A 105,849-nucleotide genomic window follows, 5' to 3' on the forward strand; every position below is an offset into this window, starting at 1 on the left:
ATAAATTAACTCCAAAGCATGGCTATATTTCAACTGAGGATGTTTTCCATAAAATAATGAATGAATCTGAATTAAATTATAGCAGCCAGACTCCAAGAGGCGGGCAGGGGGCGCTAAAACAGTCATATACAGAAAGAAACCTCACAGGAGCTTTAAATAAATTACACAGAAAAGAGCTGCAGAGAAAAATAGACTTATTTCAATTCATAAATTAAATAATTGTAATTTAAAAACAAAGACAAACACAGACAGGATTGTGAAGACCAGGGGCGTTGCTAGGCATAAAGCTCTACTGGGGCGCACACACACACACACACACACACACACACACACACACACACACACACACACACACACACACACACACACACACACTTTTTATGGGCAGGTGTTTTCTCATGCCCTCTAAAGAGAGCCAGAGTTTTTTTCTAGTTAGTGAAACCAGTGCTCACAAATGTGTCATGGTTCATGTGCTTACCAAACATCATACATGAGAAACAAAAAGCTGCATCTCTATTTACAGAATATTATAACCAGGGAAAGCTTTCAAACCATTGTGAATTTAATGATGTTTTTTTTTTTAACCCAAAGCAGTGCTGGGGATAGTGGGACTTCACTTGTTTAGGAATTGATGAATGTAAGGGAAACACTGCGGTGGATGCAACACATTAACAACTGCGCCTAAAGTCTTTTCCTTTACTTCCGATGGCCAGTCCGCCCCTGATACTGGGGCACAGCTCATTTATACTGAGGCACGTGCCCCAGTAAAGGGGGTCTGGCGACGCCCCTGGTGAAGACCAATGGAAGTACATCTGAGAATTATTTGTATTTATCTTATTATCTATCTTGACATATTTCATGTTTTTATTATCTTATATATATTTCTCTTTGTATTGCTTTTCAATGTTCTCCTTCTTTATGAACTGATTTGCTAAGTATAATATAAACTCAGGTATACTATGAATGAACTGTGCAAACAGAAACTCCTATTTGTGGAGGTAGGAGATACTCAGTGAGCTTTGTCTTCATGTAGCATGCTGCCCTCTCATGGACTGCCCTGCAAACTCTGCTGCAATCTTAAAGTCTCACAGAATCGAATGCAGTTTGTAGAGTGTAGCTAAAAAACGACCTGTAATAAAAGAGCCTCAGGAGTCTTCTATTTATCGGTACATGAATCTGCTGTGAAATTCAAATCCCCATGATGTTCTCGTCACAGTGTTCTTTGAGGACGTGTGCGTATATCTTAAAGTGATTTGCATCAAATAACAGGTTCTGATGATGCAAATAAATGTGCATGACTTCACACAAGAGGAAGTTATATGAGAGCAGTTGTCCAGGAGTCGGTTCATTCTGCAGAGAGAGGAACATGTGCACACACATGTTGCTTTTCCATCATGTCCATGTACGTGTTTTTCATCATTGCAGGTGTGTTTTACCCTCATTCAGGTGTTAGCGATCATCTGCATGCATACTCACCTGGGGACATCATCATCGGCGGACTTTTCCCTTTTCACAGGCAAACCAACAGAAACACGACACATTCTCCGTCCTCCTGCAGTGTGTAAGTGAACTGCCTCATTAAATTCATGTGATAGCGATGAGTGGAGTTGAGATGAGTGTTCTTTTTCACAGATATAGCTTAGTAGTGTTCCTCCACAGCCAGGTGATGATACGAGCCATCAGAGAAATAAACCAGCGCACACCCAGGGTTCTACCCAACATCACCCTCGGGTACGACATCTATGACACCTGCGGGGACATCAGCGTGGCCATCAGTGCGACCCTGCAGCTGCTGCAGGGTCAGTCAGACCCTCAGAGCTGTTTGGTACCTGGACACTCTCATCCTGCTTTACCTGAATCCAAAACAAAGGCGGTGATCGGTGAAAGCCATTCAGAAGTGTCAATGGCTGTTGCAATGGTTGTTGCTCTGTCCTCAGTAACTCAGGTTAGTCTTTCAAAAAATGTGACCATGGAAGGCGTTTTTAAAAACCTCTGTTTTCAGGAATCCAAAGCTCAGATTATGTGTAGACGTAAGGCCAAAAACAGAAGAGTTTGTCTTGGTGATTTTGGTGCAAAAATAAAAGAGCATGTAGAAGTAGAATAAGAAACTGTGATTGATAAGAAGAAACATGAAATTCACTAAAATCTGAAACACAGTATCATAAAATACAAAATGTGTACAATAGAGAGGTGTGCAGTTGTGTATGAATGTGCAAGATGATGGCTGAGAGTAAATACCTAGTAGTTTGTTTGAAATGCATTCATGCAAACTTCATGGGGATCAATTTTTACTCTGACTAATTCCTGTTTTTGCAGATAAGTTATGGATCAACGAGCGAGCTCCTCAGCAGGAAGTTGAAGTTCCCCACTTTTCTGCGAACTATATCGAGCGATGAATATCAGACAAAGGCCATAGCCAAGCTGGTGGAGAAGTTTAACTGGAAAACAGTTGCTGTTGTAGGAAGTTATGATGCGTACGGGAAGTACGGCAGTGAAAAACTTCTGGACATCTTCGGCGACATGGAGGACATTTGCATTGAATTCACTGAAATCCTGCCCGGTTACTTTTCCAAGAATGACCACAAAGCCAGCATGGTGCTGGATAAGCTGGTGAGCAACATTAACAATTCCTCAGCGGAGGCCATCATCCTGTTCACAAAAGGTTCCAACGTTAATGTCATCATGAAAGCAGCCATCAAACACAAGCTCAACAGAACTTGGATTGCCAGTGATAGCTGGTCCACTTCTCTACGTATCACTTCACTCCCCGGGATTGAAATGGCTGGACAAGTTTTCGGATTCATCTCAAAGAGGAATGAGGTTCCTGGTTTTAGAGACTACGTCCTCTCAATGTTCAACGGAACTTCAAATGCCCTCCTGAAGCATTACCTGTCACAATATCCGCCCTGTCTCAACCAATCGGAGGTGAACGGAGGAACTAACTGCTCACTTACAAACAGCCAAGGGTCTAAGCAGTGTCTGGATCTGAGATGTTTGGCAACATACATTGACCAGGATCGATCGTACAACATCTACCTGGCTGTTCAAGTGATCGTCGAGGGTCTCAAGAACCTGCTGAAGTGTGACAGCCACCGCTGTCAACGTGGCACCAACTTCACAGCTTTGGAGGTAACATTTTGAAAGGTTTCTGAAACATTTTGCATTTCTTACATAGCTGTATAATGGACTGAATATAAGAAGGACTAACTGTCATGACGTCACCCGATTGCTCGAGGACTCGTGTGTTTAACACCTTGAGTTTTGCAGTTGCCTGTTCTTTTTGGTTTCAGAAACAATTACTAAATGTGTTGAGTTGACTGACAAACTTTTTGTTTCACGTTTCTTTCCACAGCTTCTTTTGGAAATCAAGAAAGTCAACTTCACTGTGAACACCACACACATAGACTTCGACTCCAATGGCGACCCCAGTTTAGGATATGATATTGTCTTTTGGGACATGACTGAGCCACTCATAAAAACTATCGGAGAGTACTGGCCAAGCGGAAAAATTAAAGTCCCGGATGATCTTGTTAGAAAAATGAGGAGTGTGCTGGTGAGGTCAAATTAAATACATCTTCTGATATTTACTCCCAGAAGCAGTGAATACACTTTAATGAATGATTCTGCTTTGTCTTTAATAGGTAACTGCTTACAACTGCTCTAAAACATGTGAGACAGGACAGGAGCTGAAAAATCAAGGCAGGAAATGCTGCGATGACTGTGTTCCCTGTGCAGACAAAGAGTTTTCTGCTGGAAATGGTAAGTTGTTATTTTTAACTTCCAACAGAGTGATAAAGTCGGCGATACGATAGAATGCGATACGATAAGATACAATAAGATACGATCAGATACGATAGAATACGATATGATAGAATGCGATACGATACAATGCGATACAATCAGATATGATACAATACAATGCGATAAGATATGACCCAATAAAATACGATACAATGCGATACATTACGATAAGATACGATATGATACGATAAGATATGATACCATAAGATACGATACAATAAGATATGATGCAATAAGATACAATACAAGGCTATACGATAAGATACGATACAATACGATAAGTTACGATACAATACGATTAGTTACAATACAATACGATAAAATACGATAAGTTACGATAAGTTACGATACAATACGATACGTTACGATACAATACGATAAGTTACGATACAATATGATAAGATACGATACAATACGATAAGATACGATACAATACGATACAATACGATAAGATACGATATGATAAGATACGATACCATAAGATACGATACAATAAGATATGATGCAATAAGATACAATACAAGGCTATACGATAAGATACGATACAATACGATACGTTACGATACAATACGATAAGTTACGATGCAATATGATAAGATACGATACAATACGATAAGATACGATACAATACGATAAGATACGATACAATACGATAAGATACGATATGATAAGATATGATACCATAAGATACGATACAATAAGATATGATGCAATAAGATACAATACAAGGCTATACGATAAGATACGATACAATACGATAAGTTACGATACAATACGATTAGTTACAATACAATACGATAAAATACGATAAGTTACGATAAGTTACGATACAATACGATACGTTACGATACAATACGATAAGTTACGATACAATACGATAAGATACGATACAATACGATAAGATACGATACAATACGATTACGATACAATATGATAAGATACAATACAATATGATAAGATACAATACAATACGATAAGATACGATACAATACGATAAGATACGATACAATATGATAAGATACGATACAATACGATAAGATACGATATAATACGATAAGATACGATACAATGCGATAAGATACGATATGATAAGATACGATACCATAAGATTTGATACAATAAGATATGATACGATACAATACGATACAATATGATAAGTTACAATACAATACGATAAGCTACGATACAATACAATAAGTTACGATACAATATGATAAGATACGATACAATACAATAAGTTACGATACAATATGATAAGATACGATACAATATGATAAGATACGATACAATACGATCAGATACGATACAATACGATACAATATGATAAGATACGATACAATACGATAAGATACGATACAATACGATAAGATACGATACAATGCGATAAGATACGATATGATAAGATACGATACCATAAGATTTGATACAATAAGATATGATACGATACAATACGATACAATACGATAAGATATGATACAATACGATACAATATGATAAGTTACAATACAATACGATAAGCTACGATACAATACAATAAGTTACGATACAATATGATCAGATACGATACAATACAATAAGTTACGATACAATATGATAAGATACGATACAATACGATCAGATACGATACAATATGATAAGATACGATACAATACGATAAGTTACGATACAATATGATACATAAGATTTGATACAATAAGATATGATACGATACAATACGATACAATATGATAAGTTACGATACAATACAATAAGATACGATACAATACAATAAGATACGATACAATACAATAAGTTACGATACAATATGATAAGTTACGATACAATACAATAAGATACGATACAATACAATAAGATACGATACAATATGATAAGATACGATACAATATGATAAGATACGATACAATACGATCAGATACGATACAATATGATCAGATACAATAAGATACGATAATATACAATAAGATACGATACAATACGATAAGATACGATACAATAAGATACGATAAGAAATGATACAATGCTATACGATAAGTTACGATACAATACGATAAGATATGACATGGAGGGTATTGAGAAGGCCATCGAAATGGGCTACAACCCCATCAAGGCAAATTGTCCCTCTCTCCACCCTGTAAAGCCTGTGTGATACAATGTGATACAATGCGATACAATGCTCTAGGATCAAATCAACTGGTAATTTGAGCTTTTCTTGCAACTTTTGGTGTTTTACTTCATAGTAATCTTTTATTAACTTTACAAATAAGAACAAATCAACAAACAGAAAGACAGAAAAAGGAAAACAAGTTGTGTTTGATGGGCTTTATGAAGACAGAGATGATGAGAGGGCTTTCTCTGTGTATTAATGTATCTCTGAATGTCTTGCTGTGTGTGTTGATGTTGTGGTGCACAAGCTGGTTCAGTCGCTTTTCTTGTTTTTCCAAATGTGAGGACAGCTTTGCATTAATTTGCAAGTACTGCAGAGTTCTCTGTAATACTGCTGTACTGTGATTGTGTTCAAATGCTGCGGTTTAGTACTTCCTTATATTTATGTATTTCTCACATGACATGTTTGTCACGTCCTCATGCAGCTCACTGTGTGTTTCTGTGTCTTCAGGTGACAAGTGTGAACGTTGCCCTGCGACGGAGTACCTCTCTCTAAACAATACCTGTTTAAAGATGAAGACTGAGTCCCTGTCGTGGTCAGATCCCTTCGTCATTATTTTGAGTTGTTTGTCAGTTCTGGGGATTATCGTCGTCATCGTGTTTGCTGTTTTGTTTACGATCTATCGCAGCACTCCGATTGTGAAGGCTGTGGGAGGTTACTTATGTTTCTTGGAGCTGTTTTCCTTGCTGGTCTGCTTCTGTCTGATATTTACCGTTATTGTAAAACCCACCGATGCCTCCTGCAGACTGGGTCAGCCTTTGTTCGGCATTTCCTTTTCAATCTGCGTCTCCTGCATCCTGGCCAACCTGCTCCAGATCTTAGTGGGGTTTAACTTTGATGCAAGAATAAGCTCGTGGGTGAAAAAGCTCAACAAGCCGGCGCTGATAGTGATCGCCATCTCTGGGATACAGGTGGCGCTGTGTGTGCCGTGGTTGATCTACTATCCCCCCAGTTCTGCTGAAAAGCTTTTAGATAAGACCATCCTGTTGCACTGTAACAACGGCTCCCGAGAGTTCTTCATAGCAATGCTGAGCTACAGCTTCTCCCTGGCCTTTATTTGTTTCCTTTTTGCATATAAGGGTAAACAGCTGCCGGATATTTATAAAAATGCAAGTCTGATCAGCATCAGTATGATGCTGTTTTTGATCATCTGGATCCTCTTCATCCCCATTCACATCTATTTGTTTGGGATCTACAAGCAGGCCATTGAGAGTGCAGACATTCTCATTTTCAGCTATAGCGTCCTCTTCTGTCACTTGGCCCCGAAGTGTTACATCATGGTGTTCAGGAAAGAGATTAATAATGAGAGGGCCATGACTGAGTACATCAGGAAGCATTATGAGCGGAAAGGCATTCCTGTGGTGAAATCATAACTTCACATGCACATGGATGAATTAAACAAGAGAGCTCGGAAACAATAATCCACACAAGCAAGTTTAAAATGTCAAATGTAGATTAAAATGAAATAACTCTTATGACAAATTATATTTTAAATTAAAGGAGGAAAGAAAACCAGCTCCTCCAATTCAATTTGTTAGCACTAATAAGAAAAAAAAACACTTTCAATTAACAATCAATTTACTCCTAGTTTATCAACTTTATGCGGAAGAGGATTAGGGCCACTGAAAATAATTATATAATAACAATTAAGGTCCAATATATTTTTGTATTATTATTCTGAGAAAAAAGTCAGAATTCTGACTTTAATAATAATAATAATAATAATAATAATAATAATAATAATAATAATAATAATAATAATATATTGGACCTTAATTTAATATTTTTTTTCAGTGACCCTCATCCTCTTCCATAACTTTAATCTAGTTGTTTTTATTTTTGAAGTTTTTTGCAAAATGTGTGTTTTTCTCAACTTTATTATCTCCATATTCCAGCTTTAATCTGAATATTTGTGCCCATTTTATAACATATGTGTTGTTATGGACTCGATTGTGAATATTTTAACTTTATTTTGTTTTTCTTCAGCTCTTTTGTTAGACCATACCACTTCATTTTTGGCTTTTTAAATGTTTCCCATTATCTTAAATATATATATATCTTTTATATTGTTAGAGAATATTTTAAGAATAAATAAATGCAGCTTTTTTTTAAATGCTCGCAATATTGCTCCTCCATGCTAATGAGAAATTTAGCCTGCTTACAAAGATGTTTCTATACTACATATGAAATAATGCACAGATTGTATTGCTGTTGTATGACACCAGGAGGGCTGCCGTCTGTGTTTCTGGTCTTTCTGCCTAAGCTGACTCGACTCTGCCTTCATGTTAATGGACAGAGCACAGCAGTACCAGTGACTGTGATTACACCCTTTTTGTACATATTGCTTCTTGTATGTTGTTGTAAAACATATTTCAGTAGTTTTTGGTTATCTGTATATGATGTTAGGAAATTTAGCAGATGGCTTCATTGAATTCCTGCTTGAAACAACAGATTAACCATGACATCCTTTAAAAAAAAAAACATTAAGATGCATTTTAACCTATATATTTCTCTGAAACTGCCTAAATAAAGGACTAAAAAGTGTGATGTGACGCTTCTTTTCTGTTAAGGTAAATGCAAATTAACAAACATGTATAATCATTGCTTCCAACTTTGATTCAACACTGGTGTGTATAGTCTTTAACACATTTTGTCAGTGGTAGCATAAAATGCAGCACAGGTTAAAGCAGCTCCTCCTGCAAACACTAGATGGAGCTCTTGAAACATCCTGAAGTCCATTGAGCTTATAAAAATGTCTCAATGTCTTTTTTAAAATCTGGATCCTAAGAATAAAACACAACAATAATCTGGCTCTGCACCCATGTTTTATTTATTAAAAAAATACAAAACTTCAAAAAGTTTCCATAGGAAAGCGTTATGACTTTGCAATCCCGTCTCTTTCGTATCCATTTCAAATGTACGGTTAAACACTGCTTCTTATTAATATCATGAACAGCCTTCTACAAATAACAAAAAAAAAACAAAGATACAATAAGGAGGAGAAGAGGAGAGGTGCAGTCTGCATCTTGAGTCCCTGTGTTTGGAAGTGTTAATCTTGAAGATCTTGTTAGTGCAGCAGCTGTGGTGTCTGGTGACCGAGACCTATATAGAATCACATGCTGGATATAAGTAGCATCTATGCAAGTGCTGAAGCTGACTCAGAGGCTGCAGCCACATCAGCACAGAGGTACACTAAACATTCGCTGCACATGCACTTTGATAGGTTCACGTGCATACTTGTGCTTTTTCTAATTTTGCTTCCGTTCTGCAAATAACTGGCAGACACACATTTCCAGGATGAATAACTGGATAGCAACACTATGCACATGTCTGAAGAATAAATATATACGTGTAAACATCTTAAAGATTAACACTTGAGGAGTTCTGTATAGAAGCTGAGATCTTGGAAAATATAAATAAAAAAACATAGCAGCCATTTTTGAGGAATACAAATCAACCCTCAACCACCTCTTTGCAGTTACAAACTACTTCTGCAGGAAACAGGGCTGTAAAGGATTTGCTGTTTTATAATAAACCAACCCTTACAGTTGGAATTAGCTACTATTGTTCAGAATAGTATTAAATGATTAGCATGAGTAACCCTTCACCACTTGGACTAATGCTACAGTTTCAAGTGTTGTGTGTCGTATGGTGATGGGGAACCTTCAGAGAAGTAGTTGTGTGATGTCTTTGCAAAGCAATGGTTTACAGTTCAGAAAAAGGATCTTCATGAACTACAGTACTCAAGCTCTTACAGTCACACAGACTCCCAAAAAGAGACTGCCGGGAAATGTTCAAGTACAGAGTGGCCCTGTAACTCTCTGCCTGGAACATAGAGCCACTAAAAGAGTGATTCAGCCTCGTTACATCGAGCAGAGATCCTCAGCTTCCATACAGAACACAGAAGTTTGTGCAACAACCAGCCGCTCTCATTCTCCTGTCAAGTAACTGGCCTTGAAGTGTCACGTTTTATATTAAAGGAGAAGAAAAAAGAACAAATAGAAACTTCCCCGGTAAAGGATAACAAAAAGGATGAGAGATGTTGAGAACAATGCTGTGAAGTACAGTATTCATTTAAACCACATGAGCCTGGTAGGGCTTTGTGGGCATCTCCAAGCCGCTCTCTCTGCCACAGCAGGCCGGCACTTCAAACAGGCTGGACCCCTCCGCAGGAGCTGGCATGCCCTTGGAACAGACCTGCTGCACGTGTTGCCTGTAAACAACAAAACAAAAGTTAGGTTACAAAGAAGCTCGTGAGCAGACAGACACTCCAAAAAAAAACAGAGCCCCCCCTTTAGTTTCCTCACCCTCACCCTCGCTTTACTTACCAGGCAGTGCGGGACATGACGTAGTGAATGTCGGGTCTTTGGAAGCCGTTGAAGGTGGAGGAGGCCGCCACAGTGTAAGCGCCCATGTTCTCAAAAACCAGCCAGTCACCCACCTGCATGTCAGGCAGGCTGCACTGCTCAACGATGCGATCCAGGCCATCGCATGTCGGGCCCCAAATACTGCAGTGGTACATGGCCTCATCCGGCTTTGGCTTCTACGGGGATTAAAGGCGAATGTAAACATGCAATGTTAAACTCTGCTATTTGTTTCACCTTTATTAGAAGGTTTTGATGACACTTATTGATATTACAATACCTTATGTAGTGTTGGCAGGCAGTGAGCGTGGTCATAGAGAATGCAGTTGAAGGATCCGTACACTCCGTCATTGACGTAGTACATCAGAGTCCTGTCATTGGTCCCCTCGTCCTCCTCTGTAAAGATAAAGTTGTAAATAAAGGTTAGATGGAAGTTTCAGATGAAACCGCTTTTCTAAAATGCACTCTTTCATATAAAGACTGTTACCATCTGATGCAGACTCGTCATCTATGATGACCTTCTTGGCAATGATGTTAACGACCAGTGTGTAAGCCGAGGCCACGTAAAAGCGGCCCGGCTCAGCAATGATCTTAATGCCATTATCGGCGGGGAAGTACTTGTCCAGAGCGGGGTTGATCACGGCTGTGATCTAAGAGAAGAAAAGAAAGTGCCCCGCAGGTTAATATGAGTCAACTCAAACACTGTGCTACTTTTAATTTTCAGGTGAAATGATTGGTTTATAGTTTAAAGAAATGCAAGATACCTCTTCAAATTTAAGCTCAGCGTCATCCGAACCAGGGAATCCGCCTCCAATGTCCATCAGGTCCATGTTGAAGCCCAGCTCATCCTGGTTCACAAAATTAAGAATAAAAGTTACTTTTCTGTGAACACCTGCAGACAGACGTATACCACAGCTGTGAATTAATTTCTCAAGACTCACCCCCATATCGAAAACTAAGCGGGCATCAGCGATGGCCTGGGTGTAGGTCTCGGGGTCAGTGCAGCCGCTGCCGACATGGAAGCTGACGCCGATCACATCCAGGCCGAGCTCTTTAGCCCGCTCCAGGAGACCTCGGCAGGATTTGAGAGGGGCACCGAACTTCACACTCAGGCGACACACGGCCTTTGAGTCATCTGTGGCAATGCGCAGGACCAGCCTGAGTAATAAGAAGATGGAGAGAGTTAGTACAAAAGGGAGAAAATATGGAGGAAGAGAGCAGATACCACACCAAAGACTTGATGGTTATAAAAACAAACTACAAAAAAAAAAAAAAAAAAAAAACTTACTTGGCATTGTCATGACAGCGTGCCACTTTCATTAGTTCCACCTCGCTATCAAAGGTCATCATCTGAACGCCATGGGCAGACGCATACTTGATCTGAGAAACTTGCTTGCATGGGTTTGCATAAATGATTCTGCTTGGATCCACTCCCAGAGACTGAACCATCTGAATCTCCATCTACAAAGAGACAAAAAAAGTGTGTGTGTTAGAAACACGAGCTGCCAACGCAATTTCAGCTCATCATCAAGAGAGCTTTGTATCGTGTTATTCTGAGAACATCTGAAGCTCTGAAAAGTTCCCAACATGCACCTTGCTTGCACAGTCAAAGCCAGTTCCCAGGGATGCCAGTGTCATGACTACAGCCCGGCTGTCGTTGCATTTCACGGCATAGAAAGGAGTGACGCGCGGCAGCGCTCTCATCCAGCGCAGTTGTTTCTTCAGCACGTCTCCTAGGTCACAGACATAGAAGGCGTCTCTGTCGTCCTGTGATTGAAGAGATAGAAGGAAAGGGGACATTTCAGAAAAGCTGTCCTGAAACAAATACATTCAACCAAGATCCTAAGAGCTGAGTCAAGAGTGCAGAATATCAGGAATCTGAGGAGCAGTGTAGGATTACAGCGACATCAATAAACAAATAGGCCATCTGTGTATTCCTTAAACAAAGACAACACATTTACCGTCATGGATGACTCATTGATCTTTTGTTCAACAATATCCTTGGCAGAAAATCCCTCCTCCAGGAACGAGAATTCAAACTCAGTAGGAGTGGCAGTGTTCATGGTCACAAGAAGTCCTTTTGCTTGGTCACTAGTAAACTGGAAGAGGGAGAGAGAGAGAGACATTGAGATTGCATTCAGCTGTGAGAACACACTGTCTTTTGTGTCCTTGATCACTAAAGTTTATTCTATTCCAAACTCATGAGAAAGTTACAGTAAGTCATAAAGCACAGTAACGTGCTGAATGACATCTTGTACCAGTATTATCCTAAAAAGATAGAAATGCAGAACTGAAACAACCCATCAGACAGTGAGACACTTACTTGGATATGAAAGAGATGGAATTTATGCTGTTGTTTTCTCAGGTGCAGAGAAGCCAAGGCGGTTCACCAGTGAAGTTGAATCCCTTCAAATAAGACTCGAGGCCAGGGCCTTCAGAGTAGCCAGTGTGCGTTTTTCTAGAGTGATGATTCTGTGAACAAGAGGAGGACTTTTAATATTGAATACATGTCAGATATGATTCATTATTATTTTAATCATTGCTTTAACATTTATTTCTTGTATTCATCTGATCTTGTTAACACTACCTTATTTTTAACTTTTCTTTCCACTATTACTTATTTTATTAATTTTATTGTATTGATTTTATTTTTAAGTATTTTATTTATAATCATGCCTTTTATTATTTTACTATTGCTGTTGTTTTCTGTCTGTTATTTTGTGAAGCACTTTGGGCTGCATGTTTTTATGTATGAAAGGTGCTATATAAATAAAGTTGAGATGAGATAACTATTAATGAATCCATGTATAAACTCAGAATTACAGCAGAATTAAGAATATTGTATTCAGTGCTCAAACCAAGCCAAGTATCATAACATTAAAACCACTATTATTGATGTTTAAAGGCTTTAAACAGTCGCAGACACACACGCAAGGCCTAAACACTTTAGTTGGAGCCATTTGATATTTTTTGTATTTAGTTTTATTTATTTTAGAATTAATAAGTAGTATTAGTTGTTCGATGTATCCAAACCTCTCTTTTTAAGTTAGATTTTGGGGATATATTTTTTGCTGGTCATTTGTTTAGTATATTTATATTTTTTGTATATTTAGTATTTCTTTTGTTTGTTAGGTAATTAGGAACTGTGGGCACCTGAGGTTATTAAGGTAGGTAGGTGGCTGAAGGCCAGCATGCACCTGGGTGGTCCTATGGTTTTTTACCAGATCAGGAAAGGCAGCAGGGGCCGTGATTTTCTTTGTTCCTTTTGTTTGCCATCAAAATAAACCATTGGAAACTGCTGAACTTTTGCATGGACATTGGACTCATTTGTGGTGTGCACACCACATCCCCACGGTGCATCAGTGAGCCTTTGATTAAGTTCAGTTAAAGTTGGATATTTGGAGTTTTCTCTTGAGTTTTTTTTTTTATGACAAATGGCCACTACAAACTTTAATGGCGCTCCATTTTATTACCCTGATGACAACTTGACACCATCTGCATTGCAAAAGTCATTCAAAGAATCAAGCGTCTTAGCCCCGTACATTCCACGTTTCCAACCAATGAAAAACTCAGTCAAAGAATCAAGCGTCCTCACTCCGCCCATTCCACTTTTCCAACCAATAGCGAGGAAGACCCGCCTTCAATTCGGAGCGAGTGGAAGGAAAACGAACCAATCAGAGACGGGCGGATGACGCACCCCTCAGAGTGCCGGTTCCGCTTTTTCTAAATGCCATGCGGCAATTTAGCATCGAGATTACCGTTAGCTAAATAATCCCTCTATAAACGATGTGGATTAATAATCTATTCGATTAAACGTGAACACTCTAACATCAATACACCCCTATATAATTAATGTAACGGTTAAACGTTAAATAGCTTCTCGTGTAGTGTGATTTCACAGCTCATAGCTAGCTAGTTAGCCGGCCACGTATTAGCTGATCATGTTAGAACAACTAACAAAAGAGGTTTTATTTATTTTTAAAACACTCACTTTACTAATCTATTCAAACAGGAGATGACAAAAGATATTTAAGATATATTAATTCTGCTTTTAAACAGCCTAGGTAAGTCAGTAAGCTCAAATGCGAGTATTTAAATGAGTGTATTTAAAAAAAGAACTTACCTTAAAAAGCATTTACAAAGAGTGTGTCCATGAGACTCTCAGAACGCTGGGGTGAAAAAATAAAGCAGCTCCTTCTCAGTGAAGTCCTGCTGCTGGAGGGTGGATGTCTCTGTGCCGTGACTGAAACAGGACTGGAAGGCGTTGAGGGACTCCCAGGGTATTTATAGAGAGCTCGTTACTATGGCAACGCAGCCAGCTGAAACCGGACTCCCTTCCACGTCTGAACCGGTTCAGCCCTCGTCACCTCATCCACATGGTGGAAAAGACAGACAGAGACCGCACAAGATTACAAAAGGTAACACAAGCCGGTTCAAACCGGAGTCCCTGGGCACTCTTAAGGCTTTGAGCACATTGAGGAGAAGTCAGGCGGACTGAGACCACCAGAAAGTTAGCCCACACTGGACTGGACTGTCCAACCACCCCCCTTTGCAATGTCTCTGAGCTCTGGGTTCCAGACTTCTACTGCAATATCTGAACCTTCTCACATCAATTAGTTTTAGCATTCCTTCACCTTCAGTGGAAGATCAAAAACCAGACATTGCAGAGATTTGGAATTAGACTGCACACATAATCTTTTTTTTGCAAGACACAAAGAGAGCAGGTCTTTTCTTCCTGCAGTGGTCAGACTCTATAATCAATAATATATATATATATATATATATATATATATATATATATATATATATATATATATATATATATATATATATATATATATATGTTTGTGTTGTAAGATATGCTTATGTTTTACCTCTTTAATTAAATTTTAATTGCTAATAACTTTTTAATAATTGCTAATTTATAGGCTCTTGTTTGCTTTCTATATTTCTTTTGCACTTTGTCTACTCTGTTACTGTAACACTTGAATTTCCCTGTTGTGGGACGAGTAAAGGAATCTCTTATCTTATCTTACAACAAAGAAACACAATTATAAGAAATAAAAATTGTTGCACACGTGTCATATATTCACTCTGCATGCAACAATGTTGGTATTAGATGAGACAGAGGGCCAACATGGACAGATAATGTGCATTATTTTATTTTATTTTATTTTTACTTATTTTTACTTATTAAAACTTCTTTCTTGATTTTACTTATGTCTTGGTTGCTGTAACAACAGAATTTCCCCCCCGGGGATCAATAAAGTAATATCTTAACTTATCTTAAAAAGTGCCAAACATCAGTAGTTTACATTCAATATGTTTATCTTTTGAGTAATTTTCATTGCATTCTCAAACAATTTACACACATGACAACTTTTTCTCATTTTGTGTGTTTATGTATAAATAAATATTTATTTTTTGCATTCATGAAATAACAGAAAATATATTTTTTAATTCTTCTTGCTCCTTTGTACTTTAAATGTTTCATTATGTGGCCAATTTAATTGATTGATTTTTTTTATTTTCAATTTTTCTTTACTTTTATTTCTTTCTATTTTTAATTTTTGAAATAAAGACACCAAATAAAAATAACCATACATATAAGCAAAAGGAGGAAATTTTATTCAGCATTTTTATCTTTAAACAAAAATCAAGAAAGCTTTATTGCCAAGTGAGCTCGCACACACAATGAATTTGATGTGATTGGAACACTGGTACTTGACAACAAGACAGTAAGGACTATAAATATAGAAACCTAAAATCTAAAGATTCTAAATAAGAAATAAAAGTACAATCTGTACAAAGAAAGGCATAGAAGTACTTTTAAAGACATGAAATAAGTTAAATTAGCCTAAGCCAGAGTGCACAAGTAAACAAGTATTCATAAATATAAATAATCTTTAATCTCCGCTCTCAGGTTCCCCCTTAGCCAGCTGGTATGGATTAAAGAAGCGCTGCATCTGTGTCAATCTCAGGGATGCTCTCTCACGCTGTCAGACGGCAACAGTCTGCTGTCTGACAGCGTGACCTCACTCGACGACCGTCTGTTCAGCCTGACCTTCTTGACGAGATTAAAGGAGATCGCAACATGACTCAGATAGCAAGATGTCAACACATGCATGTAAGTCACAATAGTCCTGGTGTGCAGGTATCGATATAGATTGTGCAACACTTATTGCTACATAGTGATCTACCACACCTGTGTCCCTGGACAGTTTGGTAAAACACTGACGGCCTCTGAAAATACTGTACCAGATTTGTATTTAAACCCTCTCATACAGCTTAAACCTCCCAACAATGAAATACCCCTTAACCTGGACCCCTCAAATTCCAGTCTTCCCAACTGCACAGTCTAATCAGTCCAAAGGTTGCTTTCATAGACAGTTGGTTTGCAGGCAGACATTACTAACTGGAGGGAAATGAAGAATTTGGTCAGCGTGACCTAACAGTACATGTGGAAATGTTGCACCAGCTTTGGTTTAAGGACACTGACAGGAAACTTTAGGACTTCATGAGGGCCGCATATCTGTGGGCTTCGTTTAATATGTTTTCCAGGTCTTGAGGCCATGATCAAGGTGGCTTCCACGCTCCACACAACAGTGTTCTTTCCAGATTTTTCTGCACAATTGGTGAATAAAGTCATTTTTTCCAAGCAAGTTTCATTACTTAAAAGTGAGAAGCATTGCCCTTTTCTGAAATGGTCAAAAAGTTAGAGTGAGGGTTAGCGGAAAACTTGGATGATGACATAATCTGCAACGATTTCATGCCCTGCAGTTTTCCTTTAAGTCTTGCATTCAGTCTAAACTATTTGCACAGTAGCAGGCCTCACCTCCTGAGCAGACTCATGGCTGTCAGGCAGGAAGTGGGAGCTCACTTGGGGATAATTGATTTTCAACAGATGTTTATCAGATCCTTCAAAATCACAAGATTAATAAACACTGTAGTGGATCCGTAGCAGATTGGATTGTTTCTCTTTCCAGCCATCATTTCCTTCTCTCACCAAAATGTGAGTGTTGCAACTCTCTCCTTCACCCCTTTCCTTCTGCTCCTCTTGTAATGTCTATCTCTCGCTCTGTGTGGACTTTCTGTTATCATTACTGTGGACCATTGTGGCCAAACACCCACATTTACAAGGCCTCAAAACAGACAAGGATGATTATTGTTAAAGGCCACCCACTAGATACAGTGTTCAGGCCTTGGGGACTGCATCTAGCTTTGCAATTCTGTTCATGTCTTTGTCTGCTCGTACTTGCACAATGAAACGCCACAGTCGCTTTGGCTGTTTCGTCAGCAACAGCAGTGAAACCGTCCAGCTTTGCGTGTACAAACGTGCACCAAGGCTTTCAATGACTTGTCTCAAGAGAATAAACTGTACTCTTCCACTTTTGTACCGAGTTAAAGAAAGCTGATGGAATACAACACAAGTCAAGTGAGATCCTCAACACAGAATGTCCTAATTTATAATCCAAATTTAGCATGTAGAAACAGTTAATATCCGTCTGGCGTCTTGTGGGTTGTCTGTTTTATGACAGTACGACTAAGAGTTATGCATGTATTTGCATAAACAGGGCCATGGGGAACAGACTGACTTCTGTGCAAGTTGTTGCAGGTTGCAAAGAGACTTCAAGTCCACCTCAGCTCCACCTCATAACACCCCTCCATTAACGGATCAACAGGTGCTGAAAAGTACTTAATGTTTTACTGACTTTTAAGCTCCACCCATGTACACATATAGCTCTGCACTTTCTGATACACCTGGTGGTGCAACCTGGACACAGATACTCTCCCCTGGTCGACACAGGCGCTGACTTGTGTCCAGGTAGCATATCCTACCACAGCCATCTGGAGGACTTCTCAGCCGCCTCCAGGACGTTCTTAATGGCTCCTCCTCATTGCAGCTTGCAGATGCCCAGGCTCTAAGGAAGAGGAAGTCCCTGCAATCAACCCTTCCAACCCTGCCTCCAATAGTCGACTACCAGGCATGCATACTTAGCTCTATTCCTCTCATGAGCCTCCTCCTCCAATTGGTCTTCACAGCTCAATCAAGACCACTTGCTTAGACATTGAACGTCAGGACTATGCCAGGCCTGAGTGTGGTTGCTGCAGGGATTTGGGGGACTCTAAGCTGTCTCCCAAAGTCCACCAAGAACTGCCAGTCACAGACAGCCCACCTCAGGACTTTGGTTGAGGTTGCAGCTTCTCTCTCACCTGGATGAAGATCATGGTTTGCTTTGATGGGTTGGGCTGCTTGCTGTTGCACAAATGGAGTCGGCTAAGGCCCAAAGGACCTTGTAGTGATGCTTCCAGGACCTCCCCTCCACCTCTAAGCTCTTCAGACAGCTGCTAAGGATGTGTTCCAGCAAACCCCTCTGACAGGCGGGTAAGTCGGTCATATCCCAGCTGAGGAGTTTGGTCGGGAGGACGTTGCACACGGACTGGACCAGGAACTTGAATTGGAGAGGGTCTGCCTTTCAGAGTCCTGTATTGTTGTTTGTTGGTTGTCACTGTGAAGTATCTTAGGTTTTGAACACGTGTTTCAATGCTTAGGTATTGAACATCCACTAATATTAACATAAATCGACACAGACGACTCACTAATGATGCTTTTTTGGGGACATATTTGAGGAAATTGCACATTTTTCCCCTCTCATGCATGTTTTGGTCACACATTGTGTTTTAATTATTTTTATTTATTAGGCTATAAACAGTGTTTTGAAGGCATAATTCATTATCATGTGACATCAGTTGCATCCTGTAAAGATACTGTTTGTGGTTTCACATAGTTAATCTGCATAAACATGTTGCCAACAGCAGCAACTTATTCTTTAAATCTTTTAAACCAGCTCCTTCTTTTACTTAAACTACGTCGCTGTTGGATCAAAGGTGAAGAATTAGAAGTTGTTAGACTACATAAGAGGTTAACAGGTAAAATCCACCAAGGCTTGACCTCAATATGCATGAAGGTTTTGGCTTGGCCCAGACAGCTACTTATGAGACCGGAAATCTAGCAGATGGCACCTGTGGTGTCTCTTTACTCTCTTGACTCTGGTCCATCAGCCATTTGAGATCAGACAAAGAGATTTTAACGCTCTAAGTCCAAAACAAGCATGTGACACCAGGTAGATTAACCAGCTGTAAGCTCTCACGACAGACTTCACCCAGATAGCCTGGCAGAGTTAAAACCTTCGCACCACACAGCAGCTGAACCATGAGTAGCACGCCACAGGAAAAAAAAAAAGGAGTGCATTAATTTCAACAGTTTTTTTGGATACAAACCTGATGTTGGTTTTGTTACGTCAGCTCAAAATGATGAGTCGATGCAGCACGTCAAACTCAAATGAGACAAAGACATTCCATGGAAAGAGTGGAGGTAAATGTCAAGAGCTGTATTTTTATAAAATACACAGACAATGGGTGGCTTGTAATTTAGGTCATAGCTCAACACTTGAAAAGAGTAAATTGAAGGCTTGGGTTTGTGGGTTTTCGCTGACTGAGCTCACTCTGTTCATTCACGAGGCAGATGGCACACACGCCATGTCTTGACTTCATGTCTAGGTGTCCTATTTTTAGAGAAATGTCTTCAGTGTCTTTACAAGGTACAGGAATATCAGAATGATAGGTTTCTTTTTAAAGTTTATTTTTGGGCTTTTATGCCTCTTTTGTTGAGAGGAAAGAACACTGGATAGAAACTACAGAGAGAGTGGGGAATGATCATACTGTACAAATAATGGACGTAGTATCCGTGACATCACCCATCTGTTCCTGAGGAGCTGTTCTGAGGCCAGTCGGCGGCGGCGGCAGCCATATTGGAAATGTTGAACTCAACATAACTGCTGCTGAGCAAGTGTGATGTAAAGAGGCGGGCTTTGAGCCTCCTCGCCAACAGCTACAGTGTTCCCGCCTGTCAATCAAGTCAGCTGTGCCTCTCGTAATCTAAAACTCGTAATCTTAATATAGAAAAAAAATTAACCCCACGGTACAGTGTGTGCCCATCGAGAAATGAGCTATCCAGACTCTGAATTGCGTGTAGGTGTGAGGGTGTCTTGTTGTTTGGCTCGATATATCAGCCCTATGATGCGTGTACCCCGCCTTTCGCCCATCAGCAGCTGGGATACCCGTGACACTAAACAGGTTTAGAGAATGGCTGAATGGATGGCCTCAGCATCTTTTGTTGAAGAGTTGCCATTTTGGCCTCAATAAGCCATCTTTTTTTCTCCTACTGTGCGAGAAATGTAAGAGCCCAGTCATGTGATCACTGATTTGACCTTTGTATACAACAGTCTTAAAGATATATGTGTTAACGTGACGTACTGTTGTGAAGTTTTTTGTTTTTAGTTGTTTGAATATTGCCTTTTTGGATTGTTTGTATCGTGTGTTCTTAGATCTTCCTGCCCAGGGTGTACTGATGTAAATTTGTTGCTGAGCTGTATAGTCGATGATGCTGCATTTGCAATCATTTTCCTTGTTGTTGGACGTTTTGGCTTAGCACCAAGTGTATGCCAGGTGGCATCAGTCTGTTCTTTAGAAAGTTTCGGAAAAGACACTGCCAAGACACACTCTCAGGATTTGCACTAACTCTGCAATGATGAGTGGTAATTTTTGTGTTCTGGTTAGCCCCAGACTTACCTATCTCACCCCTGGCTGTGCTGGGAAGTGTATGATAAAGCCCTTTTTCAGCTTCAACATTAAAAATCCTTGTCTGGAGTACAGCAATTTCTTGTAAGAATCTATGACAGTTCTTGCATGAAGGCTCCATTGAGCATTTTCTGAGATTTGGGAGACCGTAGTGCATCATTTAAGATCCTGGGGCTCGCTGGATCCTCCTGATTTCAGACAAACGCCCGTGGAAACTCTGTGAAATGGAGAAAAATGGTAGCTGACCTCCTAATTACTGTCCAAGTGATTTATGAATGTCCAAAATCCAGTGCCCGTTACTTTTAGTGGAAGAAAAGGGGGTATATGAGCAAAAGAATGCAAGAAATGCGAAACAGCAAAGCGTCTAGCTCAGCAGTAGCATTGTGCATGGTACCTGTCAAATAAACTAATAAACTAAACTACTTAAAATGTCAACAATGTCCTATTATCTGAACCCATTCCATGATTTGCTGTCAAACTTAACTAAATTATATTCCTACTCCAACTCAACCACGTGCTGAGTCATCATTGGGAAGTGTCATCGTTTGGTTGGGTGAAGGAAAAGGTCATGATTTGGGTTAAACAATGAGTCAGCAGGGAATTTTACGTGGGGAAGGAGGAGCTCAGGAGATGATTTGTTTTTTTATGATGATATTTGGACATAAAGTTGCTCCACTCTCTTGTGACATTGCGTGTCTCAAATGCGAAGGTCAGAATACCCTCAGACATCCTTTCGGTGCCAAAGGTCGTTGTGCTTCTCAAACTGAGTGATGTCACCATTTTTAATCCTGAGACTTATTTTTTAAATGTCCACCCATCAGAGCAAATGTGTACCCTGATGTTTGTTATCCTGTGCTTATGATGTTTGCCCAGGAGGAGCTGTGGTGCTGACACATCCGGGTCAAATCTTCAGTGTTACTGTGAAACTCTTCTTGTGAGTTCTGTTAATATTATTGGGTATTTTAGGATGTGCTTTTCTTAACGATGGACAAAAGGGAGAGAAATGAGGAGTCAGTGTCAATTAAGATCCTGCAGGATGTTGACTGTGATAAATACAAAGCAAACCTCACTGTCACTGATGCATAAAAACATACTTTTACTTTAAATCAGATTTGATGCTGATGATGTTACTGAATACTTTATTTACCCTGAATTAGATGGTGAGAAAAACAATTGTAATTTAGAAGAGCATACTTAAAGAGTTGCAGAAAGACTACCTAAAGGAGAATGTCTCATAATTGTACAGATGCATCACTAATGTCATCACATATCTAAAAGAATGGAGCCATTACTTACAGTCTTAAACACAGCAGACATTGCAGTAGTGAAATCAGCCTTTGACCACACGTCTGCCCCACATGTCAGCTCTGCCCCTGGAGAGATGAGAGGAGACCTGTTTAATCTATCCCTCCGCTGACTCATCATTTCTTCTTCTTTCAAGGCTGACTTGTCCAGGGTTGGTGATGCAGCCTGAACTGTCGAGACCGGGACAAAAAAGAGAAGTGATCTTATTTTTACTGGGACATCTTTTGTGCTTTCCCAGACCCGGCCCGAAGCTCGGTGAACAGGCTGTGTCAGCACATTTCACACCTTTGATCCTTTTGGAGGGGGGAAGAAGTCACAGACAGTGGAGGTGGCTCTCATTTTAGGTGTCATGGTTTTAGCACAGACACGTTTATATTCACTCCATGAAATTAGGAGGAGAGTAGAGGCAAACAGCAAAATTATAGCATACATTTAACTTAGAACATTTACAGAGGTCAACAGAGTTCGAGGATTATTTAAGATAAAAGGGAAAAGATGAAGATCGCAATCTTAAAAGTGATAAACTCTGCATTTAATGCTGCAAATTCTGCTTATTAACCAAGTTTAACTCAACACTGATGCACTTCTCTAACCTCTTAAGGTACAGCAAATCATCAGAGAGGATATTTGTTACTTTTCATGGTTATTACTGATGCCTACTGCTGCAGAAGTTAGGTCCAGTTTCCATTTTAGGGATTCAGGTTGTACAGCATAATTTAACATCTTGTTTTTAAAAAGTTTACATCAAACTATTAAGATCATGCTATTTCAATTTATTAATGAAATGCATTTTGTTACATGTCTGCGTTCAGTTCATGGAAGTCATGATGGAACTGCAGAGCTGGTGCCCCTTGTATTGCAGTCAGCTCCACCACCAATCAAATTATTCATAAACTTCAAGAAAAGTGGAATAAAGAATAATATTTAAAAAAAATTAAATTAAATTAAAAGAAAGAGTGATTTTAAACATACCTTAACAAACAACAATAAAATGTCAATAACACTATTACATATCCTGGATGAATAAAACTAGAATACATAAACAACTCAGTTCAGAAAAACAGAGACCTATAAATACATTACATTTCAAAGACTGCACACAATACATATTAGAGGACCCTGTCTGTTTTTATTGATTAATAACAAAACAAAAATAATCAAGAAATGGAATCACATAATTTTTAAAAAAAATTCCATAAACCATTTGGTATATTTTCTCTTCAGAGCAGAGTTTTTCAGCTTAGCCAAAACGTTTTCCTAAGCCTTACTCACCATCCTACCTCCACCATGCACAAACATCTATTCAGTCAGGACTGCTTCCACAAACTGCATGAAAGGTATTTAACCTATTATTAAACTATTACTCAAACAGGTGAAGAAATATTTAAACCTTTTTAATAAAGTAGGATGTTAGCTGACTTAGTAGACACGGATGTCAATGAAAGTATGAGTAGGTCCTTAGTCCCATACGACACTCTGCACTTCACAAGAGAGATTATGTATTTGTTTCACTAATTATTTTCTTCACACATGATGAATAACCTTTCCCTACTAAAAGTACACATTTTCTTTTATTTCTTCTTCATATTGTCTTCAACTTTTCATCCTTACTGGCGCCCCTAGCATTTGCCTATGCTGCCTATGCCACTGGCTGGTCCTGTGGAACTGTATAAAAAGGCTTTTAATGCACCACTCATGCTGGACTTCAAACTAAGATACATCTCTCTGTTGGCTCATTTTTGTCTGTATTAAATGCAAACTACTTGTGTCATATTGCAGTAACAGTGTTATATGCTGACACGTATACAGCCTTGTTGTTGTGCAAACTGCATACTGCTATTTTTATAAGTTGATGAATCTAGAAAATGCTTTTACAGAGCTTTAAGTCATCAGTCATACCACTTTTGTCCACAGGGGGCGCCAAAATCAACATGAAACAATCACGATCATGACTTCTTTAAGTGGAAGTGAGTTAAGGGATATTGCAGCGTGGCTGTTGCCTGCATGCTGACAGAATGATCTCATAGGAAGAAGAAACACAGAGAAGTTCATAGCTAATTGCACGACCACATTTCTATTAAAGAGCCATGAGTCATTTTTCCTTCAGCTGGAGAATCTGTGATACTAACAAGGCGGCTCAATCACTGCAGAGACCCAAACTGAAACAGAGATCTCAGCGCAGTGGCGTCAAAACCACCGGCATGCTCTGAGCTCAATGTCTTTTTTCAATTTCTTCTTTTTCTTTTTGTTAAAGGATAGTGAAAAGTCGGGAGGCATGCAGAGAGAGATGGGACCAGATATAACAAAAGTCCTTAAATGGTATCAAGCTGAGACAGTAGGATTTAACTGCATTATATTAGATCCACCCTGAACATCAGAAAGTTAGGCAGCTGGATTATCTCTTTCTCAATCAACAGCTACACATTTAGGGTCGGATCAGGACGCTTGGTACCCCAACAGAAGGGTGCCAAAAAGTAGGATGGTATGGATTGGTTATTTTGGTGCCTTTCCCAAGTTTTGATGGTGGAAAAACCAACAATCGTGTACCATAATGGACCAGACTACTTGGGGGAAATGCTCTTTTACAGACTTGTGTCTTTGCCAATACATTTTGTTGAAACAGGCATTCCAACCTTGAAAGAACCACTAACCTTGATCAAATTAAGTGTGCAGTAATCAAGTCACATTATAAAGTTTCCTTTTTTTTTACTTGAATGGCACAAAGATTTGCCTTATTTTAGCTTTTAAATATACTAAAACAGGTCTTGATTACTCGGCTGAGGAAGATGGTCGTTCATCAAGGTTCTGCCCGAGGTTTCTGCCTGTTAAATAGCACGCCCTCATTTTGGATTGATAACAGGTCTCTCTGTAAAGCACATCGAGTTCACATCTGTACGAAGGAATAATGTATGAAATAACACTCTCTTTCTTCTGGGGGTATTTAAAGTTTTCTTCTTCTTTTGTGCCTACTTTGGTTGACCCACTTCCTGTGGCCTGATTGCTGGTCGTCATGGTGAGGCCGAAGCTTTATGAAAGGAAAAAAGGGAGGTCATTTGCTGCAAAACCCGGATTATAGAACTTTACAAGAAGACAGTTTGCTAAATGGTGTTTATTTGTTCTGCAGTGGGACAGAGTCAGGGCTTTCCCAACACAAAAGACTGAACGAGACGGATGCTTTGTCCCCTGGCCTCTCAATAGATACCTGCACGTGACTTTCCATTCCCCCTTATGAAGAGGCAATCTTCCCCTCCAAACCCTGGCTCTTATCTGTAACGCTCTATGAGAAGCAACAGAGCAATAAAGCTCCAGAATACAACAAAAGAAATAGTTTGACATTTGATAGCTTAGCATCAACACGTCAAACAAGAATTCCTCTGAAGCTCACGGATTAAAATGTTGTTTCTGGTGTTCATGTGAAGAAGATTCTTTGGAAACATTCAATGTGACAAAGAGTCTTTGATTATTGTCATAAGTGGTGAAATATGTGTGGCATGAGGAAAGCTCAGCCACCAAATTCTGCACCGAAACCAACACGCATACCGATTCTTCACAGACAAAAGAGTGTTTGCGATTATCAAAATGAACCATGGCCCTGTGCTGGTAGAATTTCTACATTGGTTAAATTTTAAACCGGCACAAATATCTCAGCACACGATAATAAACTTACATTCGAGCATCGGGTTGACGTTGTTTGCAAAAAGGCACATCAAAGAATGTATTTTCATCCTAAACTCAGGGGTTTTAATGTCGACAAGACTTTTATGATGTTTTATTGATTCTCTTTTAGCTTTCTGAATGGTCTGCTGGTATGTGTCGACCGGTCTGAAAATAAGATATGCAGCAGGTTTTTCGGTCACATCTCTGCCTGACATGTCGAACCTTTATCGATCCAGGACCCTCAGCAAAGCCTGGTCCATCGTGGCAGACCCGTGCCATCCTCTCTTAAGTGAGTTTCGCCAGCTTCTCTCAGGAAGCAGATACCATAGACTGTATAAAATAAGGACGTAGTATCCGTGACGTCACCCATCTGTTTCTGAAGCGCTGTTTTGAGGCCAATCTGCGGCGGCAGGAGCCATATTGCTGCTGTCGAGTGATTGTGACGTAAAGAGGCGGGCTTTGAGCCTCCTAGCCAACAGCTACAATGTTCCCGCCTGTCAATCAAGTCAGCTGTGCCTCTCATTGGAAGACTCGTAATCTTAATATCTTCAAAATTGCCTAGTTAGAAAAAAATTCCCCCCCCCCTACAGTGTGTGCCGATCGAGAAATGAGCTATCCAGACTACACTCGTCTTTTGAACCAGGCTGTAAACATGTTTATTTCTGCTGTAAAGATCAGCTTTTTTAAAATTGTTGTGTATGTGGTTCCTGGTACTCCCAGAACCAGCCTCAAGCGGATCCTCGATGAACTGCAGTTTTTAGCACAACCTGAGGTTGCCGCTTGGCAGATACGCACTGCCATAAAGCAGGATGAATAGGAAGATAAACTCTTTTGTCCTGGTAGCAACTGGCCTGCTTTATGATGCCACATAACACTATTGTTTTTATGTTGTTACTGTTTAAACTGTTTTAATGACTGAAAAACAAATTGCATCCCGGTGATAATAAAGAAACCTTGAACCTTGAACCTCGAAATGAAATGTAGAAGTGAAACAGAAAGTCTCCTCTGCATACGGGCGTGTTTGTAAGTTTCCACAGCGGTTTTGGTTTCAGGAAGTTACGTCTAAGACTGCTACTAAATGAATCAAAGGGACTTCTGAATAATATTTTGAGTATGACAACAGTTTTAGTCATTTTAAGAAACTGGAGGATGACGAAGTAAAAGAGCGAGTTAATGAAATGGTGGCTTCTTATGAATGGATGTGTAACAGGAGGAGAGGGAGTCTCCTTTGGTTATGTAACTGATCTCACGGCATTATTGTCCAGTGCATCTATTTGTCTATCAGTCCGTCTCTGTGTATTACATCACATGAATCAGAGTTGGATGTTTTTAAATCCACATTTTTCTGTATATTTGTGTTAAAGTGTGGTTTTACTGGCTTAATGTAAAGGATTATTGAGTGATGCGATAACATTTCTGAACATTGTGATCAAAAATTCTAACTCCAAAAACATCTTGATATCTTTAAGTTCATCAGAACAAAACCCAAAGTGTAAAACTGACAGGCATCCGACTGAGACTCCAGGGACTACAGATCTCTCGCCAAGAAACAGTCCAGCACATAACACCCCCCCACCCCCCCCTGTGAAATCGGGCATTGTTGTTTTTTCCACTTCTTGCTTCTGTAGGCAGCTGGGTCATGGTGAAAATTCATGGAGACATAAAATGAGTTCAAATGAGCCCTGGGGGCCACTGTTGGTATGCTGAGAGGCTCCTACGGACCTCCCTCGCTTTTGAAAAGGGCCAATGCAGGAGCAGAGGGGGTTTACACCATCAAGCACATAGGGGGATGGGAAGGACACCCAGACAGTCCTCCTATTTCCAAGAACTGTAGTGAGTGGCGGGGAAAAGGAGAGAACAAACTTCCCCTCCTCTTTTTCCTGACGTATAGAGGAGGATTACTGCACAGAGGGAGCGTGGTCTGAGAGAGACGATGGAATAAAAACCATGAAGACAAGCAAGTGTTGTACCAAATATAATATCAAGTACAAGAGGTGTACACACTTATGACAAAGAGCATTAAAAAATACTACCTTTCTTTTTACATACATCACCAACCTGTTCTTCAACTCTGGATATGAAAACGTACGACACCGGTTATCTTTTTTTAAATATGCTCTGAATGAGAAGAGAGCAGCTGAACATGTGGTCCAGACCCCCCAGGTGCAGGGTCCAGGCCTAGCTGCTCATCACTGTCAGCCTCTGGCACCTGTGCAGCACGTCTCTTCATGATGTCTCAGCAGCTAAAAATAAAGTCTGCTTTTCTTACGGTATCTGCTTTAATCAAGTTGATGGAAGACAACACAAAACCTTAATGTCAGCTGAGGACTCTCCTAATGATAAAGGTTGCCTTCCTCAGTACCGGCCTCTCCCTCCTCTTCCTCCTCCTCTTCCTCCTCCTCCTCCTCCTCCTCCTCTTCCTCCTCTTCCTCCTCCTCCTCCTCCTCCTCTTCCTCCTCCTCCTCTTCCTCCTCCTCTTCCTCTGCCCCTGCCGACACCCCAGCCCCTCCCTCGACTGCTGCTCAGGTGTCCCGCCGAGCGCCTCAGCTTCTTCCTCTCCTCATGGTGCTCCCACTCCGCCTGCTGCTGCTTCTTCTGCTGCTCCGACTTCAAAAGAAGACAGATAAAAAGTGTTAGACACCATGCACTCATTGTAAAGTCCTACTTAGGATAGGAGGAGGAAATTGAATTGAACTAAAAGAAGACTGCAGAGGTGTTTTGTCTTGTTTGCAATAAAAGAAAAGTGCGTGCAATGACACCTTTGTTCATGTGAAGTCATTTCTTTGAGCAATCTACATTTAAAGCCTGAAACTCAAAAAAGCTAGGATGTAAAATGAAAATAACAGAACTGCAAATCATTCAAAGCCTATATTTGACGGACACCAGTGCAAAGACAACATATCAAATGTTGAGACTAAACATTTTTTGTGTTTTAAGAAATTTGCTCATTTTAAATGTGATGCTAGCAACGCTTTTTATAAAGGTTCTTCTTTTAACAACATACTGTTAACATATGGGAACCAAACAGAGACCAAGTCTGGATGTTAGGAGTTTGGAAAGTGAAAGTTTGGGGTCAGCATGTTGTGGCATCAGATTTGAAATGGGCCAATATTTTTCTGATATGATGTTTTTGCACTTTTTTTCAACTAAGTGTAAAGTTTAAAGGTTTGAAAACATCAAATCTGTTTTTTCAACATTCCGCACAGCACCCGAAAATTTCTGCAACAGGTCTTTACTTCGTACCTCTTGAATCTACAACACTTAAAGGACGTGTACCAATCGAAGTTATGCTCTAGTTTTCATGTTTTAACTCAAAAGCACCAAACATGACTATGAGTTCAGGTTGCAGCTGCCCTCCCCCGGCATGTTTCCTAGTGGTGTTAGCGCCCAACATATGGAGGCTATAGTCCTTGTCGCAGAGGTTGCCGGCTCGACTGCCAGCTGCAAACATTTGCTGCATGTCTTCCCCCTCTCTCTGCTCCCCACATTTCCTGTCTCTCTACAGCTATCCTGTCAATAAAGGCAAAAAGCCCAAAAACATAACTTTAACAGAAAAAAGAACAAATTGAAAATAATGCATCGTATGACCGTCTACCTTTTTGAGAGTGAAGGTCAGCTGTTTGCTGCCCACTGCTGTGTCGGTCATGTTGCTGATTCCAGAGTTCTCCTCCAGCTTCAAACGGTCCTCCAGTGAAGCCCTGAAACAAACATACAGAGCAGTCAGAGGATGGCTTTCCTGTTGTGTCTTCATTTTTAATTAAGTTCTGTGAAACAGCCTTCAAACTAAATCTCAGATTTACAGCAGTGCCAGTTTATGTTCTGAACCCATTTCATGCTCCCAGTTATCCTGCAGCAAGTTTCTACATGTATCCACACAAAGAAGTTTCTGGACAGGTCAGGTCTTCTGGAAACTCTACAAGAATGTGGATTTGTTTCCACAAGTGTCCTGAACAATAAACCAGCTCTAAGTTTAAAATGTTTGTGAAGACGTACTTCTGCAGTTTCTGCTTGCGTGCCATGTCATTAAAACTTCTGAACTCCTCCCCGGCTTTGATCTGATAAAACTGCGGCTGACTTGTCTTCTTGCTCTCGGCCGAGGTCTTCTCTTTTCTGCTCTGATCTCCCTCCAGCAGAACAGTGTCGCGGTCCGCTTCCTTCCTCCCCTGCCGCCGGCGGTCTCGGTCCTCCTGCCGCAGCAACCTGCGCTGCTCCCGCACCTCCTCCACCCAGCTCTTATCGTCGTCCGAGCTTTCCTCTGAGGAGGCTCTACCCTCGGGCTCTTCCTCATCTTCGGCTGCCTGGACAGAAATAACACAAAGATAAAGTCATGTTGTGAAGCTCTGTTATTAAAGCTCTCATTCAGAACTATCATCATCAATTAGAGTTTGCGGAAACACAGCGTGCCTGCAGGATTATGGAGTGTGCAAGCGTCACGCTTAATTTAATATTTCCAAAACAAGAGCCAAATGTGGAAAGCCACTAATTTATGTAATTCTGCATGCACTGGTTCAAACTCAAGTCCCGCCTGAGGATCGTTTCCTCTCCTTCTCACATGGTAACAATTTGGCAGCTCTTGTCTGAAGTCCTTCAATCACAAACTGTTATTTGTCAACACCTGCAGTCTGCAGAGGATCTCATGGGGAACTAACGGCTAAGATCAGACTCACCTGTTGGGAAGCAGCAGCCTGCTTAGCGAGCAGCCGCAGCTTCTTCTTCCTCTTCTGTTCGACCTTGGAGACGATGGGGTTGAGGAGGCGGAAGTCTTCACTCTGCTCGTCAACCTGGTAGTCGGGGTTTTCGAACATCACCTTGAAGCGGTTGTCTCCAAGGAGGCTGGGGAGAGCCTGCAGTTTGGAAAAAGGGAGTAATCGAATCAAGTTCAGACAGAATGAAACCCATAAAATAAATCACAAACTCAGGACACATAATGAGTATTTGAGGTATGAAGCTGTGATCTTAAAACAACCTTGATCTTTTCTTTGCTTTCTTACCTTGCCCTTCTTTTTCCTCACAACCATCTCTAGTTCATCATCGCCCTCCTCCATCAGCTTAAGAGCCAGCTCCTTGTTCACCTTGGGCAGCGTCTGTCTCAGAGACATCAGAAAAATAAATGATCATCTGATCTCTCGTCTCTGAATTGGTTGAAGTTTGAACCTCTGACATGAAGACAGAAGCTCTCACCTTAACCTGCACCCTCTGGGTCCTCGTCTCCTCAATCTTCTGGCGGATCTTATCCTTGCGATACTCCTCATATGCAAACGGATTGGCCATTGTTTTAACCTGTGAGGAGACCAAACAGCAGCAATGTCAATCTCAAACACTCCTCTCTGAAATCATCTGTAGTATCAGTCAAGATGAAACAACTCAGATAAATAATTAAAAGTGTTAACGTGTTAAAAACCTCACCTTGTGATAAAGCCTGATGTCCATGAAGTAGCCGTGCATGTAGGCTCTCAGGAGAGATGATCCCACCAGGTGAGACAAACCTGTTAGAAATAAAGAAACAATGAAATCTGGACTTTTCAGAATAAAATTAATTAAAAAATCAGGAAAGAAAAAACTGAATTTATCCGAAAACGTTCTTGCGTCTATTAATATATTTAATGCAATGTTTGATGGACAGAGATTAGATCTGAAACTGCAGCCACTCATCTGGACCAGTTTCATTCTGCAAAAATTGGCATATTAAAAATGAGCCGGTTAGGCCATGTGGTTAAGTCGTGCGTCCCACATACAGAGGCGATGTTCCTCTGGTGGGCGGTCAGGGTTTGATATCGATCTGCGGCCCCTTTCCCGCATGTCACCTCCCACTCTCTCTCCCTGTTCCTGCTCTATCCGCTGTCCTATCCTCTCAAAATCACAACTTAGAACAAGAAAGCCATTTTAAAATAAAAGAGCGGTGTGGAAACTCATGTAGGAAGACTGGAAGCAGAGATCTGTTAGAGAGGAAAGTGGTGAAACCACGTCCAAGCAGCAGCACAGCTGAGATCAAGCTGCAGCCTGAAACTAAAGTATTTAAAGTTATTTTAAAAACAAAGAATGTTCTGCAGAGTGTTAAAAACTGTTCCTATTCGGAGTCTAACGATCCTCAGTGTGCAGCAGTGTTACAAGACAGCAAAGGAATGTTATAGGATTTACTGCAGAGGGCATTTTCCTGCAGATCTCTGTATGTGAGGTTTTCATTTTCATTAGAACCAGATGGAGAAAAAAATGTGTGGTTGAAGCTCCTGTGAGGAACGTGTGGTTTGTGTTGATTTTAGCGCCCCCTGTGGACAAAGCCTGACGATTTCTCTCTCCCAGACATTAAAGCCTCTGGAAATGTAAATGAACGTAAATGGAATATTTACAATTCAACTATGAAAAAACTCTGTTCAAAAACAGCTTATTATACAGGTCAGAGCATTTCTCAGGACTGTGTGGGCGTGGCCTAACTCTTTGATTGACAGGTCAAGAGAGAGTTCACAGCCTGCATGTTTGAGCCGTCTGACTCTGAATCAAAAGACATAAAGACTCCAGAATTTGAAAATTATTCATTTCAAATAGTCTGAGTGCTGAGTTACAAAATACTTCAGAATCAGGACTTATATAATTTATTAGCTTTATCACTCCGTAGTCTCCGGGGCATCAGGACCATGGGACGCCCGGAGCAGCAGAGGGGGAAGTGTAGTATGTACACGCAGAGGAGCTCGGCTCCGGGTGTCAGACGGAGCTGTTTGTCTAAACTCTGAGCTGTTTGGGGAAAGTTAGTGAACCGGCCCTGGGGAAAGTTAGTGGACCGGTCCTGAGGACAGTTAGTGAAGTGGTCCTTAGGGAAAGTTAGTGAACCGGTCCTGGAGACAGTTAGTGGACCGGTCCTGGGGAAAGCAGGACAATCTAACACCTAAGGCAACACTGAGGGGAGTTGGCTGAGATGTCAGGAGACGGTCTGAGCAGGAGCGGAGTAGTTTTGTTGAACATGTGTGCACATGACTCAGTATTTCATCTATAATTGGTTGGATATTTATTACATAATAAATATCAGGTTAAACCAGCACCCCTTAAAACCCAGTGTGAAAACGTGTTAAAAAACGTAATTGAACATATTTGAAAAAATGGATTGAGGTTGAGTTTTAATATTTGACATAGTTTTTCGTGTTTCCATATGGTCTGAAACATCATAGGTAGAAGGTTTTTGTTGATTTGGGTTACCCGAGCTTTAATAATACTTAAAGAAATAAACTGTTTTAATTCCCTGATGGGATTCTTTGCTTTTGAAAGTTATACAGAAGCATCAGTGTGCTGAAAACTCCCCACAGTAGCTTTAAATAAGAGAAAAGTTCACCCTGAGATTACTCACTGCAGGGTGTGAACGGGTGCAGCAGCAGCAGCAGCATGCACACGTTGTGTTAAATATATTTAAAAAGCATGTTGCGTCAATGCTGCAAAGAATGTGGAGTGGCTGCTCCCAGGATCTCCTATCAGCGAGTCCAGCCTGGTTGTTACATAACCAGGCCACATTACGTGGCTTCTGTAAATGAACACCGCTGTTCCCCCTGCAAGCCCCCTCCCTCCCCCTCCTCTCCCTTTATTCCACAGCAGCCAACCGTCTTCCTGCTTCTTGTCATTTGATCTCTTTACTGCTGAGCCTGCATTCCTCTGTTCATTCAACCCCTCCAGTGTCCTGCCCTCCACTCACACTACACTTTCCTTACCTAAAGACTCTCAATCATTCTGCAGACCTCTAGTTAAGCAGTCTCGCGTTAACCCCCAAGGCGACAAAGTGGATCAGTCTGATTCATAGTTTTGGGTGTAACTTTCAGGGCTGGCCTCGATTTCCCTTTTATTTCAGCGTGATCTCTTTATCCCGTTAACTTTCCAACGAAAAGAGTAAAAGCAACAATTGCTTCGCTCTGCTGTGAAACCTTAAGGTGCAGTCAGGCTTAGTCATAAGAATAGGATCTCACCCAGATTCTCCAGGTCCTTGCGGGTGACGAACTTGTAGTCGTCGTACACGGTGCTCTCGGGGCTCTCCTCCAGCTCCTCGGTCAGGTTGTCGAGGAAGGAGCACCATCGTGGTGCAGGGCCCAGAGCCTGCATGTTCAAACAAACACACACACATGTACGTATGTAAGTGAAATCTGTTGAAACAAACACGTTCTCAGACGATGTTTCCATTCCAGGTTTAAATCTTTGTGTTCGACTTTCCTGACAGCCCGTGGGATTCTGTTGACGAGTAACCAAACAGGGGACGTAGTTAAAGCTTTGATGAAGTTCCTGCTTCACATTCATGCATTTTCATAGCTTGTGACTTTTGACTACTGACTTATACTCTATTTCAGGAACTAACTGGTCTCACTTTGACAAACTGCAGGCTCATCTTATCTTGGTTTTGGCTTACTTCTGTAAAAACATTGTAAGGAAAGATAATCCAACTAAGCCTAACTTCCTCCTAACAATCAGTCCACAGAATATTTAATGATTTCATTCCTCTGTAAGCAAGAGAAGACAGCTTTGAGCCCTCTTCTGTTGCAGATTGTGACTTTTGTCGTTCTGTTATGCAAGAAATTGAATAAAGATGGTGCAACCCTAAAGCTGGCTCTCTGTTAGGATCCACTGGACCAGTCGTCGCCAGGACCTTCAGAGATAAATCATTTGAGTTAAAGGCCCCCTGATGAAGAGGGTTGATGTGCTTAAGGACCCTCAATGGGAGTAAAACTAAAGTGTGGAGGTGAAATAAAACATCTTAGCGCTCTAAAGTTGGCGTAACCAATCGCCGCTGTCTAACCTGTGCCGAAGTTTTCAGACAAAGGACTCAGAGCTCCAGATTCACCCAGCTATGGTACACATTTAAAGAAGGACGCTCTTTTTGTTTAAAAAGCTGCATTAGACTTTGGTTTGATGTCCTGCAGCAGAGACTGATTGGACAGAATCAACGCTACGCATTTTTATTTTCAGTGGCAAAGGAGTTTTAGTGAAGATTGAATCAAAAGATGCACAATCGTTTGCTAAAGGACTGAACACACTGCAACAACTCCGAACTAAGTATCTTATTTTTAGTATAAAATGTCTTTTTAGACTTAATAAATCACATTCTCCAAACAAGTCCAGAAAAATGTCTTATTTTAGGATACTAAAGCCATAAACAAGACCTGAATTGCTTTTAATGAGCAAAAAAATCTGCCAATGGAATCAGAAAAATGTACCATTAAAGTTTCTTGAAATAAGAATAATATTTTAATTCAAGAAACTTCACATGTACACTAGTCTTATTCCATTGGCAGAATTCTTTTTACCCATTAGATGCAATTCAGGCCTTAATTATGGCTTTTAAAATCTTCAAAATAACACATTTCTCTTGACTTCTCTGATGAATGTGGCTTATTTTAAGTCTAAGAAGATATTTTTTTCCTGAAATGAGACAAAAACACTTGCTTAGTTTCAATCCAAGTCTGCAGCTCATGCTTGTACTTGCTCATGCTTTTTTTTTTTTTTTTTGCTCATGCTTTTTGCTATTTTTGTACTTGCTCATGCTCATACAAGCTCATGCTTGTACAGCTCATGCTTGTACTCATACTTGTACTCATGCTTGTACATTACTTCGAATGCAAGTTATCATCCCTCCTCTCTATGCTAGCTCTTCTTAGCTCATCCTACAGATTCTGAACTTCAGCTGTGTTATAGTTTCATAGATCTGAGTCAGCTGAACGTTGAGGCTCTCTTTGGTCTGGCAGCAGTTTGTAGGATATTGATTGCGATTGAGAGTTCTCTCCCTGCAGCAGATCTTCATGAGACCGCCGGGGAGCGTGTCACCGAGGGATCACAGTGCCGACAGGAAAGCAGCTGTCACCTATCACTTAAAACACAGTGTCTATATAAGGAGCTGCATATCTGGCATGTGACTCTTTCATACTATAAAGTCTGTAAACTTAACATATAAACATGAACTGAAACTTCCTGCCTACAGTTAGAGATTATGTTTTAGAGCTTGGTCACGAGGTATGACTACATCACCTGAAGAGGAAGATAAAACAGTAAAAAGTGCTTATATGATGCTGCTCTTATTGCTTTTACAACCATTTCTCAACAGTCTGTGGGTGTGTTCGGTGACATTACATAAAAGGTGCGTCTCATGCATGGTTTCATCCTGGTTTCTTTTGAATCTCCGTCTTTTCTGTCACGTTACAAACGGAGGAGGTGTTACGAAACATTTCTGTTCATGTAAAAGTCATGCCTCGTGACAGGACACTTAAAGCACAGAGGTAAGGAAGGATGAACCCAGGTCCACTCATGCTGTGATGTGTCATTGAAGAGGAATCGATGGATTACGTCACAGGGAGACACACGCCGAGGTCAAAGTCTACAGAATCCCCTACTCACTCCTAGGGGTGTAACGGATCAAAAAACTCACGGTTCGGATCGGATCACGGTTTTGAGTCACGGATCGGACCATTTTTCGGATCAGCAAAAAAAATAAAAAATAAAAAGACAAATATAACTATGTCCTCCATTTATTTTGTAAAACACTTTTAAACTTTTGCCCATTAAATAAAAACAACCATCAACTCAAAATTTACTCTGGGCCCAGTCCTGGCTCATTCACTGCATTTCATGTCATGACAAGTGAAGGACCAGAGGAACTTCAAAAGTTTCACTCCATTCTTCTTTCATTTGGTGATTTTCACCGTCCGCTTTTCTTTGATATGCAAACTGAACACACCGTTTTCGTGCATTCTAGAGTCCTACAGCTGGCAAAGTGCCAATATGCGAACTGCTCCGTAAATGAAAGTGAAAGTTAAAAATTGCACTCGCAGCAGTGGACTCTAAGTGACCCAGTAACGGCCTGTCTGCGTATCGTTGACATGGAGACAAGTCCCGGTAAACACGACCAGAACACAGAGTGAAGGAATAACAGTTCCGGGGCCATGAACAGGCGGCCGGATGCGGTCCGCGGGACGCGTATTGACGGCCTCTGGTCTAGTGGGTGCGCGACGGAATTTCATAACGTGGCTCAATCACATTCAGCATTCACTGTATTTCACAGGGAAACCAAAATGCTCCCATACATGTGATTTAAAAGTTGCAGGAGGGTTTTCAAGTTCCTCTGCTCCTTCACTTGCCATGACTACTGCTGTGCTTGACGAGTGAGTGTGGAGCTGAGAGCCGGTTCCTGCAGAAGCATAAATGGCAAGTTGGCTCAGAGTATTCCTCGAAGTCTGCTTCTTCGAAATGTAAACAACCACGCTCAAGGTCTCTGTCAGGACGGGCTGGATCTCTCATATGATGACGATGATTTCCACCACCATGACACAGGAGTTTAAGACGAGCACACATCTCCTTTAAAATACTAGCAGAGTGTTCTGAGATCAAGCATCCTCTGTGAGGTATTCTCCTAATCACTCTATCAGGACAGAGGAGTCCAAGTTCAGCACATCCATGAGGGTCACGTGGAATTTACCCATTTACACAAAGCAAAGTCTGGTTTACTATACACACTCACACACACAACGTCTCTAGAGTAGCACATGCGGTTTGATCATATCTGAGTCACAGGACAGGCTGTTGATGAAATAAAGCTTTAATAAGCTTTACACATTATGCAGCAGCCTTGTGACGGGCAGATTAACGAACACATGTTCATAAACAGTTGTCTGAATCACTCTGGCTGATTCCCCAGACACAAAGACCGACATCTAACACTCAGGACTGGGACTAACTCTACTCTGCTGTAGCATCCACGCTCTGCACGTACATGACGCAGGAAGGATGGCTGCAACAACCGAGGAGGGAAATCCAGAAACCCTACAACTTTGGTATGGTGGATGGAAGGTCACATGATGCACAAGACATACTACGTCCTAATCATGAGATGTCTGTTCACCTGCAGATGCTTTAAAGCTCCAGGAACTTTCAGGTTGTGTTTCTTGTGTTTGTTTTTCTGGTCTGGCCCAGGGCATGTGTAAGGAGTCTTTCCTTCTTTACTTTAAGTATCACAAACAGAGATTCCTTTAGGCGTTAACAGCCTTGTCTGACACTCACCCTGAGGAACGGAAAACAGGCATCAGAAAATAACACCACAGGAATAATCAACCTTCCCTCTGGTAGTCTTTTGCTTTCATAGGTTTTATAAAGGTGTTAAGTCTGATTTATCCTCCTGTAGCTCCTGTACCTATGCAGAGGAATATGCACCTAGCTGATGTGACCCTTCTCCAAAATGAAACTATGTGTCGAATCAACGGGGACCGCAAGATTGGTCTGCTCGGCGGCATTGTATCCTGCATTTAAAGTACTTCAAGGACACGCGCGCGCACACGCACACATTGATGCTGATTTGATCAATGAAAATGCACCTTAGTTTCACCTCGCTTCACTCCTATGTATTTGTTTGGTAACTTATGTTGTTTTATTTTGTTCTCTATGTCTTGTATTTTTGTTTTCATGTTCTATGTACTGTCTCTTGTTTTTCTCACTCCTGACTTTCCTGATCAATCAAACTCGATCCATTACACCATTGAGAGGTCTCATACCGTTTTTTTCTCCCCTAATCATGCACACACATCCATTTGCAGATCCACTCCACGCGTACCACCAGATTGTCACACACTTTGATCCACATGCAGTCTGGCTAAATACATGCACATTGCACACACACACACAAACAATCAAATCAAAGACACCTTCATCCCACTACAATGAATTCTCTTAAGATTTTAACGTGGAACATCCGTGGGATTGGTGCACAGGCAAAAAGAATAAAGGTATTCAACCACATAAACAAATTACAACCTGATATATGCCTTTTGCAGGAAACTCATACCTCTGACAACCAGAAATTAACTACACTTCAATTTAATCAAATCTTCTCTTCCCATTTTAACTCCAGACAAAGAGGAGTAACAGAATCCATTCAACTTATAAACACCTTCTCTAAAATCTCTGACTACTCTATCAACTGGTCTAAATCCACTTTACTCTCCCTCAGCCCCAGTAGGTGGGATGTGGCAGCCCAAACTCCACCTCACTCCCTTCGCACTGCTAACATCACTTACTTAGGAATCAATATATCCCCCAGGCTATCAGAGTTAGTCAGTCTCAACTTCAACCCCCTCCTAACAACAATAGAAGATGATCTCAAACGATGGATGACTTTCCCATTATCACTAGCTGGCAGGATAGCTGCAATAAAAATGACCATTCTACCCAAGATTAACTACCTTTTCTCAATGATCCCAATAAAACCCCCACCCTCCTGGTTCAAATCCCTGGACTCTATCATTTCAAAATTCTACTGGAAAAACAAGACACCAAGAATTAAATTAACCACCCTACAAAAACCCAAAACCCAAGGAGGTCTACAAGCACCTAACTTTCCCCAGTACTTCACCGCCCAACAACTTCAATACGTTTACAAATGGACCCATCCAACTGAATCTGACTACTCCTGGATAGATATAGAACAAACACTTTGTAAAGAAATTCTCATCTCGGACCTTCCTTTCATGTCACCTTCCATCAAACATCACTCCTGCTTTAAAAATCCCACCATAGGAACTACTCTGACAGCCTGGTGGAAATTACACCAAACTACTAACTCCACATTCTTTCCCACCAAACATACTCCCATCTGGAACAACCCTGACTTCAAAATGAACAAACAGCCACTCTACTTCTCATCATGGGCCACTAAGGGTATCACGCACCTCAAGCACATTTTTCACAACAACAGTCTGGCCCCATTATCTCATTTGGCCCAGAAGTTCGGCATTGGGGAGAACCATTTTCTAGAACTCCTCCAAATTCGCTCTGCAATAAAAACTCATATCAACATCAACTCAACTAGCTTAGAATTATCATCATTATCTTCAGATATAATTAATATCAAAACAAGGAAAAAACTTCTATCCAAAATTTATAAAATCATCTCATACTCTGACCAATCTATATCCATCCCGTCAACAAAATGGGAACAAGACCTTCAGATCACTCCCAATGACGACTTCTGGACCCAAATCTGCAAAAATATTTTCTCCACGTCTATCAACACTAATATGCAGCTAATACAATACAAAATCATTCACAGAGTACACTACACGGGGGAAAGGATGTTTAAAATGGGCCTCACTACTTCCAACATCTGTCCGCACTGCACACAAAACACTGTTGACACCTACATGCATGCAACTTGGGACTGCACTCCAATAAAAGAATTCTGGAAAGAAATCACTGATCACCTTTGCCTTCTTTTAAGTTGCCACATCCCACTCTCGCCCACACTCTGTCTACTGGGAGACTTAACCAACATTAACCTCAACATCATACCCACCAGAATACTCCTTACAGTCCTCACCATCGCCAAGAAAACCATACTAATGAACTGGAAATCAAGAAAAAAAATCAACATTTCACTCTGGAAAAACTTACTCACAGAATACATAGCAATGGAAAAACTGACCGCCAATCACACCAATCACACCACCCATACCATACACACAAAAACATCTCACACCTCAACCATGACACCCACACCACAACAACAAAATAGCAGTAATCAGCCATCCATCCTCCACAAATTCTTTCTTTTCCTTCTTTATTTTACTTTTTCAAATATCTCAGTGATATTAACCCTAAATGGAAATAGCTAGCCCAGTGTTTGATACATTCGTCTATGTGCCATTTGTCTCTGATTAACTTATCTGTGTCAATTCCCTACTTCCCTTTTATTTGTTTTGTTTCTCAAACTTTTTTTTTTTTTTTTTTTTTGATGACTATTGCAACTCTGGTTATTGTTATTATTTATTATTACTAGTATTATCATTACTATTATGCTTTAATCTCCAACATCAATACACAATTTCCTTTATCATTATTATTATAAAATTTCTTAAAATTATTAAGTTGCTGTTTCTTGTTTGTTTGTTTGTCTGTTTGTTTTTCTTCTTCTTGGTTTTTTTTTTTTTTTTTTTTTTTTATGGTGGTCATTATCATCATTATTATTACATAAATATATTTGCCTGTTTGCTTTTTTAGTTACCTTTATTTTTAATTGACTCTGTTTTATTTGTTATGGTTTATCTCCTCTGAATTTGATTACCCACAACATCAACACTATATCTGTTTACACGTCCTTAATTATGTGGTTTCCAAAATGATTTAGTATATATGGGTTTTTTTTTTGTTGTTGTTTTGTTTTGTTCTGTTTTTTATTTTTATTTTTTTTGTTTATCATTTTCTTTTTCACTATTTTTATTTATTATTATTATTATTATTATTATTATTATTATTATTATTATTATTATTATTATTATTTTATTTCTCATTAGAATTAGTTGTTTTACTGATACTGGTTGTGATGATAATTATTATTGTTATTATTATTATTATTATTATTATAACTGCTATTATTATTATTTAAAAAAATATATTATTTGTTTATTTATTTCTCACTAAATACACAATAACTTTAGTTGTCTAGCCTTCATTTTTCAATAGTTCAACCCAACATCTTTTACATTTTATTTTATTGATTTATTTTGTTGGTCTGCCCTCATCAGTAACTTAGTAACATTAGTTATTTAATCTTCATTTAAGTTTAACTCCTTCAACTACAACATCCCTTTTTTTTTTGTTTTGTTTTGTTTTGTTTTGTTTATACTATTAATTCTCTGATTTCATCTTTCATGCTCTCCTATCTGCTTTCCATCCCCTCTCTTCATCTTTACGACATAACCGCACCCCATCACCTCCATCATTATGTTGAAATGCTGAGCATTTCAACATATTGTTCTTCTACTTTAAACTTATTTTTCTTCTTCCGTGACCGCTTTCACAGCCTTCAAATTTTGTCCGATTTTCACCGTTCAACTTTTAAACTATTCAGCTTCTTCTCCATTCGCAGGCTATATCTTTTCACATATTCAACCCTTATACTTTTTGAATTATTCAACTTTATTCAACCTTTATTTTAACATTGAAACAGATGGGGCGGAATCTTCAAATCCACTTCAACTTCTTCAACTACTACAGCTCATAGCTTCAGCATACTTTCACTAATACACTCCATTCAAACTTTAAACTGTTCACAAGACTTTCAGCTATCTACACATGTTTCACTTCTTTGATACCTTTCACAGTTTCACAGATTTCACTGTTCAAAAATTCATCAAATTTCAGCTCTTCCCTCACTTTAACATTGGTGTGTATGGGGTGGAACTCTGGTGAGCAGAGTGAGAGGTTCAAAACTTAGAGTGGGCAGGCTGGGAAAAATATGGGACATGGCCTCTGGAAAAATTGCCAGAAAATCCACAAATTTCACTCCACATACACAAATAAGACATCAAAACGTTCCCTGTCTTCTCCTGCTTCTGTCAAAGAGGTTACCAAAGCAAAAGATTGTACCGTTGAGCCAGCAGGTCACCAACTGTCAGAGAAAGTCTCTCTGCTTGGCCATCTGCCGTAATGTTAAACATTTCTGGAGGGCAGCAAAGTTTCACTTTTCTTAAATCGCTGCCCTGAATACATTTCTGACTGTACAGACATGAAAAACACATCACTGTGTTCATCAGGGTCTTCTGATGCTCACGGTTTGATCCTTTTTCTGATAGCTATTACGGTTATCGCATAGTGTTGGCATATGTAGACCCTAATTTACTCCATGAATCCCATTCTTAATCAACTGTCACACAGCAGTTACACAGCTGGTCCCATCACCATGGAAACAGTTAATGACAGTTGGAAACAGTTAATGACAGTTGGAAACAGTTAATGACAGTTGGAGACACATGTGATTCAGATGACCTCATCAGTTCTGACTGACACAAAGACACACGCACACACATGTGATTCAGATGACCTCCTCAGTGAGTGACAAACACACACACACACACACACACAAACACACATAGGTGATTAAGATGACCTCATCAGTGAGTGACAAACACAAGCACGCATGCACACACAAACACACACACACACAGACACACACACAGACACACAAGCATGCACAAACAGGTTATTCAGATGACCTCCTCAGTGAGTGACAAACACAAACACACACACACACACAAACACACACAGGTGATTCAGATGACCTCATCAGTGAGTGATAAACACAAGCACGCATGCACACACAAACACACACATACACACACACACAGACACACAAGCACGCACACACAGGTGATTCAGACGACCTCCTCAGTGAGTGACAAACACAAACACACACACACACACACAAACACACACAGGTGATTAAGATGACCTCATCAGTGAGTGACAAACACAAGCACGCATGCACACACAAACACACACACACACACAGACACACACGCACGCACACACAGGTGATTCAGATGACCTCATCAGTGACTAATAAAACACAAACACACACACACACACACACACACACACACACACACACACACACACACATACAAGTAAGACATTTCCATAGTTTGTCAAGCAGTTTATAGGTGCTACTACTTCTAACACTTCAACTTCTTTTTAATTTTTCCACTTTATTCACTTCTTCTCCTTTTTCACTTCTTCTCCTTTTTCACTTTTTCTCCCTTTTCCACTCCTTCACCTTTTTTCCACTTCTACTTTTTCCACTCCTTCAACTTCTTCTCCTTTAACCACTTCTTCCACTTCTTCAACTTCCTCTCCTTCCACTTCTTCTACTTCCACTAATTCAACTACTTCTACTACTCTTCCACATGTTCAGCTGTGTTTCACAGCTTTCAGCCTTCAGCTTCAGCATTTCAACGCATTTGCTTTCAGGAAATGCAACCTTTCTAGTTAAAACAGAAATACACAAACACACAGACACACAAACACACAAACACACAAACATACACAAACATAAAAGGACTCACTGATCACCGCATAAAACTGGGACCTCCTCTGCCACCCTACCCGTCTTACATAACAGCTGTGTCATCACCCTCAATCAGTGCATCATCATTGCGTGCATCACATGAGGGGGGGCTTCCTCCCTTGGGTCTGGTGGCCCCCCTAAAATGTATGCACCTGAAACTGGCCTGGCTCTGCAATTCGCAAGTCCCCTCCCAAGGGTCTGGGGGCTGCCTTTGCAGAGCCGGGCCTGGCCGATACCAGTCTGCTGGTAGCTACAGCTCCTCCCTCCACCATGCCCTCTCATCATCCGCAGTGGCACACTACAAGCTTTCTAGAGTCCACTTATAAATACCCTGTAAATACCCATCAAACTACAACATGCACATAAACATCAACACCCATATAACTGCACACACACATTCATAATCCCCCTTCTAAAACCTCTCTTGTCCTTCTCAAAAGCAAGCATTTTTTCTCTTCTAGTCTTTATCTTCTCTTTCTATTGTGTTTTTTCTCTTTTCTCTTTCTTGACAATCCCCTCCATAACAGTCTACTCTCTTTTTTTTTTTTCCTCTGTGTGTGTTTTGTTTTGTGATCGTCACCTATAGTTCAACTCTTCTTTTCTAACCGTTTTTTTTTGTTTGTTTGTTTTTTGTTTGTTTTGTTTTGTTTAACTTCTCGTCTCTTTGTTTGTTTTGTTTTTTGTTTGTTTTGTTTTGTTTAACTTCTCGTCTCTTTGTTTGTTTTGTTTTTTTTGTACTTTGTTCTATACTTGATGGCTTTGTTTGGTTGTTGCTCTCAAGTTCTATGGTTTGTTTTTCTTTTGTGTTCTGTTTGATGTCTAGCACTTGTGTCTGTTGCATATATTAAATAAAAAAAAAAAAAAAAAAAAAAAAAAAAAAAGTACTTCAAGGATCCCCGCTCTTCAGCCGCTCATCGGCCGTGTATTTCATCTCCTCCTCTCTATTCTTCATGTCTGTATGATAAACAGCAACATGTATCAGCTGTAGATTGACATAACACGCTCTGAATCTCTGTGGAAAAGTCAACAGAGGTCGTAGCGGGGCCGGAAGCAGGCGACTGGACAACCAGAGAGACCACACTGCCCTCAAGTGTTTCGGCGGGGTATTGCTGCACGACACGGACACATCTACGCAGAAGTATGTGGTGTTCATGTCAGCATCAGCCCCTGCTGCGTAGGGTTGACGCAGAAGTATAAACCAGTCTTAAAGCTGGAGTTGGTAATCAGATTTAGATACCCTTTTTGTTATACTGGTTAAAATGATCTTTATGTCCTGATGGTAATCAATATATATTGTGTTCTTAAAAAAAGAGCGAGGAAAAGCTGCTATCTACAGCCAGAGTAAACCTGGGAAAACACCAACCAATCACCGTTTTTTGGGTGCCAAAATTTTAAACCATTCAAATCCTGTCCTGTCGTTCTGCCCTCCTCCTGCGCGTACATTTCCCCGGCGTGTACTCCGAGTCCCCGTCTCCTGCCACTGCTTCCCCTGACTCTACTCTGACTGCTCGCTCGACCTCAGGCCTGTCCCCTCTGACCCGATGAGGTGCTTTGCTCAGGACTGTAGTCCGGATCAGAGTCTGAAAAGCTCTCACCACGGGGGTTCTGACAAGCAGAAGAATCAATGACATTTAGTAAGTCCTACAGAAATATATATGTACGCTGTAGGGATGACGAGCCGATTGCTGAACACGTTGAGTTTTACTAACCGGTCACTGTCGGCCGTGATCACGCCAACCAACAAGCAACAATCAATGTTTGAATGAATGAAGAACTTCTCTTGTCTCTCCTCTCTACCGCTCGCACACTCTACACCTCTCCTGATGCCTTCAATGACTGTCAACACTGTAGGAATTAAGAACATCTACACTGAATACGTTTAACAAACAGTAGAGCTGTTACAGTATTATATATGTGTTATAACTTTTCTCCTGATATCATGTCACCAGTACAACTGGATAATGCTAGCATGATAGCTGTGAGTACTAACAGCAGCCATGTTTGTTTGTGTTTTTAACTTTCACTATGAGAATGTTTTGGTGAGGACCGGTTTTGAATCAGTCACCATCATATGGTCGCAAGTCAGCGGCGCTCGTGCATGTGAGCGGGGGGTCGTTTTGGAGGAGCTCCGAGGGAAGAGGGGAGGGGTTAGACCGAGTCATGAGGACATGCTACATTCAAATTCATGCTAGTTTTCCGAGACTACCAACCCCAGCTTTAAGTGTTAATTTCAGTCTGTTTAATAACCAGATGAAAACTCCTTAGCAGTGCTTTAAGTCCTCAGAGCGATCACTTTAAAGCGCTTATTTAAGTTTCTGAGTCCTAATGTGCTACCGGCTCAATCCAGAGTTATTTTTAACTGCATAAGAGAGTGTGAATAAAAGCAGCCCCTGTGTGCAGCAGAGTATAATGTCCTGTCTGTATGTTATTGTTAGTCAAAGACTCTCCCAGAGACACGGTCCTCTCATATTGAATCTACTTCTAAATGAAATGTCTGATAAAAAGAAGCATCAGGTAAATCATCAGTGTTTGCATGCTTTTCCTAACTCTTCTATGTCCTCCTTGTGCACTGCGCTGCCTCGCTTACCTGCCAACCTGAGGGACTTCTGTCACATGAGGTGTCCAAACACTGAAGGTTAACAGAACACAACTACCCCGTAATCATCAAATATCCTGTTACACTTCAGAAAGTCTCGTCTCGTCTCGCAGGCTGTTTGTGCCATCAGCTCAGCACCTGCTCCACAGGATGTGAGTGTGACCTGCATCCTGTTTGTACGGTGCCCATGTGAGGGAAACAAAGAGCTCGGGACTCACCGGGATGTAGAATGTGCTCATCTTTGGGTCTTCATTGGCAGTGAAGAGCATACCTGACGGGCGGACAGACAGACACAGGATGCAGTTAGAACAATGTGAGGATGGAAGCAGGGCGGATATACAGGCGGACACACGGGACTTAGTATCATGTCATGCGTTTGAACGTTCACTAGTGTTTAATATAAAAAAAAAAAGAGGCTGGTAACAATCCTAGGAGCTAAAGTTACTTCTATCAAACTGTCTTAGACAGCTCCAAAGTTTTAAAGGGGAAAAATCAGAATCAGAAATACTTTATTATCCCGGGGAGGGAAATTTGGGCATTATAGCGCTCTTATAAACAGTATGTAAGAAAGTAAGATATTAATAGAAGAAGGAATTAAATAAAAATAGAATAAAATAAAGATAGAATAAAAAAAATAAAAATAAATAAAGATCATAAAATAGAATAAAATAAAATAAAAATAGAATAAAATCTAACAGAATAAAATAAAAATAAAATAAAGCTCAAATAAAATATAATAAAGATAAAATAAAAAATATATATAATAAAGATTAAATAAAGCTCAAATAAAATAGAATACAGATAAAATAAAATAAAAATAGAATAAAATTAAATAAAATAAAAATCAAATAAATCTCAAATAAAATATAATAAAATGAAATAAAAATAGAATAAAATAAAATAAAGATCAAATACAATAGAATCAAATAAAATAAAGCTAAAATAAAATAAAAATAGAATAAAATAAATAATAAATAAAATAAAAAAGGAAGAACTCGTCAGCTGGATTTTAATGAGAATTAAACCCGACTATTTTAATCGTAAGATATATTTCACTGGGGTTCACTGTGGACGTTCCCTTCCAGTTTCTTGTGTTTGAAAACCGCCTGACATGCAAAGACAGAACGGACAAAGAGAAGAGGCATACAGTGTCTGAACTGTGCTGTATGATGGCGCCGCCTGGAGGAGACAGAAGAGATGCAAGCTGTCTTTGACATTTATTTAAAATCTTTGAGTTAGTTTTGTGAATATTTGAACTTTGATTTCTCTCCCCTGTGAAGATGATTGAGCTGCAGAGTCAGCTACCTGCTGACACTTTAACCTACTTTAATTTTGATTCATGTTTACTTCTCTTCACTTTGTTTGTGACTGTGTTTGTTCAAGTACACTTTTATTTTGTACAGGAGACGTTCAGTATTTGCAAAAGGTACGTTCCTTTGCATCGACTCCTTGCACTCCTGCTGCTTGAGTGAGGATGAAACAAGAAAAGTGTATCTCATTGTTCTCACCTGAATCAGGGTACATGCAAACATCGTTGATGTTGGTCTGAGGCTGTATGGAGGAGAACACTTTGCCCTGTGGTGGAAAGACAGAGAGCATGAGATGAAAGTGCATTAATCCAGACTGCTAGTGCAAACTTGGGCTGACATCAGTAGGAGAAGACATTATACAAGTGACCCTTTATACATCATCATTAACATGCAGCACAAGCCTTACAGTGTCTTTGTTCCAGATCTTTATAATCTTGGAGTCGGCAGACAGAACCAGGTCCAGCGGGCCGTGAAAGTTGAGGGACTTGATCGGCAGGTTGTAGAAGTGGTCTTTAACCAGCAGCGGCTGATTGGAGCGCAGGTCGTAGAGCAGCACCTTCAAGACAAAGACACCTTTAAAATCTGTTTCACTCTGTAGAGGAAGGTCTTCATGTGCTGAGACATTCCTCTGAAAAGTTTAATATGTGTTCAAGACAACTTTAATATTTCTTATAACTTCCAACTGCAAGTTTCATGCTAAACCAAATGAGGGGACGTCAAAAAGGCAGGTGCTACACCCGACCTTTGACGTCATGTTTGAGCTCAGTGACACGTTCTTAAAATCATATCAGCCACTTCTTTCTGAATCCACCAACCTCAGGACGATGAGGAGGAAGACATGAACACAGTCGATACTTCAACACATTAATGGCAGTGAAGGTTAAGAGCAAAGCTTTAGTTATGACGTTTACTGTAAGACAACAGAGATCTGTATGATGCAGCCATTTTTACGCTTGGTCCTACAGAGGTGGATCTCTTATCTTAATTGCAGCTTGAGCTACCAGAAGGAGAAGATGTGAATAACAATTATTGCCTAGCAAACCTGGCTAGCCTGATGTCTGGTTTTGAGCTACAGGCCTCTAGACTTGGGTGATTTGCTGCAGACAGCATTCATGAAATGATTTCGTTTTATTCAAGACCAATCCCAAACCAGGCTGAAAGTGTCTGGCTCACCTGTCCCGTGCTGGTACCCACTGCCAAGGTGAGGGAGCCGTTAAACTTCAGAGCACTTATTGACGGCAAACTTTGAACTCTGTCAGCAAAGAAAAAGAATAACATCACTTTAAAGGGATACAAAATAAATTAAAGCTCAAATAAAAGATAAATTCTGACACAAGCCTCTCAGCGTAACAAACTGACACCTACTCTGTTCCCTCAGCGATGCTGCTCAGGGCGCAGTCCAGCGTGCCCACTCTGCTGCGGACACGAGGGTCCCAGCACTCCACCCTTCCCTGGTAATCACATGGAGAAGACATCGAACAGACAGATGCATGAGACTGAACAACTCGATGGCTTTCAAAAGACACTTTCGGATGAAAACAAAGCTATGAAGGGCAACTCCTCACGCTGACTGCTTTAACTGCATGCATGAAAAAGCTTCAACTTTAACCCCCTGACAATCAGAAGTTATTGTTTTATAAATATAAAAGTACTCCTCCTACATACTATGTACTCATCCAGCACTGACCATGCTCCGAGACTATTAAATCCTCCTTTAGGGCGTTTTTGTCGTTATAAACATGTAGAAGATGAAGTATAACACAAGTCTGAGTATTTCAAAATGCCCTTTACAATTAACAGCCATACAAACACACACAGTCACACTTCCACTTGTGTCTGTTGTTAACGGCTGCCTCATTTCACACACAGCCTGCTACGACACTTACCTCAGAGGTTCCTGTGGCAAGCAAATGATGGACCGGATTGATGTCACACACATTGTTCTCCCTGGAAGTCAAGAAAAAGAGGCATCGTCAGAGAGCATAACAAGGATCTAACCTGTTACTGACAGTGTGCACAGCAGACTTCTCACCCGGCTCAGCGGAGAGTTCAAAAGTTACAGTTCAGGGTCTTAAATAAATCACAGCTGCGTGTTTACTCACGCAGCATCCGTCTGAAGTGAGTTGAGGAAACGTCCTTGCTCCAGATTCAGTCTGAACACCTCTGAACTGAAAATGAAAACATGAACAGTGTGAGCCAACTTGGTTACCCCAAAAAAAAGAGAGTCTTAACACGTGTGTTTCAGTTCCACTCTCACCTGGCCCCCACGAGAAACAGATCACAGGAGGGATAGTGGTAAGAGAAGTCGCGTCCAAACTTTGGGATGCGTGTCTTGTAGTAGTGTCCGTGCTGCGAGTGGAACTCGACGTATCGGTCACTGTGCAAAAACACCAACTGCAGAGACGCAAGAGACAAAACAGACGCCGAGTTTAGAAATCAAAACACGCTTCAACACTTCAGGAATTCTGCAGAGCGCAACTGAGTATCTGATTATGACCTGGTTGCTCTCCCAGCTGAGACCTGACCGTGTTCACATGCTTATTTTTCTCAATAAGAACAAGTAGACAGAAAACTGGACACTGTGAGTCTGAAGTATGTTTCTGTTCAGTTCCCTTGTTGAAGTCTGAGCCTTCACTTTTATGATTATACGTCCGCAGAGATTATGAGCCTGCTCCACATGTTGATATTCAGCGTGTTTAACATTTTGAACACCTCAATATGATCCGTAGATATTCAATACCGTCAGTTACAGTCATGGACAAAGTATTGGCACCCCTTGAATTTTCCCAGAAAATACAACATTTCTCCCAGAATTTTTTGCAATTAGAAATGTTTTTGGTATACACATGTTTGTTGCATTTATGTGCATCGGAACAACACAAAAAAACTGATGAAAAAAGGCAAAATTTACAGAATTTTTAACAAAACTCAAAAAACTAGCCGGACAAATTTATTGGCACCCTTTTAAAACTGTGGGTAAATCACTGCGTCCAAGGAATCATGAAATCTGGAGACTATCAAAAGATTTTGGGCCGCAATGTAGGGCCTGGTGTCAGAAAGCTGGGTCTGCGTCAGAGGTCATGGGTGTTCCAGCAGGACTATGAACCAAAACATACCACAAAAAGCACCAAGACATGGCATGAGACAAAGCCCTGGAGACTTCTGAAGTGGCCATCAATGAGTCCTGATCTAAATCCCATTGAACACCTGTGGAGAGATCTCAAAACTGCTGTTGCAAGAAGGCACCCTTCAAATCTGAGAGACCTGGAGCAGTTTGCAAAAGAAGAGTGGTCCTAAATTCCAGTTGAGAGGTGTAAGAAGCTTGTTGATGTTCATAGGAAGCGATTGGTTTCAGTTATTTCTTCCAAAGGGTGTGCAACCAAATATTAAGTTGAAGGTGCCAACAATTTTGTCCGGCCCATTTTTTGAGTTTTGTGTAAAATTATGTCAGTTTTGGCTTTTTTCTTCAGTTTTTTTGTGTTGTTCCAATGCATATAAATGCAATAATCATGTGTATACCAAAACCATTTGTAATTGCAACAATTTCTGGGAGAAATTGTGTATTTTCTGGAAAAATTACAGGGGTGCCAATACTTATGTACATGACTGTATATACACTGTGTCATGAAGGAAAATTTGATTCAGGGGAAAAAACACATTTTGCATCGTTTTTGGCATGGAATCGATTACTGAAAATACTTGAAATTGACATCCGTATTCTTAAGCGTGCTGTGAATCGTCTCAAGGCCTTACACAGTACAACAGAAGCTGTCAAAGCTGTGGCTCATGGTTTGATTTCATCCATTTCAGCTTGTTTCTTAAATCTCCTCACACACACACTGTAGGGCAATGGCAGGACAACACCATGCATACACTGACCACAAACACATCAAACCATCTATCTACAGCTTGAGGATCACATCTTACCTTAGAGTAGTCGTCTGACAGGATGTCAAAAGCCACAACTGTGAGACAGAGAAAATAAATGCATTACACTATAAGGTACATGACATCAGTGACATACAGCTGAGAGTGTGTCTGCTGATTTACCATCTGAATCCAGACAACGCTCAAACTTCAGGGACAACTGGTAGGTGTCATAGCAGCGTATCCTGGGTTTGTAAGTGCCTGAAATTCATACATTAGTTTACAAAAATCCAAAAAAGAAGGTTTTGGTTTGACTGACTCAGTAAGGGATGGTTGGAGAAACACTTCCCACAGAGCTTGTTCTTACCTGCTGCCAGGATGTACTGGCCATCCCGGGACACTCTGATTGAGGTGCACACTGTGGGCATCTCAAAGTCCTGGATGAGCTCAATCCTGCGCTGGATGTCTGTAGTTAAATAACATGTTTTAAAAAAATCTGTGATAACTTGTGATTTAAATGAAATGTACCTGTGGGGTTGAAACTGTAGCAGCTAACTCACCAACATCTTTCTTCTGTAGCTGTCTCTTCTTCCGATCTGACAGCCACTACATGACAAGGTGATAAAGCAGATCACAGTTACATTAACACTTTTAAATAATGGTTCAAAATGCTCATTTTCAGATTATCACCACTTACACTCTTGTACTGGCTAGCTGTGTTAGCCAGCTAGCTAGGTTACAGCACTATCTTTAAATGTTGTAAAATGTAACAATGTGTTAAAACTCCAGTTCTTACCTCCGGAAGAGCCTTTCCATGACTTAAATTATAAATCTTCACATCATTCACACTGGATATCTGCATTGTAGAGAGTGAATGAGACTCAGGTCCCACATAACACTGTTACTACACACCGGTGAACTCAAACTGGATCCACGTTGTTGCTGCAGAGCAAAAACAGGATGTGACGCTGAGTTTCCAGAAATAGGTCCGAGTAGAAACAACAAAGTCCAAAGACAGTTCCACCTTTCTTAAAAGTAACAAATCGTTTAAAAAAAATAAGAAAAGTTTAAAAACACTTAACCCTCTGTAAGCCTTAGCCCATTTTTGGTCATTCACAATATTCGCCTGTTGTGTTTTGGTGTTTTTTTCTAAGCTTGGGGCATGATATTAAAGACAGTGGAGTTATTTGGGTCAATTTACAAAATTTTTACATGTATGATTTGGTAAGTGTAATGTCCTCCAGTGTACTCATTTTACCAACGTTCGTGCTCTTAAGCCAGAAATGGCAGCCATTGAAACCCATTCAAACCACGTTTTTTGATCCTGGAATTACTACATCAGAAAAAAAGGTTCTGAGTTACTCATTGTTGTGAACCAAACCACAGGGACCTAAAATTTTGATTTTTACCATAGAACACCAGATTGCGCCATTTTCTTAGTTTTCATCCCTTTGCCAAATTCATGCTACTCTCCCTTTGTCCACTAGGGGCACAAATCCTGCTCTAGAGTACCAAAGGGCAAATGGGTTCAGACTTTTTTGAGTTCACTGCATACCTTGAGATGTCTGGAAGTGGTGTATGTGTGTGTTTAGTGAAATTATTTTGTGTGTGTGGGAATATCTGTAGCCAAAATTGGAGTAATGAATTCCTTATGGGAAAAATGCCCTGATTAAATCCCCACCTAAAAGCATAAAACACTCAAAGTTTGAATGCCATTATTCTGCAGGAAAAAATCATATTTTTTTTCAAAACAGCTTTGACATTGTAGGTTTGCCTTCAAAATCTATGATGTTCAGGGTTTTCAGCTGAATGAACCACTTTTCATGTTTCCACTGTGGGCCAAACTTCATGTAGGTTTTGATTATCATTTTTTTGGCTCTTTTTGGGAATTTTTGCTATAGTTTTACATTTTGGAGCCTTCCATGCAATTTTGAAATTAGATTCAACCAAGGAAGGTCTCTGTGTGTTGATATTGATCCTCAAGATTGATGTATGTATATGTGGATGGTGACAGTAATGTGTGTGTGTGTGTAGGGGGGATCAAATTATAGCCAAAAACCTATAGAGAAAGCTCATTTGCTTTTCATGGGTTTTTTCATAACAAAGGATCAGTCACAGACTGGCATATGAAGGGTTAAACTTTTGAAAATAAAATTTGTTTCAATTGATAGTGATGAATGACTTCCATTGAAAGATTTTTTTTCAAAATTTGAAAAAATATATTATTGTATGGCATATTTATAACAGTTTAGACTGCCCACTTTTGGTCAATTTGAGGCCAAAATTGTGACTTTTTGATAAAAAACATGACTTTGCAAAAAAAATAATGCAGTCATTTAATTAGTGTTGTTGTGAGTCATCAACATATGTTAAAATGTGTTGACCCCAAATTTTTTTTTCCAGTTTTCATTGTATTATACAGGAGATAATAATTTAGTGTTTTTTCATCCCCTAAATTCCCCTCTCTGGCACTGTAACACGTGGTAACTAAAGGGTTAATTATAATATTAGTGAATGTTTAGTATGTATCATTAACACTGAAGTTAATTTAAAGATTAAAAAAAAAATTGGAACGATCCATCAATATATGACATATTTATATCAGTTTAAAGCAATGCCCATTTTTGATCGCCTTAAGACCTTCAACGTAACTTTTTTAAACATAGGACATTACATGAAAAATAATGCAGTGATAAAAAAAGTGTTGTTGTAAGTCATCAACATATGTCAAAATGTGTTGACTCAAAAAAAGAATTCCAGTTTTCATTATATTATGCAGGAGCTGATCCATTTTTGGTGTTTTTTTCTTCCCCTAAATTCCTCTCTCTGGCTCTTAAACACGTCGTAACTAAAGGGTTAATTATAATATTAGTGAACATTCAGTATGTCACATTAATACTGAAGTTAATTAAAAGATTTATAAAAAAATTGGAATGATCCATCAATATATGACATATTTATATCAGTTTAAAGCAATGCTCATTTTTGATCGCCTTAAGACCTTCAACGTAACTTTTTCCTAGGGCTTACAGAGGGTTAATATTCACCTGATGTACTCCTATGAAGTTTAATTTGATGCTTTACACTTTGATATCCAACCAACGCCACAAGCTTTCGTCAAATTGACCCAATTAGCTAGCTAACAGTAAAATAACTACGCTGCGTTATGCTAATGTTAATTGTATTATGTTTCTTTTGTCGTTTTAAGCTTTAAATTAATTTTAAATTAATAAATGTTGGAACAAATGACACACAGGAGTTTAAGTAATTTTTTAAGGTCACCAAAGCTATAAGAAAACACAAGAAATTGGGGTAAAAGCGACCAAAACAATGGTAAATTGAATAATAATAATAATAATAATAATAATAATAATAATAATAATAATAATAATAATAATAATGATAATAATAATAATAATAATAATAATAATGTTTAATCAAATAGCACTTTTTAAAACAGAGTTACAAAGTGCTTAACAAATAGGAAAGAAACTCAAAGACAATGAAAGATAAATGTGAGGAAGACTGACTAAAAGTTTAAGAGGAAAAATAATAATAATACTAATGATAAAAAAAGAAAATAATAATAAAATAAACTGTAGGGAAATGACAGCAAAAAGAAATGACGGATAGAAATATAAAAAGGTTAAGACCGCAAAGTGATAAAACAATGCTGTAAGACTGAAAACAGAGAAAGGTAAAGGAATAAAACAATTAAAAGATCAGAAATATAAAATCTAAAATAATAAAAAATAATAAAAGCCTGTGTTTTATTGAGGCCACAGGCTTAAGTTTCTATTGTTCCCTTGTGTTAATGCATTTGTGTTTTATTGTAAATACAAACATTACATTTCTTTTAAAAAACAACTGTAAAAAGTATAAAATCATAACTTGTACTCATCTATCTATCTATCTATCTATCTATCTATCTATCTATCTATCTATCTATCTATCTATCTATCTATCTATCTATCTATCTATCTATCTATCTATCTATCAAACTTGTTTGTATCTAACATGTGATTTCCTGTCTAGAGTGTGTAATTTAGTGATCGAACTGGTTATACTTGCTAAAATCACCTGGAGTGATGTAAGAGTTGCCTGTGATCCTAGAGGACAAAGAGCTGTCAGTTAGTCTCAGGTGGAGCTGCTGCTCGGAGTCTCCCAACTCTCACAGCAGGACTGAAACAGGACTGTCATGAGGATAACGTGAAGGTAAGGTAAACCCTGCTCTCTCTGTAAACCTCTTAGTTCTTTATATTTTATTTTATATAGCCAGAACTGAAAGGATACTTTCATGTGATATCAGGACACTAACGTTTTTGGAAACAAAATGGATTAATGAGAAGGTGGAAAATGTTTATCTTGGCTGAAATGTGAAAATGACAATGTCAGCATAACATAAAGATTGATAATTAAGTTGATGTATGTTTGTTTTCTTTGGGTGACAGTGTGTTTGGTGCCAAAGCTGGCTCTCTTTGGGAGGATTTTGACTGGGTGTCTCTATGAAGCACTGGGAGTCATGACAGATTTGTGGTTAATATCTGTCCCTTTGGACAAGACCAGTTTAACCAGCGTAGACAAACTGAAGCGCCAAATAGCCAAAACCAACCTCACCTCCTGCTGTAGATTCTCCATCCCTGAACTAAAGGTAAGATTATGCACCACCTGTCTGTACTCCTTGAGGAATCAAAAGTAGAGTAAATATTCACATTAGAACCAGACAAGTAAGCGTTTCATCTATTCAAACAATGAAGACATTTCTTTTTAGTACTTTGAAGTCTGTGCTAGTTCTGTGTTTGTACAGTAAAGTGCAGCTGAGGAGCCTGATGGTGTTTGGTGTCCTTCTCTGGTGAAGGTGCACAGGCTCAGGTTGCTCTCCACAGTTTGAGGCAAAATTTCCATCTGACCCATTTCACTCAACGTGATCCATACTCACCTGCTCACATTTAACAGCAGCTTTTTTTCCATTCTTCAGAATTCTAAATAGTATAACCCCTTCGAATGGGATATTAAAAGGTTCTGTGTTCATGCCAGTCCATGCAGAAGTGTTGCTTGTGTGTTCTGAGCTCTCTGTGATGTAAAATCGATGATACAGTAACACTAACTGTGCTGTCTGTGCTGTGACCTCAGGTGGGAATACTGGACAGTCTGCTCAGCGTGTCAGATGATCTATCCAAGCTTGACACACTGACTGAGAGGTAAAAAAAAAACAGGCAGAAGATGATGAACCAAAGTGGAAATGTTGCTCATGCTCTGCTGAAACTTTTGTCTCATTGGTTAGTTTGTATTTGTAGCTCAACATGCATCGTTGTCCTTAAATAAGACTCTGAGTGTGTGTGCTGCCTGCGCCATGATTAATTAATGGTACAGGGCCACTGACGGTTTGTTTTCACTCCTGATTTTAAATTCATCGTTGGTATATTTGAGCTGGAGAGCTGTAAGTGGGGACCTGATAGACTCCTCTGAACCTCTCTTCAGCTGAAGGCGTTCGCCTGGACGGATAAATCTCTTGTTCCACATTAATAGTTCATTGTAGGCTTCAGTGTCAGCATTGCATTTGGTAGAAGAGATATCCAAAAAAAAAACATTAAGGAGAAATGTTTAAAATGTTTAACATTTATCATTTAACAAAAGTGTTCATGCTTTTTTTTGTTGTTCGGTCAGTGTGATTAAAAAAACGCATCAGTGTATGAGGGAGGTGATGGAGCAGTCGGATGATAAAGTGCTGGAAAACGCCTTGGCCAATGGAGGTGAGTCACATTCTCACACACACTCACACACATACACACACACTCACACACATACATGCTGAGGGTGTTAATTACAGCGTATAGAAACTCATTCGGTAAGTGCACACAAGCCCTAGGCCACATTGACAATGCAAAATGATGCAGTACTGAAAGCGAGCTCTATACGCATGTGTACATACAAACATCCTCTTCCTCCACACACACACTTAGATATGACAGTTAACCCTTCATTTGTTTTAGCCTCCAAGGAAAGATCAACACAGACTATGCTAACCACGTTCTCTAATACCTTTCCATCAGACCATGGCATGACTCAGAGAGCCGTCTTGTCGCCCCTGAAAGCTTACCTCAAGTCTCTGAGGGGTATAATATCTGCTGAAAGTTTGCTCTTTGAGCTGGAGTGCAATGCTGTGTGTCTCTTTACATACTTCTTTACATAAGTGTGCATTTTCCGTCTGGCATGTTTTTGCGAGGGCTGTAATTTGGCCATGTGCAATATCCTTATTTTGAAGATGAAGGTAAGAGGTTTGAAAGAACAGACTTAAAATAAGGTTCAGATGTGTTGCATAAAGCATTTCCTGGATTTCAGAATTTTTCTAACAATCAGGAATCAAACAGCAATCACATGTCATGTCAAAATAAAAACAATGGGATCTTGTGCGCTCCTTTTTGCCCCAGTGTTTTAATTTTTGACATTTCTATTCTTCTACATTGTGGGTTGTTTTTGCCATCGGTGCATTTTTTGCTCTCTTACAAATTTCTGTCCGTGCCGCTTTTGTGTTTTAGTGGATCTGATGAGCTATGTGACCAAGTTTCAGTGGGACAAAGCCAAGTATCCCACCGCTCTGCCTCTGTCCACCCTGGCAGACATCATCAACAAGGTACAGACATTTCAATAAACCATCAATACATTTTAACCCTTAAAGACCTAGACCATTTTTGGGGGCGCCAGACTCTCCTGAATTTATTTTGAATATGCTGAATGAGAAAAATGTGGTATCAATGGAAATCTGAGAATGTCTGCTGTAACTGAGTTTTTAAAGCTTTTTGATAGGATAAGGGGTTCAAAATGTATCAAACATTTAAGAACAAGTAGCCGCGCAAGAAAATATAAACTTGCTAAAACGTGCTGCAATCACCAACAAGATAGTACAACACTGCTGATTCAATAATACAACCAAATGATGCAATGCTTCACCATGCTGACAGCACAACCAGATACATGTGCTTAGATTGACACTGCATCTTTGCACACATGCAAACAGAAAGTTCATCACATGAACTGTAAAGAAAGAAACATCCCAGGTATTACACAGAGCCCCTGAAGTTTAAGGAAAAGTGTTTATCTTTATTTTGTTTGCACAGACAGTAAGTGATGTAGGGGAGTGGTTGTGTACATTGTTTAATGCCATGTGTGTTGATCACTTCTAGCTCCAGCAGGCCGTCTATTCTCAGAACAACAGAAGCATTAAGGCTCTCCCTGCAACCTTTGCAGCGGTGACACGACAAAGAAAATACCTGGACATTTAAAGCAATCATTGAGCTGACTGTGGGATGTTGCTACACCACAGAGATTAATGCTATAGCTATGATCTAGTGGGCCGCGTAACTCCACAGTAAATCCATATCATGTTTGATGTTACATACGGAGGCTCTCTCAGGTGCACAAGCTTTTTCACTGAGACAAACTGACTTTATTTAACACATTTCATCAGAGTTTATTAAAAATCAATACAACAATGGGCGCACTCTTCAAGTCTGCCAGCAGAGGGGTGTTATGTCACACTAAATACCTGCTTAAAAATACATTATGAGCTGTATTCAAACAATCAATAAAGGGAATTACTGGAAAAAATAGCATTAGTAAGAAATGATGGCAAAAGATGTGAAGGTGAATCATTCACTGCTGCATTCACTTGATGTAATGTGGATTTAGGGGCTCCAGAGGTTTTTTTCCAATTTCAATTTATTTATGTTTTCCTCTTTTATTTCAATATATCCTGGTGTCAGCATGTCATGAGCTTAGATACAGAAAAAACACAGTTTTTAGATTATTAAATGTTTTGAGTTTCAAGGTTTTCACATCTTATGATGGTTGCATGTCTGCAGGAAGTTTCCCAGATGGAGACAGAATTGAAGTCCCGAGCTGTGGCGTACAACAGTGTGAAAATGAGCCTACAGAGCTTTGAGCACAAAATAAAGTGAGTTACAGTTGAAGTACGTTTACATGTTTGTGTTTGTTATAAGATTAAGAGCTGGAGTGTCTGTCTTCGCAGCGGGAGTTTACACACTTGCAGTCTGAGTGACATAGTGAGGAGAGAAGACCTGGTGGTGTCCGAGTATCTCACAACTCTTCTGGTCCTGGTCAGCAGGTCGGTTCCACCTTCACACTCAGTTATTTTAACTTCACTACATTGTGTTTGTGATCACACTTACCTGTGGGTGTCTCTCCTGACAGAGGGAGCTACCTGCAGTGGGAGAGGACTTATGAATCTTTGTCGCAGTTTGTGGTTCCTCGCTCCAGCAGGTGAGCTCTCTTTATGCACTCTGGGCTGTAAGTCAAGACACTCCACCTGATCCAGGTGCTAGTGCACCTTGAATCCTGTTCCCAGCATCTAAAGGTCAGGCTCTGTGACAAGAGGTGTTTCATTACCTGCAGAAAGTAAGAGTACATGCAGCCTGGCTCAGCAGCAGTGAGGGAAATGTATTCAGTTGAATATTTGAAAGCTTTTTGTTGCCATGCCAAAAGTAGAGTACGCATGAGCAAGAGAGTACAAAGAAGGTGCTTTTAGGGCTGCCAGATGAAACAGACAAGAACTTTAAAGTCCTGTAAAACCAAATGTTCCAAGCACGACTCTAAAAAGGTTTATGGTGTGATGCCAACCTTCTAAAAACTCTCTAACTGCATGTGGTGATTTTTTATGTCTTCGTCAGGAAGCTGTACGAGGACGGAGAGGGAGGCATTTTCTCCGTCACACTCTTCAAACGAGCCGTGTGTGAATTCAAAGCCAAAGCCCAGGAGAGCAAGTAAGCAGGACAGAGTGACAGCACATTCTCCATCACGTCACGGCTGTGTTCTCTGTGTCAATGTGACCAAAGTGTAGCCTCTGATCCACACAGGTTCAGCGTGCGCGAGTACAGCTTTGATTTAGAGGAGAAGAAGCAGCAGGAGATGAAGAAGCTCTGCGTTCACAAGAGGGAACAATACGTGAGTCAGACCTCTTGTCAGTGTCACTTTACTGTAAAGTCAAGAGTTCATGGGGTAAATATGAAGAAATAAGAAGGATAAAATGATGAAGTGAGGACTTTATGCCAAAAATGTAATGTGATGTTTCACCTGGAGGAGTCAGCTTCAAATTCGACCCAAACATAAGGCGTTTTTCCACCGCAGGAACTTTACCCCGGAACTAGGGACTTTACCCCTGTGCTACGTGCGTTTTGACCGGAGGAACCAGGGTCTAAATTTAGTTCAGGGGTAGATAATCTCCCCCTTGAAAGCCCCTGCTTGGGGGGGGGGGGGGGGGGGGGGGGGGGGGGGGGGTAGTACTTTTCAGAGGTCCTGGGACTTTCGGTTGAACGTTACAGTGTTTGTGGAGTTTACACAGTTGTTGAAACACAGAGGGAGTTCCTGGGAATGCATACTAGTTTAGGTTTTTTATTAAGATTTAAAATATTATTTAATATGATTTTTTTTCCTCAATACGTCACTGACCTGACTTGCACAATCTGCCCGCGGTTGAAACACAGACAACGATGGGGGCACAGGGGGAAAGTAGTTCTGGGGGCCAAAAGACCCTGGAACTCTTGGTCGATATGCACCTATCCACCCACTCTGTTGTCTGTCCTGGCTCTCAGTAAAGGCATAAAACCCCTAAAACTAATCTATATAGAAAGACTTGATTGCTGAGTCTTGTTTGTGTCTTCATGTTGAAGTATATCATAAATCCTCACATCTCCTCCACTGCAGGGAATCTTTGTGCGATGGCTGAAGGTGAACTTCAGCGAGGTGTTTGTTGCCTGGATTCACCTCAAAGCTTTGAGGGTTTTTGTGGAATCAGTCCTCAGGTCAGTCACACAAACATCAGTTATTTTCTCTCATTAATAAAACAAACTGTTGTAGTTCAGTACTCATGAAGATGTCTCCTGACAGGTACGGGCTGCCTCTGAACTATCAGGCTCTTCTGCTGCAGACAGACAGGAAGCGGTCAAAAAAACTGAGGGATGAGCTCTCTGAACTGTTCATGCATCTGGACCCGACGGCCACTGCTGACAAGACGGAGGTATTATTTATATATATGTCACAGTTCATCTCTGGTGTGTTTTGGTCTCTTTCATGCCTTCAAATGCAGAGACATTAGACAGAGGTGGTCTGACAGTGGTTTGCCAGATCAGATCAAACCAGATCAAATAATATCTGTTCATTGTTACAAGAAGATTAATGCATGTTTTTCGCTAATTTCAGTACATTTGGATCAGATCTGTGGAGTAAATATCTTCATGCTATCTGCTCTGTGACTCTAGTGTTTAAAATAATAATAATAACATTAATAACTTTATTTATATAGCACCTTTAAAAACACCTAAATTAAACAGAATGAAATGGTGTGACATAAGACCAATACATCATTGTTTAAGATTTTTTTTAAGGGTAAATAAATAAAATAAATAAATAAATAAAAGCATTAAAAGGACACTAAAATAGGTTTTCAGAATGAGAAAATTATAAGTGAAAATGATAAATTAGGAAAATTAAAGTAATAAATAAAAAGAAAATAAAAATAGATTAAAACAATAAATAATAAAATAAATAAAATACAATTTAAAACAATTAGTTAGTTGGATAAAAGCTATAAATAAAAATAAAATAGAAGTAAAAGCCGTTAGAAGGATGAAGTCATATAAAAACAAGTCTGTAACAATGTGTTTTAAGAAGAGATTTAAAAGATGTCACTGATCCTGTACGCCTTATCTCCTCAGGGAGGTTGTTCCAAAGTCTAGGAGCTCCGATAGAGAAAGCTCGATCCCCCTTGGACTAGAGCCTCGACTTTGGAATCACCAAAAATGCCCCACCTGAGGATCTGTGGCCGCGAGACGACTCATAATTTGTTGTGTAGCATTTCTGCGATGTAGTTTGGGGCGAGACCCAGGCGAGTTTTAAAAGTGGAGTCAGTAAAATCTTCAAATCTAAAACATACAGGAATCCAGAGGAGAGAAGAGAGGACAGAAGGGATGTGATGTCGTCTGTTAAAACCATACAAGCCAAGCTACTGCGTTCTGGACCAGTCTGAGGCGAAAGAGTGATTTATTGGTTTGTTTATATCTAAAAACATCCAATAAAACAAACAAAGCAACCAATCAAGGCAGTGGTAAACTGACAGGAACACCTTCATGTTCTGCAAAGTAAAAATGACTGCTTTGCTTCTGGTTTGAGGAGTTGCATAGAAGAAAACACACAACTGTATGTAAATAGATTTATGTGAATGGTGATCAGGCAGTGTGGCAATGCAAAGATCGTTCCCACTGTTCACACCGCTGTTTGTGTTTTTCTGTCTCCTTCTGCCCAACAGCTGAGCTTTGACATCCCAGGACTGTGTCAGCAGGAGTACTCCTCCGTCATCTGCTTCAATATCAACACCAACCTGCTGGAGATCAGCTAGCAGTCAGCAAAAAGGAGGACACCGGCAGTAACCGAACAAAGAGGGCCCTGTCACCGACGCTGCTGTGAACAGCTCCAACTGTGAACAGAGACCCTCTTCTCTAAATACAGCACAGCAAATGAAGAATAAATCCACGGACGATGTTTTCAACTTTTCTTGAGCGCTGGAAACAATGGTGGAGCTTCCCTGGGACAGCTGTGTAAATAACCTGCGGCCTGGATGAGTTTTGGTGTTCTTTACCAAAATAAGAGCAGCACATGGACGACACTGTTGAGACGTGCTGCTCATGAAACCGTGGAGCCGTGTACGAACCGTCCTGTAAATGTGTATGTTAGTGTACAGCTATTTAAAGTTCATCCTGGAATCATGAAGCAGATTTCATTTTATTGTGACACTGTTTATATGTATTTTGTCCTTCCACTCATATTAGATCACACTGTATTTAATGTAAAGCCTCCATTAGACGGGCACTCAGACCCAGTACCTAATAAAACTACTGACTCCATGATGTTAATGTCCTTGTTTACACCGCAGCAGCTTTCCCAAAGGAGGAAAAACATGGATGGATGGCTGTGATTGTCTAATAAAGTAGTCCCTGAATCTACAATATAAACCTGAGGTACCTTAGGTGCACAGAGAACACCTTATAATCTTAAGGAAACAAGAACTTGTTAGTGTGGGCTGGTGGTTGTGTACTTTCTCTTCCTTAGTTCTGATTAACTTGGAATACAGACTCAGTTGATTAACGGGTGCAGTTCAGTATATGATCAGCAGAGAGCGCACTCCCTCTGATCTGTGCAGAGTCCACTCATGGCATTTAATCCAACCATCATATCTGATACTTGATGAATCAATGAGTTTGATGTTGACATAGTTCTTAAAGATTACAGAAGTAAGCCATAGAGTGACTATACAGACTACTTATTCCTCCAAGTAATTAGTCTTAATTAAATAGTTACAGATTATTTTGAAATGCAGAACAGAGCCAGAACTCGGAGAGGAAATTTGATCAACTCTGTGTTATAGAGGCAGTGATGATTAATTGTGCAATTTAAACAATCGACTGATCAACAAAACAGCTATTGAATTCCTAGAGAGAGAGAGAGAGAGAGAGAGAGAGAGAGAGAGAGAGAGAGAGAGAGAGAGAGAGAGAGAGAGAGAGAGAAAAAAGAGAGAGAGACAGACAGACAGAGAGAGAGAAAGAACAAAGAGAGAGAGAGACAGACAGACAGAGAGAGGGAATGAGAAAGAGAGAGATAGGGGAAGAGGGAGAGAGAGAGAAGAGAGGGAGAGAGAGAAAGAAATAGAGAGAGAGAAAGAGAGAGCGAAAGAGAGAAAGATAGAGAGAGAAATAGAGAGGGGGAGAGAGAGAGAGAGCGAAAGAGAGAGAGCGAGAGAGAACAAATAAAGAGAGACAGACAGAGAGAGAGAAAGAACAAAGAGAGAGAGAGAGAGAGAGAGACAGACAGACAGACAGAGAGAGAGAGGGAATGAGAAAGAGAGAGAGAGAGAGAGAGAGGGAGAGAGAGAAAGATAGAGAGAGAAAGAGAGAAAGATAGAGAGAGAAAGGGGAAGAGAGAGAGAGAAATAGAGAGAGAGAGAGAGAGAGAGAGAGAGAGAGAGAGAGAGAGAGAGAGAGAGAGACAGAGAGAAATATAAATAGAGAGAGACAGAGAGGGGAGAGAGAGAGAGCGAAAGAGAGAGAGCGAAAGAGAGAGAGCGAGAGAGAGGGAATGAGAAAGAGAGAGATAGGGGAAGAGAGGGAGAGAGAGAGAAGAGAGGGAGAGAGAGAGAGAAGAGAAAGAGAGAGAGAGAAAGAAATAGAGAGAGAGAAAGAGAGAGCGAAAGAGAGAAAAGAAAGATAGAGAGAGAAAGGGGAAGAGAGAGAGAGAAATAGAGAGAGAGAGAGAGAGAGAGAGAGAGAGAAGCTGGCTGCTCAAGCAGTTCCATTCACTCCAGTATCACAGTCCTGAGATGACACCTTTACGCACCAATCATGGACACACACACTGCTCGTTAGCGCGTTAAAAGTGTCGATTTTACGCAACAGGATAAATCATTCTTTCAATCAAAGAACTTTTAAACATGTGGACAATTCCGAAGCCAAACTATACCACTGGTTTGTGCAGAGAGGGGGAGATTGCTGTGAACGTCGGGGGAGTCCGTGTGGTGCTCTTCGGGGATGTTTTGAACCACTACCCGGAGAGCAGACTGGCAGAGTTGTTGAACTGCCCAACTCAGAATCACGATGCCATCTCATCGCTCTGTGATGACTTTGACCCGGGGAAGAAAGAGTTTTATTTCGACAGAGATCCAGATGCTTTCAAGTGCATCATCGACGTTTACTACTTTGGTGAAATCCACATCAAACGCGGGATTTGTCCGATTTGTTTCATCAAGGAGATGGAGTTCTGGAAGATAGACCCAAGTGTTTTAGACGAGTGCTGCAAAAGTTACTTAAGTGAGAAAGAGGAGGAGCTGAGGGAGATTGCAAACAAAGTGAAAGTTATTCTGGAGGATCTAGAGGTGGAACAGTGCTTCACGCGCGCCCAGCGATGCCAGAGGTTCCTGTGGAGGCTGATGGAGAAGCCGGGGTCCTCACCACCGGCGCGCTTCATCGCCATCGCATCCTTCCTCTCCGTCCTGATCTCGGCGGTTGTGATGTGCGTGGGGACCATCCCAGAGCTGCAGGTGACAGACGAGGAGGGGAAACAGGTGGAGCACCCGGTCCTGGAAGGGATTGAGACCGCGTGCATGTCCTGGTTCACAGCGGAGTACCTGCTGCGTCTCGCCTCCTCTCCAAACAAGCTGCACTTCGCTCTCTCCATCATGAACATCATAGACTTTATGGCTATTATTCCTTTCTACGTGGTCCTCTCCCTCACATATCTCGGCACCTCATCCATGATGGAGCTGGCTAACGTGCAGCAGGCAGTGCAGGCGCTCCGCATCATGCGTATCGCGCGTATTTTCAAGCTGGCGCGCCACTCCTCTGGGCTGCAGACTCTCACCTACGCGCTGAAGAGGAGCCTGAAAGAGCTGGGGCTGCTCCTCATGTACATGGGTGTTGGCATCTTTGTGTTCTCAGCGCTGGCTTACACCATGGAGCAAAGCCACCCAGAGACCCTCTTCAGGAGCATCCCGCAGTCCTTCTGGTGGGCCATCATTACCATGACCACGGTGGGCTACGGCGACATCTACCCCAAAACCACGCTCGGGAAGTGCAACGCGGCCGTCAGCTTTCTGTGTGGGGTGATAGCCATCGCCCTGCCTATCCACCCCATCATTAACAACTTTGTGGTTTTCTACAATAAACAGAAAGTGTTGGAAACAGCGGCGAAGCATGAAGTGGAGCTGATGGAGCTGAAGTCTGGAGGGGACAACGAGCGCAGGAGAAGCAGGAGTTAGGAACAAGATTTTGACTCACCGACAGTTTGAACAAAAGGACCTTGACATGTTGTAAAAATGTAATGCACCAATGATACTTAAATCAGAGAGTCCAGGCTTTGAAATTAAGACTCTTTTTAAAGGACCTGCAGACACGTTTGGACAGCTCCGTGCTGAAACCTGTACAGGTTATTTTGATTGTGCTTCATGCTGCTTATTCCATACTTCAGCTATTTCATCATCTCTATGTATTGTTATTAAACAGGCTATCATCACAGCATTAAAAGATGTGCATGAAAAAACTTGAATAAAAAAAATGAAAATAAATTCAGGTTATATGGAAGAAAAGTCATGTTATTATGAGGTTATATTTGGTTTCAAATTGATCAGATGGGCAGATACGTCTGGACTTGTGTGAGAATAAGCTTCAATAAATCTGACAAATGACACCTGGAAATGAGTCATGAGTCAAGTCTGCATAAAATGATTTGTCTAAAAGGGTTGTAGAAGAATAATTTGCACAAAGACAGCTTTCTAAATGACCTGCATGGTGTTGCTGACAGTAGATTTATTCCAGGGGAAATACAATGGATGGTTCATTTGCTCGTTGCTTTGTATGAGGTACCTATCTATAAAAGGTGTGCTGTAGAGAGAAATCTCCCTGTCTGGAGAAGTTATCCAGAGGAGTTAAGCTGTGTGATATCCACACCTCGACCCTTGTATGCTAATAAAGTAAATACACAATGTGTACATGTCTGCGTTCACACTCACTTTAAAGAAGCTTTCTTTTAGCACCACACGTCTGTCTCGTTTTGACTTCAAACCAGTCGGTGCTGCAGATGCAGACATGTTGGTTTACGGTGCTTGTTGTCCCTCCATCCATGTGTCTGGACATAAACACACAATCTGATTAGCAAATAGATGTAATGGTGACTTCAGTGTGACATCCTAATGTCCACAAATTACTCTAAACTATTCTGAAAGAAAGTCTTCAACTTTTGCAGTCAAATGAGATGAAGATTCTAGGAGTCAAAATGAAAGACTGCGTCTCCACCATCCGTTTCTCTTCAGCTGAAAATCTCAGCGACATCTGAAGAGATTTTTCTTTCTTTGTTCCATTTAGTTTTGATTTTTATATGTGTATTCACTTGCAAATAAAATCAATAGAGGGTCCCCTTAAATGTGATCTCCTGACCCTCACATGCTCTGCAGAGATGCATGCAGGAAGGAGAGAGAGAGAGAGAGAGAGAGAGAGAGAGAGAGAGAGAGAGAGAGAGACACAGAGAGACAGAGGGAAAGAGAGATAAAGATAGAGGGAAAGAGAGATAAAGACAGAGAGAGAGAGGTGTCCTCTTGTATCATCTTCCTCCTGTAAATGAAGTTCAGTCCCTCCTGCCTCTTGATGGTGGATTAAACTGCACCTTGACTGGCTGCAAGTAATTCTAGTGAATGGAGGCCAGGTGACATTTTAAGCTTAAGCAATCTTTCCTGCAAAAATCCTAATAGTGAATGTTTGGCTCGCTCATGTCGGGACACAAAAAACAATTAAAAACAATAAGATCAGAAATTGAAACTCAGACTTGTCTTGGTGGTATTAGTGTTGTCAGCTTAAATTCCAAGTATTTGGAGGATAGAAACTAAGAGCTGATCTTCCAAACTCTGAGCAAATGAAGGGAGCCTGTAGGGTGAGCTCATTTGTTGTACTTCTGTCTACTGAGACACGTAGAAAGGAATGTTTTATCCATGCATAGAAGACATCAAAGTGCTGGTACCTGTGAAAGTTTTACTGAATGTGTAATAACCTTTTCTATGTTGGTCCAGAGGAAACTACCAAAAGGGTAACACAATAAGTTAGAGCAGTGGTTCCCAAAGTGGGGGTCGCAAGATGCCTTACAAAATTCAATAAAAACTTAGAATGATCTAAAATTGCATCTTTTATCCTTTTGTTGTAAAAACAGACAAAATTTGTAGCTGAAGGAAGTTATCCTGCTATAGCCTTCTTTAAATTACAAAGATATCTGTAGGTTTTAGGATTGGCCGACTAGTTCTGTGAGCAACATTTAACCACATCAGGACAGTGGGGGTCTCCAGTCTGGCACTTTGATTTTGGGGGTCACAGAATAAAAAGTTTGGGAACCCCTGAGTTAGAGGACCTGAAGGTAAGTACAAAAAAAGGGGAGCCAAAGCTTTCAAAGTATCAAGAGTTACAGAAATCTGTTTGCATTAAAGAATGCATGTTCTAAAAAAAAGTAAATCACACATAGAAAAAAGCTACTGAAATGGAAGCAAGACGTGAAGTAAAAGTACTCATGACCTGACATTTAAAGGTAAAAACAATGCGGTCCTCTCCTCGACTGAGACCACAGAACAAGAGACAAATACGTTTTTGACTTAAAATGGCAGATATAACTTTTACGCCTCCTCACTGAAGCTTCAAACTGCTGATAAAAGTCTGGCAACAACCAAAAGGCATCATGTGAAAGGCCTCTGCAGGGTTCAGTCAAAGTTTTATTGAGTGTCTGAAACCATCTTGTGGAGAAATGACGCAGGGATGAAAGACAGATTCATAAAAACTACATTCAGCCCACCAAGACAGAACTGGATTCACGGTGAGGCTGAAGGCAGAGTATGCAGTACCCCCCTGTCATCCTGTGAGATCTGTGTCTGTGTGTGTGTGTGTGTGTGTCGGTGTCAGGGGTTGGTATATCAGTCTGTCTGTGTCTTCATTTATATCTTGCGGTATAAATTTCTCTGTTTATTCACGCTCGAGCTCGGCATGTGACGCGATCTGAGGAAGCAGCCTGTGAGAAACAGCCGTCCTCAGCGGGGGGAAGCTTCAAAGTACGACTTTACACACCCACACACTCGACACTCAAATGCTTTAACCCCCCCACCCTGCCCCCACCTGCTGTCCCCCTCTGTCTCCTCTCACTCCTCCGTCCTGCCTCCACCTCCTCATCCTCCTCCTCAGATGAAGGTCTGTCAGCTCCTCATGCTGAGCGAGCAGCGAGCAGACACTCTGACATGCAGAGTTCTGAGTTTGTGAAGTGTTCGAAACTTTGCACTTTAAATTTAAAAAGAAAGCTTACTGCAGTCTAAAAAATTAGTAAATGATCGCTCATCAATATTGAAGGATGAAAGATGAAGTGCGAGACATTAAGTGGCAGTGACTTTTACCAAATATAGCCCCTCATATGATATGCATCAGGGAGCACAACAAGTGACACAGCTGCTGATTCATACCGTCACTGACCACTCTGTGTAATGACCCTTTAAAGCAGCAGATACAAACTTACAGTGTGCATGAACATCCATGTTAATAATGCACAGTTAATGCATCTCTGCCAGGCTCAGGATGTCTGAGCTGCAAACAAACACATCAAAGGTGATCAAGCTCCCCATCGATACCTGACTCCCTTCGGTGAGCTTTGATGCTTCACAGGAAGATCTCCCACGATCTTTACGGTCCCAGGGTGGGCTAAGCGGGGATTTAAAGGTAAACAGCTTCCGTTTGAACGATGTTTTAACTAGTCATTAGTCCTTTTTTTTAATGAGCTCCCACGGGTCTGAGTGTAGGTGAGGGCAGAGGTCGGTTAGTGTGCAGTCAGCTGAAGTTTCACACCTCTGCATGCAGTTTAAAACACAGTTCTTCATTAGCTATTATGTGAGGAGTGTTATTTACACCCCTGTAACATCAGGGATTTGGGCCCCATAAAAATATAATACTAGGCCTCAAAACAATGCAAAAATGATCTCATAATTTTAAGGCTCCTGTCAGTCATGGGCCCTCAGATTTTTCCTTACTTTTCTCTCCCATACAGCGCACGTCGTCACCTCCCCTCCAATGCTAAAGAGCCGTGATGTCATCCCATCGTTGTGCAGGAATCAGAGATATTTACACGCAACTAGCTTCGACACTGCACACTTCTCCAGCCCTGAACTATTATTCGTTAATATCACACTTCGACCGGAGGAACTTTACCCCGGTGCTACATGCGTTTCGACCGGTGGACCCAGGATCTAAATTTACTTCAGGGGTAGATAATCTCCCCTCTAAACACAGCCCCTGCTAGGGGGGGTAGTACTTTTCAAAGGTCCCTGGACTTTACTGCCCTCAACTGGTCTGGTGGTGTAGTGCATTTACTTTTTTTCCCTACATAACCTTTTAGTTCCGGGTAAAGTACAGTAGTTCTGGGGGCTAAAAGACCTCGGAACTCTTGGTCGAAATGTAACCTTACGATCGGTCCCACTCGGTAACATCCTGCATTTGTCGGCGTAAATCAACAGTTTATATCATCTCCTCTGACGTCTTCTCTCTATTCCTCTTAGCAATGATTGCTTTAACATCTTTTCTTCCTGCAGTGGTCAGACTCTATTACCAATAATATATATATATATATATATGTTGTAAGATATGCTTATTTTTTACCTCTTTAATTTTAATTGCTAATAACTTTTTAATAATTGATATTTTAAAGGCTCTTGTTTGCTTTATATTTTTTTGCACTGTCTTCTTTGCTACTGTGACACATGGATTTCCCCATTGTGGGACAAGTAAAGGACTATCTTATCTTATCAACTGCAACATGTGTCAGCTCCAATTTAACAACAAATTGACGCACAAGTACGTAGTGCTCACAACAGCCACGATGGCGTAGAGTCAATGCAGAAGCATAAACTAGCAGGTGCATTATTTGATCCTAATTCAAGACATTTGTTAGTATTGCTTTATATTGTTAATTTAGACTTATTCACTCTTTTAAAAATGCAAAATAATAGAAGGTTAATTATGACATTACAATTCTGCGATTAATTGCCATGTGTATGGAAAATCCGAGTTTTTCAGCCCTGTTATTAAGTTTGTTGTCACGTGCTTAAGTGTCAGTGTTTTTCTGGGTTTGCTTTTCAAACACAGAAGAGCACACAGCCTGGCAGCACACTGGATGCAAATAACCACCACTAAATAAATCTGCAGTATCTGTCTGCAGAGTTTCCTCCATGTTATGATGACGTGATTAAACAACAAGCCTTCAGGCGGGAGAGCAGGAGACATGTCCCTTTAATTAAGCAAAACATCTGTCCGTCAAACTCTCTGCTCTCCACACAGATGACCTCAAGCTCTTCATTTGACTTCATGTGAACACATTAAGAACATACTGCCGTCTGCTTCTTTCCCTCTCACAAGAAAAGCTCATCATTTCCTCCCTTCTTCTGTTGTCATGGCTCCAGTCTTTAAATAACAGTCTGGTCTCATTATTCTGCCTCCACGAAGGCTTTTGCTTTTAGTCTGGCCTCCCACATTGAATGCACTCAGTGGTTCATTTTAAAACATTTTGAAGAATAACAGGAGGTCTTTTTTCCCACAACGTTAGAGGATGAGTCAGTGCAGATGTTTAAGGTCCTGATGAAATTAGGGGAAGAATTACATGAACCTTCAGAATGATCACATCCCTGTGTGATCAGTTTGCAGTGAGGATAGATTGCAACACAAAATACAACACCAGCCTCCCCCAGTGCATGGTTAATAAATGACCACGGACCCTGGTAGAGAGGTTGGTGTTAACAGTTTCTTCTGTGTGTTACAAGCTAGTATGTGTCTACAACATTTGCAGACATAGAATACACACATTTACCGGCCTAATTTATATCTTAAATAAATAAATGTTAATAAACTGTGCTTCATTTTGTGTGTTTTCTGAGTGTTTTCTTATCTTCTGTGTCCGGTCCATCTCCGATCCATCAAGGTTTCCACTCTAATCAATGTGTTAACTTCCACTGGATCCACCCCGTTGCGCTCCGGCTGCGTCTCTGATCAGGCAGGTCAGAGCCCTCTGGATCAGATACACAAGACTTCTATTTTTGCGGGATGCCGGAGCACGACGCATCAATCTCAACAGAGCAGATGGAGCGGGACAGGAAGTCAGGCACCAAAACAAAATGAAAACATCTGGTTAATTTTCAGAATAAAACTCTCTGTGTTATCATCAGATCGTATTTCACTTAACTACAACAACAAACCGTCATGATAAGCGGAGCCAGCCCTGGAGTCAACAGGTCAGAGGTTTTCAGAGGACCAGAAAGACAACATGGATGAGGAGAGGAGGAGGAGAATCCTTGATTCAGTGATTACCGTGGGAAAACCTTGGTCACATGACTCCAGCTCTCAGGCAGTCCTGCTCTGTGCTGCGTTCTGAAAAGGCAGCACAGAGCAGGACTTAAAAAATGACGTCTAGTGAAGATTTATTTCTGGTTGAGCACAGAAAGTCTGTATTGTAACTTTTGTGGTTTAAAATGAAGTTTTTGTGGCTTCAAATGTTTCACTGCAATGTCAGAGAAATGTCTCCCTCGCTGGTGCCGCATACTTCTGACTGACATCGGTTCTTTTCAGACTTTAAGATCAAATCCCTGGGCTCGATTCTTGTTCAGTGTCAGCTCCCTCAGCTTTCTAAGTGTCTGTTCGAAATCACAGCACTCCATCAGGGTCGACTCCACCTCCCTGTGGTGAAGAAATGCATCAGTTCAGGTCTCAACTTCACAGTGAAGTGGGAGATGAGAACACTTTATGAATGGAGTGAGAAACCCTTGGGTGTCCTCACTTTGGATTCAACAGTCCTTCAGACGGCTAAATTATTGATCTTGAGTATTAATCTGCAAAAGCTGCAGGATGGTGACCTTTCAGACGCCCGTTTTCTTTTCAGTCTGTCGGTCTGATGCCGAGCGAGCACTCAGCTTTGCCCGTTCATTGATTGCTTTTCACTCCTCCTCAGCCCCTGCTCGCTCGCAGCTGGTCTCTGCGTCTCGTTTTTAGGGCAGCTCAACTCTCTCTGAGAATATGAACGCTGGAAACCCTTTATATCTCACTTTTTCATTTTTGCAGAGCACTTCTTGTTCAATAATGCAAGGTCTACCTGCAAAGGCCACTGCGGGCAGGCGGGAGGTGAAGAGGTTGTCCTGTCAGGTGAGCTGTCTGAACATATACTGAGCAATGAAAAGGTTCTTATTTATGGACACACAACCGAGGAAAGACAGACTTCACGCTGTACAGCCTAGCAGCGGTGCTTTGAGCAGATCTGGAGTGAAAGATACTTTATGGTCTGAATTTTTTTTTTGTGGTTTCTAGGCATTTTTTGACCAGAGGAATTTTACCCCTGGAACTATGTGCATTTCGACTGGTGGACCCAGGGTCTAAATTTAGTTCAGGGGTAGATAATCAGGGGGTAGTACTTTTCAAAGGTCCCAGGACTTTCGGGGGGCGGGGCCTGCAATGCTGAACGTGTCTGATTGGTAGATTAACCGCAGTGTTTTTATTCCACCCTCCGTCCACAATAACATCACACACATCTGTGATTCACTTGATTTCTCTTTCTTTCATTAGTTTTTATTTCTTCTATCTTTTTTGTATGTGTGTGTACTTTTCAAAAGAAGAAGCTGTGATTCACTTGATTTAGCAGCTTGTAACAGTAGTCTTCTCTCAGCCCACCGTGAATACGTCTCTCCTGGTGTTACGGTTTTAAAAGTGACCCTGTAAACTTGAGGACCTTCAGCTGAACGTGTCAGTGTTTGTGGAGTTTACACAGCTGTTGAAACATGCATCCGGCTGAAAGTCTCTAGTTAACAGGGTCGCTGTTTAAAAAGCACATCCTCAGATGAAATAAACACTGCTTTGTAGTTCTTAATAAAGCCTCTGCAGTGTTACGTGGTCATTGTTGAACTTTTCGGGGTTGAACACTTTTCTAAATATCATTGAGGGCATGATGGAAACTCAATCATATGGTTGAGCTCGCTTCCCACTCAATCCATTTCTTGCAAATTACTCTTCAAAATGTCACCGAGTGTGCAGGGCGGCGGCGAGCATGACAAATCTCTCCTTAAGGGAGGAATGAGAGTATTTGAGCACTTCTGTCTTCCCTGGCTCAGGTCCTGGGAAGACCTCCTAAAATGTCTTCGTGAGTTCGGACATGTGGACAAAACAAACAGGGAGCTAACAGGAATAACGATGAGAGGTCTCTCAGTGTCACATTTGAATGCTAGCCTAGGAGAGTGAATGTTTGAGTGTTTTGACACCACAGAGACGAGGTGACAGAGACATCTCTACCAAAGAGAGGAGAGCAAACACTGTAAACAAAATCTCATTTCTTGAAGTCGATTTAAAAATAAGACTGTGAAGAAGAAAACTTCAGGTGTTTTCTCACCTGTCGCTCGCTTTGTGTCTTTTTCTGTTCACCCCCACGCCCCAGAGCACACACCATCACAGGACTGTCCTTACATCAGATCCAAGTTTGGTCCATCTCCAGTATTCTAGTCAATGTGTTTACTTCCACTGATTCTGCTCTCCAATTCCACTCCAGGTCTGGCAATCCAGAGCCCTCTGTAGCTGCAAGACTTCTACTTTTGCAGGAAACCTGAGCACGATGCATCAATCAGCGGTGGTGCTGCTCCATGCCTTACTTTCATATCTAGATAAAAATGTTGCACTCAGTGTTACACAGACTGAAAATGAGCCATTGAGACAAAGATATCATGTGGTTTTCACACATTTCATGACACTGTTTTAAAATCAGTCCTGCTCTGTTGGATATCAGTCTCAGAGCCATATGTGAAGATGCATGCAGGCTCGCTCTGACAGCTCGCAGTGGAAAGAAGTCTTCAGTAAGTTTGAATTTAAATATAAACTTTCCTTTAGCTGTCTTAAAGTTAACCTAAAACTCACTGCATAATTTAAATGAACCCTCTGTGCAGGGTGCTCAGTGAAAAGATGCTTACTAAGTTCAACAAATTGCTGAAAATGCTTACAAATATTTCCATAATTGCACTCTAAGCAGTTCTATGGATAATATATTCAAATAATATTATAAGTCATGGTTTGAAACAGGAATTCAGCAAAAGTCTGGTTATCTAAGAATCCTCTGTTTCCCCGTTATTGCAGATTATTCTATTAATTTCTTCAAATCCTGCAAACTCACACACAGAAAGTCTCACAACGAAGATTTAAGTCCTGAAAAGAAAGGGAGCAGAAAGCGGAGGGTTAAGTGGGTACCGGTCCAAATTGAGTTCAGCAATGAACGAAGAGGACAAACCTAAATTATTCATGTGCTGACTACCTTTTCATTAATCTGGGAGAAGTAGAAAGTGCTTCACCTCTGCAGGAGTTAATTATAGCTCCTGTAAAGACATAAAGGGATGGAGGAGAGACTAAACTGCTGCAGGTCTGAGGGATAGAAGTCAGTGAGTATGTTGCCTTAACATTAAAGTCCTCGACATGTTGAAGCATTTTAAAATGAGAACACCAGCCTCTATTTGGGTATTATTTTGTCAGAATAAAACTAAAGATGTTGTCTTTGAAGCGTTTCAGGAAGTGCAATTTGAAAATCCATGTTGTGATACCGCTCTTTCTGATCTTTAAAGCCAGAGGATAACGATATGAAAGCTGAGGTAACATATCTGCATTTGCATGGAAAGCAATCCAAACGTTATATAACCACAATGCTTTGCAGCATGATCACTTTAACCTCTGCACTGCCTGGGAAACCATTCCCTGTGATTAGAGAATCAATGGTTCAAATCGATGTTGCATTTGCAGCACAGCATCATTAGGTAAATCCTGCATCCCAAACCACTGAGGTTTCACTTATCATGAGACGTTTAAAGTTATTTAACAGTCGTCCTCTTGTTTCAGAGCGTCTTTTAGTCCGTGTGTCCTGAGCCGTCTCCTGTGGATAACTCCCTCTCAGACAGAAAACTGATCCCACTTCAGGACCGAACTTCACAGACACAAAGCAAAGAGTCCAGAGAGGCTGAAGCCCCGTCCCTGAGAAGAACCACAGCTCCGCCATAGAACCTCAGCCATGGTGGGTATTGATTAGTGGGATTGTTCATTCCGGGTGGATTAACAGCTTTTTGCAATCACACCAGCAGGCATGCATGAAGTTATCTGAGACAGAGGGGGTTCAATCGACAACTTGATACGGACTCATGAGTGCGTGAAAGAAAGAAATCTGTAGGAAAAGAAATGTGGACCCATGAAAACAACATATTAGATTAACAAATCAGAGAACTGCAGAAAATCAAATCAAAAGAATGCTGACTTTAATGTTCTGATTTTTTTCTGCATATTCAGACTATATCTCTTTATTTCAACATATTTATAACTTACTGCACATATTTCAGGTTTACTCTGGTGCATTCTTGCGTTTTTCTGATAGAATTAAACTTTTTGAAAAAGCCCTGCAGGAGTCAAAAAATAATAACATCAGTGGTGGTCTACCAAGCTGTGTTTGTGCTGCTGACTCTGCTGAGTTTATTCACACTTCTCCAGACAAAGCTAACAGTTTTTCGAGCATGCATTTGTTGTAGTTTGTACTCCGGGCTCTGTTGAAGAACGCCTTTATGCATGGGCATGATGCGCTCTTCGACGGTGTTTCACTACAAAGTTATACCGCCGATTACAGGTCTGGTGCTTTCAGTCGTTTTAGCGTTTGACTTTTCTATTTTTAATGGAGCTGTTCTCGTGTAAACAAGAACTCAGAAGGCAAGACATGTCATTAAAGGAGACTACACTGTTGTAATGTTCACTTTGTGTCAAGTTTGATGACTGTCTTTAAACCTTTGAATCAATGCTACGTGTAGTTGCACATATTCACAGCATCAAGAAAAGAGCTGGAGAGAGCATAGAGGTATGAAGCAACTTCATAACATCCACAAAATCCCAACAGACGCTCACCAACTGAGTGACATCAACAGGAAATATAAATACTACCTGCTCCACTTACACATCACTCAGACTTCTTGCGGACATTTCACTCAGACGCTGGCAGGAAAAATTTGGCACACATTCGAGACACCGTGAAAGTTTCAGGAGATTTTCATACATGAGAGGAGCTTTGATTCAAACCAGCAGCTCTAAACTCCTGAGCTGGTGCAAGAAGAACATCTGCCTGGTCTTTTTCCTGCTCTGACATTTTCTTGAACCACATAGATTTCCTCTCTTCTCAAACCGAAGCAGAGAACACAATCTGCAGCACAGCAGAAGCTCTTCTATTAACGTGTTTATCTCAGAGCAGGCATAAACGTGAAAGTCACCTTCTAACCATCGTGTTGCACTAAATCTCAGCTGTATCATGTTATTACACACATGGTTATAGTTGTTTTATCTCTCCTTACATTATAGTCTCTACTGCTGCTGCTGTGTCCCTATCTGTGGATGTATGGTTGACCTTGGTGTGTAAAGATGAAGAGGTTGTTTCGCTGATAATAGAATGAACACACAGACTCAACAGAAGCAGATATAAAGCTCTTATTTGGTGTTACGGGTAAATGGTGATCATCCCTTGTCCTCATCTTAGCTTGTGCTCCAAGCAGGCCCCATATTCAGAGACTATATATGATGCACGTCTCCCTCCGTTCTCTCTGCTCCCCACGTTACCTGTCTCTCTTCATCTTTTATAAATCTGCATCATGAAGTTATTTCAGCAAACTTAAGACCCACTAACTGCAAGTAAACCTCAAGAAAATATGTCCCTTTCTCAGGTGATGTAAACCAGAGTGAAGCCTCTGTGTTATCAACTGTTAACAGTGAAACTGAGACTTGCAAGAAAGACATGAATGGGCGGATTTAATGAACCAAGACTTGATCTAAATATTTTTGCAGATATATCTAGAGATACACATTTCACTGGTTTGAATGCACGGTCGCTCCTCAAGTTGCTAAACCAATTGTAAACAATGCAGAGCAGGGAAATGAAGTCTTGGCTATAACTCGTTTATCTCTAATCCCTGCCTCCACCTGAATTACAGAGAAGACTGCCAATGTTCACAGATGCACACATCATCAAATGAGAGCTGGAAGGTTTCAGCGTGCCCTGAAGGGAATATCCAGACATGAATAGGAGTACAGTGCATGCATGAAAGGGGCTTTATGATTGGTTAGCTCTTTGCATTGAGTGCCCAAAAGTTCCTTTTATTATGACTTGGATGGTTACGATGTTAAAGGACAAGACACCTGAGTTAAACTGAAGCAAAACCTCCTCTAAAAATGGACATAAAGGGTTTGATCTCATGTGTTCCACCGTTAAACTGAAGGATGATACGAGCATATTAATCCTTGTATTACTCAGTGCTCAGAAAAAACAGCTCTAGAGATTAGCTATTACAGAGCGTCACCACTTATTGGCCGTATGTAATTTCATGTCCCCTCCGTCTCTGTAGTGAAACACTCCCACACAGACCAGGAGAGCGATGCTGGAGGTGCTGGACTAACGTGGGAGCAGAGCCTATCATTTAAGGGATCTCTTTCCCTTTGGCGCTGGCTTTAAATACCTCTGTTTAATTACCGTATCATTGACAGGATAATTATCAACTGTTCAGGGAGACTAACAGACCTACACACTACCTGACAATCTGTCACTGCGGGGAGCTGGCTGTCTGCAAAATGATGCTCAAATAATCATCATAAGAGCCTGTTTGCCGGTTAAAGATGACATCAGAGCAGGGCATCAAAGATCTTGACTCCATTTTTGACACTTGCTCCTTTCTGCTAATGCACTCCTCACACTTTAACCGACACCAGAAACACCCCACGGATCAGACATGTCGTGAATTTATGACTCCGCATCGAATCTCTGTTTCTCAGCTTCTGTTTGATATTGTAAACACTTTTCAAAATTATAAGGTTGTTTTAACGGGATGCAGGTATCAGGCTTTGTCACAATCTCCTGTAATCTTCAAGGAGTTATTATTTGATGCCTCTTTGTAGCCTACAGTAACAAACCAGACCACCATCATCAAGACTGACTGTCTGACTCTATTTATTTATTCAGAATCTTTAATGCAAGTTCATGTCTCAATATCTTGGAGTCATTTTATGCATAACTTTAATGTAGATTATCCTCTATCAGAAAAAAGGAGAACTTTCACTAAAATCAGAGTGGAAAGAGAGAATAATGACTGATCGTACTATAGGTAATATTTTGGTACTAACGGCGCCCCATACAAATTCACTGTGAGGCCTAAAGCGAGACAGATATCCCAACCATATAGTCCGACTCCTACGGGTTACTAGCCGGTCTGCCGGACGTAAAAATGTTGGAAAGGCAGTTTTGGAGCCCATAAAGAGATTTCACAACGCTCAGAGACAAAACTGACCCAGTACGGACAAGCTATGCTGCTCTTGTAAAGTCTGTATCGCTTTATGAAGCTTTTATTTTGGTATTTCTGCTAGACGGCAGTGTGAATTTGCATATTAGGCAAATATTTTGGATTGCAGAGCAACATTTAACATTTAGATTTGACATTTAACATTTAGATTTCACACAAACATTAAGATTTAACATGTATCATTAATATTTAAAATGTAGATTTAACATTTAACTTTAAAATTTTAACATTAACATTTAACATTTCACATTAACATTTAACATTTCACATTAACATTTATATTTCAAGCTTAAACTTCAACAGATTGTGGTTGACTGTTGCTCCTGCTGATCACTTCAGTTTTTACTTACACGCATACTTATATATATACACATTACACACATACTTTTCTTACACCTCACACACATTGCTTCTTAATTGTTCACTTCTGTTCTATTTTATGTTAATAAGTTAATATTGTGACTGTAGTTTATATGTGTATGTGTCCCTGTTGGTGCCTCTTGGCCAGGTCATGTTGGTAAATGAGAACTGGTTGTCAAACATTTTTTATCTGGTGAAATAAAGGCCATATAAACAAATATTTAACATTTAACATTAATATTTAGATTTCATATGTATAATTATTTTCAACATTTAAATGTATATTTCAATTCATATTTATGTTCAGCTTTTGGATTTAGCAGTGATTGTAGCTTAAATATATTTTTTACAACACAGTTAAAAGTGAAGAAGATCACAAATATTCCTCTAAATGTGATTTTAAAAAATTACTTTTAAAAATCCACACTATGTATTAGAGCTAAATGTGGAGAAATGTTTTTGTTATTTTCAGCGCGCACAACTTTATTAACGCACCGTCACTGTAGTGCACGCAGGGACGCACAGATATACACCCCAAACTTTCCCATCTCCACCAGTGACAACACCCAGTCACAACGCCAGTATTCCTCTGTCAGTTTCATGGAGTAATCAAGGTTGCATACTATCTTTATCTGAAACATAGATTTAACAGCGTCTGGTCCACTTACCTGCTCAGGTGCTCTCCTGTGTTCAAACGAGGAAACAGAGCGCATCAGTTCCGCAGTAATGAGGCGGCTATGGCGGGCAAAGGGGGGTCACATGATTCCTGCAATTTAATCTTTTCCTTTTGTTGTCATATATGACCTAAAATATGTAGTTAGGGTTGAAATAAAATACCAGATAAAAACGTTTGAAATATGATGTGAAATGTGTGAAGTTTTAACATTTTAAAAAGCCTTAAATATAAGGAAAATTTGCTTTTGTTAAAAGTCATGTAGGTTAATTAATGACGCCCAGTGGGAGGGGCTACAGGGGTAAAAGAGGGCTGCTTTGAACCTTCTTGTCAGTCTTTGTTTGGTCGCACTGAAGGTAAGTACTCAGCTGTGTTTTCATTGGTGTGGATTTAAGAGTGACTGTGGAACTGTTGTGTTGCACTTTGGGAGAAAAGCAAACAATTAAATTCCACTACCACTGCATTTTTCGACCACACTTGTGTTTTCCACTTGAAGTGAATTGTTGAGAGAATTTGAATGTGCACAAAAGTTAACTTAATCAAGATGGTGAGAAACAATCACAGTCTTCCAGCCAGGACTGTAGTTGAGTCACCAAACCCTGAATCTAAATCCAGTCCTGAGTCCCTGATGTTCAAGTCTGAGTCATCAAAGAAGAATCAGGTCAGGTCTGTGGATACCAACCTGAGGGAGAGTTTCCTGTGTTAATGTATTTAAACCTTATTATTAAAAGTGAAACAGAAAACATTTTGCTGGTCAGATCCACCACATATCTGGAACACACTCCCTGAAAGCTGCAGGTCTGCTCCAACTCTCACCTCCTTTTAAATCAAAGACTAAGACCTTTGTATTTACCACTGCCTTCCTATCTTAGCTTATTTTAACTCCCTTTAAATGCTAATTTTAAATTTACTTTAATATATTTGTTATTCTAATTGTGCTCTTTTGTTCTTGTCTGAATGTCTCCAATGCTTTTAATGTTAAGCACATTGAGTCGCCCGCGTGCATGTGCTATACAAATAAAGCTGCCTTGCCTTCTCACAGGTATGGTCTGGATTGTCTGGATCTACGAGACAGCCTGTAGATTTTAAACAGTTTCTGGCTGCAGTCTTCATGTTCCACTGTTTCACAACCAGGAACACAGCAGCACTGGAGGCTTTTCTGGGTAAAAAACAGAAAGTTTCAACTCTGGATGTCTTCCTTTTATGATGTATTGCTGAAATCCCTAGGAAGTAGAAACGGCCACCTGGACCTGTTTGTCCGCTTCCTTCATGGACTCTCTCTGCACTCAAACCGGAGACTCTTAGGAGGCCTGCTGGGTAACACAGAAAACAACCCAGAAATAGATATTAAAAGAGTCATCAACAACCTGAGGAGGAAGAAGGTGACAGCCACCCCTGACAGAAGCATCAACATCTTCCATTGTCTGATGGAGATAAACGACCACTCGGTTCATGAGGAGATCCAAAGGTTTCTGAAGTCAAAGAGAAGACTAAAAAAGAAACTCTCCATGATCCACTGCTCTGCTCTGGCCTACATGGTGCAGATGTCGGAGCAGGTTCTGGATGTTACATCTGAGGTTGTACAGCACAACAAACGAGGGACGACAGAGAATGGTTCCAGCTGTGAGGAACTGCAGGAAGGCACAGTAAGTAAAAGCACAGTGAGTTTTTACCTGGTTGTGGAATAGTCTCTTTTTTATGATGCCTCCTCATGAGCTTAATGACTTTATAAGCGACAGATTGGTTCTTTCTTTACACGTGATTTAATGACATGTTTCCTTTTATAACAGACTGTCGTACTGTGAGCTCTCAGAGATTCACTGTGAAGTTGTGGCCTCTGCTCTGAAGTCCAACCCTTCACATCTGAGAGAGCTGGACATGAGTGACAACAAGCTGAGGGATTCAGGAGTGATGCTGCTGTGGTGGACTGGAGAGTCCACATTGTAGGCTGGAGGTTCTGTGGTCAGTTCACTGAAAGCTCAGTTTTTTTTTACTTTACATAGTTTAGTGGTAGAAGAAATTAAAGACTTTGACAGGGAGGTTTGAGGCCTCTTCTTAGCTCTATTGACTGATTCTATAAAACTGTGGAAAAAAATAATGCTGTACGAATTATTATAAAACCTGTTTGAATTTTAAATCTTTATTTTCTTCAGTTTGAGGGAATGTGGTTTGTCAGATATCAGCTGTACCTTTCTGGTCTCGGCTCTGAAGTCCAACCCCTCACACCTGAGAGAGCTGGACCTGAGCTACAACGACCTGCTGGGTTCAGGAGCGGAGCTGCTGTCTGATCTTGTGAAGAGTCCATTCTACAGACTGGAGACTCTGAAGTCAGTGCAGCGTAGAGGTTCGGTGATGCTGGAGTAAGTAAATCTGATATGACAGCAAAGACAGTCTTTTCTAACCAGCTCTAAGCCTGGGGCAGACAACTGTTGATGCTGTAGTCTGAAGTGCTCTGAAGTCATCAGTGTGTATTCCTCCTGATGTGATCGTCAGAGTGTGTGTGGACTGCTGTCCTTACACACACTCTTCAGACACACTAATATGCCTTCTACCTGGAACCTCCATTTGAATTTATTTTGTCTCTTTTTGTTGTTCTGTACCCAAACCCATCACTGTTCTGATTATGACAATGAAAGATTGTCATCAACTCACAATGGTTTCTTTTATGAAAATGAAGTAGTACTGGTAATCTGAAGGAAAGATAATAACTATTGTTTCTCTAATAATTGGTTTTGATTTTCATGCCTTTATGTAGGCTATTTGAAAAGTATCCTGATGATTAGGATTAACTGGTCACAGTTGTCCCATGACCCCTCTATGGTTTAGCACAAACATGATCTGCAGATTCATGGAAAATGTATCATTCAGGTGTAAAACAAATTTACTGCCAATAAATCCCTGTGACTAAATGAAAATAGACGTCAGACAAGAAGGTCAGGGTACACAGGAGTGAACATGAGGTGGGAAATGAAGAAAGAAATAGCTAGAACATCAGAGAAGGTTGGCAATGCCAATATAATCTGGTAGAAGAAGAATTATAAAGAAATGATTTTCACGAGGTACAAGGAGGAAGACAAGTGTTGATAATCATGAGGGATTTACTTTTAATTGTAGGAATAAATATGAAGATAGGATATGAAGATTTGTTTTGTGGGAATGCTCTCATAGAATGCCAGAGAAGTAAAGAGTGAGTAAAGGGGTAGGATTAGATAAGTTTTAACCTCTTCCTACTCCTTTTCCCACATGTAAAGTAAAATGTTACAGTGCTTGCTAATGGAACTGATTGATTTGGGGTTTTTTATGTCATAACTATGACTTACTATTTCATATTTCGGACTTTATTAGTCTCATAATTATTATTTTTAAAGTTATAATCATAACTTCTTATTTAAGAATATGAACATGACTGTTTGATTGTTTTTTTACACAGCAATAGTCAGTGTAATGTATTATGTATATAAGACCTGTTCGTCATGCTAAGCTTGAACTAACTACATCAAGTTGCTTCATCTTCTTTTACCTGATTAGACAGCCTATAAATTACAAACTCTCAAAGCTTTACTGCCAGACTCAATGCTATATTTTCAACACCACCATAGACTGAATGCAGTATGAGTACATGTACTGCCATCTAGTGGATACATCACATATTGCAAACAGTGTCCTCCAAATGAAAAGTCAGAATGAGGCTTTATTTGGGCTGAACGAGTTTGTAGAAGTTTAACTCCTTCAGTATTTGAAATGAACTCGGGGAGGTGTGTCATGTTTACTCAAAGAGCAGAAACATAAAGGGACGCTTTAAATTGCCTTTGCTGTGTTACTTTCAGCCTTTGGCTAAGCGTGGTTGGATGATCTTTGTTTTCACTTCAGATGTGGAATTTATTTTTATTTCTGATGGACTATATGTAAAAAAATTTTTGTCATGATGTCTGCTGCAGATCTTATGTCCTCTGGATAATGAGTAGAATTTGAAATTTCAATCTGAATTATTTACAGTTCTTTTATTAAAAAAAGAAATCAAACGCAGCAGCTCGGTCACACGTGGCTCTGTAATTCAAATGACCCTGGTTCATTTGAATGTGTAATAGAAGAGTATTTTTTAACTCCTACTAAGAAGTGTGCGCCCTTTTGATTTGAATGAGGAGCGGTTCAAATGTTGTACAAGCCGTGCGTAAAATTACGCACTGAGCATAAATTTAAAAAAAAATCCCTGCAGGTGATGACTTATTAGAGAAAACTTTCAAACTATTGTCAGCTGCACCTCTGAGATCAGCCAAACGCAAGAACATGTTACATGTGTGAATATGGAGAGGTCTGAAGCGCGCGCCTCAGCCATAAAAAAGGATAATAACGCGCATCATGTGTCTCTGAAGTTTTCAGCTTCCAAACGTTTACAATTTACACAAACATGTATTATTCTTCTCTCTGTTGTGGGTTTTTAAGTGTGTGGCTGAGTTTATATTATATAGTTCATATTAATAAAAGTAAAGTTGACAATAGAGCGAGTGTGTTTTTATTTCATGTACACATTCAGGTTCTGCAGAGTCCCACAGCCTAAATACACAATAAGATCATTAACATCATCACTAATAACCAGAGCCGTGGGAAGTGGCTTTAAGTTGAGGGTGCTGTAGTAAGAGGTGCAATTTTTTTTTTCTTTTTGCATTTAGGTTACTTATGCAACTGATAGGCTATAGCTCACATACATTTTATTTTTATTTATCTGGTTTGAATACAAGCTTTCAAGAGAACTTTTCATTCAAAATTCACAAATTGCAACTTCCCCGTTGTACAGCAAAGAGCATACAAGCCAAACCTGGTAAAACAGGCCCAAAAGGCAGTAAAGCGCATTGAACAGAACTTATCCAAATACGTTCCGTTTTTAAGCAGGCACACACACAGGGCCCATGCATCGGGTTATTTTAAAATGAATAATTATTTAAAATTGCTATAATTATTTCTCAAATCTTCCTCAGGCATTACATTTTCAGAAAATAATACAATGAAAAAAAAAACGGATTTATTGTGTTAATGTATTTATTTCAACTTATTTATGCATCCAGATAAAAATGTGTGATGCCTTTTCCAACAGTGGGTGCTGCAGCACCCTCAGCACCCCATGCTAATAACACACAGCTGTATTAATCAATGCCATCCATATTCTGTCAGTGGATGTCATGGTAACCAAATGGTGACGTTACCAAGTGATCTCTCTTTTGCACTTGGACTTGACCCGAAGTAACCCCGGTGCGAAATCTCTCTGCTGGAAACTGAACTTTTGGTGAAAGTGATCAGCTGAAAAAGCTTTTGTTGGAGAACTTGACCAGAGGAAACATCGAGGAGGAAACTTTTGGAAACCTTCAGTTGGTAAAAAAAAATATCTTTTTACAGACTGTTCATGGAGGAGTACCTGAGGGCCAGAGACAGGTGGTGGATGGAGTATGCTGGTAAGATATCTTTAAAATGACAAGTTTTATTACCGAAAATGATCTATTACATTATTAAAACACGATCCATGAGGAAAAAATGCTGATTTTATGTCTGTTGAAAGTTAAAATGTGACTTTTTCATCGACGTTTTGTGAAATGAAAGTGATTTGTTGAGGAGGTTCACACAGAGGATGTTTTTTGGTGTGAAATAACTTTAAAATCATATTTTTGGGAAATGTAAAGTTTCCCGGGAATGTAAACACGTGTTAACTTTGCTGTGGTGCTTTAAAATGTTGTTATTTTTGTTTAATAGTTTCATTTTTCCGACATTTAAAGCTTAATTTGAGTAAATCAAAGATGGCGACTGGGCTGTTTTTTAAAAAATGCTTAAAATTAGTTATATTTTCGTCACCATGGAGATGATAGAACTTTCAGGGAGGTGAAGTCAGAATGTGATAAATGCTAATAAATATGCTAATAAAGCCCTTTGAGTTGAATTGAATTGAATGTGCATATGTGAACAAACTCAGCCCTGTGTCTGTGTGAATGGGTGATTATTATTATGAAACATTAGAAGATGAATGAAGCAGAGTTAGAGAGTCAGAACATCAGTGTGGTCTGAGAGAAGGAGATGAAGTGAAATCAAGTCTGTTACTGTGTTTAAAACCAGAGCTGTTGAGTTCAGTCATGATGTTACAAGATGTGTTGTATTAAATGTCCAGAACTAATCTATCTGACTTGACATGAACCCAAAGCATACATCACAGCCTTACACCTTATTAACCTTTAAATAAATACATGAGTCTAAGTGTGCAATATGTGAACCTTTCCCCCTCAGACGGACTCATCTGGCCCAGGAACGACTTCATCGAGCATCCCGATGCTGACGACGAGGAGGAGATCGACGACGTGGGTCTGGACGATGGAGGAGGTGAGGGGGATGATGGTACTCGCAGGTTAACTGGAGAGGAGCACACAGTCTGCATCACATGATGATGTGTTCATTCTGCACACGTGATCTCCTGATTCAAGGTGGAGTCACTGTACTTGTCTCTGAACACGTCTTTGCTTTGTTGCACACAGATGGAGAGGAGGTCCAGGTCGCTGGTCTGGAGGACGGGGAAGAGCTGCAGGTGGCCGAGCCTCAGGGGGACGATGGAGGCGCTGACGCTCCTGACAGGTTTGAGCGTCCTGACAGCCGAGGAGAGGAGGAGAGAGAGGAGGAGCTGAATGATGCCAGACCTCCCTCCCCTCCTCTGCTGCAGGAGGGTCCTGCTGAAGCTGCTGCTCCCGTTTACCCTATTCCTGTTCATGCTAACCCCTATGCTTCACCCTTTGCTTACCCCTATTATGCTCCTTATGATAACCCCTATGCTGCACCCTATGCTCACCCCTATGCTCACCCCTATGCTGCACCCTATGATAACCCCTATGCTCACCCCTATGCTGCACCCTATGATAACCCCTATGCTCACCCCTATGCTGCACACTATCGTAACGCCTACTCTGCTGCTTATGGTCCTACTTTTGGCTACCTCAACCCTCCTTTCGCTCCTCTTGCTAACCCTAATCTTCCTCCTTACGTTGTTCGTCCTGCCGATCCTCTGGATTCTGATTCTGACTATTCTTCTGATTCTTACGATTCTTCTGATTCCTCTGAGCTGCAGATCCCTCAGCTGGAGCCAGAGACCCTTGGGCCCCTGACCTCTGAGGAGTCCGAGGAACTCTTCTTCAGCTGTGACGAGTCTCTGGAGGAAGACCCTGCGTCTCCATCCACGTCTGGCCCCGGCTCCTCCAGGAAGAGAGGGAGGGACGAGAGCGAGGAGGACGAGGGACCTGCTGCAAGGAGGCCGAGGTGGTTCGATGACAGGGACTCCGACTGACTCCACCTCGTCTTCTCTCTTCCTCCCCACAGCACAGGTAGGTTTCTCTTTACAGGATGCTGCAGTGACCCTTCTTTCTTCTTCCTCTGCGTCTGTATCCAGGGACAGCCCTCGCGTCTGGCGGGGCTGAAGACCCTCGTGGTAGCGTCTTGCACCAGGGGGCCCTTTTGTTCCATTTCCACTTCCTGTTGCGCGGTGGCTGGGTCGGCTTTTCTTTCTTTGACCCTGTGAGCAGGTCTCTGCGTCTGGCTGGACCTGTTAGATCTCAGGTAGCCCTTGCGTCTGGCGGGGCTGAAGACCCCTGTGGTAGCGTCTTGCACCAGGGGGCCCTTTTGTTCCATCTCCACTTTCTTTTGTGCGGCGGCGGCTGGATCGACTTTTCTTTCTTTGACCCTGGTGGGCAGGTCTCTGTGTCTGGCGGGACCTGTTAGATCTCAGGTAGCCTTTGCGTCTGGCAGGGCGGTCGACCTTTACCGTGCGTGTAGCCTTTGCGTCTGGCAGGGCTGGAGAGGACAGAAGGAGACCTGGCCGTGCCTTCAGATGGACTCACTCTCCCTGGTCACAGCATTAGAGACTCTTACTGATGGAGCCATGACTGGACCACACAGGGAGAGAGAAGAAGAAGAAAAGTGGTAAGTATGAATATCTGACACGTGGAGGACAAGACTGAGAAAAGGTAAGAATTAACTCATTCAAATGTCAGCCCTGAAATCACTTGGCACTCAAATGTACATCTGCATATCCAAACAATATAATTTACTGAATAATGAACAATGATTTCTCTCACTCACCTCGTCTGATCTCATCCGTACAGTTGTGGACAATAAAGTAAGTCTTATCCTCTGACTCTTCCTGAAAGTGATGGATGGTGAAAAATCAAACATGTAGCTTCACACATGTCTTCATATTTATCACACATTTGGTGTTTTTGACTCTTTTACTAACTATTATTATCTTCTTATCTTTTTGAACTCCTCCACATGCGCTGCTGCCGATCACAGGATGAGAAAAGTACGAGCCTCTGGATTATAATTAGTGATGTAGAATAATCTTAATTATAAACACTGATGTAGAAGTACATGTTAAATGTTTAAAGATCACTTCTCTCACTAACCATGTTGTCTTATTTTCTCTCCTCTCACTCATCCAGCTATAAACACTAAAGTAAGAACGAATGAAAAAGACAAAGAGTCTAAATATTGTTATTTATGTTCAAACATTTATGTGTTTCAAAGATGGTCGGTCTGATGTACTAACATTATTTATCTCTCTTCTCTTATTTCACTCCGACTCACCTTTACTGTCCACCAGACAGTAAAGGTGAGTCTCCATCCAGGTTAGTGTAACGTCTGTTATTATCACAGCTCACCACACAGAGCAGCTTTCTATATAAATATTATTCATTAACATTATTGTGGATGTCTTACTGACCATTATTTGTTGTCTCCTCCTCTTCTCTTCCTCCACCGCCTGAGATGTTGCCGTTCACATAATGTGCAAAACGGGGACTTTCACAAATGGTGCATTTTTATACATGAAAATGATCATTCTTTATGTCACATGTATTATTTTTTATTCTAATATTTGTCTGAGTATGTCTTAATTTCAGAGCATCACCTCCTGATGTTGATCCAGATGTTTCCTTGATGACGAAGAAGAAAAGCTTCCTCCAGATGAGATGAGAGATGCCCGACTACACGACGGAGAGCAGAGGCTTCCCGTGTTTCAGTCCACTGAGAGAGTGAGCAGAACTTTAAAGGAACATTTCTCCTTCTTGGAAATATTTCTCTCTTCTATTTCTGACACCTCCTGAGAGAAGGATGTGTGCTCATGACGTGTTTCCGATTTCACAGCGAAGGACTCTTCCTGGGTCTCTGGTTCTCCTTAGAGTGGACGTGAGTCAAACCACACAAAGACGACAGCACCAGTTTGAAGATGAAGCTCTGGCAGCACAGCAGTCCTCTGAACACTCTTGAACCTCCTTCAGCTCCAGACTTTCTGCTCTTCACTTCATGATGATTTTAAATTCAATCAAATAAAACAGAAACTCTGACATGTGAAATTATCTTGTGGTCTGAGAGATCCTTCAGCCTCACTGAAATGTCTGTTAAAACAGATGTAACATTATTTTTTATGAATACACACAGGGGAGAAAATGTTGGATTTATTGAACATTTTAATTTGCCAAAGGTAAAATTCCCCCTGAGGGGCAGATGGGTCAGTTGTCCTGGGCCCTGGACTGGGCTGGAGTAGTTTAAAAAACTTGGTGGGGGGACCTCAGGAGTTAACCTGTCAGCTGGCCTGCCCAGACTAACTAATATTATATATCCATTACAATAATACAAATTCTCTCAAAAACATTTTTGAGAGAACTTCTCAACTAACTATAAAGACATGTTTTCATGTTGATTTATCTTACTTTGCAAATATATTTTCAAATACAAAGAAATACTGAAAATTATCTTTTTAGTGTGTACCAAAACAAAAAATGAAAAATTTTAAATTACTATCAGGAAACAAATGGGAAAATAAATCTATTTTTGCAGAAGTCTGCAGCAGATTTTCAAATTCATCCATCAACCTGACACAACTACAGTATTCATGATGGCTACAGTCAAATGAATCACTTTCATCTGTGCTTAAAGCATATAAAACACTTTTCCACATGTTTGTTAAAATTAATTTAAAATAAGAATTTATATTTTTATTTATTTTATGGACTTTATGTACATTTCAAACATTTCACTGCAGCTTTACAGTTTCAGATATCACAGGACATCGTGCTGGCCTCCTGTCCGTTTGGTGAAACTTGAATTTATGGATTTTCCATATGTTATATATCCATGACATTAATCCAAATTAATGACTAACATATTTTTGGGAGAAAAACTATTCAACTAACTAGAAAAAAACATGTTTTCATGTTGATTTATCTGACTTTGCAACTATATTTGCAAATGTTAAGAAATAAAGATAATTTGTCTTTTTAGTTTGTACAAAAACAAAATATGAAAAATGTTAAATTGCTATCAGGAAACATGAGGGAAAATAAATCTAAAATAATAATAATAATAATAATAATACATTTTATTTATAAAAGCGCTTTAAAAGGTTCTCCAAGCGCTTTACAGTAAAATACAATTATACAATAGGAAAGCAAAAGGAAAACAGTGCAAAAAAGCAAAGAAAAGCAAGGCAGCAAATAAACAAAAACAAGAAGAAAAAAAAAATCAATCAATTATAGTTTAAAAGCCTTTCTAAATAGGTGTGTTTTGAGTCCGGATTTGAATTTGGTGAGTGAGGGAGAGAATCTGAGGTGTTGGGGGAGAGAGTTCCAGAGGGTGGGGGCAGCGACAGAGAAGGCCCTGTCCCTTCAAAATAGTCACTTCAATGAAGTCCATGAAACAACTACAGTTTTCATGACGGCTACAGTCAACTGAACACTTTTCGTCATGTTTTTTTAAAATTAACTTAAAATTAGAATTTAACATTTAGAACTGAGACAGAGAAACTGAAAATATAACTATTTAGACGCTTTTTTTTAATTTATTTTTTTATCACTGGACCACATTACCCAGAATGCATCAGCCAAACGTCCGTTGATGTTATTGGCTGTCATAACCCCGCCCCCTCTTAGCATCACGGCTAACTGACATGTTTGACTGCAGAGCAGCAGAGAAGCTCTGTAAACAGCAGACCAGCTCGGTGCCAACAGATACTTAAACATGGCGACTCACAGCACTGTTAGCTGCCGCTTATTGAACCGACTGAACACTTTAACTCTGAACAAACCTTTACAAAGTGTCCACGGGGACATCCAGAGACTCTACTCCAGTGCGACGCAAAAGGAAAATGAACTTGAACTTGGTGACTCGACTTTGTCTGCTTCTAACTTCCCTGCAGCTTTGAAAAGCTCCTCCAGACAGGTAACATGAACTTACACAGACCTCTGATCAGGTCTTCTCAGGGCTTAGGTTCTCTAATGTCTAACCACATGCTAGTCTCTGGTGTCCCCAGCTAACCTGTCCTGTTAGGTGACAAGTTGTGTCTGTTCGGGGGAATTTCGGCTCTTTTCTGGGATAAGATTTTGCGACTCAGTTCAGAAGAGTCGGATCTATCGTCTTCCAAACGGCTCTTTATTAAACACCACTTAGTAAGGCTGTTTTTAAGAAGTGATTAGCATTATAATTTCCATTCTCATGCATTATGTTTGTTATGAGACCTTTTGCACAAACACATTACTTTACATTATAAATAGTGATGCACAGATCCGATCCTAGTATCGGATATCGGCTAGATCGGGCTCAAAAAGCTAGATTGGATATCGGTGACAAGGGGCCGATATATAGTGTCGATCCATATGGCAGATCTATTCATCTCAGTTCTATGCGTTTCTGTGTTTAAAACTATAGCCTACTGCAAAGAAGCAAGAAACCTTTGTTTAATGGATTCAAAGTGTGAAAAAATTGACAGGTTATTGGATTTAATTGTTCCGGATCCTTGAAATGAAGGGATTCCAGCCTCTGGTTTTGCACTTGGAACAAGGGATGCACCGATCCTACTTTTTAGGTCCCGATACCGATATCGATACCTGGGCTTTAGTATCTGCCGATACTGATACTAGCCGATCCGATCCTGGTATTGATTTAACAATCTCTATTCCTTAATGTGAAGATAGAATCATGTTTTGGCAACTTCAGGCTTTTCTGACTTTGTCAGAACAATTAAATCCAATAACCTATCCGTTTTTTCACACTTTGAATCCATTAATAGAAGGTTTCTTGCTTCTTTGCAGTCGGCTACAGCTGATGTAAACTTCTTCCTTTGGGCTTCCAATATATTTTTCAGAGCGACTGCCATGCGTCGAAACATTAGCGCTGCACATGTTGCAAGTTTCCGGTGGAGTTGTTAGCAAAAGAAGCGTGACATGCACCTAAACTGCAGAGCCTCTGTAGTTATCCTCCATCATGCTCCACCAGGCAAAAATGCACAGACTGGCCGGCACTGATGACGTAGGACACTTGCATGGCTGTTGTAAACACAGAAAGACATTGAACCGAGATGAATAGATCTGCCATTTGGGCCGGCACTATACATCGGCCCCTTGTCACCGATATCCGATCTAGCTTTTGGAGTCCGATCTAGCCGATATCCGATACCAGGATCGGATCGGTGCATCCCTACTAAAAAGTAGGATCAGTGCATCCCTAATTATAAAGCATGTATAATCAGTGATTTCCTCTGCAGTTTTGCACAAAGTAAGCATGCAGATTCCTTACTTTGAGACTCTGTAATTTAAGGGTGTAACGATTCTTTTTAACAACGATTTGATTCGATTATGATTCGTGGTTGCCGATACGATTAAAGGAAGATATTGGTTCACTTAGAACGATACGAGCCGAAATGATTCAGCGACTTGAAATCGATTCAGTAACTTTTTAGCCAGTGTGACTGTGAGATAAATACCTTGATATTGGACAGTCCTAGTTTCCTGTTGTTTCTTATAAGAGATAAATTAATTATGGATATAAACGTTGTGTGAAATCCCATGGCGCCTTAGTAGGTGGTTGGATAGATTTGTCGTGTTGCTGTAGCACTTTACTTGACCTTTACATATCCTACAAAGAGCGAGTGACTTCTTTAGAACATCTCCGTCTTTGCAAAAGCCAAAGTGTTTCCACACGCTGGACCGCAATGGTGGCTTGATAAGATCTGGCTCGCCGACTTCTCCTCTGCCATCCGCCATGCTATGTTTCGTTGTCTGCTGGCGCGTGGCGATGGCGTCACAGACAGGCAGCCGGAATTGAGGAACATTTAACGTCTTTATCATTAAAAGTGTAAAAAAACAACACATCCATATAAAGTCTGCTGTGCTTAAATCCAATGTGTTATTTCCTAGTATGGATACAATTGATTTATTACCTTTTAAAACGATGTTTGATCGATATATGTCGTCCGGAAGGCCAACATGCCGAGCACAGAACGATGTAGTCGGATCATAGGAATATAAAAGGATACATCAATGTAGTAGATGAATCGTTACACCCCTACTGAAATATCTTTGCATATTAATGATTATAAAGTTTGATGTCAAATGCGTACAAAAACTATTCCAGTTGTCTGACAAATAAAAAAACTGCAAAAAAAAAAATCAGATTGAAGGAGTAACACACTCCTCTTTAGGCACATGTTTAACATTCAACCATGATTCAAACATTTGCATGCATATTAATAGGGCAACATCAGAGAGTCTCATGATGATTGACTATTTTAGAAGCAAAGTGAGGTGTTACAAGAGAAAACACAAACAAGAAAGTCTCTTTAAAGTCCAAACAATGGTGTGATATGGTTTTACACTAAGGTACCAGTAAATCTCAGTTTTCCACCTTCATATTTTAAAACAACGGTGGATTTCATGTTATAGCTTCAGATTATAATTCCACTCTGCAACACTGAGACTCACACAAACATCAGCATATTATGTGCTGTTATAAAGTGCACTGTGTGTAACCCTGTACTGAGTCTCGTGCTGACCTTTGTGCTGTTATCGTCTGACTTCACTGCAGCTCTCAGTTGACGGTCAAAGGTCAGGAGCTGTTCATTAAAACACGTGCTTCGTCCTGTCTCAGTGTGACTGCTTTAGTGAAAACTTAACTTAACTTAAATTAACCTTTTCTCCAGATTTAGACTGGACTGTGTTTATTTAATCTTGCAGGAGTGGTTCATTTGTAAACTGTTTTCTAGTTTGAACTTTGAAGTAATAAAATTGATCTTTCTTTTTGCAGAAGAGTTTCTACAAACAGACTTTAAACGATTCTGTGTACATAAGGATGAAATACTCTAAATTCATCTTTGATCCAAAACAGACACAACACTGATACTATACCTTCACCATCAGCTGTTTCTATGTGTGAGAGGAATCACTGAGCGTCCCTGTCTTGTCTTTAATCCCAGCAGAGACTCAGAGACGACAGCGTTCTCCCCTTCTCAGCGTTCCTGACGGATGGCTTCGGTCGGAGGCACAGCTACCTGCGAATCTCCCTGACTGAAAAATGCAACCTGCGCTGTGAGTCTCATCTTTACACTGTTCAATATTAAAAGTTATGATTTCTGTTTTCTTCCCTCGTATCAGAAATTCCTCAAACACAGGCTGAAACGTGGGGCTGGGTATTGATCTGGTTTTGTGATTTATAACCTCTGGACGTTAAAGCTCTACGGTCATAGGAGAGAAACAGTGACAGCTGTCTAATGTGAACGAGACCTCTGCAGATAGACCACCAGATCTGTTTCCAGTCCGTCTCTGATCCGCTGCGGTCCGGCTCTATACTCTCTCGTCCGTCCGTTGTGTTTTCAGAACTGCCAGACAGCTGGAGTCACTTGACCGAGGTTTTTCCTGCAGCAATCACTGAATCAAGGATTCTCCTCCTCCTCTCCTCATCCATGTTGTCTTTCTGGTCCTCTGAGAACCTCTGACCTGTTGACTCCAGGCCTGGCTCCACTCATCATGACGGTTTGTTGTTGTAGTTAAGTGAAATACGATCTGGTGATAACACAGAGTGTTTTATTCTGAAAATTAACCGGATGTTTTCATTTTGTTTTGGTGCCTGACTTCCTGTCCTGCTTCATCTGCTCTGTTGATATTGATGCGTCGTTCTCCTGGCATCCGGCTAGAAGTCTTGCGTCTCTTATCCGGAGGTCTCAGACATGCCGGATCAGAGACCCAGCCGGAACGCAACAAAGCGGATCCAGGGCAAGTTAACACATTGACTAGAATAGAAACCTATCAGATATGGTGCTGTGAAGGATCGGAGATGGACCGGACACGGATCTGGTGGAAATGTCCCTGGAAAACCACGCCCTTCATAAAAACACCCGTCAGACTCTGATGAGGGCAGGGGGCGAGATTTTGCAGAGGTCGTTTTGCAACTTCTGTCTTAAAGAAGTGCTGATTTCAGGAAGTGTTTCATGTCACAGTGACAGATAAGAAAGTGAAGTGCGAGCAGAGAAGGGGACATGGTCAGCACTAAAATGAATAAAGCAGATTTCTTATAAACACAGTGTTTCACTTTGTGCTCAGGAGTACTCGGCATGAGGAGGGTATCGAGCTGAGCCAGCGCTTGTGTTACCTTTGATTGTTCAGGTCAGGATCTCTGATTGTCAAACCAGGTAAATGTTCTGTGTTCCCTGTGTGTATTTGTTAATTATTTACACAGGGTTCAACCTACAGGTCCTCCAACAGCATGAGAGCAATCATATCACATCTGTTTACGGCTTACAGTTATTTCTTTGGAGTATCTCATTTTGATTGGTTTTGGTTTTGGTCAAATCACAAAATGAGGGTCCTGGAAATGCTAACAAGGGAATAAAACATTTTGACATATCCCTTTCTTTATTTTTACTGTAGCTACCCCAGGAATAAGACAGAGGCTCCTGAAGAAACTAAGAGACAAGGTCTTGGTTGAGTCCCACATGACATCTTTTGCCCATCTAATAAACGTTCCCCTCTTCAGGTCAGTACTGCATGCCGGAGGAGGGCGTGAAGCTGACACCACGAAGCCAGCTGCTGTCCACCTCGGAGATCCTGTGCCTGGCCCGCCTCTTCGTTCAGGAGGGGGTGGAGAAAATCCGGCTTACTGGAGGAGAGCCTCTCATCAGACCTGATGTGCTTGATATCATCAGTAAGGAGATAATGAGCTTATCAGCGGTCATCATCATTTCGGGTGCTTAACTTAAGATAGATCAATAACGTTTTAAATATTGATCTTAAAAGTCAAACAGTACCTTTTGATTATCTGGTTTCCTGCTTCCACTCCTGCCTGTATGTCTCAACCAGAGACTGTATATAAAGATAGACAATATGGAAGCTTCCCAGTTCACAGCAGGAAAGATATATACATATATATATATATATATATATATATATATATATATATATATATATATATATATATATATATATTTTTTTTTTTTTTTTTAAGGTTACATTTATATTTTTATTTTAACACTTTATTTGCACATTTTCTTATATAACAAAAACACTAGTATTGCCATCAACTGGCATTAAACAAGTGGTCATGACTTTAAATAAATTACACAAGACAAAAAATAACCAAAAATAAATAGGTTATATATAAAGTAATTGTTTATAAATATACACATACACACAAAAAATAGATAAATGAATAAAATGAAATAAAAAAACACACTTCAGCTGTAAGGTACAACAGGGTACATAAATTACTTGCATTAGATTTAAAGGAGATCAGATATTCTTTCTTGATTTGAAGCAGACACTCACGGTTAATAAAACTTCAATGACTATAATAATAATTTTATAATTATTTTATTTGTAGAGCGTTTTTGAAAAAGCAAGTTAAAAAGTGCTTTTCATGGGCAGCAAAATAAAACAGGCAGTTCATAGAAACACACAAGTCAAGATAAAGAAACCAAACATATTTTAAAATACATAAAATTCCACCTAAAAGAACTGTAAGGATTACAATTATTTTAAAATATACTTCTTAAGACGGTTAAAATAAAATAAAATTCAGATAAAATCCCGGGAGGCTCTGCGATAAAAGTATGTTTTAAGAAGGGATTTAAAAAAGCTCACTGACTCAGCAGACCTGATCTCCTCGGGCAGATAGTTCCAGAGTGTCGGACCCCTCACTGCGAACACCCTGTCCCCTTTCATTTTCATTTTTGTAATTAGTGTTCACAGGTTTCCCTCCTCACTCCTCCTCTACTCCACTAATCCAGGAAAGAAGGCAGCAGGAGCCACATCCGGATGCATTTGACGTTTGCAGTTTGAAACATGTTCCACTTGTTATAATAGAGGAGGCGGGGCTTCACTCAGGATAGCTGCTGTGTCGCCCGTAGGTTTAAGCATACTTTGGTTCCTGATCCCTCCTGCACAGACTTAAGCTCTAAGTGAGCATTAAACTTCATGAACTCAAGTCGTGGAGGGTATTTTGACGTCATGTTCAGGTTGTGATGATGACACATTGAAGCTCAGAGTCAGCCTGCAGCCGCAAAACTGAGACACCTCTATGATTTCTGAAGTGTGTCCGATTCTCCTTCATGCTGTTCTCCTTTTTTAAAACCAGAAACCCAGGACGAAGCAACCTGTTTGAGTTTTCTTCAGCACTTTAAACTCACTTATATCTGCTGTACTGAGTGTGTCAGTGTTTGTGGTGCGAACCCATTTAGTGGATGCATCAGAGTTTGCTCTCCAAGGCCTTCACATGATTCGTTTTCTGTCCCAGATTAACAGCCGTTGGAGCTCATTTTCCACGCGTGACCTCAAGTGAAGCACATGTGGAGGGGAAAATTAATTGTTACACCCCGTCTAACGGTGCACTATCACACATTTTCAATTTCTCAATCCAAATTGTTGAATATGACGCAGCTTCAGCCTCTCATGAAACACATGAAGGTAGCAATGTAGTGAGACCGACGGGTGACATCTTTGTGGACCATAGTGTGGAAAAAGCCCCATAAAGTCATGTCATGTGACCCTGATCATAGTTTACTGGAGTGAGTAAAATGCATTAAGTGGAAACATGAACCAAGGACTGATCTAACAGGAGGTGAGAATGAGGGAGGTCTGTGTTTAGCAAGTGGATCCATGTTACTAAAGGTTTGAGCACATGTTTTGTGGTCTTGTCAGACCTTCTGTGAGTCAACAGAGGGACAAATGAAGACTAGACAGCTTGTTTACTTCTTCTATATGAACTGGACGTGAGCTTGCTAACATTTCTCCTGAGGCTGAATATCTGCTTCTTCTCTTCACGGTTTATGCCGTGCCGTTTAATACCAATGTCAATTTACTGATAGTGTTTTAGCTAAATGCAAAGTATTTGATTTTGTAAACAAAAAGAAGTGCTGTAAAATTCATAAAATAAGACACGGTTTGTTTATTCTGCATGAAAACTTCCTTTGCACTCAGCAGCGTGCAGTTTCTGTGCAGCTGTGTGCTTCTTTCTGTTGTCGCCATCCTGCTCGCTCTCAGCACGGCAGTTCAACACGTCCTACAGTTGCATTGATATTTGTGAGGTACAGATGGAACCTCTGTTTGCAATCAATATGAGTGTTTCAATCTAACCAGGTCTCCACAAGGCTTATTTACTTCACAGTATTCCAGTGTTAAAAAGTGTCTTTGTACTCAGCTCCTCCTCTCTCTCTCTCTCTCTCTCTCTCCTTTCCTTCTCTTCTTTGTTTCCATCTCTGCAGCAGAACTGAGGAAGCTGGAGGGCCTGAGAACCATTGCAGTGACGACAAACGGCATGAACTTGGCCAAGCTTCTGCCTAAGCTGAAAGACGCTGGACTGGACCTGATAAACATCAGCCTGGATTCTTTGGTCCCGGCCAAGTTTGAGTTCATCGTGAGGCGGAAAGGTACGGACAGCTCTGTGGGTTCAAATCAGGGATTAATATGTGAGAGGACTGTATGCATGGACAGTTATTGGACTTTTTCATTCAGCTTGTGCTCTAGAATCACACATCACGACATATTACGGCCAAATTCCACCAGATCCGTGTCCAGTCCGTGTCCAATCCGTGTCCGGTCTGTGTCCGTGTCCGTGTCCGGTCTGTGTCTGGTCCATGTCCAGTCCGTCACAGCACCATATCTGATAGGTTTCTATTCTAGTCAATGTGTTAACTCCGCTCCCTTACATTCCGGTTGCCTCTCTGATCCGGAGGTTGGAGCCTCCGGATCAGAGACGCAAGACTTCTATGTTTGCCGGAGCACGACACATCAATCTCAACAGAGCAGACGGAGCGGGACAGGAAGTCAGGCACTAAAACAAAATGAAAACATCCGGTTAATTTTCAGAATAAAACACTCTGTGTTATCACCAGATCGTATTTCACTTAACTACAACAACAAACCGTCATGATGAGCGGAGCCAGGCCTGGAGTCAACAGATCAGAGGTTTTCAGAGGACCAGAAGGACAACATGAAGGAGGAGAGGAGGAGGAGAATCCTTGATTCAGTGATTACCACGGTGAAACCTCGGTCACATGACTCCAGCTCTCAGACGGACCGGACACGGATCTGGTGGAAGTCCCGTGTTAGAACAGGATATCTCAGTGTCCTGGACGAAGAAGCGTTTGATGCAGAGTTTTTATCACTCTGTGTGTTAGTCACAGTTTTTCATTCATTTAATTTCTGTGTTTTTCAGGATTTCAAAAGGTCATGGAGGGTATTGAGAAGGCCATCGAAATGGGCTACAACCCCGTCAAGGTAAATTGTCCCTCTCTCCACCCTGTAAAGCCTGTGTGAAGTTTTTTTACTCATAATGAAACAGAGTGAAATTCAAAGAGACACACAGAAACAAACAAGACAATCCACCATTTTTACCTGCTCCTTTTTTAACTTCTGCTGAGATCTTTTTCTTAACGTGCACAGGACAAGATCAGCAAAGTAACAAGACATACCTCTGTGTCTACAGGGGGCCAAAATCAACATGAATGAAAGCTCTTTTATTGAAATATGTATAAAATAAACAGATTGGAATTCAACTTGAAGGATGTTTACAGTAAATTGCTGCTTAGTTGAATATATAAGCACAACACCCCTCACAGTAAATGTCTCCCCGAGGATCTCGATGTTCGCTCAGGAATATAACAGCCTCTGCAGAGACGAGTGTCCAGCTCAGTGAACAGAGTCCTGTTGTTGTGTGCTGCCCTCTGTAGGTGAACTGTGTGGTCATGAGAGGCCTGAATGAGGACGAGCTGCTGGACTTTGTGGCGCTGACGGAGAAGAAGCCTCTGGACGTGCGCTTCATTGAATACATGCCCTTCGACGGTGAGTGCTTACTTTCTGCTATGTCGTACTCCACAGGTGTAGAAAATGTAAGGATGCATTTCCACTCAGGGCTATGTAACAATAATATAAACATCCTTTCCACTCACACTGACACACAGGCCTTCTCTCCTCCCTTGCAGGCAACAAGTGGAACTTTAAGAAGATGGTGAGTTATCAGGAGATGCTGGACCGCATCAGGCAGCAGTGGCCCGACCTGGAAATGCTTCAAACTGGACACGCAGACACAGCCAAGGTCAGTGTTTCCATCTGTGCTGTCGTTTGTTTGAATGTTTGAAACTGTTTTCAGAGAAGTCTTTCACGTAGAAACCTCCTGACAGTCTTCTTCTGCTTCAAACAGACGTTTAAAGTGCCAGGCTTCGAGGGTCAGGTCGGCTTCATCACCTCCATGTCGGATCATTTCTGTGGTTCCTGCAACCGCTTACGCATCACGGCAGACGGTAACCTGAAGGTAAAGCTACAGATGTTCTGTTTAAAGCTTCTCTGCCTTTGTGTCAGCTTCACTCTAGATTACAGGACAGGGAACCTTTGGTGTTGAGCGCTGATGACTCTGACTTAGGCCTGGACTGGAGCACTGACTGACTCAGAAGATGGACAGAAGAACTCAGACTTATTTGTTGATAAAGACAGTTTTTTTAGTTTTTGTTCGCTTTTTATTATAAGGTCTTTATTTCTTCAGCGTCAAGTAGGAGCTACCCCGTGTTTTCAACTGCTGCACATCTTGCTCAGCAATAGATCCCATAAGGGTCCCTGAAGAGGTTCAGACCATCGGTCCAGGTTCATGCAGTCGGTCCAGATTCATGGATTCAGTCCAGGTTCATGGATTCAGTCCAGGTTCATGCAGTCAGTCCAGATTCATGCAGCTGGTCCAGGTTCACACTGTCAGTCCAGGTTAAGACTGTCAGTCCAGGTTCCCACAGTCAGTCCAGGTTCATGCAGTCAGTCCAGACTGTCAGTCCAGGTTCACACAGTCAGTCCAGGTTCATACAGTCAGTCCAGGTTCATACAGTCAGTCCAGGTTCACACAGTCAGTCCAGGTTCACACTGTCAGTCCAGATTCATGCAGTCAGTCCAGGTTCACACAGTCAGTCCAGGTTTATACAGTTAGTCCAGGTTCACACAGTCAGTCCAGGTTCATACAGTCAGTCCAGGTTCACACTGTCAGTCCAGGTTCACACAGTCAGTCCAGGTTCACACAGTCAGTCCAGGTTCACACTATCAGTCCAGGTTCACACAGTCAGTCCAGGTTCATACAGTCAGTCCAGGTTCACACAGTCAGTCCAGGTTCATACAGTCAGTCCAGGTTCACACTGTCAGTCCAGGTTCACACAGTCAGTCCATGTTCACATAGTCAGTCCTGGTTAAGACTGTGAGTCCAGGTTCACACAGTCAGTCCAGGTTCACATAGTCAGTCCTGGTTAAGACTGTGAGTCCAGGTTCATACAGTCAGTCCAGTTTCAGTTAGTCCAGGTTTAGTTGGTCCAGGCTCAGACCAGGTCTAGCTTCATACAGTGAATAGTAGAAAAGGACACAGTGGTAACCCTTCTGATTAATAATAATAGTATCAACCATAAGGACTGGACTCTGACTCCACTCTGATTCTTTTTGGTGACTTGAACTTGATTCAGGTTTGAATCTTGAACGCTCAAGCGTGGTCCCTTTCTGCAAAAGGAATAAAGCAAATTAAAGTTACCTGGGGGAATAACATGTATGTGTGGGACACAAACATCATGGCATGGTTTGGAGCATTCTTGACTTCATCCTGGGTTTTGAATGGTCCCCCTTTTCTTGTCTTTCTTCTCTCAGGTGTGTTTGTTCGGGAACTCTGAGGTGTCCCTGAGAGACGTGTTGCGCTCCGGTTCATCAGAAGAAGAGCTTCTTGAAATCATCGGAGCAGCAGTGGGCAGGAAGAAGAAACAACATGCAGGTATTTGTGTAATGTCTCACAGTGGTAGAGGTAAACTCAGAGATCATATAAGAATGTGACCATGTTGTGTTTTCTGTGTGTGTTTTCAGGAATGTTCAGCATCTCTCAGATGAAGAACCGGCCTATGATCCTCATTGGTGGGTGACATGGCTGTACGTACGAATCGCTCACACTCAGTTACTCACGTTGCTTCAAGGATTACTTTGCAGCAACGATAGCTTCTCTCCTGGCTGTAAGACGGATGTAATCTTCTGCAGCAATCCCAAAACTTTTTGTACCTTTTAAGTCATTTTGCCAAATGATATATTTGAATATAGGAAGTAGCTCTCTACTGAGAAAAATTCCCCTTCAATGATTTGTGTTTTCCAACAGGTTCAACATCCCAAACGTCCACGTCACAGCACAGCCAGAGAGATCCCCCCATTGTTTCCCAGCTAACAAATGTCACCCTCATCTCAGCAGCAACAGCTCCTCACATGTGCCAGTCAGGCAGCAGGAGAGTCCTGAAGAGGGGTGAGGGATTTTTGTGCCTTCCAAGTCAAGCAGCCCCTGTTAGCCTCCCTGCAAAAGTAAACAGCGGCAGCATCCACATCATATCACACTACAACAAAGAGAAACCCAACGTGACGCACACAGTAACGCCTCTTTCTTCCTCTGAGGTTGGTAAAGATCTCAGTTTCACTGCAAGTTTGACTTCAAACAACCGGAGTGTCATTAACGAAGACTGTCTCAGGTACTCACAAGTCAGGGGTCCACACGCTCTGAAGAGCCACTTACCGAGGACCCCACAAACACAGATGTTTTGCACACAACTAATGAACGCCAAGAATCCTTTTAAACACACTCATGTAAGACTGTGTCATAATAAGAGCTCCAATGAAGACCTTAAAATCAGACAGCGAGAGAGTGATCCGAGCAGGTCAGACACGAATATCTCCAACACTAACCAGAAGAAAACCACTGACGCACAGCTGACGCACACGGACGATCAGGGCCGAGCCGCCATGGTGGATGTCGGAGAGAAGGTTCCCACGCGGCGAACCGCCACAGCGAGCGCCACCGTCATCTTGGGCCCCACCGCCTTCCGGCTGCTCCGGGACAACCAGCTGGCCAAAGGTGACGCCCTGGCTGTGGCGCGGTTATCCGGCATCATGGCTTCCAAGCAGACCTCGGCCCTCATTCCGCTCTGCCACCCGCTCCCTTTAGACCACGCCTCCGTCACCTTTGACCTGGATGAGGTGCGGGACGCCGTGGTCATCGCAGCAACATGTCGCACTACAGGCAGAACAGGAGTGGAGATGGAGGCTTTGACGGCAGTATCTGTCGCAGCACTGACTGTGTATGACATGTGCAAGGCTGTGAGCCACGATATCGTCATCACGGATGTAAAGCTGGTCAGTAAGACCGGCGGGAAGAGGGACTTTGTTCGTCATCCTAGCGCTCGTCCCTCGCCATAAAACCTCACCAAGAAAAGTGAGACTGACTCACTGCTGTATTTACTTTCCAGTTATATTCCACTTATCCTGTTTAATATGAATCATTTTATGGAAAGTGTTTCTTTAGACTCATTTTTTTCCGTCATGTGAGAGTTTAACCAATCAGATGTAACATCATGACCACTGATAGATGAAGAAAACATCATTGATCAGAGCACCTCCAAAACTGCAGCTCTCGGAGTAAATACAACCAGCACTCTTCTTTAAAGTCTTCATGACTCTCAAATAGGGGTGTAACGATTCATCTACTACATCGATGTATCCATTCATATTCCTATGTTCCGACTACATCGATCTGTGCTTGGCAAGTTGGCCTTCCGGGGGGCGCTGGTGGCCTAGCGGTCTAAGCGCCCCACATACAGAGGCCACAGTCCTCGTCGCAGGGGTCGCCGGTTCGATTCCCGGCCGGTCGACCATTTCCTGCACGTCTTCCCCTGCTCTCTACTTCCCACATTTCCTGTCCCTCTTCAGCTGTCCTATTAAATAAAGGCAAAAAGGCCAAAAATATAATTAAAAAAAAAAAGAAAAAAGTTGGCCTTCTGGACGACATATAGCAATCCAACATCGTTTTAAAAGATAATAAATCGATTGTATCGATTGGGGTGAGCCCGACTAAGGATTTGCTTAGTCGAATCTGATTGATCAGATTTTGCCCATAGTCGACGAATAGTCAAATGTTTGTTGTTTTTCCTCATTGACCGGACGTCTGCATGATGGTGACCGTATGACAATATTACGCATAACCCTTTACAATTAAGAGACTCGTAGCTTAAAGTAAAAGGGACAACAGAATATTATAAGCATAAAACTTAGATTTTTTAAATCTATATTGCAAAAACAACGAGGTGATGAAGGAGAGAAAACTCAAATAAGACCACCATCCGTTAAACATCGAACAACGCGCCGTTATAGAGAAAGGAATCAGGAGATATTTATACAGTGTTCACACAGGGGAGAGCAGCGCTGCGGAGGGTAGTTTGTCCAATTGTATAATGCTCAAAATCAAACCTGAACCAGCTAGAGGGTTTTTAAATCTCTTAACAGAACCTTTTAAAACAGTCTTTCATCGCGTCTTGAGTCTTTGAGTCTTTTCAACTTGTACATGAGGAAAACCATCGTGTGTACGGGCAGAAGTGCGCTCCTTGCTTTGTTGACTGTAAATCCTGTCTTTAAGAATAGCCTCTCTGATGGCGTGGAGGTGGATGGGATGCTGTGGATTGTTTATGAGGCTTTGCGCAGCTTTGGGTATCCCTCCTCGTTCTTTTGGCCCCGTACAGTTTTTGTGTGGTCCGGTAATCCTTGATCTCACAGCCCTCTTCATGAAGCTGCTCCTCATCTTCATTACTATTTTTAGGATCAACTGAAGTTTTATTTCCTGACATTTTGAACTACCATGGAACGTAGAAAGATTTAAAGGCTAGTTGAGGTACGTCTGCTCCACAGCTCCCCGCTAAATGGTCCACCTTTAATTACCAGGGGAGATTTAATAACCACTTTAAGGAGATTTAAAACTTAAAGAGCTGTTCTCAGAATTACATTAAATAAGTCTATATTTATATCAAAATAGGCTAAATGAGACACTATTTTTAAGGGAAACAGGAAAATAATGTAAAATTAAACATTGAGCACCCCCATGGTTTGAATGGAATGATCCACGTTTCATATTCAAACATTCGACTATGAGATTGGCAGTCGACTAAGGCTCGTTAGAACGAATCGTCGAATATTCGACTATTTGGGGTCTCCCCTA

The 105,849-nt window shown here is 40.8% G+C and overlaps 7 protein-coding genes and 1 long non-coding RNA gene across 12 annotated transcripts; 6 read left to right on the forward strand and 2 right to left on the reverse strand.

The window, feature by feature from the left end:
• The first annotated feature begins 1,666 nt into the window (after nt 1–1,666).
• Nucleotides 1,667–7,459, forward strand: LOC117806499 (G-protein coupled receptor family C group 6 member A-like). Its single transcript, XM_034675452.1, has 5 exons — nt 1,667–1,945; nt 2,317–3,129; nt 3,353–3,553; nt 3,642–3,759; nt 6,416–7,459. Exons 1-5 carry the CDS (start codon nt 1,667–1,669, stop codon nt 7,336–7,338), a joined length of 2,334 nt encoding a protein of 777 aa, XP_034531343.1. The 3' UTR covers nt 7,339–7,459.
• Nucleotides 7,460–8,771: 1,312 nt separating this feature from the next.
• On the reverse strand, nt 8,772–14,857 carry odc1 (ornithine decarboxylase 1). Its single transcript, XM_034674673.1, has 11 exons — nt 14,453–14,857; nt 12,653–12,801; nt 12,291–12,428; nt 11,923–12,096; nt 11,618–11,790; nt 11,271–11,487; nt 11,094–11,177; nt 10,817–10,979; nt 10,610–10,725; nt 10,294–10,508; nt 8,772–10,178 (listed from the first exon to the last, which is right to left on the reverse strand). Exons 3-11 carry the CDS (start codon nt 12,390–12,392, stop codon nt 10,040–10,042), a joined length of 1,383 nt encoding a protein of 460 aa, XP_034530564.1. The 5' UTR covers nt 12,393–12,428; nt 12,653–12,801; nt 14,453–14,857; the 3' UTR covers nt 8,772–10,039.
• On the forward strand, nt 14,411–16,427 carry LOC117806016. Its single transcript, XR_004629582.1, has 2 exons — nt 14,411–14,747; nt 16,253–16,427. It is a non-coding gene; the product is annotated as an uncharacterized LOC117806016 (long non-coding RNA).
• An 11,464-nt stretch (nt 16,428–27,891) lies between these two features.
• On the reverse strand, nt 27,892–52,540 carry nol10 (nucleolar protein 10). Its single transcript, XM_034675272.1, has 21 exons — nt 52,350–52,540; nt 52,114–52,159; nt 51,921–52,019; nt 51,737–51,814; nt 51,614–51,651; nt 49,944–50,080; nt 49,789–49,854; nt 49,573–49,633; nt 49,052–49,137; nt 48,860–48,938; nt 48,093–48,242; nt 47,885–47,951; nt 46,595–46,647; nt 33,876–34,002; nt 31,339–31,418; nt 31,114–31,212; nt 30,924–31,016; nt 30,600–30,776; nt 29,926–30,230; nt 29,528–29,630; nt 27,892–28,539 (listed from the first exon to the last, which is right to left on the reverse strand). The coding sequence occupies exons 1-21, from the start codon at nt 52,413–52,415 to the stop codon at nt 28,288–28,290; spliced, it is 2,262 nt and encodes a 753-aa protein (XP_034531163.1). The 5' UTR covers nt 52,416–52,540; the 3' UTR covers nt 27,892–28,287.
• Nucleotides 52,541–52,553: 13 nt separating this feature from the next.
• Nucleotides 52,554–63,468, forward strand: atp6v1c2 (ATPase H+ transporting V1 subunit C2). The gene is made up of 14 exons (XM_034675275.1): nt 52,554–52,588; nt 55,589–55,768; nt 56,005–56,204; nt 56,687–56,754; nt 57,221–57,306; nt 58,093–58,187; nt 59,416–59,507; nt 59,583–59,678; nt 59,765–59,833; nt 60,241–60,333; nt 60,427–60,514; nt 61,274–61,371; nt 61,457–61,586; nt 62,874–63,468. Exons 3-14 carry the CDS (start codon nt 56,076–56,078, stop codon nt 62,961–62,963), a joined length of 1,134 nt encoding a protein of 377 aa, XP_034531166.1. The 5' UTR covers nt 52,554–52,588; nt 55,589–55,768; nt 56,005–56,075; the 3' UTR covers nt 62,964–63,468.
• A 1,533-nt stretch (nt 63,469–65,001) lies between these two features.
• Nucleotides 65,002–66,807, forward strand: kcnf1b (potassium voltage-gated channel, subfamily F, member 1b). Its single transcript, XM_034675273.1, has one exon. The coding sequence runs from the start codon at nt 65,049–65,051 to the stop codon at nt 66,369–66,371; it is 1,323 nt and encodes a 440-aa protein (XP_034531164.1). The 5' UTR covers nt 65,002–65,048; the 3' UTR covers nt 66,372–66,807.
• A 14,774-nt stretch (nt 66,808–81,581) lies between these two features.
• LOC117806782 (circumsporozoite protein-like) lies at nt 81,582–89,910 on the forward strand. The gene is made up of 12 exons (XM_034675845.1): nt 81,582–82,181; nt 82,326–82,497; nt 82,689–82,895; nt 85,927–85,982; nt 86,803–86,895; nt 87,048–88,675; nt 88,849–88,858; nt 88,998–89,011; nt 89,159–89,167; nt 89,323–89,367; nt 89,457–89,588; nt 89,701–89,910. Exons 3-6 carry the CDS (start codon nt 82,888–82,890, stop codon nt 87,845–87,847), a joined length of 957 nt encoding a protein of 318 aa, XP_034531736.1. The 5' UTR covers nt 81,582–82,181; nt 82,326–82,497; nt 82,689–82,887; the 3' UTR covers nt 87,848–88,675; nt 88,849–88,858; nt 88,998–89,011; nt 89,159–89,167; nt 89,323–89,367; nt 89,457–89,588; nt 89,701–89,910.
• Nucleotides 89,911–91,469: 1,559 nt separating this feature from the next.
• On the forward strand, nt 91,470–104,154 carry mocs1 (molybdenum cofactor synthesis 1). Of its 5 annotated transcripts, none has more exons than XM_034675316.1 (11): nt 91,470–91,773; nt 94,802–94,913; nt 96,358–96,525; nt 99,080–99,244; nt 100,033–100,094; nt 100,547–100,658; nt 100,799–100,911; nt 101,017–101,127; nt 102,483–102,603; nt 102,693–102,755; nt 102,976–104,154. In XM_034675316.1, exons 1-10 carry the CDS (start codon nt 91,573–91,575, stop codon nt 102,746–102,748), a joined length of 1,221 nt encoding a protein of 406 aa, XP_034531207.1. In that variant the 5' UTR covers nt 91,470–91,572; the 3' UTR covers nt 102,749–102,755; nt 102,976–104,154. The 5 variants fall into 5 exon arrangements, with proteins under 5 accessions (XP_034531207.1, XP_034531204.1, XP_034531208.1 ...); XM_034675313.1 differs by having other exon boundaries at nt 102,693–102,740; XM_034675317.1 differs by having other exon boundaries at nt 94,805–94,913.
• Nucleotides 104,155–105,849: the final 1,695 nt, after the last annotated feature.

This window comes from Notolabrus celidotus, chromosome 22, assembly GCF_009762535.1.
Source record: "Notolabrus celidotus isolate fNotCel1 chromosome 22, fNotCel1.pri, whole genome shotgun sequence".
Classification (NCBI taxonomy): domain Eukaryota; kingdom Metazoa; phylum Chordata; class Actinopteri; order Labriformes; family Labridae; genus Notolabrus; species Notolabrus celidotus.

What these genes read in the sequence shown, in the direction of transcription:
- LOC117806499 (XM_034675452.1), top strand. Translation starts at nt 1,667, where the DNA reads ATGATACGAGCCATCAGAGAAATAAACCAGCGCACACCCAGGGTTCTA. An exon ending in CCAACTTCACAGCTTTGGAG is followed by an intron (nt 3,130 to 3,352) that starts GTAACATTTTGA and finishes TTCTTTCCACAG; the next exon opens with CTTCTTTTGGAAATCAAGAA. An exon ending in AGAGTTTTCTGCTGGAAATG is followed by an intron (nt 3,760 to 6,415) that starts GTAAGTTGTTAT and finishes CTGTGTCTTCAG; the next exon opens with GTGACAAGTGTGAACGTTGC.
- odc1 (XM_034674673.1), bottom strand. Translation starts at nt 12,392, where the DNA reads ATGAACACTGCCACTCCTACTGAGTTTGAATTCTCGTTCCTGGAGGAG. An exon ending in GCTTAGTTTTCGATATGGGG is followed by an intron (nt 11,178 to 11,270) that starts GTGAGTCTTGAG and finishes TTTGTGAACCAG; the next exon opens with GATGAGCTGGGCTTCAACAT. An exon ending in GCCTGCCAACACTACATAAG is followed by an intron (nt 10,509 to 10,609) that starts GTATTGTAATAT and finishes TAATCCCCGTAG; the next exon opens with AAGCCAAAGCCGGATGAGGC.
- nol10 (XM_034675272.1), bottom strand. Translation starts at nt 52,415, where the DNA reads ATGCAGATATCCAGTGTGAATGATGTGAAGATTTATAATTTAAGTCAT. An exon ending in TGTCAGACGACTACTCTAAG is followed by an intron (nt 50,081 to 51,613) that starts GTAAGATGTGAT and finishes GCGTCTCTGCAG; the next exon opens with TTGGTGTTTTTGCACAGTGA. An exon ending in TTGCATGTACCCTGATTCAG is followed by an intron (nt 46,648 to 47,884) that starts GTGAGAACAATG and finishes TCCGCCCGTCAG; the next exon opens with GTATGCTCTTCACTGCCAAT.
- atp6v1c2 (XM_034675275.1), top strand. Translation starts at nt 56,076, where the DNA reads ATGACAGATTTGTGGTTAATATCTGTCCCTTTGGACAAGACCAGTTTA. An exon ending in AAACGCCTTGGCCAATGGAG is followed by an intron (nt 57,307 to 58,092) that starts GTGAGTCACATT and finishes TTTGTGTTTTAG; the next exon opens with TGGATCTGATGAGCTATGTG. An exon ending in TTCACAAGAGGGAACAATAC is followed by an intron (nt 60,515 to 61,273) that starts GTGAGTCAGACC and finishes CCTCCACTGCAG; the next exon opens with GGAATCTTTGTGCGATGGCT.
- kcnf1b (XM_034675273.1), top strand. Translation starts at nt 65,049, where the DNA reads ATGTGGACAATTCCGAAGCCAAACTATACCACTGGTTTGTGCAGAGAG.
- LOC117806782 (XM_034675845.1), top strand. An exon ending in GTGGTGGATGGAGTATGCTG is followed by an intron (nt 85,983 to 86,802) that starts GTAAGATATCTT and finishes TTTCCCCCTCAG; the next exon opens with ACGGACTCATCTGGCCCAGG. An exon ending in GGGTCTGGACGATGGAGGAG is followed by an intron (nt 86,896 to 87,047) that starts GTGAGGGGGATG and finishes TGTTGCACACAG; the next exon opens with ATGGAGAGGAGGTCCAGGTC.
- mocs1 (XM_034675313.1), top strand. Translation starts at nt 91,573, where the DNA reads ATGGCGACTCACAGCACTGTTAGCTGCCGCTTATTGAACCGACTGAAC. An exon ending in TGATGTGCTTGATATCATCA is followed by an intron (nt 96,526 to 99,079) that starts GTAAGGAGATAA and finishes CCATCTCTGCAG; the next exon opens with CAGAACTGAGGAAGCTGGAG. An exon ending in TGAATACATGCCCTTCGACG is followed by an intron (nt 100,659 to 100,798) that starts GTGAGTGCTTAC and finishes CCTCCCTTGCAG; the next exon opens with GCAACAAGTGGAACTTTAAG.